At 37.6% G+C, this 103609-nt stretch overlaps 5 protein-coding genes and 1 long non-coding RNA gene across 8 annotated transcripts; 3 read left to right on the top strand and 3 right to left on the bottom strand.

The window, feature by feature from the left end:
• Positions 1 to 789: 789 nt before the first annotated feature.
• Positions 790 to 3890, bottom strand: LOC306904707 (sodium-dependent glucose transporter 1-like). Its single transcript, XM_079474748.1, has 4 exons — positions 3712 to 3890; positions 3202 to 3370; positions 3009 to 3125; positions 790 to 2254 (listed from the first exon to the last, which is right to left on the bottom strand). Exons 1-4 carry the CDS (start codon positions 3880 to 3882, stop codon positions 1326 to 1328), a joined length of 1386 nt encoding a protein of 461 aa, XP_079330874.1. The 5' UTR covers positions 3883 to 3890; the 3' UTR covers positions 790 to 1325.
• A 5497-nt stretch (positions 3891 to 9387) lies between these two features.
• On the top strand, positions 9388 to 22218 carry LOC306904487 (RAC-alpha serine/threonine-protein kinase). Of its 3 annotated transcripts, none has more exons than XM_079474439.1 (14): positions 9388 to 9666; positions 11683 to 11806; positions 15728 to 15856; positions 15974 to 16085; positions 16537 to 16657; positions 16911 to 17042; positions 17206 to 17271; positions 17676 to 17744; positions 17911 to 18036; positions 18971 to 19099; positions 19531 to 19745; positions 19874 to 19961; positions 20042 to 20144; positions 20347 to 22218. In XM_079474439.1, the coding sequence occupies exons 2-14, from the start codon at positions 11761 to 11763 to the stop codon at positions 20424 to 20426; spliced, it is 1416 nt and encodes a 471-aa protein (XP_079330565.1). In that variant the 5' UTR covers positions 9388 to 9666; positions 11683 to 11760; the 3' UTR covers positions 20427 to 22218. The 3 variants fall into 3 exon arrangements, with proteins under 3 accessions (XP_079330565.1, XP_079330566.1, XP_079330567.1); XM_079474440.1 differs by having other exon boundaries at positions 9527 to 9662; positions 20347 to 22212; XM_079474441.1 differs by lacking the exon at positions 9388 to 9666 and adding an exon at positions 11099 to 11164 and having other exon boundaries at positions 20347 to 22212.
• Positions 22219 to 24624: 2406 nt separating this feature from the next.
• cep170bb (centrosomal protein 170Bb) lies at positions 24625 to 38798 on the top strand (the record flags this gene model as incomplete). Its single annotated transcript, XM_079474264.1, has 19 exons — positions 24625 to 24729; positions 24868 to 24957; positions 25325 to 25400; positions 27267 to 27328; positions 27995 to 28109; positions 28902 to 29018; positions 29099 to 29599; positions 29717 to 30813; positions 31125 to 31283; positions 31450 to 31561; positions 31648 to 33315; positions 33431 to 33662; positions 33746 to 33905; positions 34167 to 34205; positions 34901 to 35032; positions 36231 to 36319; positions 38320 to 38413; positions 38494 to 38545; positions 38623 to 38798. 19 exons carry the CDS (start codon positions 24625 to 24627, stop codon positions 38796 to 38798), a joined length of 5076 nt encoding a protein of 1691 aa, XP_079330390.1.
• A 5949-nt stretch (positions 38799 to 44747) lies between these two features.
• On the bottom strand, positions 44748 to 86701 carry LOC306905081 (pleckstrin homology domain-containing family G member 3). The gene is made up of 18 exons (XM_079475464.1): positions 86534 to 86701; positions 81327 to 81393; positions 65188 to 65642; positions 60570 to 60670; positions 57010 to 57079; positions 55516 to 55562; positions 54907 to 55057; positions 54484 to 54615; positions 54227 to 54409; positions 53999 to 54091; positions 53829 to 53915; positions 53714 to 53747; positions 53351 to 53446; positions 53228 to 53260; positions 51307 to 51656; positions 50001 to 50102; positions 47780 to 49313; positions 44748 to 46591 (listed from the first exon to the last, which is right to left on the bottom strand). The coding sequence occupies exons 2-18, from the start codon at positions 81373 to 81375 to the stop codon at positions 45684 to 45686; spliced, it is 4425 nt and encodes a 1474-aa protein (XP_079331590.1). The 5' UTR covers positions 81376 to 81393; positions 86534 to 86701; the 3' UTR covers positions 44748 to 45683.
• LOC306905075 lies at positions 67506 to 68518 on the top strand. Its single transcript, XR_013787692.1, has 3 exons — positions 67506 to 67619; positions 67862 to 67924; positions 68068 to 68518. It is a non-coding gene; the product is annotated as an uncharacterized lncRNA (long non-coding RNA).
• A 1251-nt stretch (positions 86702 to 87952) lies between the features above and the next one.
• Positions 87953 to 103322, bottom strand: spint1b (serine peptidase inhibitor, Kunitz type 1 b). The gene is made up of 10 exons (XM_079474199.1): positions 102383 to 103322; positions 101492 to 101649; positions 101032 to 101173; positions 93330 to 93500; positions 93154 to 93192; positions 89551 to 89682; positions 89422 to 89469; positions 89039 to 89209; positions 88890 to 88955; positions 87953 to 88742 (listed from the first exon to the last, which is right to left on the bottom strand). Exons 1-10 carry the CDS (start codon positions 102786 to 102788, stop codon positions 88555 to 88557), a joined length of 1521 nt encoding a protein of 506 aa, XP_079330325.1. The 5' UTR covers positions 102789 to 103322; the 3' UTR covers positions 87953 to 88554.
• Between the last annotated feature and the right edge of the window lie 287 nt (positions 103323 to 103609).

Genomic DNA, 103609 nt, shown 5'->3' with positions numbered 1-103609 from the left:
ATATTTGGAAGAATGTTAAAAACGGTTGGTACCCATTGACTTGCATTGGTTTTGTGTCTATACAATAGAAATCAACGGCCACCAACAGTTTTTGTTCACCTACATTTTTCAAAATATTCTCTATTAAAAATTAATCCAGGTTTAAAACAACGGTGAGTAAATTATGACAGAATTTTTATTTTGAATGTGAATATTCCTTTAAGAATAAACCGATTAAATAAATGGGATAGACTTATTTTGAATATATTTCATAATTTTATCAAATGCTATAAATAATATTAGGAAATAAATGTGACAAACAGTTGTTTTGTTTTCTTTAGTATAAACTAAAACAATCAACAATGAAAATGAACTTCCATAAAGCCACACAGGTGTAATAATACAAAAATAAAGCTAAGCATTATGACTGACTGTCTGACGCAGGCTTAATAAGTCAGTGTCTTAAATCACTTCTTCCCCATATCGTGGACTATTTAGCATTTGCTATAAAGGAAATCGTGAACGAGTGAGCGAATTCGGATGCAGCTAAGGACTGCTTTTAAACAGGAAGTTCTCTGGATTTTCCCAAAAAGAAAGTTCACTCCATGTTGCCCCTCCCCTTTAATTGTCTCCCTCTTCTCCCATAGGAAAGTCAGAGTAAACCGAGGAGTTAAACAAAATCATCTCTACTGCCAAAATGTATTCATTGATGATTCATTTGAATGAACATGAGAAGCATGCGGTGGTGCTGCTTTCGAGTCGCATGATGATACCAGAAGCCTGCATACTGACAAACGTGAAGAGATTTCAAAGGTTTTACTTTCTGTTTATTGATATGAATGTAGGCACAGTTGATGTGTTACAGGCTGTTTTATTTCCCAGTGTAGTGTTATTTTCATATTTGTGAACCTATAGACACAAAACCATAAAAGTCATAATAAGTAGCACGAGTATATTTGTAGCAATAGCCAATAATACATTGTAAGGGTCAAAATGATCGATTTTTCATTCATGCCCAAAACCATTAGGATATTGAGTAAAGATCATGTTCCATGGAGATGTTTAGTAAATGTCCTACAGTGAATATACAATTAATTCAGCTTACGACTGGTTTTGTGGTCAAGGTTCACATTTGATTTGATGTTCCATCCTAAAGCCCTAAAATTTGAAATGTCCGTTGACTGACCAGCAACAGCAGTAAAAACACATGACATTAAAACGAAGGCTGCAGATTCTTTCAGACTTGAACCCTATGAGTCTTTATATTGATCAGCTTTCTTTTCATTATTTGGCTCCTCCGTGTTGTCTTGTGGGCTTTGGGAATACTCACTCTCACCTTTGTTGCTTTAGCCCGGCACCCTTTCTTGTGAAATGATTTTGTACATGACAGGGAAGAGAACTGATGTGAAGACGGATGTGCCAAATGCCAAGTACATCAACAACGGCTGATTCTGCACCTGACCCAGCAAAAAGCCAACCAAAGCTGGCAGGACCATCTCGCCAAGTGCTGCGCCCACCACGAACACTGCAGCTGAACGCCCTGTCACCGTTGTGTACTGCTCCACCCATGAAATCCCACTGGGAAAGGTGGTAGACATCGAGACACCAAGTAGAGCTGTGCAGGTCCACAACACGGGTTCATTTCGGCTAAAAAGGAGCAGCAGCAGTGAGGAAACATTAGTGCCCACTAGACAAAGCAAGATCAAGATGCCTGGACTAAGACAAGCTGCGATGAAGATGGCCAGACCACGGCCAACAGCAAATGTTCCCCAGAAGAGTGAATTAAGCCCCGCTGCCCGTGCCTGATCCATACCAGCGTAGTCTTTGGCGTATGTGAATATAAAAGAGCCGTATGCTACTTCACTTCCAACGTAGAAGAAAAAGAACAAAGAGAGCAGAAATATGAGAGTGTTGTGGCGTTTGGAGAACACCTGCTTTCCATTGGCTGTCTTTTTTCGACTTGAGATCGGGGAACTGCAAAAGTACAGGATAAAAAAGGAGAGTGACACCAATAAAACAAACACTCCAATTACGACGTATGCCCACATGGATGTTGGAAAAGATCTAGTGGAATGGGAAAATGGAAGGATTGTACTGGAGGAGTTTTCAGACATTGTGGTTGCATCGGTGGAGGCATTTTTGCCAGGCTTGTGACCAAAAAGCAACTTGGCTATTATTGGGGAGACAAACGCCCCAGCAGCAAAGCTGAAATGAAAAGCCTGCAGGTGCGGTCCGGCCTGCTCTCCCCACGTGTCCAATATGAGAACATTACCACCTGCAAAGGACCAGAGACCGTTATTAATGTTTCAACTTCTTTTTACAACATGATTCAGACAGTGCTGCTTATTGAAACCGTAACTGGATTTTGTGCGATATTTCTTCTAAACTGCAATCCATAACTTCTTCAGTATGGAGTTAAAAATAAACAAAAAACTATGCTTGAGCAACTACATAAATATCAGAAGATGTGGTCGGCATCATGAGATGCTGCACAGAGCGATCATGAAGATTTGCCACTTGCAGTCGAGGGAAGAGTTGATGATGGAGCCGTCGTGTTATAAATTAAAGGAGCAACCAGAAGCACTTACGTACATCTAGGAGACGTCTATTCGATGTCTTCATTTACATCCGCAAGGTGTTTTTGTGGAAAAAACATGAAACACGTCACAGTTCAGTTCCTAGAGGGCCAGTGTCCAGCAGAGTTGGACACTCGATCCTGCTTTCCCTGATAGCACACATACATCTAGGAGACGTCTATCTGACGTCTGCGTTTACATCAGCAAGACGTATCTTTTTGATTGTTTGCTCATCTGCAATACGTCTCTGAGATGCTTGTCATATACACATATGTAAGATGTTTATGAATTACAATGTACGCAAAACTGCCTATTCTGAGACATCTATCAGATGTTTTTACAGGAGATGTTTTCCAGATCTCCAGATCTTTAGCAGACATACCTGTTTTTCAGTATAGGGGGAATTACAGAACATTTTCAAAAGGTTATAGTTATAAAGAAATGAGCTTTTACCCGTATCTATAACTCCCATTGACATGCCCACACTGGACATCAGAGCAGTGAGCAGCCAAGTATTTTTACAGAATGGAGTCCCAAACATCCCAGATGATGTGATTAGCAACGACAAGCCTGCGGAGATCATTCGGCTGTAAGTGGTTTATTTTTACAACATTATTGACATTTGAACATCATTTGAAAACCTTACCCAGTAACATATGGGGATTGACAATGTCGAACAGGATCCCTCCTAACAAAGAGCCCCCAGCGTATCCTGATGAACGACCCACAAATATATAGGACAAATTACTAATGTTTTCGTTGACATTACTAGCCAGGTCTTCAAGGGTAGGTCCCAGTACAGAGATGGCCATTCCCTGAAAACACACCATGGAAAAATATGTCCTTTTTATAACCCCACACTAATCTTATCATAGGTCACAGTTCACAGACATCATGTGAAAAATAGGCTACATCTCAGAGATATCTGTATATGTTCGAGAGTGTTCGCTTGTTTCCTATCAAATGTCATAGACATTTAGAAGAATGTTTTCTTTATCAGATGTTTTTCAAAGATGTTTTTATAGATCTCCAGATCTTTAGCAGATATAGACCCAGGCTACCTGCTTTCATCAGTACAAACGCAATGTTTTACCTGTTCGAATACATTACTTATTGAATTAAAATATTCCAGCTAAATTAATATAAACAGCCTCACCAGAACAAGAGCTGATGCGTACAGGGCAATGCTGACAAACCATCGCCAGCGGTCACTCTTGTAACGTCCTGGCCGAACTGTATCCACTTTTTCGGATCCTCGAAACGCTTTATACTCTTCAGTGCTATTCTGTTGTTCTTTTTCAAAGTGCTGCTCTTCCATTGTTGGCATGTCCACAGAAGTGCGATGACGACGATATATTTATTGCATGCTTCAAAATGACCAAAGTTTATCATGTCATAAAATAATATACAGTCGCTACATCACACAGTCTGGTTTATCATTACTTAAAACAATAATCAGATAATAACGCAACTGTCACTAAATTCCATTTGCATTCAACGATTAAGAATACCACGCAAAATATGTTCAATAAAAAAATACCTCCTCCATCCGCTATTTGCACCCCAGATGTGGCCGACGTCTGTAAGATGTCTGCTAAAGATCTGGAGATGTGAAACACATCTGCTGTGTAAAAACATCCGATCAACGTCTTAGAAAAGGCAGCTTTTCAGCATACATTCTGAATCACAAACCTCTTAATTCTTATATGGCATGAGATGGAGACAAGAAACGTCTCAGAGACTGCTGCAGACATACAAAGAAATACGTATTGCAGATGTATATGCAGACATCGAGGTTGGGTCACTAGATGGTAGTGTCGACATGCAATTCATGTTGTGGACCACAATGTTTTACGCTTTAATGGCAACAGAGTGCAGGACCACACATGTCCTGTCCATTCACAATGAATAAATGTTATAGGACAAATACATCAAATATGCGACCTTTTTCAGGCTTCAATAGACCGCTTTTGTCTGATCTAAAGTTTGATGTAGGCTACATTTATTCATTTCCTTCAGATTTATAAATCTCAATATATTAAACTGTTTATTATATATATTCGAAATTAGGTCAAATACATTTGTAATTTATTACAGTAAAATATATGAAATTGCTGCTTTTCGTATATTGAAAAATACAAGCACCTAGTTATGGAAATGTCTTAATTAATATATTGCATTATATTTTATAGTATATTCACATACATTTTTCTTTTGTAGGTGATTTTGCATTTTGACTAACTGATTAATATCCGAACTTAACGTACAGAACAGTGCTGTCAAGCCATACACTTCAACAGTTTGTGAAAACATTGACAGCATTGACCTCCAAATGTAACATTTGCTTCCTGGAAAAATCTAATGGATACCTGCTACAATACCCGGAGGGAGACTTAACTACAATTTGCAGTGTCCAAAACACATAAAGAGGTTAGTGTTAGTGAAATAGACAGTCATTTGAGCTCCAGGTAACAAGATGTCTTACATTTGACCCTGCTGTTCTTTAGCAAGATGCATTTTTGAACCATGTTATGGTAGAAACCACCAGAATAAATATAACCTTAGGTGTCTCTACACAGGGTTCTGTGGTCACAGATGGACCGACACACATTTATACCACAGTGCCACTTTATGACTGCATTTTTATTTAACGCATTTAATTTAATCAAAATGTAAAAACATATATCTGATTGAGCAGTTGCATCGAAAATATTCTAATAATTGTGTCCAACTTCAGTGCTAAAGATTCACTTTATATTGTCTGTCATATTAAAATGCATGCTTTAAATGCTTTGCTATTGCATTAGTATCTAAAAGATGATTCTTTGATTTTAGGTTTTTGTTGTTAATAATAATTCTAATTGTAAAATCAGTCATGATTTTTATTCTGTATTCGTCTGTGTTATAATGGATACAGGTTTTTATCATCAATCGAGTACTGTACAAAATAGCGTTTTCAGTGGAAAAAATGAATCTTTTTGTGAGGTTTTGGATTATGAACTAACCATTAAAAGACAAATCTATGTGAACTTGATTTATCGAGTAATTCAATTAAGGTTCTATTTTAATAATTTATTCATGCATTTGGCAGACGCTTTTATCCAAAGCAAATACATTGCACTTTACGTTTGTTTCTAAGTATGTGCAATCCACCGGGATCGAACCCATGACCTTGGCGTTGCTGGCGCCAACCACTGAGCTACAGGAACGCTGTACTGCAACTCAACCTCTTTCAAAGAAGTTTGTAAAGAAGTTTGAAGGGAACAGCTTTCCACACAAATTTCAATCATTTCTAGTCAACATCCTTGAGTTAGGAGTGTAGATTTAAAATAGAACTCCAAATTCTAGTATTCTGTGTCATGTTTAGTCTTTTTCTGAATTCTTGACACACGAAATTTGTGTTTGTTTTTTATTTATCGTCTCTAACCGGATACACGGACACGATTGGAGTACAAGTCTGGATATGTGTGCATAACACAACAGCTTTTGTATACTGTTCAGACAAGCAGTATGGAGTTAAGTGCCACGGTGCATATATAATTGTAAATATAGTTTTCAATTCTTAGGACAACCATACTTGGAACATTCAGCCTCAGCAGCACAGAACCCAAGCATCTTATCATGAAGTGCAGACGACACATTTAGTGAGTTGCAAAAGGTTCCTCCTCGAAAGGACAAGGGGTTTTCCAATGGCCTCTAAAGGTGTAGATGGTGTTTTTGTCCAGACTTCATTGAGTGAATATTTCTCAAGTTTCTGTACAAGCGAACACCTTATTTCGTACAGGATAAAAACAAAGGCAAAATATCCAAGGATAATAATGAAATCAATTAATATAGCCTACATCATGAATAACAATTGAAACACTTAACCTCCCTTAACTAAGAGTAAACAAAATGCCCAGACAAAATAGAATTCTATCAAAATTTCGGTGTGAGAAAATAATTTTAAAATTATTGTATTAATTTATTTTTATTTCTTTGGACTAGGTTCTAGGTATGTTTGTACCAACATACAAAACAACTGCTCTGAAAACTTTCTTATGTTACAGCTCAATTTGAATCATCATAAATGAAGATGAGATTTGTTGTTTAGTTTCTTCACTGATGCATAAATTCCATTGATATCTACATTCTACACATAATCAATAATTACATTTATTGATATTTTGTGATCACATTTCGTTGATCTGAAAAGTTAAGTTGAAAAGTATGGGTTTTAGCACCAGCACTTGTGCGGCCGTTTTGAAGTCTTAAGTAATGTGACCAGCGTCCTCTGATGGCAAAGTTGATCTTTTTTATAATGCAATATAAGATCTTCGAGGAAACGTTTAAGGAAACCTGACATCACATACATGCGCAACTCATTGCCCTCTGACAGCATGGCACTGAAATCTCGTGAACGTGCAGGAGGATGAAGAACACGTCAGGCTGGAGAGAGAGAGATCTTAGAGGCGGGACGTGTCGTGCAGGACCGACAACATTAATGGAAATTGGATGCACGGAAAGGCGACTGAGGACTTTGTGAAATGAAGTTAATGAACCAAAGTCGCGTCTGAAGTGTTGGGGTAAGATGTACATATATGTATTTTGAGATATCATTGCATTTCAAACGACGAATTTATGGTTGAAAAGAATCCGATGGGTTCTGAGCTGGAATAACATGGGCTCTGAACTAAGAAAAAGCGTAACAAGCTCAAACCAAACTAACAAGAGTTTATACGCATCACGTATAGCGGTCCGTCATGGGAGTTCATACAGAAGTGTTGAAGAAGAGGAGTTTAGTTCAGATGACATGAAAGAGGTCAGCGAGTTCATTATGAAACTACACTCGTGTGGTCTGCATTGACCAATGCGTTGCTTTGTTTGGCGTGCTTTTTAGTGGTCAATTTTGAAAACCCCACAAATGTTAAAATCTAGTATTGAAAATGGAAACATTCATCAGGCAACAATTTGTATTTTGGGAACTGTAACAAATCAATGTTCGTAATTCTTCTTCAGATAATCTTATATTATTGGGACAGATGCTGCAAGCAACACCTGCTTAAGCTCAACACATTTAAAGCATTTCGCTGAAATTATAAATGACAGAGCTGTCTAAAATACGATATGTTCAAAGGCATATTATTTGAATGAATATATTTATATATATTTATTCAATGCAACCCAAATTAATACTAAAACTGTTGTGAGTTTTGAGAATGATGTGGATGTTTTATATAACACATAATCAAATTATAATAATAATAATAATTCATAGACATGCACCGATATATCGGACAACAATCAGTTTATTGGGCAATAGTTTAAAAACAGCCAAATGATCGGTGCCGATATATCCTGTCAATCAAAAATGGACAGAAAAATGAACAGAACATGTTAAGAAACATGACCAGTTTAATGTTCGACATTAATAGTCATTAAATTAATTAATAAAAGGGCTCCGCAATATATTTCGAAATATCGTAAATGTGCATATCGCAATATGAATATGTATGTTGGTTATATCATTTAGAGTTTTTAAATAAGTATTTAACCAATTGAACCATTATTCTATCGCAGATCACATGATTTAGCAAATTACTTTATAGATGGTTTCAAAGTGACAATATAAACAAACTTTACTGCACATGCACACGTTTGTGGGATGCCCTTAACCTCCGGTATATATTCACAAACAATAGAGTGGCTGTAGATGATTTCTGATAACAAGCAAAAGAAACCGAGAAGAACCTTTACTTGGCTAAACTTATCTCTCCAATATTTTGAAGTTAGACTTTGAAACTACGTTCAATCGCTAGATGTTGATGTACCATAAGGTTTGTTTAAATGCGACCAAACTACATGACCGCTGCAAGAAATTGTTTGTTTAATAAAATAAACTCACAACAAAATTCAACAAATAGTTTATTTAATTCAGGTTTTATACAATAAAATAATAATAAATCATTTGTATTAGTAGTATTAACACAAATTAAATTAAATATAAATAATCAGATGAAACAATCTAAATCACATTTTCTTTAATATCATGCACCCCTTTAGGTTATATACTTTTCAAACAATTTAATTTGATTAATATTGTATTGCATATCGCAGTATTAAGCATGCTATCGCATATCGCATTTTTCTTTAATATCGCGCAGCTCTAATTCATAACATTCAGAAAGTTAAGAAATCTTCAGAATCGGTATCGGCAGATATCACTCTGAATAATCGTATCGGTGGAGAAATGTAGTATAGCTGCAGCTCTGATAATGCATGACTTTAGAAAGTTGATCCTTTAATGTCTGTGTATCTATTGTGAGTCATGTGTGCTTTAGCACTTCATGCCATTGCAAACCCATGTGATCACATGTGAAACTCATGCATCTTTTCTCACTGTTCTCTCAAGTTGTTGAGAGAACAAAGCACGTCCGTTCTCCTTTTGGGAAATTCTTAAAGGAAAACCCTCTCATCCTCGGACTGAAAAATCTGGCAGTTCTCTCAAGGTGGTCCGTTCTCAACCAAGGGGATAGCGGTTGCCTAGAAACCCGACATAAAAACAAACAGCCATCTAAAAGATGTAATTCAGGGATGTGTTATTTGCCTAGAATAATTCAGAAGTTGTATTTGGCAAACCATTCCATTTGGTCCGGTACAGTATAGATAATGCCCATTAATGTGCACATTGATTGCTTTCTTATATTCTGTGTCATGTGTTATTCTCGCATGCTTCCTATCTTGAAGCCACGAGCAAGGGTATGAAATGTTGAATGAGACGGGTGGCCTCGGTAGCCTCCCCGGGGGCCTCTTTCTCTCACTGTCTCGCTTCATCCGTGCCACGTGACCCTCTGTGAGGCCATCGGGTTCATATGGAGTGCTGCAGTGAGCGCAAGCTTGGCCGCCCGCCCACTTTTCTTTTTTACTCTCTCTCTCTTTCTCCCGCAGCATGGTGGCTTTTGGGAGGGGCCGTGCTCAGAGACGGGTTGCAGTGGCAGCACTAGAGGTTGACAGTGAATTCTACACACATGAGACTTTCGTGGCGTGTGTGAGACTTTGTGTGTGTGACAGACAGACAGAGAGATAGGAGGTATCAGTGTCTGGGTCTGGCATTTTCTTGACATCATTGTGAGTAAGTGATTCTTCACTGTGTGTTCTCATTGCATGTCGGCTAGCTTTTCTTTCGGTTCGCAGTCGTTTTGCTCGGCAGTCTCGGTGATGGTTTTCTTTGTGCTAGCATGTGTGCGTTTGTGTCAGAGCAATACCTGGGTTTCAGAGGAGCTGATTTTTGTTGCTGAAGGCAGGGGGAGGGGAGGGTCACGTAAGGTTGTTCCAGACGGTTCCAAAGCTGGGGAACGCCATTCGTTCTCACCACATTCCAAGCAGCCAGAGGCTACATAGCTGTGGGGTGCATCAAGGGCGCAGGTTTCTATTGACAGACCTCAGAAACTTTAGTCAGCTTCTTAAAAACTGTTGTGCTTTTTAGTTTAATAAAAGCGCAATGCAACATTTGATAACGTCATTTTTGAACAGGCTGAACATCTTGAACATTTTGGAAAAGACTGCTGCTCACCAGCATGCAGAACTGTGTGTTATGTTATCTTCGCTGGTGCATTGATGATCATGACACCGTTTACGAGGTTGGGTTAACAAGTTTAAGTCGACTTCAGATCTTGCTAAATGAAATCTTGTAGGCCTAAATGAGAAAACACATAGGGGTGCAGGTGGATCACTGGAGGATTGTTTGTGGGTGCTTTTAGTGGCAGAATTTGAGTTATCAGATATTAAAATGCAAACATGCGCCATACTATAATCCCAACACAAATGCAAAGGCAAACACGATTTTAATAGAATTTTGCCATGCAGGCTTGATACGTGACACAGAGGAAGTGAAATAGCAGATGAGCAATTGCTATTGCGATTTAAACATGACAGGATTGTAACTCACTCGTACATATCGTCACTGTCGTTCCGAAACCTCGGATGTTGTTGTTTTTCAGGAAATGGGACAACCCCTGTACTTTTTAAATGATAAAATACTGTGTTGTCAAAGTTGACAAGCGCTTTTAGTACGTTTTATTGTTTGTATATTTGCAGAACCCATTGAAAATCATGGGGTGACTTATAATAATGATTTTTGACACACTAAAAAATGTGTGACCCTGGACCACCAAACCTGGTTTAAGTATAGCACTGGAATATTTGTGTCAAAATGATAGATTTTTTATTTATTCCTAAAATCATTAGGATATTAAGTAAATGAGTGGATGCAGCCCATTCGCTAACAAAAATGGACAAAAATACGCCTACCGACTTCATTGGCTGCTGCCCGCTCTTCTGGAATTACCCACTCATGTTTGGTATCTATGTAAAGCTTAACATTTCTGCTTTCGGGTTCGTCTACTCTCTACAACCTCATTACAGTTCTAGGCCAACAGAGAGCATTAAAACAGACCTGTTTCTTCTTAGCAACCGCCTGCTACAGCGCCACTGATGGACAACTTTGTTGGCGATTTTCTCAATATTTAGATTTTTTTTGCACCCTCAGATTCCAGAGTTTCAAACTGTTGTATCTCGTCCAGTCCTAAAAATATTGTCCAGTCCTAACAAACCATACATCAATGGAAATCGTATGTATTCAGCTTTGTTTCAGATGATATACAACTGTGCTTTCCTATTTAACACTTTAAATAAAACAGTGTGGGTCCTTTCATATCGTCTCCAAATGGAGGACAACTGCAGATGCTTAATTTCTGGCAATTATTTGATTACAACAGATGATTGATGTGAATTAGGGTTGTCACAATATCAGATTTCGTTAAGAAGTCTTTTTTTAAAAAGACATAAATAATGCCATCAGTAAAATTCATCTTTAGTTTATTTTGTGTTTTGGTCTATGAATCAATTTATGGAGGCAGACAGAGTTTGTTACAATTGTGACTATGCAAAACAATATTTTGAATGGTTGCCAAAGAGTTAATGATATTACAATATGAGTCGAAATAACTCTATAATAATAATCGTGGATTTTTATGTAATATTAACGTATATTGTGACAACCCAATATGACTCTTTCAATATCTTTCTCCTTCAAGCCACAAAAATTGGGATTGTTGTTTGTTTGACTGTTGTCTTCTGTCTCATACAGGCCACCAGTCTTGCTGAATGTCCAGAGTGAATACATCAAGAAGTTCCCACCTTCAGCTCCAGGTTCTGTCTGGTCACAATGAGTGAAGTTGTCATTGTGAAAGAGGGCTGGCTACATAAGCGAGGTAAAGTTCCTGTTGTTGCTTATATTATGTTTTTTAAGGAAAAACAAGCCAATATTTTACCTGCATTATTACTTTTGGATGATGTTGTTTATCAAGGTGATTATGATCCTTGTGAACACTCAGGGGAATGAACTGAATGAACTACATTGTTTATTTGCATGCTCTGTCTGTATTTTTTCAGCACCTGATTTACTACAGAAATTATGCAAATCAGTTAACAGCACAATCACATCCAAAATATAGGGCTCAATGGAATTTGCATGACGCAGCTCCCTGTCTTGCAGGCTGCTTCTAAGGGCTTTGTTATATTAAATTATGAGGCGTGTCTGTCTGCCAATGCAAACCAATGAGCATCAGAGTCATCACGCCAAGGTGGCAGATGCAACAGCATGCTGCATAAATGCAGAAAAATGTGGCATGAAGAAAACAGTAGGAGGGCTGAATATTGAACCCTGCGGCACTCCGGGTATTTACCAGCCACAGTTTGCCTGGCCCGTGAGGCATTAGCTGCTGGACAGTGCAGAGCTGTGTGCTTCTGTAGGAAGGTCATTCCAGTTCAGCTATGCAGACAGACACCACCCGTAATGGCACTCTGGGCCCAGATGAAAAGGAGCTCTGCATCGCCTGGATTTATGCTGCTTAGTGTGGCGGCAGGCTTGTTTAGCCCACAAGGGATTTGTGGAGTTATTTTTTCTCTATGTGTGGCCTGGGGCATTCAGGCTGCTGAATTGCATATATATCTATTTTTTTCTAGAATACCTGTTGATGTTATGCGGAATTTATTAAAACGTCACTTTGTTCAATCTTTTAGATGGGTGTGTGTCGTTCAAAGATGTCTACCTAAGACTTCTTAATTCCTTGTTTTAAGATCAGCTCCCTATAATTAAAATAGTTGTTTTTCAGTGGAATAAAGCCATTAAGTGTTTGTATGTGGAACAGAACTAATTTCGAACAAACTTGATGATTATTTATACTCACCATTTTTAGGGGAAGGTTCTTAATTTTTACCTGATGAAAGAAAAAGCCTCGCTGACACTTAATTGACTCTTATCTATTTCTTGAATTTTGGAGTTCCCTAAACATAAATATAATCTGGACTTTTTTCTAATATATTAAAAAGCAACATCTAAATAGATGATGGAAAAGGGTCTCATGGTTTTCTTTCTTTTTTTGCTTGATAATTTAGCCTCTGGTTCAAAACTCCGGTTTTCGAAAATATTGGCCTAAACATTAATTAATTTCTATGGATAATCTATATGAATAATTTATGCTTATCTAATGTTCAAAGGTAGCAGTTTTGGAAGTTGCATTTAAATTACACTTGACATGTAGGGTGCACAATGTGAACGATGTTGGATGGGACTACCACAGGTCAGCCAACTATACTAAATGCGTTTAACTGGAATTTTATTCTTAGTCTTGTGCTTTCATTTAAAGATGCTATATTTGAAATATTTTTATTAACCAAGTATATAAAAATAGATTTACAGACACAGGCATTTAGAGCGCAGACACTCGCTGGACGATGGTGTGATATGATTGGACTGTGCGTGTGTTTGGATGTGTGTACCGGTGCAGATATGAGTCAGCAATAGCAGTAGCTCATTTTTAAACTGCTTTTGTGGCCACGTTATCTTCCGTGTCACTTCCTGTTTTCAAGAATCCGACTCTTTCTTACCAGAAGTCCCACTAATGTGGCTACATTAAAATACCACCATGAAAACCCCAAACAACATCATGACCTCCTACTGTTGCTTTTGTTTTTGTACATGTTTGTGAGAGTGACTATGACAAATGACAGTTACTCTCGGTTAGATTAATAATGTTCTCTTGCATTTGTTTTTTCTCTGGTTGGGTTTATATGAAGCTTATCTTGAAGGAGTTATTCAGAACTTAACAGCAGCTTCCTGTTTGTTTTGATGGCCGTAGATAAGCTGATCAAATAAAGGCTGGCTGGGTATTATGAAAGTTCTCTTTGTCAGCGTTCAAGGATCCCCCTTCACAATTTACCTTAAAGCAGTGTGGGTACCTCCCCAATGAGAAGAAATGGACCAGTCGTAGGTGTGGAGTTGCAGCCTGTGTGGTTTCAAGCCTGTGTGGTTAGCCAGAATTTGAGCAGTGACTATTGATATGGGCTGCCTTTACGCAGAAGTATAGAAATAGTACCACCCATTCCAATTCCTAGGCAATATTTTTCACATAATGTAGTTTTATTTGCGAAGCGTATTACAGTATTTAAGGTTCAGTGTGGGATTCTTAGGAGGATCTATTAATTGAAATACAATGTAATATACAAAACTACTGTATGTCTTCAGAGGTGTATAAAAGACCTTACTTAATGCACCGTGATGCTTGTATTATTATAATTTTTTCTATCTACATACAAAACGGGCCTACATACATAGAATTTGCTTTGTTGCGCCACCATGTTTTGTATACTAGCCATAAACGGATGTATAGCTCTACAAAGCATGTTTCGTATATATGTTGTCCTTCTTCGTGTCTTTTTTAGAGCCAGCTTGCATCATCACTAAATTGAAGACGTACGAATAAGAAGAAGTAGTAGGATGAGGAGGAGATGGAATAACTTACTAGTAGTAGTTGTCGTCTGGCAGATTTGAAGCGTAGATCGTTCTTTGTTAGAAGTTTTGATCAAATGGAGGACCATGCGTATTGTGCACAAGAGATTCAGAGCATGAATCTCCGTTGGCAAAAAATTGTAAACGTGATGCTGCCAGACATAGTAGGGATAGACGATGGCAGAAATCCAGGATAAACATCGATGAAGCTGTTCCCAGATGCAAGGCGCTGATGAAAGATGAATGTTTTGATGAAAAAGTTGTCTGTTTTCTGCTGTAATCTGCTTCTAATCCAACTTTTTCGATGTAAGTGACAAATGTTGTTTGATAGCTTGAGATACAAATGGGAATAACCTCCTAAAGAAGCAACGTTTTTTCTTTGTAGGTGTAGACATTTTTTTTGTACTGTGGCGGCCGCCATCATGCTTCGAAAGGGAGGGGTGAGCGGACGACTGAGAGATCGGTTGCTATTCTCAAACTCACCGCTAGTTGCCGCTAAAGATCACACACTGCTGCTTTAACACACAGTAGCAACTTATATTGTGATAATCATTATTTTTTACTAATGTAATAATCCAGTTTTAGCCAGGTTTCTGTTGTTAAACAAAATGCATCCAAATGATGATCTGTAATAATTAAGCTAGCTATTGGTTCTTTGCGTCGACGGAATCTGATGTCAGGGAGCCCAAATTTGAAATTGTATTATCTGTTGTTTATGAGTCATAACTGCTGATAAGCAAGCTGATAACGTGTAAGGTCATGTGAACAGGTTAAATGTTTCTCTTTTATTGGGGAAATGTCAAAATCGTTTTTTTGACCATTAAAGGGACTTCCCCCCCAAAATGAAGATTCTGTCATCATTTACTCACCTTTGAGTTGTTTCAAATCTGTGTTAACGTCTTTATTCAGATGAACAAAGAGAACGATATTCGGAAGAATTTTATAACCAGACAGATTTTGCGTGTCTTTGACAGCGTCTCAAATGGAAATAACAATAAAATATCACATAACAGTCCACTATGGAATCATGCAGTTGAAAAACTATTGCATTTGTTCTGCAGACATGAGCAGAGAAAAAATAATGTTCTGTTCTATACTGTATCGAAACCATGGCGACCACTTCTTTATTCGGCATATATAATAAAGTGTTTTATATGTATATATAATATACTGTAAATACTGTTCATTCTAACAGTCATTGTCAAAAAAACATTCAATTATTGTTAGTTTTATTTGACATTACTTGTAAAATCGTAATTTACTTACCAATGTGAAGTTTTTATAGTTCTTTTGATTGTTGAAGATGTTCTACTGAGGCAAGTGTTTTCATTTGGATTTGTAGGCGAATACATAAAAACATGGAGGCCAAGATATTTTCTGCTTAAGAGCGACGGAACATTCATTGGGTACAAAGAGCGGCCGCAAGATGTTGACCAGCTGGAAACTCCACTCAATAACTTCTCAGTGGCCCGTAAGTAGTCATATTGTGTTCCAGGGGCGATTTTAGAGGTACTGTGTCCCGTTCTCTAATTTGCAACCTTTCCTAATCACTCCTTGACACACGCTTCTCTCTTTCTGTTACTCTCAGAATGTCAGTTGATGAAGACAGAAAGGCCAAAGCCAAACACTTTCATCATTCGGTGCCTGCAGTGGACAACTGTCATTGAACGCACCTTTCATGTTGAGACGCCAGAGGAAAGGTTGGTGGAGTAAACAGTTTATCATCATATTTTCATTTAGTGTTTTTTATGTACTGTAGTTGTCCTAAAGATTGTAAGACAGAAGCCTACTTTACTGTATGTCCAACGTAGTTACACAAGGCTTGGTTAGCACCAAGAATTCAATGTCAGAAGTGTTTGGGTCACAAATGACATTTTTGGTTTTGGTCTAAAATGAACAAATTAGAACATATTAAAATATTTATTTTTGCTTTTGGCCTGGTGTGACCCTCAGCTTTTACTTTACGAGTCATGAAACCAAGTATTACATGGCTAAAACACAAATGTAAATATTAATGGTTTTACTTGGTGATGTCCAAGACACATTTATTTGCGTCCACTTGATGTGGTAATGCACGTCTACAATTTCCTTTTTAGTGAATGCTGCATAGAGCGCACTATATAAGCAATATTGTATATTATTTTCCTGTAGGGAGGAATGGACAAAGGCCATCCAGGCCGTGGCAGATAGTCTACAGAAGCAAGAGGAAGAAAGAATGGACTCTTCACCTGATCCAATGGAAATGTACCTGTCCAAACCTCGACTTAAAGTGGTTAGACACCAGTCAAGTCATACCATTGTTACTGTTCGCCAATGTGTTTTCTTTCAGTTTCAAAAGGCTCGAAACGACACCAGTGGTCATTTTCCAAGAAAACTAAAACACATTATTTACTTTTTGAACATAAATAAACGGCTTGCTCTTCTCCCCGGAGTGCCTCCATGTAGCGCGTCCACAACTTCACGAACTATGTCATCATGTTACTGTAATACAGTATATCACAATGATTGTTTTTTATGTTGGGTAGACAATGCATGACTTTGAATACCTCAAACTCTTGGGCAAAGGCACTTTTGGGAAGGTTATATTGGTGAAGGAGAGAGCCACAGGAAAATACTACGCCATGAAAATCCTCAAGAAGGAGGTCATAGTAGCAAAAGTAGGTCCTTTATTCTCTGTACCTTGTATTTATTCTAAATCTTTGTTTTGTGTGTTTTGTATGTTCTTAGTTATAGTCCAAAATTCATTGAAAAATAATTTCTCTACAGTATACATAATATATCAATATGTTCATTTTTTTGTCTTATTTTCCTTGTTTGTAGGATGAGGTAGCTCACACACTTACTGAAAACCGGGTCCTTCAGAATTCCAAACACCCTTTTTTAACAGTAAGCTGTTTTTTCATTTTATGGCATATTACAGGAGTGCTCAAGGTTCTGTAAAAAATTTACATTTATGCATTGGGCAAAACTACTCTTTAGTTAGTTTGGGGTGTTCAACAATTAGAACGAAAGTTTGTGTTTACAAAATATATCTGTGCACTGTGTATTTATTTTGTATTTATAAACGTACAAATGTACTGTATGTATTTATGAAATGTAAATATTTACATTTCTTTATATATATATATATATATATATATATATACATCATTTTCATATTTGTTATGTCTTTTTAGTTATATGCACGTATGTCTTCGTGTTTATAAATACAGCAATAATTAATACACAAATAACTGAGGGATAATTTTGTCGTAATCCAAATCAGATTTTCCATCTCTCTCTCTTTACAGGGTCTCAAGTATTCCTTTCAAACTCATGACCGCTTATGTTTTGTTATGGAGTATGCAAACGGAGGAGAGGTGAGCTCTTGTAAAGGTGAAGCTTAGAGAGATTCATTTATAAAAGCGAATCAAATGATTATCATTTATATAATTCCCACACCGTGTTGCAATGCGGTACGCAAATGTAGGTAATTCTATAAAAATAGATTTTAGGTTTGATGTTTTAATATTTTTTATATCGCAGCTTTTCTTCCATTTATCGCGAGATCGAGTATTTTCAGAAGTGCGAGCACGGTTTTATGGCGCAGAGATCGTCTCAGCGCTAGACTACCTCCATTCTGAGAAAAACGTGGTTTACAGAGACCTAAAGGTGAGATTACTAAAAGTAACAGAAAGAAATTGTGTTTAATATCTAAAGCTAAAGGTTGTAATAAGTGAAGGTCTTTTTTTGTCTAGTGATTCCAATTTTTACTCATGTGTATGCTTGTTCATTTTTACCTTTATACATTTAATCTTTTATAAATAAAGTTTTGATACCATAACTCTCAGAAATGTCAAATATTGTTGAAGAGAGCTAATCGGAAAGTGAAAAAAATAAGAACAAATCATCTAAGTGTGTGCAATAACACAAACCCATGTAAGGTAGCAAACATACAGATACAAATATTCTTATAGTAGTTATCAGGTATGTAAATTCAATAATGTAAATAATTGATAGTTTTCATTGTATAAATGAAATCTAAACTAAACCATACTAAAGTTATCCTTTAATCGGTCAGGATCAGTGGATGTTTTTTGTTGTTTGATGAACATTAATAACAGAGATGTTTATGCACGGATCTGATATACTGTTACACATGCGTTTTGTTTCTAAACTGTTTATGTTCACTTAAGACATAGTGGATTACTTTTACAAGAATACTTGATAATATGAGCATTATGGCATCATTTTGTGTGGATGTGTCTGTTTAAGAGCAAGACGACCTAAAAGAGAACTCGATTCAGTATGCGGCTTTCTGGCCGCATGCTTATCAAAAGCATTTCGTAAGAACCGAATCGCGTTTTCTTTTGCATCTTCTTGACAATACCCAAATAGGCAAGGTTTAAAAACATGCCAATATTATGATTCTTCGGAACGATACAGAACTTGCGGTCAGGCAAGTGACAGTTCTGTCAACAGGCCCAAGGGTCTCACGTGCTGGCCCCGGGCCGTCGGGCAGTCCTTATTGTTACGCCATGTGTAAGTGTAATGCTGCTTCTTTCATCACTGTCACATTATGACGAATCTATTTATTCTCTGGTAGCTGGAGAACCTAATGCTGGATAAGGACGGCCACATAAAGATCACTGATTTTGGTCTGTGTAAAGAGGGAATTACAGAGGGAGCTACAATGAAAACGTTCTGTGGTACACCGGAGTATCTTGCTCCAGAGGTATATAAAATGTCATGAGAGATGAATTACTTTGTCGACGATTTGTTTTCAAGACGAATAAAATAAAACATTAGACAACAGTCATTTTCTAAATATATACAATAAAAGCACGTTTTTTTATGAAACCGTCTATACAGCCATGTAAGAAAATAAGAGACCATTCCACATTTTCAAATCATGATTTCTAGATGTATTGTGGTCTTAATGTGAATATGCACTTGTTTTCTTTGCTGTATTTGAGGTCTGAAAAAATACAGAGCATCTTTTCTGTTATTTTCACTAGAAAATGACATTTGGAAAAAAATTAAGTCAGTACTTCACAGAATAAAACATTAAACATAAACATGTACCTATAAATCGATTTTTATATATATTTTTCTCTGTGGTTTTCCAAACTCAATGCCCATGACTGAGAGAGTGTTCCCACTCAGGTTCTCGAGGACAATGATTACGGTCGGGCAGTGGACTGGTGGGGATTGGGTGTGGTCATGTACGAGATGATGTGCGGCCGGCTGCCCTTCTATAACCAAGATCATGAGAAGCTCTTCGAGTTAATCCTCATGGAGGAGATCCGCTTCCCCCGCACACTCGGCCCAGAGGCAAAATCATTGCTATCAGGCCTGCTTCAGAAGGACCCTAAACAGCGGTGAGAGGCCTCTCTGAACGTCCACAGATACGATAGTGGACCGAAAAATGAAAGTTCTGTCATGAACTACTCACGCTGACGTCGAACCATAGCCGTAAGACCATTGTTCTTGCCTTTTCCTTCCCCAGGTTAGGCGGAGGACCGGACGATGCAAAAGAAATCATGCTGCATAAGTTCTTCGCAGGCATTGAATGGAAAGATGTCTATGAGAAGAAGGTGCATAGCAATAATATGAAGTCTTTGTGTCACATCTGGAGACGGAGAAAATAAGCCGTTGTTTGTGTTCGTCTCCACAGCTTGTTCCACCCTTTAAGCCCCAGGTGACCTCAGAAACAGACACCCGCTATTTTGATGTGGAGTTTACAGGGCAGACCATCACCATCACACCTCCAAGCCAAGGTGCTGCCCCTCTTACATTTCATTTTAGTTTCAATGCTGGCACCACCTAGTGGTGATGCGGTTGTTAAAAATATATGGATGCTGGACTGGAGTGAAAATGAAATGCGTTGGTCGTCTATTTTGCTGTTTTTCGCATTTAGTCTAGTGTTACCCGACTGTTGTTCTTATGCAGATTACATTGTTTTTCTTTCTTTTATCCCAGATGAAAACATGGAGTTGTTTGACAGTGATAGAAGACCCCACTTCCCACAGTTCTCATACTCTGCCAGTGGCACGGCATGACAAAAAATCCTTAAAGCACAAGCACACACTTCTCGCCAATGCTGTACCCTCTTCATTTACCTCTTTTTGGGATTCACAATTTTTGCCGAGGTGGACTAATTTGATCTTATCAAGCATCAAGCATCAAGCATTGCATTTTAGCAGGCTTTGACTTGGACAGGAATAGTCCCTGTTTCCTCTAACTTCTCTATAAGTAACACATGGATATTTATAATTGAATTCATATAAACGCTCCTTTTTTTGTGTACAGTCCTTATTGTGCGTTATGAATGTCACACTTCTAAAACAATAATTCGGTACATTTCTCACACCAGGAGACCTGGAGAGGTCGGATGGAGAGAATGAACACTTGGCTACATTTACTTGCATTACTTGCATTAAAATGCGGTCCTTAAGTATGACTTAATGTAGTGTTTCATTGTTTGTGTCCTGTGAGGACATGACATGACCTGTATACCAAAGAAACTATGATTTACAGTACGATTTAAAAATAAAAACCACGTGGTACTTGTAAACTGTCAGGTTTGATGAGGATGGAGGAGACTGTAATGGCATCTGAAATACTTTTGGTTTCAGATGATTCGATTTGATTTTAAAAGGATTTTAATTCCATTTGTACATTGAACCATTTTCTAAGCATATTCAGTACATGTTCCCGAATATGTTCCAGCCTACTCAGGTTTTTCTATCGCAGATCTTTTTGATCCATAGAAATTCTGCAGTGCTGAGCAGTATTGATGCTTTGAAACATTGTGGCATTGAGGGCTGCACTATTCGCATGAACTTTACGGCCACGAACTGAAATTCAATTGAAATAGAAAGAATGAAATTTCAATTACTATTTGACAAAAAAATGAATTCGTTTTTTATGTCCCTGCAATTTGTTAAATATATTTACTGTCAATTAAATGCAAGCCACACTCATTTTCGCACAATTGTGATTGACAGGATATGAAAGTACATTGACTATTTATGAGAATATGTTGATACAAGCTGACATTGTCTATGTTTCAGCAATTCACTAAAGATTGCCAAAACAATCCATGTATAATCCTTAGCACTTTCTTTACATTTAATAAAAATGTTAAGGTTTTTAATGAATTTGTACAAGAATTGTAAACACTGTAAACAAATTGACCAAGTTAAATCAAATTTTCTTTATGAGTCAGTTGAACTTAATTATTTTGAACTGACCTAAAGAAATGCAATTTGATTTAACTTCAGTTAAAAAGCTTTATTACGTTTTTAAGTTGTTTTTTACAGTGAATATTATAAATGATTGAAAAAGGTACTGCAGTTCTATATTAAGAAATTTGCCAAAATTACAAGAAACTTTTTTGTTTTTAAGCTACAAGTTGTAAACGTATCAATTGAATAAGTTGCAAGTTAAATTGTTTTATGTTTAACAGTTATTATTTGTCAATGTGTGCTGGCCTCTGCTAATGCATATTTAAGAAGTTGTATCATAATTCATGAACATTTGAAACTTGCTACATTTCATGAACCAAACACAACATTGAATGTAAGTTGCTGGTCTATACGTATTTCTTTTATTTTTCTACTTTGCTTTTATATTTTATATATTTTCTTTCTACTTCATGTTAAAATTATGCATTCTGTATTGATACACCCCATACTCAAAGGACCAGAGCCTGTTTTGAAGGGAAATTTTCACAATTAAGTTATTTTCATAATGTACTTCCTAGCGGACGGCTGACCGAGGGACAAAATACAGTGTACAAAAAACACACACAACAAAAGAAATTAAACTTTTTGTTAATTCCAGACTTGGATTTTGTTTATTGTTGTCATCTCTTACTTTCAGAAGAGAAAATGTGCACGGCATCTTGCTAAGCAATGCAAAAAGTTCATACAACAAAGCACAAATGAACCAATGTTATTCATTTAAATAGTGAATGTAAAATCTTTTTAAAACATTAGTAGGCAAATCAGAGGATTATGTACAGTGGATGGCTATTACATGAATAAGGAGTTGTTGTAGCCTACACATTGTGCATTGTGATGACGTCACTGGTGTTAGTAATATAGCCTATTTACGAGGTTAACATTAAACACTATTTTAACCCATTGTATATTTCAGCTTTTTAGACCAATTCAAAAACCACGAAAGCTGAAATTTAACATACGTGTATTTTTGTACGTATATCCTTTTAATATAAATTGATTTTCTATTTATATTTCTGTATGTTATGCATGTCATTAATGCAACCTCGTCCCACATTCAATATTAAAAAGGATAATAATAAAATAAGGGAATAATCTCTGGATTGAACAAAACGAGGCAGGATGCTGTCAGATGCTGCTCGCTCGGTTGTGATGCAGTAACCTGCCGTACACATGTCTACTGGTGGCGCTGGACGCAGATGCCGAAGAGGGTGTAGTCTACGTGAAACCACGACACTCATGACAACCAAGGGCATTAAACTGGATATTTAACAGAATATCAGCTTATGCTGAAAAGCAAGAGGAAGACACCGGTGGTGCTATCGTCTGTTTCTTTACGTCAGACCAGCTCATCTGGAGTATTGTAGGTAAGTCGGAGGATATTCAGCATCACCGGGCAGCTGGGGTGTAGCTAGAGACAGTGCGAGGCCAGACTGCAGCATTTCGTCTATTTTAAGACTGTAAAATGTAACACAAAACGATCGTGATATAAAGCAATATAGCAATGAGATGCATACAATGATCCGAGCACTCATCTGGGATGACGAATGAGACGAATCATGGATGAGATGTCTCAGCCTCTTTGATCAGTATGTGAACGTTTCGTTTTGGTTTTCATCATGTAGGTCACATTAATGTGCGATGTGTATATAATATGCAAAATATGTATCGGTGCGACAGCAGCTCGCGCTTCTGCTCGGATCTGTGTCGCGTGCATGCTCATGGATGTAAGGACCAGCTGGAGGCCCATGGTGATGATGAAAGGGTATTTTTAGGAATATTATGCACCTCACACCTGCGTTCGGCGTTGTTGCGATAGAACAGTGAAATAACGGAATGCGCGAGAATGGCGTCATTCACGGTTACGTCGTCTTCTCTATTACGCGATTCCCATTAACAGGATCGGCATTTCCATTTTTATATTGTTGAGAACAGGCCTATTCGTTCAAACGATTAGGCTGAGAAGAGAATTTGTAATAAGTGCCATGCAGACCGGTTTCGAAAGTGTTTTACAGTTAGACGTTGTGGCCATATTGCGTTAATCTCCAAATCTCCGAATATTGATTTCAGTGTCTGTAACAGCAAAGGTCGTGTAAATGATATTGCATATGACCTGCTGCATCACATCCAGAAAACAGAAATGCCCCCATATTTCAAAATGAAAAACAAAGTGTGGCAAATGTATAAACTTTTTCGTTGTAAGGCCGCCTTTGTGTAGGGTGGATCACTTTGCAGCCCCCACTTGTAATATTAAACTTGAAATGTGAATTAAACCAATTACTCATTCAGTCACGCAATGCTGAAAAGTAAATTATTTTTATTGGTTTGATTGCACCACAAAATATGTGTCCCCCCGGATCCATCTTGAGCCCCCCCAGGGGGCCACCCCCCAGTGTGAGAACCATTGAGTTATGCATTAGTCAACTAAGAATGAATACTACTTCTACTTCTTTATTAATCTTGGTTCATGTTTCAACATTTACTAAAACATTTTGAAAACCAAAAGTTGTAACTGTTAACATTAGTCAACGCAGAGTGGACTAACATGAACAATTGTTCTGACATTTACATAACTAACATTAACAAGGATTAATAAATGCAAAAAAAATGATATTGCTCAATGCTCACTCATGTTATCTAAGGCATTTGTTAAGAAATACAACGCTATTTTAAAGAGTCACTGAAAAATCCCTGTGTCCTCTGGAAAGTATCATTTCTATATGTCTAGACAGCTGTCATGTCTAATAATGAGTTTGTCAGCAAAGATGCACTGGTTTAAGCATCCCTTTTGAAAACATATCCACGAACGGAGTTTCACATAAAACGATAAAAGCATAACTGTGTGTCTATTGTATGTTTGTTAGGTTACGTGATTCCCGCACAAGAATGAAATATGGACAATATTACTGCATTTACCTTCCTTAAGCAGTTCAGTTAACACAGCCAGTGTCCCCTTTTAAAGTCTTTTTCATCTATGTCACAGGATGCAAAGTGTTTTTTCAGCAAAACAAAGATGAGTGTGACGTCATGGTTCCTGGTGAGCAGCTCTGGTACCCGTCACCGTCTGCCGCGGGAGATGATTTTCGTTGGCCGGGAGGACTGCGAGCTCATGCTCCAGGTAAGAATTTGCCGGCAATGTGAGAAACATCCCCCAACCCCTTTGTAAGAGCATCAGTGGCTGTTGCCATAGTTACAGCATTTTGCATGAAATTACATACTCGACACAAAAATGTTATGTCACTTTTTCTTCCTTCAGTCTCGTAGTGTAGATAAACAGCACGCTGTTATCAACTACAATCCTGCCACAGATGAGCACCTGGTCAAGGATCTGGGAAGTTTAAACGGGGTAAGCCTTAAATACAAATTTTGCAACCTTGTCAGTGTAGAGAAATCTTTGAAACTACTGTTACATTATCTGTGTAAAAAGCCTTGATCTTCTTAACTTTGAGAATACACTGTTTCATTTGGATGCCATTGCGGAGTCAGCCTGATGTTTTCACTGCAGTACAGAAAAGATCAATTGTCCCAGTAAAGAGAGATCTTTCGCATGAAGCATACTGAATGCACACAACATCTACATGAAAAAACACGCTTTTGTTGCGGTCAAATGCAATTTCATTCATTTCAAACTGACATTGAATCTTGCCTCCGTAGTATTTCAGGTTGTATATTAAATGCTTACAGTACAGTTTGTGCATTTTTTCCCCTTTCAGACCTTCGTGAATGACTTGAGAATTCCGGATCAGACGTATATCACTCTCAAGCTGTCTGACGTTGTTCGGTTTGGATATGATATCCTTTTGCTGGTTGGTCATGTGTGACTGTAATAGTGTGCAGATAACAAACATTATACACTCACCTAAAGGATTATTAGGAACACCATGTTAATACTGTGTTTGACCCCCTTTGGCCTTCAGAACGGCCTTAATTCTACGTGGCATTGATTCAACAAGGTGCTGAAAGCATTCTTTAGAAATGTTGGCCTATATTGATAGCATAGCATCTTGCAGTTGATGGAGATTTGTGGGATGCACATCCAGGGCACGAAGCTCCCGTTCCACCACATCCAAAGATGCTCTATTGGGTTGAGATCTGGTGACTGTGGGGGCCATTTTAGTACAGTGAACTCATTGTCATGTTCAAGAAACCAATTTGAAATGATTCGAGCTTTGTGACATGGTGCATTATCCTGCTGGAAGTAGCCATCAGAGGATGGGTACATGGTGGTCATAAAGGGATGGACATGGTCAGAAACAATGCTCAGGTAGGCCGTGGCATTTAAACGATGTCCAATTGGCACTAAGGGGCCTAAAGTGTGCCAAGAAAACATCCCCCACACCATTACACCACCACCATCAGCCTGCACAGTGGTAACAAGGCATGATGGATCCATGTTCTCATTCTGTTTACGCCAAATTCTGACTGTCTCAACAGAAATTGAGACTCATCAGACCAGGCAACATTTTTACAGTCTTCAACTATCCAATTTTGGTGAGCTCGTGCAAATTGAAGCCTCTTTTTCCTATTTGTAGTGGAGATGAGTGGTACCCGGTGGGGTCTTCTGCTGTTGTAGCCCAACCGCCTCAAGGTTGTGCGTGTTGTGTCTTCACAAATGCTTTGCTGCTTACCTCGGTTGTGACGAGTGGATATTTCAGTCAAAGTTGCTTTTCTATCGGCTTGAATCAGTCGGCCCATTCTCCTCTGACCTCTAGCATCAACAAGGCATTGTCGCCCACAGGACTGCCGCAAACTGGATGTTTTTCTCTTTTCACACCATTCTTTGTAAAACCTAGAAATGGTTGTGCGTGAAAATCCTAGTAACTGAGTAGATTGTGAAATACTCAGATCGGCCCGTCTGGCACCAACAACCATGCCACGCTCAAAACTGCTTAAATCACCTTTCTTTCCCATTCTGACATTCAGTTTGGAGTTCAGGAGATTGTCTTGACCAGGACCACATCCCTAACTGCATTGAAGCAACTGCCATGTGATTGGTTGATTAGATAATTGCATTAATGAGAAATTGAACAGGTGTTCCTAATAATCCTTTATCCTAAAAGTAACAATCTCAAATGCTTTTCAATATTTTGAGTTCAGTTCAGAATAAGGTTACGCTTTGTTGGTATTGGTTCATTCTTGTAAATTGTATTTCATATCAAACCCCATCAAATGTTACATAAAAGACTATTATTGTCTAACTGGGCACTTTTTTGGCAATAATAAGATATAACGGGTACACTGTAAAATAAGATCTGTAAAAAATGGAAATCTGTCAGCTGGAGCGACAGCAATATACCACAAAAATATATTTTTTCCCTGTAGGATATAAGGATATATAATTAATGATTTCCGCATATTTCTTATAAATTAGTTTTTTTATTTTACATTTTTGACTGTATTTCAAAATAAACCGTAAAAATATTCCTGTAAAAAAATGCAATTTTCTGGCAGCTGGGGTGCCAGAAATAAACAGTTACAAATAACCGTTTTCCCCGTAAAATTACATGTTTCCCCTGTTTTTCTTGAAATACATGAAACATCTGTAAAAAAACAGTACAATTCCGTTTTACATGTGGAAAATCTGCAAAATTATGTTTTGTCGCACAATGTATAGTTGTGTACATTTGTATAGTGGTATATTGGCTTAACTTGGAGCACATTCCCATGTATACGTTCTTGAGAAAAGTCAACATAAAGTCCCTGAAGAGGCACTTAAGGTATGTTTGCATGTTATTGTTTGTGTGGTTATGTTAAAACAGGGAAATGTTTGTTAGTTAGTGTGACTAGTTATTCAGTGTGCCTTGAATGAAGACAAATAATTTAAAATTAGTTTTTTGTTGAAAATGTTATTGAGAGTGTTCAATGGAAAATATTTGTCCCTGTATATTTGATCTGAAATGTAGTTCAGAGAACAAATATCTAACTTTTTTCAGGTAACTGTCTAGTTCAATAGATCCTTCTCCATCGTGATCTTAAATGTTATTTTAGATCATAAACATAAATGTAAAGATACATGTACAATATGTATATACTGTATGTCGGCAAGAGTGATAAATAGAGATGCACCGATACTACATTTCTCCCCCAATACCTATAGCCGATTTTTAAGATATCTGCCGATACCGATTCTGAAGTTTAAATGAATATTTCGTAACTTTCTGAAAGTAGTGAATTCATATAATGACTATTAATGTTGAATATACAGAGCACAAATTCATTGCATTTTCCTGTCTGCTTGTGATTGACCCGTAATATCGGCCCTGATCATTGGTTGTTGGCCGATAATTTGAGAAAAAAATACTGATTAGTTGCCGATATATCGGTGCATCTCAAATAATAAACGATTAACATCTATTTTCTTGTTTTGGCATCCTGTGGTTTAGCATGAGAAATACACCAGTCAGCTGCAGATGGGTTTAAAAGCCACAGAGGGGAAACAACAGCATGTGCAAGAAGAAAAGTCAAAGTTAGATCGTTCTGAACGCAAAAGTGTCACTGGTGAGTGATGAATATAGGTAGAAAAAGAGCAACACTTGTGTAAAATACTCTGTGACGTGACATGAAATACCTTTAGCAGCTGACAATAACATTGTCACTGTTTTTAATCTAGTGCCTCTGTATATCTGTGACACTGTGACCTGGTTTATTTGTAGACCCCTCCCAGATCATGGTCAGCTGACAGAGGCTAAAGATTATCATCATGCTTTAATCATGGCACTGACAAGTCCCACCAATGGCCTGTGACGGGCTTTTACCATTGTGACAGTTCCGTTATGGATGTGACAATTCACTTACCTGACTTTCTAAATTAGATTTTGGTTTTCACATTTAAAATGTAGTCTCAGGTTTTTGGATCTCACTGTCTAGTGTAGGTATCTTATTTTATTTGTTGTTTTATAGTAGATGAGATGTCCAAAAAGATTACAAAAGTGAAGAACTTAGAATTGTTAACACAATAAGGTGCTATTTGTTAACAGTAGTTATTGCATTAGCTAACATTATAACAATTTAGTTTTTCAGCATTTATTAATCTTGGCTAGTTAGCTATTCATGTAGAACAGCTATTCATGTTAGTTCATGGTGTATTAACTAATGTTAATGACAACGTTTGATTTTAATTACGTACTAGCATGATACAACATTAAAAAATGCTTTATTCGTGTTTCTTCATTTTAGCTACTGCCTTAACACATTTTTGACAAATAGCAACCTTTTTGTAAAGAGTTACTGAATTGCTTGCTGAGTATAAACCCTTTTTGTATCATTTCTGTTTCAAATGTAACGCATTAGAGGCCCCTGCACTCCGGCCCACACCACTGTATGGTCAGCCATCATGGTGGGGAGAAGAGGACTCTGTAAACAAGGGGAAACACAATGAAGCACGTCGGTCAGGTGACAACCATTCAGGTAAGTGCTTTCCCTCCTCACACCAACTTCAATTTGTCTCAATACCACTATTAAAGTTTGGAGTGGGTGTTTGTTGACAGAAGTCACTAAAGAGGGCCCGATGGGTGAGGATGAATTCAACGGTTCCGTTCAGGAGATCGGTGACAACCGGGCCAAGTCGCCCTTTCTATACAACCGGGAGCATAGCTATTTTGAAATCCCTACAAAAGAGTCCACCGCGCACCCCAAGTCCCCGGTGGGAGACCTGATCGACATCCCAACCAAAGACACCAATGTTCCTCTGACATCCACTCCTCCAGTTGTCCAGAGTCATGCTTCTTTCACTATCGAGTTTGATGACTGCATGCCAGGCAAGATTAAAATCAAGGATCACGTAACCAAGTTCTCTTCCCGGCAACGGAGCAAGCAACAGCCCACCAGTAAACCTCTGGGAGCCACACCTACAGAAGTTCTGTCAGCTGAGAGCAAAGTAGCGGATTGGCTCGTGCAAAGTGATGTAAGCATGATGTGTAGGCGGACACCTTGTGAGGATACGTACAGCACTAAAAGTGACTTGGCGATGCATATCAGGACACTCAAAGGTAGGCAGAACAATGCTTCTTTGCGTTCTAGTGACTATAGAGTAAAAATGTGTCAAAGTATATTCCACATTACTACGCTTAAATGTTTGTTTGTACACTTCAACATTTGTCATACAGGTCACCATCATGAAGATGGAACCCAGAGTGATTCAGAAGACCCAGTAATGAATGACAAACGCAGCAAGTCTCATCATTCAGTGCAATCACAATCATCAGTACAGTCGCAGCAATCGGAGTGGTTAAAGATATCTGAACCGTCTGAATCAGTGCCGTCTCAGCAGTCCAACCCAACGCACATATCTAACTACCCTCAGTCAGTGTCACCGCCCAAACACCCTCAAACAGATCTTGAAGAAAGTGAGACCCATCCCATCAAAGATGCCTCCTCTCCGTCCCAGGCAGAGGTTAAGAGTCACCATGAGCCACACACCCAACAGGCCTTCATCATTGAGTTCTTTGACGATAACCCTAGAAAGAAGCGATCGCAGTCCTTCACACAAAACTCTGCCCATGCTGACTCTTATTCTGCATTGAAGGCCAAACTAGAAAAACGCAAAGTTCATGGTGAAAGGCCAGCTTCAGTTCATGGGCACGTTCCTCCGACGCAGCAGATCACTGTTCCGCTAAAAGGTTCAGGCCATGGAGGTTCACAGAGGTCAAGCTCACTGAAGAGAGATAAGACAGGAGACACTGGAAGTAGCACATCTCTTTCGGGGACCTCATCTCGCTCTACACCAACCATCACAGTCAAGCCTTTCGGAAGTGTGGGAAAGAAGTCCAAAATAGCTCAAGAATTTACTGCAGAGTTCCTAAAGGATACAGGAAAAACATCCCAACCTCCCATGTCTGCGCCACCTGTAATGATGTCCCCATCCCACGCTCGTTTACCCTCCCCAGCAGAGCCATCTGGACCCACATCTGTATCCTACCCATCTTCACCATCTCAGCTGCAGGCATTTTCCCATTCTCTTCTTCCATCGTCTCCTCCAGTCTCTGTGCCTGAAAGGGGTGCAGTTTCTAATGCCTCTCCAATCTGCTCGGCCGGGTCATCGGTGCCCCAGGTTTTTCAGCAGGGAATCAGTTGTGTGGACACTAAGGGCTCCAGACTGATACGAAATGAAGAGGAGGAAAGTCTAAGTGATGCTGGCACCTACACAATTGAGACGGAGTCACAAGATAAGGAAGTGGAGGAAGCAAGAAGCATGATTGACCAGGTGACAGCCTTTTATTAAACAAATTAAAATTTGGTTTTGAATGGGTGTTCATTTGATCTAGCAGTTATTTCTACTAGTGTATCAAATCGATTAATCACGATTAATCGATTTAAAAAATGTTTTGTAATTATATAATATAAGTGTTTGTGACGTTTATATTTATATGTGTATATATATTTATATATATACACAAACAAACATACAAGAAAAATGTGTATAATAATCAGGATTAAAAAATGTAACAACACTAGTTTAAACTCTTTCTCTTATAAATACTAAGAAAGCAAAATCTGGTTTTATCTCGTTTAAAGGTGTTTGGAGTGTTAGATGCGCCAGAATACAGCGGTCAGGCCATTGGAGTTTATAGACCTGTGATTGAGGATGGGAAAGATGAGCAGGCATTCTTTGGTCATAGCCATGGTGTGACAGCTGATGTAATTCCCACATCATCACAAGTCAGCTCACAGCAGGTATTGCAATTACAGACTGCCTAGAAAGTAATCCCCTCTTTTCAAATTAAAATTATGAAATATTAATAAAATATTATATTATAAAATATTAAATTACGCATAGTAAACGATGAATTTGTTACCTATTACATTTTACAGTAATAAGCTGTTACTCTTTGTTATTTAGGCACATTCTGATGCAGGAGGACCTAAATGGGTCTCACGCTGGGCCAGCTTGGCAGACACTTACAGTGAAGGATCCGTGGTCACTCCATCCCAAGGTGTACTTACAGACAGAGGTAAATTTAGTGAAAGGTTATTTTGCTGTCAGCATGAACACATTTTATAAATACTAGTTATCATTTTCACTGTTTTGATTTTAAAGATGTCCGAGTGACATTAATGGTGAGTCAAAGCATGGACATCTCTGAATCTGAGGGCAGTCAAGGTTCCAGGACAAGAAGACTACTTCCCCAGGTTCCACCTGGAGAAAAGCTTGAGAACGCCACCCCTAGTATCTTGATCCGTCACGAGACGCACATGGACCATGAGCCACCAGAGAGGGGTACCAGAGCACCACAGCAGGAGAACTGCAATAACAGGCTATGTGTTCAAGATGATTTAGAGCCGGATAGTCTCAGTGACACCAGCCGTTCAGATGACAGCTCTATCCTTGATAGAAGTGGAAGAAGTCAAGGAAAGAAAGGAACCGTAGCACACTCACCATCCGAAGGTGCAAACCATTCCAAAATCCTAGAAATGCCAGCGCCCACTCCCAAACCCACATCATTTTATATTGGCTCTGAGGATGCTTCATACAGGTCAGAGGCATCTAGAAGTCCTGTTCTTTCACAGTCTGAAAGGGACATTTCTCCCAAAATGCCTCCGACCACTGTCTTGATACGACATCTGAGTGGCCATGAGCCTAAGCGACCGGTTAAGCCCAACTCGTCAGCCCCAAACCTTCAGACACATGACAGAGATACTGTGCCCACCAAAGAGACCTCAACCGCCTTTGTTCGACAGGAAAGTTTTACCAAAGATAGGCCAAGTGACATCATCCAAGTTAAGAAACTGCCACATATTTCCAGTCACCCCGCTTTGAGAAGCCTGGATTCAGGAGAACCTGTTCGAGATATGTCACCCTTTTTTAAGGAAGCAGAAAGATCACCAGAAGAGAATTTACTTCGACGATCCAGAAAGGGAAGCACTCCTGCTCAAGACGACTCTCTCTCTGGCGAATCAGATGTTGACACCGCCAGTACTGTAAGCATGGTCAGCAGTAAAAATGCTCCTGTCAGTGCACCTAAGAAGCGCGCCACTTCAAATGAAAAACGCAAGAATAAAGCATCTTCCAGTGCACATGACAAAGGTAGACAACCCACGGCCCGCGAGCGACTATCAGAAAAACGCAAAACTCATGCCTCTGCCGACAAAGCTGAAACCAGCAAAGCTGAACTAGCTCGGCGTGTCCAACTTCGTCGCAGTGCTGGTAACCGTGGTTCCTTAGATCTTTCTGAGAACCAGCATGGTCAACAGCATTTGTCTGAAACTGCTGCATCTGATCATGAGTCAAGTTCAAGGCCCAATGGTCGCAAGAAACTCACGGCACCCTTGCAAAAGGAGGACCCCAATAAAGTAGTGAAAGGCAGCCATCAGGTGCTGACCCGATCCAATAGCCTTTCAGCCCCGAGACCAACTCGTGCCTCCATGCTCCGTCGAGCCCGGCTGGGTGACGCGTCTGACAATGAGGGGGCAGAGACAGACCGTGCATCCCAGACCTCCGACCATACCAAGACTACTACCGATGGAAAGAAACTCTCAAGGCTCGAAATTCTTGCCATGCCTAGGAAGCGGACTGGATCCTTCACTGTTCCGAGTGACAACGAGTCTAGCAAGCATGGAAATTCGAACCGTCCTGCTGAGGCAAGCAGTGCGAAAAAAGGAGCTTCGGGTGAGGTGAGACAGACTGCCGGGAAAGGAGCTTCATTAACAGGAAAGCACTCTTCTGCTCGTACCCGTTCTAACCAGGTTAAACACAGTAGCACCGCCAGTAAGTGTCACAAGATTTCTCCTAAAGTGGTTCTTTTCTTAATGGTTTAAAATTTGAAATTGCCAATGTTTCATTTCACTTAATGTTTTTATGTTTATTGTTATTTAAACACAAGGTTCCTATCGCAGACAAAAGGATTCCAACTATTCCTCTACCTCAGAGGAGGACTTTGAGACTAACTCCAACTCTAAACACAAACGCTCCCACGCCTCGGCGTCAACTCAGACTCAGACACCAAAGAAGGGCATTCAAACGAAGATAAAAAGTGGCTCTTTGGAAACAGAAGAGGATGAAGCTCAGAACGAACACTTTCAGAACTGGACTAATCATAGTGCAGAGATTGCCAGGTTATCTTATTTAACTGTTGTTGTGATGCTGTCATTGCTAATGATTTAAATAGAATTGATGACCTCAACCTCATTCATGCTAGGCTGAGTCAAGACCTGGCCAAAGATCTTGCCATCCTTGCACGTGAAATCCATGATGTAGCAGGGGATGGTGACTCCCAGACATCCTCAGGCATGGGAACTACCACCTCCCCAGGCTCCATGCCTAATACCCCTGCATCCACTATCTCAACCAGAGAGGAGGTGGGCCTGAAAGATTTTTGTTTGTTTTATTTTGAACATTTCTCATCTTAAACATTGACCCATTCCAACAGATCGTATATTCTCGTTGTAACAATATCATAAGGTGATGAAGTGAATTGTGGAGAAAGTCCTGAAGGTACCATAGACCAGGAGCATAGAGTGATACTATAATAAATCTCATGAATATTTAGTTTCAAGTTAACAAGTTTCATTTTACATACATCTTGCATACATTTGTTATATTTTATGTCTTCTGTGCAGAGACCATATGCATCATTACAGAGGTTCCTGTCACCTCAGGTGCTTAGTTCATCACTCATTATCACCAAATGGTGAAGGGATAGTTCACCCAAACATGAACATTCTTATGTCATGTACGTACCCTCATGTCGTTCCAGACCTGTGTGACTTGAGTTTGCAGAACCAAAGAAGACATTTTGAAGAATGTTGCATTGGCCTACATTGACTTCTTTGGACACAAAACCACTGACACATTTTCTAAAGAAATCTTATTTTGTGTTCCACAGAAAAATTAAACTCATTACAGGTTTTGAAAAACATGAAGGTGAATAAATGATTCGAGATTTTTCATTTTGATTGAATAACCCCTTTAAAAGACTTTAAGACAATGTACTAACAGCTGTCAGATGTCCACCTCGGGAACCTGTTGTCCATGTTTTATTTGCATGAAGGAATTACCAAATGCATGGAAAAGCACTTTTAAACTCACACTTAAGGCTGTATGTTCAAAGGTTATGAAGACACATTTTCCAATTACATCTCAGAGGAAGGGTCAAAAATTGCTATGCTGACTTTGAATATAGAGCCCTTCTCTAGTCACAATATATTTGCATGATACCACTGAATCTCTCTGAAGCTAAATTCACAGTAATCTGTGAGCTCAGAGGTTTGTGTCTCCTCACATTAAATCTCCTAGCCGTTGTCATGTCCACGTTTTCTTACTTGGTGCTTTTCCATCCCTGATTAATCCGCAGTTGGTACAGCATATACCCGAGGCAAGTCTGAACTATCAAAAGCTTCCACCAGGCTCAACTAGTCCAGTAGACCAGGATTCAAATATGAACGACCATGACAGTTCCAGACGGCGTCCCTGGAACCGTGAAGAGGTCAAATTTGGTTGAATCCTTTCCATATCATAATAAATAGGGCCCTATGAAATCCGTTTTATTATAATTTTTTTGTGGATTCAATATAGCCTCATATTTCTATTTTAATATTATTTCAGTGATATAATATGTTTTGGTCATATATTTTGCCCACACGAAAAATATTTAAGTATGTTGTTATAAAATACGTACAGCGTTCGAACCTTCTGGATAATAACCTTATGCACGACTATGTTAATATAAAACAGAATGTTATCTGTACATTTTCTGTTTTACTTTAGTTTTTTCTTAAGTTTACTTGCATTTAAAATGTTATTCTTTACATCATTTTACCTGCACATTAACGTTCTTTTACTAAAGTGAATAATATAGACGATTTCATCAGATGCACGAGCCTGGCCCAAAGTTAACTTCTGTCATGGTATAAAACAACAATTTATTTTAAATTAAATGTATACTACTATTAAGTAATATTAGTATTTTATTAATTTTCTTTCAAATTACTCAACAAGTTACTGATTCTTCGCAGAGGTCTACCGGAAGTTAAGTTTGGGTCACATAACGTTTACGGTGTTGCCCCTGAATTCGTCTATATTATACATTTTTTTCACACGGGTGTGTCATCATTTGTTCAAGCTAACCAGACTTTGATTTTGATGGCTCTCTGCAAGTCTTTTTCAGTGCGTGTTTGACAGCAGCTTTTTTCAAATGAACCGGTGGAAAGACAGTGAAGTAAATGTTTAGCGCTGGAGATGCAGTTTTTGTAAAACTGCGTTTCTCTTTTATTTAGAGACACGCAGAACAAGCACATTTCATATTTAAACCGCAGATTGAATAATTATTGATGTCATACCACAATTTGAAAGAATTGGCGGCTCAGCATTTGCCAAATTCAGTTTTTAAGCCTGGAGTTTTCCAATCTGCATAGCGGAAATCATAGGACCCTAAATAAACGGATCACTTAAATTGTCGTAGCTTTCAATATGTAAACTGCAAAAAAAACACATTTTTTCATGGTTTGTCTTGTCTTCAAGTGAAACTATCTACACACCTTAGAAAAAACGTTAACCAGAAACAGTTGTTTGTAAAATTATTTCCTTGAAAATGAGGCAAAAATATTGATTAAAATATTTATTTGCAGTGTAACCTCTCATACTGAGAAGATAACCTACAGTTGCATGTTTTTTTTAAATCGCAGGTCATTCTGGACAATCTAATGTTGAACCCCGTGTCGCAGCTCTCGCAGGCTATCAGAGAGAACACGGAACAACTCGCAGAGAAAATGAAGTAGGTACTTTGCATTACATCAGTGGTTCTCAAACTATTTTGGTCATTCTCCACTTTAGACAAGGGGGAATTTTCAAGCCCCACCTGCCCCCATCGCCCCAACACAATGCTAATGAAATGCGCAACAAGCTTAACATGTTCCAATTTATTGAACTAAAAAGTAGTATCAGAGTAACAAGTTGTATCTAAAATACAAACTATATACATCAAATAACACAAAAGTGCAGCTGTGTCATAATAACTTTCATGAAATAAAGAAAATAAAAGTGCAGCTATGTCATAATAACTGTCATGAAATAAAAAAATTGAGAAAATAAAAGTGCAGCTGTGCACTATTAATTTCAAAAATATAAAAGTGCCATTTTGAAATCTGTAAAAAAAACATTTAAATATGGCCGCGAAAGTTTGTTCCGTTACAATTAATATGCCGATGTCACGTTATTTTGGTACTTCGGTTCCAGGTTACGTTTTTCTCGGGGTCTCATATCTAATGTTCTTTTAATATAGACTCCATGTAGACTAGTAATGATTACCCCTTAATGTTTCCATGGCGACGCGTCATATTTGTCACGTGACACACCTCATCCACACCTTATGACAGATCGCCTTAATTTCCTTTTTTATTTCAAAATATTCACAAACTTGCTTGACGTCATCAACTATCTGATATTCCGATTCTCAAAAATGTGTAAGTGAGTGTGTTTGGTCATTTATAAATAATCTTGATCTACGTGAGACGGGTGCCACCATGTTTCTTTACGACGCAGTTCAGAGACTTTTGTCTGTCATCAGTTTCTCATGCAAGAAAGTGGCCAGTGAACTCCGAGAACTTTAACTCTTGTAAACTTTATAGTTACTTCCACTATGTTTGTCTGATGTGAATAACACGTCGTCAAATTATATTTGAATAGATTGTTATTGCTGCTTCCACAGACACGAGTGTGTATCTTACAAACTCCAAATGTATTGTTCTACTAGTGCCTATGTGTATTTAAATGGCTGAAACCTAAAATAAAATTCTTTGGCTCAGTGCAAACCAACGTGCGAAAGCACAATTTGAATCAGGCAGTCACTGAACATTCTAAATCTCATATCTGGGACCGTATTCTCAGGGGCACGGAAATAATATCCCATATATGGGACCAAACCGGATACCGCTCAAAAGGTTAAAAATGTCTGTAGCGAGGTAGGCGGGACGAGAGCCGGGATTCGAGGCCGGTGCGTGAATGATAACCAGCGTCAGCTGTACGCGCACCGTACTATTGGGTTTCGGCATCAGTGTAACAAAGTTCCATGAAGGGAAGGAAGGAGGCGGGAACCGGCGAACATTTAACATCTTTAATCAAATCAAATAAACAAGGACATAAAAGACAAACACAAACACAACTTCCGGGCCCGGTCCTCTCTCACTCGTCCACTTATGCTTCACAATCTCCTCCGTGATACCAGACCGGTGCGCGTACAGCTCGTTATCATTCACGCACCGGCCTCGAATCCCGGCTCTCGCCCCGCCTACCTCATTACAATTTTATTTGTAACCATGAATACAAAATTCCGGAAGATTTGATCTCACGTTTAAAAACAAGGCATAAAAGGAACATTTCCTCCCGTTTGGCGCGCCCCACAGTTTGAGAAACGCTGCATTACATGCACCTCGTGATCACTCTGCTATTAAAGGGAAAGTTCACCCAAAAATAAAAATTCTGTCGTCATTTAAAGTCATTTCATTCAAACCGGTGTACGGCTCTTTCTTCTGTGGATCACAAAAGAAGATATTTTGAGAAATGACATTGGGCATCAGTGTTGTTTGGTTACCAAAGATTTTGATATCTTTATATCTTTTGTGTTCTGCAGAAGAAAGAAAGTTGGTTTAGAATGACGTGAGGGTGAAAAAAGGATGAAAGAAATGTCTCTTTAAGTCGTCTCATAGTTAACAAAATGATTATATTTGACCATTATGGCAGAGAACTGAACCCAAAGTATTTCTTTGTCTGTTTTAGAGTTATGTTTCATAACAAGACGGAAGTGTGGGAAGAAATAGAGGCAAAAATCAATGCTGAAAATGAGGTTCCCATCCTTAAGACATCCAACAAGGTATACAACAAGCAATTTTAAGCAACCAAAAATTTACTGAAGACACGTTTGTTTATTTATTTTGACATCCTTGTATGCAGGAAATCTCTTCTATTCTCCAGGAGCTGAGAAGAGTCCAGCGACAACTTGAGGGTGAGATATTTTGATGTTAGATCAGCAATTCACTACTGTTTGTGAGTAGTTATAATAACTGTTTTATCATGTTCTAGTGATAAACACTATTGTTGAACCTGGAGGGACCCTCAGAATGCCCTCTGTGGCAACCTCTCCAGGGGTAAAGACCAAATCTGTTTCCAAGGCGTTTACCAGCCCCTCTTCTACAAATGCCAATGCAAGTGCAAAGCGAGGTGCCCGCGGGTCTGAGGGAGGCCGATATGGAGTTTAAGTGTTGTAATAACGGATGCACATCTTTTTAAAGCCTGCCATCTAGCATCTTTGTTACAGTATTGTGAGAGGATTTGTGGTGCAAATATACGTCACGTGCTTTCAGTAAGACACAGACGCGGCACAAGCTAAAAGTAGGCAACACTGCATTTACAACAATTGCTCCCCGTGGCTTGCTTAGACAGTTGTTCTGTATACCGTGGCTGAATGAATGAGTGGGTGCTGTGTCACAGTTTTCCTGTGCCATGTCTTTTTTAATTGTTTCAAAACCTTTGTAGCATTTATTTAAAGTACAATCTCTGAAATGATGTTAATTTGGCTGCTACTGATTAACAGCATGAAGAAAACAGCGCCCTTAAATGCTTGCCTTGGGAAATGTAACTGAAGTGGTCACAGCGCTTTGCAAAAACAAGCCCTTTATCCATTATTTTAAATGGGGAATGTTGTGGAAGAGTAGAACACTGCAAAAAAAATGTTTTTAAGAACAAATATATGAACATTCTTAACCTTCCTGTTATGTTTGGTGTCGGTAAATGCAAGGTAAAGTGCGTGTAAAGAAGGAAATAACTATTTAAATTGAAGTCATTTATTTATTGTATATTAAAACATTTGTGGGGTCAATATAACCTCAAATAATAAATCGCAGCTAAAATTTGCACATAGGATTTTTAGATCAAGATACATTTACTTGAGAAGCTCAATGACTTAAGATATTAAACAATATATGAAGAGCTTGGTTCCAAAATGAGGTCTTAAAAGAATCATGTTTTTTTATTGTGCATTCCAATTAATATCAATCAAACTTCAGTTGGTTGGTTTTTGAAGCCATAATAACTAAAAGATACAGCTAACACACACAATAAAACACAACAAAAACATCATAACATAATGAAAAACGTGATTTTAGAAAATTCTTAAAAATCTCATTTTGGTACCAAACTCTTATATATATATATATATATATATCTACACTACTATGTGTGTAGATCCATTGAAATGTTTTTTTATTTTTCTGACTTCATTATTTATAGTTGTGTGTTCATCATAATTTTGGTTTCAGTCTCATAACAAAAGACAGTATTTCTACCAAGTTAGAAATGAAAATATTGTTTTCATTTGCAGAATATTGGGACAAACTGGTAATAGATGGAAAGTTTGTGTATCTTATATAAAATATGAACAAGTTCATATTTATATTAGGTTATTTTAGTTGACCAAAATTAGCATTTTGAAACGTTTCTGTTCATTCTGTACAATTTTCAATGTTGCCTCAAAAATAAACTGAAACAAGTTTAAAGCACTAAAAGTATTAAAATGAAAAAAAACTGAAATACAAAGCTTACATAGCAACACAAAAGATAAACAAAAAAAATCTAAAATGACAAAAGCATAACCCAATAATGCTAAAACAAAAAATAAAAGCTCATATAAAATATGAATACAACTCCAATCAAAACTATAATAACTAAGTCCTTAAGAATCAGTTGGAAAATAAATATATGACGTAATCCTTTTTTCCCTGCCGCTATATATTTAAAAAACGTAATATCCCAAGTCATTTAGCTTCTGCAGTAAATGTATCTCACAGTAAGAATATTTGGATATTTGTACTGGAACACAAGACAAAATACCGTGTAGGAAATGAGTCTCTGAGCATATGGCCACTATATTGTTGAATTCCAGTACAGTTTGTAACACAAGTTAAAGTAATGTTACAATCCAATCAACCTTTGGCATAGATTTTTTCATTAGGCGGTGAGTGTATAGTGAACATTGTAAAAGGCCAGTGTTTGTTTGAATGTTCTCCCATCACCGACATACTTCTGATGTGTGTTGATGAGAGTGATTTATCCTGTGATGCTGTGGAGTGTTGTTGCTGTGTGTTACAGGTTAATATCGGGTTCCCTGCACCTCGCAACATTATACTGTATGCTGTTATGATTGTATGCAACAAAGTGATTGTTGTTATTCATTTTGCTCTGCTTCACTCGGATGAACAAAAAACACAACTGGATGTCATCAGCTAGCGCTGTCTTGTTTGTATATTTCAGTCCTTTATGCTTTAGATTTTGTGATTTTGAATGTTCTACAAGTATCAGAGGGGTCGACGTTTAAGCAGTGAAAAAGATTTACGTCGCACTAAATCATGTTATTTAGGGAATATCAGATACTGTGTAGTTTTCGTGACTTTAGTTTGTAAAGAAACACACGGCACCTGTAGGCCTACCACGGTAATACTGATACGCAGTACACAAAAAGATACACGTGTCACGAAAGGCAGTTGAAAATATGCCACCGGGGTCCCAGCATCAATAGTATTGTAAAACTGCTTCTTCTCAGTAAATGTGACCTTTCATAACAGCACTTTTTATGTATCACTGAGTCCGTGCAATCCTAGTGTTATCTCAGTTTTAAAAACCTATTGCTAAATATCTGCACTAAGAAATGATTGTAAACTGTATATATTTAGTTTTTAGCAGTTGCTTTAGTTTAGCTGGGTGTTCTGAATGGTTCAACGTGTGTGTAAAGTGCAAATAAGAAAGACTTGTTTTATGAATACTGCATGTCTGTCATATGTTATGAAGGCGGGTCAAGACTAAGACATGTTTACGGCTGTGTGTTTGTTTATGCAGAGAGCGGTAGGTTGACATTTATAAGGCCTACAGAAACAAATAGGGCGACTGTGAGTTTTGTGCGGGCGCACCATGCTCTCCGTATGTATCCCTGCAGTTATTTGCATCAGTATCAGGCCTGTAAATTCATTGCCAGCATCTATCTGATGTATCTATATTCAAAGGTTTTCATCTTGCACATCTCATCTCGTTTTTCTCATTTCTATACCGTTTAAAACACTTTAAAGGTTTGCGTACAGCTGAAAATCCAAATCCAACTGATTTTGCTGAACACTGTTTATTTGTATTTTTATTTGAAACGTTTTGCTTTTTTTACGTGTAGTTTATTAATAAACTTTACAGAATGTCTTATGTAATTCAATGCACCATACAAAGTGTATTACATTTTTCATCACATTTGTAATAAATTGATTTGAGCCATAAACTCCTTTATCGGAAGTTATTTTTTTAGGAATTTAAGCATCAGCTTAAAAAGGGTAAGCATGCTGTGTGCATCTTTGCACATTTTCTGAGTTGTGAGATGTGAATAGGTCACTATTCTCATCAATGCCATCCAACAAAGATACCACACCCACAAACGAAGGTTCGGTCATCATTTATTCACCCTGTAGTTTGTTTGGCCGAACACAAAGAACAGTATTTGGAAGAACGTGAGCAACGGACAATTCTGGGCCATCATTGACTACCATAGTAGAACAACATATTGACCTTTTTTGTGTGCTGTTGAAGACAAAATTACATATTTCGAAGGATGTAGGAAAGCAAAAAAAAGTTCTCTGGCACCATTCACTACCATTTATTTTCATTTTGGGTGAACTATCCCTTACATTTTTAGCCTGGACTGTCTTTACCAGACGCCATCACTGTGTGGTGCTCTTTACTCATCGTTTGTCATTACTGTAGCATCGTCTTATCTTTCTGCAACCAGTAAAGGCAACCTTTTTCATTGCACTGCTATTTAAAAACACATAGTCACCTTCTAAGGTTCTATCTGACATTTTGGTCAAAATTGAGTTATTGACCCGAACTTATTTAGGCCTACATTAAAAGGTATTTTTTCTTTACGTTGTGTGAGCTTACGTTTGGGAGATTTTTTTATGAGTCAAGTGGAATGCAAAATCTCTAAAGCAAATTATCTGAAAACTGCTCAGAATGCAGGAAGAACCCTATGTAGTTCCAAGGCGACGGCATCTTAATGTACGGCCTTCTCGGTGTCTTCAGTGTTATGAAACTTTCATACAAATATCTTTATGTTCGGAAACTTTAATATTTGAGCTTCATTATTTATTTGAATGAGGATTTGAGTATGAATATACTAACACGGTCTAAAACAAGGTTTGCCAAGGTGTCCAGAACCCTGGTGGTTGGCGACGGAATTGCAAGGCAGGGTCGCAGATGGGATCTTTTAACTGGGAATACCAAGCTGTCAGCAAGTGATTTTAACTCAGACAGTAATTTTGGCCGTTAACTAGTGCTCAAGTAGCTACTTTGCGTTGTTTGGGCTAATGGTTTCCACTAAAAAGCCATTGGAGGATTCTTATTTGAAATCCTGGATAAACACCCTGATAGCACACATACATCTGGTTTACGTCTATTTGACGTCTGCACGACATCTACAATACATAGTTTGTTCATCTGCAATACATCTCGGAGACATCTGCTGTCAGACATCATATAGACATCTAGAAGATGTCTGTAAGATGTTCATGATTTAGAATAGATGTAAAGCTGCTCTTTCTAAGATGTTTAGCAGATGTTTTTACGCAGCAGATTTTTCCAGATCTCCAGATCTTTAGCAGACGTATTACAGACGTTCAGACATCTCCAATACGTATTGCAGATGAGGAAACGATGTATTGCAGATTTAAATGCAGACGTCAAATAGACGCAAGCCAGATGGATTGTGCAATCTGGGCAACAATGAACAGTCAACACTAGATCAAACCCTTATTTGTCGAGTAAGCCAATCACCAACCAAAACTTCATGCCTTCTGCTAAATATGATTTATTTAAACAATTAAACATAAATCAGTAAATTTACCTAAATCAACTTATACAGCACATTGGGTTAGATGATAATGTTTTGCCGGGGCCTTCATAAATTGTTAAATTTATCCAACCATTCTTTTTGTGTTAATTCGCTATTTGCCACTGTCCACTCACCTCTCTCCACGGTTTTCTAAAGACTACAAATAAATAACAAAACTAATCTGCCACAACTGGGAAAAGTCAACAAGCATAGGATACGTACATTGTTTGTTTTTTGAAAAAAAAATTAGAGGTGATTGTTTTTTTGTCTCTTCATTGCCTTTATGTGGCAGTTATACAGTCCATTTTTTCAGTCCAGAAAAATCACCAGCTCAGTCATGGACGATGGCATTTGATCACTATGGTTAACGCTACTACAGCTCCTCATAGGACCCCGGCAGCGGGGTCAGGAGTCGTAGCAGGCTAGAAGCAGATCAGAGAGCACAGAGAATGTAAACGTCGGTAGCCGACCTGATTCTGAAGCAGGGACGGCAAAATAATGAATGAGCGGTGGGCCTGTCCGTCTCTACTTAGGTTAATGTACATGTGGAAACCCGGATTAACCTTTCGTAGGGATAGTGAGGGGGACGGATCGGGTCACTATTGGCACTTTTCCACAGCATGGTATCGTCAGGCTCGGCTCAGTACAGCTCGTTTCACTTCGGCTCAGTTTACTTTTGGTGATTATAAATTTATCATCATGGTTGCGCCGGCTCTCCTGCTGTAGAATCATTGTGAATGCGACAAACACATGCACAACACTGGAGTAATAGAGCATATTGATGGCGGATGGCAGCAATACAAAATACGGCTAAAATGCTGAGTTTTGGAAATCCTACAGCAAAGAGCAGACTATGGGATCGGTCGCAATGGGGGTGGCTTCATAGCTTCATGATGATGATGTTACACTGATTGGTTGTCCGAATAAAATAAACCCACCCCCTATGACACTGTGCTGCAAATAAATCCCATTATCCGTCTGTGGGGAATTTCTGGTGGCTTTGTTGCCCAAGGGCCTCTGTTTTCATAGAGTATGCCAGCCTCTATAAATGTGGTTATCCACAGGTTTCTACGAACTTCTTCGCTCGGAGCAACAAACGTCACACAAATTTGACGCAATGTTAAGTGATTTTTGCCCCCTATCAAACACCCAACACCTGATCGCTTTTAAAATTCATAGCAAACCTCTCCTCAATAAGCCACTCGATTTGAGCCCTCATGGGTCTATGCCAAACGGTGGGGGACGAGTTACGCACCAAAGAAAGTGGAAAAGCACAATAAATCCAAATGCAGTGTTAAAATTGCACGGTTTAATCATTGCTTGATGCATTTATGAAGTCAGACATGTACAGTATGGAAATTAACAGTGTAATAAATAACACAAAGACACATGATGAATCCGAAAGTAGACCTTTAGAAAAGTACAGAATACACAACAAATCAGCATAACTCGTGTGGTTAAAAGCGTTTCATTAAAAGATGTATGTTTGTCTTTACAAATCAATGCTAATGCTACCGTAAGCACAAATGACTGCAATTAATGCCATACGAAATCAAAGTGCAATTCAAGGGTCAAAACACGTGTTACATGTTTGACCTATAAAGCTATACGTGTGTCTTTACCCACTTGTAAGATTCAAATCAAAAGAGGTTTAGACAGTAAAGGTGCCAAAGTAGAAATGTGAAAATAACACCCCATTTAAGTGGTTTATCGCATTGAAGAGTCTTTGTTAGACTGGAATCCCACTACTCCGCCAGGGCTTAAAATTGTAGTACAGAGTAGATTTTATCCCTACGTGAAACTCTAGCTAAGTGATGTAGCATTAGAAAATACAGTATAACTGCTAAAGTTTAAAGATTCTTTAAAAACATTTCCTTGACAATTATGTAAAGTGACTTCCATTCATAAACATATATCTACAACCAAGTGTGTAAATGGGAAAACAGAAAAAGATGCATGTACAACCTTATTTACACTTTTTGTTTTTCAACATCAGTAGGCAACATAACGTATACAGTGTCTGACATACCTGTAAAACATTGAATCCATTTTCAGTTTTGAATGTGATTCAGTATGCTACAGAAATTTATACGCAGACCATTTTTTCAGTGGTAAATTAGGTGAAATGAATGTTTCACATACAATGTTTTTGGCAAATAAAAAACATGTTCTTTAAAAACAACGTAAAGAAGAGCCAAAATATACAAACATAAACCGTCTCCCTCTATCTTAAGCTTTGGAATTTTTCTCTGAGGTTCTTGACAACGCTCTGTTGACTAGCATCTGCTTTTGTCCCAGAATCCACTGCATTTTTAAGAGCATCATCTAAGTGTTCGCAAGATGGTGACGCTTTCTCGAGTTCTTGTCGCCTCTCAATCTTAGGCAATTGTTCTGCCCTAGACCCCGCCCCCTCTTGTCTCAGACGGTACTCTTCTGACTCCTGATAGGCCCGGCAGCGGTCAAAGACAGCCATGAATGACAGCTTCTCATGAGATGTTGGTGAACGTATTTGAACATAGCTATCACTTGATTCACCTGTCATCATTTCCTGGTTATTCGGTTGTTCTGTCTTTGGCATCGCTTCTGGAAGTTTCTCAATCACTGTTATGCTCTTGTCATTGGGGAGGGTGGCCTTGGCTGAGATGTAGTAACCACTCCTAACGTCTCTGGTTTGAAGATTCTGTAAATCACCTAAGGACAAATCCCCCAATTTACGGTCCAAAGAAAAAGCACGCTGGGTCCGATTTAACCCATCTTCACTTACTTGATAGACCTTGTTGTGAGTTGACGGGTCTGAGAGGCCATTAGGGGTAGAACTGCAGCTAGACCGTCTACTTGAACCGCTGTCAAACATTCTCTCTGATGCCAGACGACTTTGGTTTACTGGGGGCTGCGCAGAGGAGCTGCTCAAGTGTGCGTATTTGGAGCAAAGCTCGCGGACGTCTGGCCAGTTGAATTGCTCAGATGTTGTCGGGCTATGAGGACTTCTGGAACGAGGCTGTCGTGGGGACAAGCCCTTCGGGGTGCCGACAGGATTAGGAGTGTGGACTGGGCTGGGAGTCATCACCTGGGCCTTCTGGTCTCCATCAGTCTGCTCATTTGGATTCAAGGACAGCATAAGATTTGGAGGACCTGTTAATCACAATGCCAAATATGAGTGCGGCTGGAGAGTTTTAGCTTTGAACATATTGTAGATCTATCCATATACATAAAATCATCACATTTCAATCTTATTTGTCGCATCACGCTGTCGATCCTCATCATAGCATACAGAGAAACGGTTAAAGCTAGATACAGATCATGTTATAAGGTTATATTGAGCAGGTATAAGGGGAACACGATCGCTTTTTGAAGATGTTTGCTTGTGAGTGAATTGATTATAACTGCTGTTCAGTCGCGCATTGCGCGCTCCCATTGCTACATGAATGATATGTAACGTTAGCGCTCATGTGACACACGCGAACATCCGAAATAGTCTGTTAGGCACATGTTTATATCTAAATTTATGATACTGTAGTGCCGCGGCATAGAAAGAGGCATTCTGTGTGAATGGCCGGTCACAGTGCAACAGTGAAAAGGGAACCTACTGAAACAGTGTCGCGCTGAGCCGCGTTACGCACATTGTTTAAGCTACATACACCGGTAATGCGGTATATTAAAAATTCATATAATAACAAAAATACACACCAGTATTCGGTGTGAACTGGTTTACTGCCCAGCACTAGTCTGGACTCTATCAGGGGCAGTGTTCGAATTGCGTGAAAGCTCTTGGGGGTCCCCAAACAGCCCTCAAAAAAAAAAGAAATAAATAGAAGGAGATACCAGTACAAGCATCAACCACATGATACTTTGGATCCCAGTAATCTGACCATATCACAGGCAATAGGCTAAATGTCCTAAACATTTTATAATCCATAAAAGAGATCCATATTAAGAAATGCAAAATAAAAAAATATGCAATTCCTCAATAGTGGCTGTCTGTACAGAGCTGCCAATAACTTGCCAGCCACCATATGCTTTAATTATCTCCTGATAATGTTGATCAAGTATATGAGAATAATCCATATGAACAAATGCAGAATAAGAAAAAATGATGTAATTCTTTCGGGCGAAAGCAGAAGGGTAACCATCTTGTTAAAGTAATTTGACCAAAAATAACTTAAGGTTTTAAGTAGACTAGTTTGAATGAAAAACCAGTGGACCCCCCAAGTTAATTATTTTAGACCTTATGGGAGGTCCCTTCGTGCTTATAGGAGGTCAGGGACCTCCCAAGCGTTAGTTGTAAACTAGTAAATACTTAATGGTCAACTTTGATCCTACCTTTGGCCTCCTCCGACTTTTCCTCCACCACCGATGGAAGGTTCCTCTTGACCGACCATGCATCTCCAGAGTCCTGGCTAATGAGCCTCAGCAAAGGTTGTGGGCCCTTGATGCGTTGACTGTATTGCCTTGCGAGATTGATGACTTTGTTTTGTGCTGCATCTGCATCTTCTGCCGACTGAGGATCTGAGTCTATTTCTTTATCAGCTTCTGCTCTCAGCTGGATAACTCGGGGGGCTAAAGGTCTAGAGGGTCTACCTTCATCCTCCCGAGGTCTGAGTACAAAGGCATCACTCTCACTGGCTGCTCTGTTCAAGATTTTTCCAGTCTCTCTAGGAGGTGATGGTGTCAAGGACTCCTCTGTTATAGCGCTAAGATCCAAACTTTCAAGTACCCTCAGTCTATCTCCAACATCTGGCTTTGAAACCTGGTTTTGACCATTCCTTGGGAGGCCAGGATTTGCCCCTCTAAAATAAGGAGCCTCTCTGGATCTCAATGTCTTGAGGTCACCTTGACATTTAGTGACCTCTTTTTCCATATCCTGCCAGATTTTGATCATCTCAGAGGAGGGGCGAAAAACCTCTTCTTTAGGTATCATGGCACCGTCAACATCAGAACCAAAAAAGAAATCTGGAGAAGCACTTTCCAGGGATGACACGTTTGTATTAGTTTTAGGTTCTGATAAAGCAGAGGTAACCAAAGAAGATTCTACGTCTGAGGTGTACACTTGATCGGTTCCAGATGAACTGGTGGTTTTCTCTTTTGCAACGTTAATATCCTTAGGAATGCTGTTGAAACGACTAACTGAACTTCTCACAAGCCCGCTTGGAATATAAGTGAGGCTTTCTCTACGCTTCAGGCTAAAAGTGGCATCCTGGTGTTCGGCGTTCTCATAGTACATCCTAATCTTGTTCATAAGTAGCTGGTCTTGCGTTGAAAGCACGGAATCCCTTCTTCTCTGGACGCTTCGGTCTGAATCAAAAGGACTATCATCCCTTGTAGACGCAAATGTTAGGTCGGCTGATGCAAAGGCCTCTTGGGTCAATGAAACACTATGCATCTCAGAGCTAGTGCTAGATAGACGAAGCAGACGCTCTTGGGAATCTCCAAGACTTAACATGCTTGCAGTTCTGCTGGGAAGACGTGGAGATGTGCATCCAAGGGATTGTACTTCATCTGCGTTGGCGCTACTACAACGTGCATTTGAGACAAAGTGTTCAGCGATTGCGCTGGCCTTGTCGAGCACAGATGATGGTAGGATGCTGCTGGAGTCTGTTTTATGCTCCGTGTCTTCCTCTTCCTCTGAAGACTCGCCGGGTGTATCGTCCTGCTGTAACAGAGGTGAAATCTCTTCTACCTCTTCTTTGGTAATTTCCTGGTCATCTTTGTCAACTGCAAGCTCCACATCATGAATATCTGTGTCCTTCTGGTCCATGACTAAAGAGTCTGGATCAGAAGAGGTGTCCGGCTGTAGTTTTTCAACGGAACCCCAGTTTGGTGTAACGTTTAGGTTTTGCGACTTGTTCTCGCATGTCTAGGAAAAGAAAGCCAAATAGTATTCAAATTCTTAAACTTTCAGTTTTTTTCCATGTGACAAACAGAATCCCAATGAATACAGCAAAGGTCTTGAACATGATTTTGATTACATAGTGTGCATTTGTTCAACCAAAAGTATACCCAAACTAGTGCTGTCAAATCGATTATGTATGTTATGTACTCTTGTGTTTATATGATATCTTTGTGTGAAGTGCATATTTATATGTATAGATAATTCCACACACATACATGTACAGTACATACAACATTTTTCTGCCTAAAAATATATAAACAGTATACTGTACATTTATATTTAAATATAATATACTTTGTATAAATATATATCACTTATACATTTCCTAAAAATACACATGTATGTATTACAGTTTTGAATAAATACAAACATTTAATTTGGCATCGATTAATCCTGATTAATTGATTTGACAGCAATAACCCCAATGGATAACATCAGCATTTGTTAAAAAATCTTTTAAAATTCAAAATGATGGTAGTAATTTAAAAGCAGATTCTCAAATAGAAAACTCAGACCAGACTGGTATCACCACATTTACTGCTTAGATCAGTGGTTCTTTAGCTTATTACGCATAAAAGACATGTACAGTTGAATCAATACAAATACCACAAATCAGTCAAATGTAACAACAGTAGATGTGTCATAACTCACCAGTTCTGCGTATTTTTCATCAGTAAAATGATTCTCTTCCTGTTTAAGTGATGGGCCATTTTCTTTATTGAAGATATCAGTGACCTCACATCCCTCTTCATCCTTACATAAAAAATAAACATGCGTTAAGAACATTTCAAACAGGCAGATCTGTATATTTACAGCATTATTAAAACAACAGTACAAGTAGTAGGACAATTATTTTCAGATTATTCGATAGTTATGGTTTAAGTTAGTCTTGATTTGTAAACACAAACTTTTATTCTGGATGCGATTAATCATTTGATAGCCCTAATTATTATATAATAGAAAATAATGGAGGACAAGCACAAGTTACTGTCACAAAAATGTTAGTTATTTTCATGACTAATAAAAACATTAATGTAGTAAAAGAACAGTTCATATTGCATGCATATCTCAGTCATAGTGTATAGATCATGATTTAAAAACTAAACACATTTTCATGTTCTCCTGGTCATGCTGACTTTAAAACCAAAAATCTTTATATGTTAAGAGCCAATTCATCAAAAGACACATCTTTATAACAATCATCATTTAATTAAATTAGTAAAGGTTTGAATGCCAAAAATAAGGTCTGTCAAACGATTAATCGTGCTTAATGACATGCAAAATAAAAGTTTGTGTTTACATATTATATATTTATCTGTATACTGTGCATATACATTTTGCATTTATAAAACCATACACATGCATATAAATATATATTTAAAAAATATAAAAACTAGTAAACGTTTACATATATTTTAAATGATTGGTAAATATAAATAAACGCAAGTAAATAAATATTGCCTAAATATTTATACATGTATGTGTTTATATATGTTTATAAACACAAAATTTATATGCACAGTACACAGACATATATTACTTGTATTCTGGTGCGATTAATTGTGATTAATCGTTTGACAGCCCTAAGAAAATTCCAATCAGAAATGGAAAAATACAGCATCAATTGCTTTGTTTCCATATCCCAACAACACTATTACTAGACATTTCTCTCAACTCAACAAATGAACGGCAACAAACCGTTAGTTCAAACAAATTAGTGATAAGCACATTTACTCTGTGACCAATGTTTCATGACGGCAAAAAGCAAAAGGTGAGATTCATGCTCCTTGTTACAATTCCGGTGCCGGGTCATCTACAGCTTTAGTTTCGGGGGGATTCTGGTGAGTTGTTAGTGTATTCTGTTACGGCACATGCAACGTAGAAGGGAGGTTTGGTAGGCACAATGAAGGTCAGGTAGAAGGATAAACAAAATTCCCGTGGTGGTAGAGAACCTCACCGTTGGCAAGCCCATAGAAAGCAAAGCCCTGGCTTTATAGTGCCAACAGGAAATGGCAGCCAACATGGTGCTCGCGAAGTCAGCTACCTGGTTGTCCTCCATTAGAATATCGTCAGATTCACTTCCCACCCCTTCAGCTTCTTCCTCTTGATTCAAGCTTCTCTTTATTGAAGTCAAGCTACAGGCCTGTTCTTCATTATCGCTGGCTTCAGGGCAGTCCTCGTCTACAGCGGGTCTGTCTGAATCGCTTATGTTTGAACCCAGAGTGCTGACGCTAGCCGTAGCCTCTAAAGGCCTCGAGTCAGCAGGCAAAGCCCCCTCACTGTCTGAATGCTGGGGCATGAAGTCATAAATAACATTTGTTCATGTTATAAAGCACAGGACATGGCCCAAACCCACAGCATCGGTAACATCAGAAGTAAAACTGCCCCTTTTTATTGCCCTTAGGCAATAGTAGAACTTTGTATCTCCATTCTAAACCAACAACAAACTTCCTTTAATCAATTTGGTTGATTTATTGGTTTCTTACCTTTAGTTTTGCTGATACATAGTTCCAAACAGCAGACCAGCCATCAAAGCAAGAAAAAACAGAATGTTAGTCAATTTAAAGGCATATTATACAGTACACCTTGAAAATATGTATTGAAGATAAATACTACACGAGCAACGTTTCTACAACTCTTTAAACACCTTAAGACTACACAATGGCTAGACAATTTATTTGGTATGTGTAAAAATCTTTTAAAACAAAATATGAGACCCTTCTGTAGAAATCTGCATACAACATTTAACTTGCGTTTGACTGTTTTCAACATGAACTAATTCTACATATTGTACAAGACATTCTGCAAAAAACATTAACTTGATCTTTAATATAGACTAAAGCCATGTGAAAGACTGAAGTCAAAGTGTTAATAAAGCATTTAATCGATCATTTACAGCAATGAACAAACGTTATCTATTTATGTCATTTTATGGCTAAATTTCACAATGACATTTTATGACTTTGGCCTAGATTTCACAGACAGGGCCACATTTTGTTGCCGTCCATTTTTCATGATTTCTTTTTAAAATAAATTATTACTATTAGTATCATGTTTGTCTGTGGGTTTAAACCAATAAAAAGTATTAAAAATAGTTTGTCAACTTTGACAACACAGTGTCATTGAAATAAATGCAGGGTTTTTATGTTTTGTTAAATGCCAGTTTTGGAGATACACGGTTTTAGTCGATCAGCATCAATTTGATATACAGTATTTGTGTAAAATATGACAAGTTCCAGAAGTATGAAAGCACAATAACGTTTGGAATATGGAAAATAATAATAAATATAGCTGCTAGCAGCTACGAAGTGCCCAAGCACCACTGTGCCAACGCAAAATGGTGGTTCTCAGAAAACAATGCACAGTGGTCTGGCATGTCTTATGCAAGTGCTTATGATTTTTTTACAATCATGACAATCAGCACTACAGAGCCCCCTGCTACCCCTGCGTACCAAAGTTCGCCCGGGCCTAATGGCCAATATATGTCTGACTTTTCTAACAAGTTTCAAGAGTTTATGAGCATGTTAAAGGACTATTGTTTAAGTTTTGCTGCATCTAGTGGTGAGGTTGCGACTTGCAACCAGCGGCTCGCTTCCTCCTCCCTTTCAAAGCCATACGGAGGCTGAGAGAGGACTACGATGTTGTCACGTTTTCATTTATTTTCCAAATGATATAACATATTAACCAAACGTGTTCTGTAGAGCAGAGCAAAAGGTCACATTTCCTTTGTTCCGTTGGGACACAGATTGTCTGGAACATTCAAATCAAGCCGGGATTATTTGGATTATCAGGTTTTGCACAAATTTGGAGAGCCTGAGTTCATGCTGCCAAAGACACACCACAAACAAAACCATTTTGAGAAAAACATTGAAAATTACCTTTAGTGGTCTTTAAAATCTCTTTAGATGTTTCTGTTGACGGATAAAGAAGTAGACCATCGTTGTACATCACATTTCAATAAAGAAAACATGTTCAGAAGAAGAATGAGACTGAGAACCTACCTGACCGTCTTCGGCCCTGTCTAGAGTTTGTGAACTCCTCTGCTTGGCATGACATTGACTTTTTTAGTTTCTCTGGGCTGTACCTGTACTTTTTATCTGACAAAACAAAGCCATGGACAAAAATGGTTTATTGTTAGTAACACTTTATAACTCCAAGTTTTAAGTGTATAATTTCTATATAACTTACTACTAGTACTACTTTGCAACTCGCACACTAAACTACACATCATATAATGTGCAATTAATATAAAATCATTGAAAAAAAGGCAAACTTATTAGTTCCAAACTTTGTTTTTTATTATATAATATCATCAAAAATTAAATCGCACTGTCATCATAAACTCATCTGATACCAACACTTACAAATAGAATCCATCTCCAAAATGGCTTCCTTTGCCTAAAAGTGAAACACCAAAACATTCAAAATGAATTTGAGATGCTTTAAAACACAAACATATGTTGTTTGAAGTTTGCTTACCTTCTGTGGTATGACAGCCTGATGGTTCTCCAAAATGAGTCTTTTAATATGATGAGCCCATAACTTTTTTTCCTCCACTGTCCTGGTCTAATAGAAACCCTAATGTTAATAATTCTTATTATAAACCCGAGTACAGAACAATCACTGAACGATAGACCACGAGGACACACCTGGACGGTATGAGGTTGTTTGGGATGCTTGTAATGAGTGACGCTGAAGCACAGTGAGTCCTTGGAACTCTCGATCAACATCAGCGTTGAGCACTGCAGACAGAAAAAAACGAAGAAAACAACCTCATTCCCATGTCAAACCAGCATTTATTAATCCATAAAAGATTCAGATTCTATATTAATAAGCATTAATCGACTCCTCAGATATGACGAACGCTGATGTCCTACCGAGATGTGGGTTTTATATACGTAATGTTCCCCTCTACGTTTAGTGATGAGGATCATGCGGTCGAAGAGGAAGAGTGTACGCTCATTCTTAGCGCGCTGGACACGGAAGTTGCCTTCTAGTACCAACTCTCCGTACGTGGTCAGATCTGGACCCTTCCAGTTAATGAGAAGAGACTGGATTTCCTACAATAGAAGTTGAAGTTTAAAATTGTCCACATAATGCACACACTATATTTGCATGTGTGTTGTTAGCCCACCTGGAGACGGACAGCATGCTCGTGTTTTCTTTTCATGTCGTTTATATACCACGCCACACCTGTCATTGTGTATATAGCCTCCTCTACTACCTCATACCCCTCCTCTCGTTGGTCAAAGTGCTTGGCGATCTCCTATAAAACAACATGTCCACATGCAAAATAAGACAAAAAGATATTTAAAGATTTTTTCTTTCTGTCAACAGTTGAAACATGTTATAAAATAAAGTTTAAAACGCACAATGCGATAATTTGCTTTAGCTGCTAAAGAGCACTGACCGCAAATAAACAATACGTTCTATATATTTGGAATTTCCCCCGTGACGGTTCGGAACGAATACGCGTTAAACCCCTTACACATTAAATACCATTAAAAAAATCAAACACAAAGGGATTTGTTCATCCGGAAAAATGCAGTTGGTTAACCTGAAGCAAAAGATGATATTTGAGTATCCTCTGGACGGGCTTGAGCAGGTAAGATCCCAGAGGTAAAGATCGTTTTAGCGTAGCCTGTCTCTCCCTGAAGAACTTAGCCAGAGATTTGTTTCTCATGCAGTCCGTGAGAGCAGCCACAGAGCTGACAGGAGAAGATGAACGGTCAAAACACAGAGGTATACAAACCGTTACATAAACGAAACATTAAACATTAATCTGAGCATTCACAACGAAGTCTTACTTCTACTTTGAACCTGAAGGTTTTATTACTTATAGGTTTCTTTTGTTTAAAGTTCACATTCAAATGAGGTTGAAACAGATGCTCAACTATATGTGTTGTTTAAAATTCACCCCCACAGAGGTGATGTATCAGATAAATTACTTTTGGGGGAAACCAGTGTGCATTGTGGATCTGTGGTGTTTGTCTGAGTATCCGGACCATTCCGACATGGCAACATGGGTTTAACCAATAGACAGTTTTCCCTGTCCATCATGTTTCTAGGATGTTTTACCTTTAAGAATCTTAGGCCTCAAAAACGAATACAAATGCTGTATAATCCATGCAAAAGCTCTTTACCACATTGTTAAGTTTATACTTACTTTGGATAGTTGGTGCAATATTGTGTGTAGATTTCAAAATGTTCACGCTAAAATGTGGAGGGAAATAGAGTTAGTAATGCCTTTCCCGACAACACAGTCAGTCACATTTCCTCATTCAAAGAATCAATATCACTGATGATTATTTAAGTTGTTTTGGAGTATAATCAAGTTCTTTTTAAATACAGAAGAATTTAAAGAAAAAATGCAAACACCAAAAGACATGGGCACCAATTGGGACTTTCGCCCCTCTGTTCTGCTTCAACATAAACAGTCAAATTCTACCACACCAGATTTGTAAATATTTTTTATTAATGCAAATGGGCATTGTAATGAACAGAAAGCTGGAAGCATATCATTCTGCAGAATGTTTATAGACTGTTTCATTGGACGTGCAAGCCTGGACTCCAGTAAACTTCCGGTCTGTGTTTGTTTACCGGTCTAATAATAGAACTTTTAATATTTTATTTAATTTATGTTGCCATTAATCAATGTAATTATTTTATGGTATCATAATTATATGAAATAAAAGATGTAATAAACAGAGTGTAGTCTATTTTCAGTTCCTCAAAAGAGCGACGCGCCAACAATGCGCCTGAGCACACCTCTGTTTTTGGCCAACAAGCCCATGGGTGCACAAATGCATTTGCTATTTAAACAACGCGGCGCAGGACAGGAAAATTTCTAATTTGAAGCCTGCTACGTCATCAAGGCTGTCTCGTTTCATAAAAGCAGGTAGGACACTCCGTATGCACCCTTCTAATGCGACCTACGTTCACAAGAATTCGTAGGACACATGAGGTTTTTGTTGCTAGAGATAACCCACAATTCTTTGCGTCGTCCAACGTTTGTTATATGAATAAACGGCATTCAATCAAATATGTGGTGCTAAAATAGTTAACAGTTTAGTCACGTTAATTTAATCTTAGCAGGCATATGTAGTAAATGGGTTTACAATGTATTAGTGATTTTTAAACGGTTTAAAACAGTAAGGCAAACTATTTTACACTCTTGGCATTGTTTAGGGTAGAAATTAACCAACTTTTAACCTCTTAAAATCACGTAGAAATTATTTTAATTCATTTGACAGGTGTGCGATTGTCATAGCAATGTGGTGCTTCTCGTTTCCATTTCTGCCAGTATGTCCTACAAAGGACTTGTAAGTTGAGGATCCTCCGATTGCATCCTTTAGAGGACGATACCTTACGAACTGAGAATGTGTACCGGAAGTTAAAGGCAGTCCACGAACTCGAGCATGCGCAGTAACGTTTATTCATGTTGTTGCTTCGAAACAGTCTATATAACCGTATATGTTGCATTAAGATTTTGAGCGAGTGTTCAAATATTTTAGATTTAAATGTACTGTACTACAGTTTATTTCAGATCTATTAACACAATATTATTGAAATATATTAAGATCTAACGGCTAAAAGTATTGGGTATGGGTTGTTGATATTCTGATGCATGCAAGTCTCCTAAGCAAATACCGGACCTCACCTTAAGTACAAAGCATCTTGCGATGGCCACGGGATCATTGTCACACATGTCCAGTGACTGAAGCAGCTCACTATAAAATAAGAAAACAACGCACAACCTTAAGTATACAGTCAAAACTACATTTTTTCAGACATTAGATATCCTTTTTATTATTTTATTTCTATTGAGTGCGGGACGCTGTAGTTCATTTATGTAAGTGAGGATAGCTGAATAAACTGTGACATATTATACCCAACAAATCTTCATACAGTTGAGTACCAGTAAAACTGATAATAATTTTGGACCAAATTCTTCGGACACTTTGATCATGTTTTTCTTATTTTTTTCTTTAATTGCTGGTGTGAACTTTTAACACACAAGACTGAAGTAAAGCATTGCTTTGTAATTGGTTGCCCTAAGTTTGTATTATCTAATCATGTACTTAAATATAACAGCTGACAGCAATTCAACGTCATCCATAACATTCATTTCTATCAACGTTAATTGACGTTATCAAGATAAATTTTGTTCTGACAGTTTAGTGTCATATTTTATTATCATTTTATAAACTATGGCGAATAAACTGTGACAATGTGAGAAATGTTGAAAGTGTCTGAAAACATTTTGGTTTGACTGTACATCATTTGACTCTTAGACGAACACCCGCGTTCGGAGTATTCGCATCGTGACAATTTGCAATACCCCTCTTGGCCTACAGGGGTCCGTAAGAAGCATGTAAAGCAGCAGGTCTTTCGGTGTAATGAATGACACATAACAGGTGCCACTTTGTGGATAAACTTATTACTGAAGAAAATGTAATGCACGTGTGCGACCTGCGCGTACAAAGTTGGATGTCAAAATATGCGTCACACGCACCGCACGATGACCCTTGTTTACGTGTAAAAAGTAAAGTATACTTTAGGCTTAAAAGTAGTGAAAAAATTGTCAAAATTACCAAAGCAAACCGTTTCAATAGTAAATTAAATGGTAGCAATAGCAATGCACTAGCAATAATTGGCTTTCACCAGCAGCCATTTGTATGTTCGAAAATATATTCCCTGACATAAAATACACCACAGCAAACAAAGGAAATGAAAATCACACATTTTGTAGGGATGGGCAGTTTTAATCATCATTCATTTCGAGTACTGGACATGGTTAAAAAATGAATACTTTAGAATTCTGAGGCGGGGCATAAGTGTGAGGCGGGGCATAAGCGTGTGTATCGCATGGCGATAATGAAAAGATTTGAATTACAACACTGATACGAATATGTATGTTGATAAAACTGTGACAAAATTATTTGATTATTATTATATGCATTATACGATTATTAAAAATGTTTTTTTTGTGTCCGAGTGCTCGTGCCCATCCCTCAGTTTTTGTCATGCATTTATAGCAAACCACTCCAAACAGAACCATGCCATTTGTACCCTCACTTACTGAATGCACCTTAGGAACGTAAAGGGCTATCTCTGGTTTAGCCATACACCTGACAACAATGAGCAAACAATGTTTAAAATAATTGACGAATGACAGGTAGGGTATGTAAAGGGTCACTATATGTTCACAGGTGTTTTGAGAGATTGTACTTGTCTGCATGCCGACAGCTGGTTGGCTTTAAATAGCATAAAAAGAGATATATGAATAATATTATATTATTCACTTTTAGTCCTCAACAAAATGATAATAAAGTTCAAGAACAAAACAAAAATCATATTGTTAGGTAAGATAAGCTACTGTATACGACTGTTTCAGGGTTTCTCTCTTCTCTTTTTCTCTTTCAGCACACGATCTAACAAAGGCACTCTTGTCTAAACAGACAGGCCTTTGTACATGTCAAAATTGCGCCGTTTGAATGGATGAAATACAACACAACAAATGTGGTCAAAGCTACAAAGACAGGCTTTAAATGCATCAGGGCCATGAAATGTAACTAACTAGTGCGGTGACAGCATTAAATATAGCATTTACCGATCAATAAAGTGCCATGATTTTTTCCTGCTGTAAATAATTTTACTGTCCCGTTTTACATAAACATGCAAGGGCAAGCTAGCTTGGGAGCAAGTGTTATATTTGAACTTACAGTATATTTCCGATAAATTACAAAAATGATCGGTTTGATTTTGACTATATACAAGATGGAGTGGTAGTTGAGGAAAATATTTATTTACGTTTAAATGTATTCTTATGCATATATATTTATGCTTTATGATAAAAATCTAGTTTTTAATGTCGTAACAACAAATATTATAGAGGTTTAGGTTTTACAGAGTGAACCACACAGTTATATCCAGTTTATTTTTCAAAAGAGTTCATACAAGTATACGTTACATCCTGCTTAAATGTCCGTTTGTTGGGATTATCTCCTAAAATGTGTATTTCTGTTCTATTTGTTTTATTTACCTGTACTTTTGAGAATATATCTTTTTTTAAGTTAATTTAATTCACTAATGCAAAGATGTTACTGCTATTTAATTTCAGAACATTTTATTTTAATTTGAAAACTTCTAGTTTAATTTTAAACAACAACAATTCTAGTTGTTGTTGCTAGTTTGAACTGTATATCTCAGTTGAGAAACACAAATGTCTGCATTTTCAGTTATCTTGGTTGCTATCAAGGAAAATGCACACAAAGTTGACTCATTATACCCAGTTTATCGTATCTATTTTTACCTCAATAATTACAATGTGACATTTTCCTGAAATCGTGCAGCCATAGTATTTTCTTCATAAAACCAAAGACATGTGTTTTGAAACTGTCCCAGTTAAAGATGTCATAAACCTTTAACCAATCAACTCATTTGACCCCTGTGGACCAGCATAAATATGCAAAGATGGCGCATAGATTCGGGCTAAAATGATCTCTGCACTGCCGTGTCAGCTCTCAGTTTCACTTTCAATTTTAGCAGCGTCTGAACTGCACGAATGAGATTGAGTGGAGGCGGGGCTAATTTGCATATTCGTGTATCTGTGTACACTTAATGAAGCTGAAGTGTTGATTTACATTTAAGCTATTTTAAGATTGGAAAATAATTTTCGCAAGAAAAACTGTAAATATGTCATTTTGATGGTCAAAGATTTGTTTAATGGGATACAATTATCGACCACAAGGGGGCCTTTAAAAACCTTTTACATGTGAGAGCACTGAAATAATGTGAAAATACTGAACCGTATTTGAACTGATGCCAAAATGATGATAACATGATGTAATGAATAATCTTATCAAGAAAAATATATTGGCACCAATAAGTAGAAACAGCTTATTGAGCTGCGAATCAACTTTTATTAGAAAATGACCACATACGTGCATCACGTGGACTTTATTTATCAATAAACACATGACAGTAATAATAAATGTCATCGACTAGGAGGCCAAACAGCGGTTTTTGTGTGGTTTTCCTATATGAACTTCTGCCAAATGAACTACCATTGAAAAATAGTCGTACAGACTCTAAAATAAAACTGTAACAATTTGGAAATAACTACTGTCATCAATAACAGAAATGAAAGAAAATGTTTTAAGTAGAACCCATATAAAAAAGGGTGCCTGTGTTGGTGAATAATAACCTAATTCTTACCTGTTAAATTCATAGATGTCCTCTATGTTTCCAAAAAGTGCACACACCTGTTCTGGCCCGATGGGAAGATCTCCAGTGTCTATAATGTGAGCAAGGTAGTCCTGCAAAAAGGAAAAAAAATTGTCGAGGCAGTATAACCAACCGCTTTTGTGTTTATCGTTGGATTTCCCCCAACTATTCATAAAATCATCTTTTGTGTTTTGCAAAACAAAGATCATGCATTCGCTTAATTATGATAAACCAACGTATTGCAAAACCACATCAGTTCCGGTCAAAAATCATATGACCAAATACATAGTTGCCTGGCCAATATTATACTATTAAAGTATGCTACATCTATGAATTCTATGCCATCAATAATGCCGGTCACAGATAAAACAAAAGGGGTGCGATATGTTGTCTCAATACGAATCGGGACAAAAAGCAGATACCAGTTTCAAATCTTCATGTTATGTTACTTACATTAACTGCACTATGATAAGCACCATGAAATCTCTTATCAATTATTTACAAATGCCACATGACAAATAAAAGCAATTACATCATTACGACTGACGTTAGTCCAGCTAAAAAGCTCTTGTTTATTTTAAGCTGTGAACAGAACTAAGCCGTGGCCAGAAGTAGAGCTGACACAAGCCCTTAATGCGATTGGTCATCAAGCAGGTCTCAATGTAAAATACGCTCTTGGCAGGTGCTGAAGGCCTGAATGCCAACGGACACTTTACTCCAGCAGATGACACAGGGCTGAAAATGTGCCGACACAAACATTACAGTAATTGAGTTTAGATGCCTAGTGTCCTGATTCAAACTAAGTTCAAATAAGGTTTAAGCCTTTAGTTGAATCGCGCCGCCCGATTCATTCGCATTGCCTGCCACGAGATCGCGTCTATTTGCGTCTTAGCATTGACTTTGTATGAACCACCTAGCAACAATATTTTTGTCATTTATGTAAAGAAAAAAAAATGCTGTCTGATTAATAGAAAACCAACAAAAATGTACATGATTTTTTTTAACAGTGTCTAACTAAAGGCATAACATTTGCTTTTTAGCTTCTGTTCACACTTTAAAGTTCACATCAATCCTGCACCCCTGTTTACAGATACAAACCAAAAAATTTGGCTTTCACCCAAAAGACTAAATAGAAACATTTAGACATCAAATGAACAAAATGTCTTCATACAAATATAAAGATTTTGAAGAGCTAAACCCAGTAGAGGTTTGACTTGATGTCACAGCAGTCTCATCACTCTGTCTACACCGGGCGCGGCGCGACAAAAGACAATAGAACTCATTAGAAACCATTATAATTTTACATTTTGTCTGGTGCAACAATCCCATTAGAACAAGACGTGTGTCGTGCCGCGTTACACAAACAAAACACTTCCTTAAAGCAATAAATGCTAGCGAAGCTTCTCTGCCAGCTTGTAAGTTGTAATCACTTAAAATTGTTCGCTAAAGTTCAGTCAGAGCTTTTATAAAGAATCGATTTACCCAAACATGAAATGCCTCTCCACCTAACACATGTCGATGTCTATTTACACCACATGACTGTTCTTAATCTCACTTCAAGCTGTGACATTGTGTTGTACTTTGAGGACAGGACAAAATCCAATTGTCAAACCTGAAGTTACATAACGCTATAATCTCACTGTCTGAGATGTCTGACTGCTAACAATCTCATGGAGGCCTTCACTAGCATCTGCTGTCATTAAAATGTATCAATGTGGGATTTAGTACAGAAGAACAGACATTTATTATTAGAAGTGACATGTCTATTTTGTTGGGTTAAATCACACTCTCTCTAAATTTGGATTATTACCATGTATTTGTCATGGTTCTGCCACGTCTTGTCATGTTTTTCTAGTCTTGGGGCAGGATCATGACAGTACCACGTGTTTTGTGTGGAGAGAAACACATTATTGTCGTTAACGGTATAATGTGCTTTCTCTCCGGTCTCGTCTATGTCCCCGCCCTCACCTGTTCCCTGCTTGATTTAGTTCCTTATTTAATGCCCTTGTATTTTATGTCCTGTGCTTATTTTGTATTGCTCGCCTGTGTGTTGTGCCTTGCGAAGCCATTATACCTCGTTTCTGTTCCTGAAGTCTAGTCTAGTCAGTAAGTGTCAAGAGTAATATTAGTTTAGTCCAGTCCAGTCCAGTGTTTGGTTCCTGTCGAGTCTGCGTTCTATTATTTAGCTGTCAGTGTTATTTTTCCCCCTCGTGGGTCTTTTTTTGTGTTTGTTTAATAAAGCCTTTGTTTTTCCATCACCGCTGCCTTCTTTTGGGTTCTGTCCTTTCCAGATCGTGACAGTATTATAATACCATATATTTTGTCGTCTGTTTATTTATTCATTTAAATTTCTCTTTACTACCACTGCCTAATTGTATGTAAAGCTGCCCAGAGACAATGCAAAACTGTGAAAAAAGATATCAATTAAATAAAACTAAATTGAATATATCATACATTGATGTGTGTCTTTTTTACCTTTAATACTTAGGTATATTATAAATGGAGTTTTTTCTTACATGGGTATTTTTACACAAACATTAAACTAACAAATAAAGATTAGAACTAGGTATTAAGGATACAAACAATAAGAGTATGTTTATAAAATACAAAATAAAAATAAAAAATTGCCTTTTTGAAAAGATTCACGTACGCAAAAAAGCGTTATCAAAACGATTTGCATTTACACAGATCCAGGAAAAACTATGTCACACAGCACAAACATGCAGCATGTAGGCCGCCATTTTTGTTTGGGGAATACTCTGACATGCCTACAGACTGTGTGTGCAATTTTCGGGATTTACACGGAAACGAGAACCGCGTCATTATCAAAAACATGCACTTTGGAACCCGTTTTCAAGAGTACCGTTTTCAGTCCCCTAAAATGCCGTTTTCATGTAAAAGGACAGCCAAAACGCATCATTTCTATGCCTTTTTTAAATAAAATGGGTAAATAGACAAATAAAGATGCACCGATTGCAATTTTCCAACCAGTGGATTCCGATTTTTGCCAATTCCGGTATTCTATCCACGGACTACAATTGACCAGTACAGATATAAAATCTAATTTACTTTTCTTCAATGCATTTTTTTCATAATAATTTTTTTATTTTCATAAGACTTAATGATTGAAGAACTCTGTGGATGAAAAGAAGTAAAAATAATACATATAACTAAACAAATGCCACTTAATAGACCCGTTTCTCTTTTTTTACTCATCTCACAAAAGTCTAAAAGAGTGTTCACACCAAACGCGGTAAATCGCGCTATTCGCGTGTAGTTGGACTAACATCGCTTTATTTTCTGATATGTAAAATAAATTGTCTTTATCTTGGGTCTGTATTATTAAAAGAAGAGGGTAATTGAATTTTAGCTTTTTAGCTAAATTTTATAATGTATTTCCACTCTAAAGATGTATATGTATAATAAAAATGTTTGTGTGAGTTAGCTCTGAATCAGATAATCATATACTGTATATAGGTTGAATTGCTTATTTTGGGGATTTTAAAAACAAGTAGAAGTCGTTTTGAAAGTGAATTTGACCTAAGTTAAATGACTATAGTTTTAACGTAAGACAAGCAATCTGGTTGAACACCGAGTGTACTTTAGGAGTTTACTTTATTACAACGAGAGATGAACTACGGTGCACATTTTTGTCTGTACAGTCCATGATGCGTGTGTGCGCACGTGCAGTCAGCGGATATAGCGATTCCGCTCTCTGGCTGGTCAACCGGTGCACCTCTAAAAACAATTATTATACGCTATTATAATTCCAATGCGTTGTGTCTTATAATGTAATACCTTGTGCTGCCCCTAGAGGTTGTAAGAGTTGAGTCGGAGCTAGTAGAAGAAGTGTGGTCATTTCTAGAGTTACTACCATGTGAAACTGTTGTTGAGATGAAATAAAAGATCTATGAAGATACCGGTCGTGCTTGCTACCTTTGCACATAACACAATTTCAGAACAGGGGTATTATACAGATGCTTGAAAAATATACTTACAACAGTGCAAAGTTACAACATATTTTAAAGAATGTTGCAAACGACGCAGTTCTGGGGCAGCATTAACAACCATAGTATTTTGTCTACTATGGAAGTCTTTGGTGCCCCAGATCTGTTTGGTTACCAACATTCTTCCAAGTATACTTCTTTCGTGTTCAACCGAACAAAATCTACACAACTTGTTTAATCTTGTTTAATGACTTAGCCTTTACCCGCATTTACAGTTTACCCGATATAGCAAAACCTGCTGGTTCATGTTTGCAATCAGCACCCTTGGTGACATTTAACATGCAATAAGATCCATTGTCCTCAACTACTTCCCACTCTGTCATGTTTCCAAAGCTTCAGTAATCAGCTTTCCTTTCTAAAGATTCTTTTTTGACATTGCTCCATCACGACCGGTCTGTGACAGCTCAATGTTTGTTTGAACAAAGTGTCCGTCTAGCCCAATATGTCAGCAAATTCTGCCTGTTATCACCAACTGGTTCTTACTGCACTAGGGACACAAACAACTTCAAGTCTTCAATTTCTCAATCACAATTTGGTCTTTCTCAGCCAATATCAATTTATTATATTCTAACAATGAATTGCCAATTAACGTTATTCATTACCTCTACGATACTCCGCAGATCTCTCACGTACATACGCTCCGTCTCAATGATCTCCATGACCACACGGTCCAGATAGGTGAGTCCGGGGTTGGGTGCCATGGTTTTAGCAGCAAATGGAGAGAAAGATTGTTTAGAATTATGGATGTTGTTAATAGCGTTGCTGCTTTTTTGCCCTAAGTAGAGACTGGATTCTTGGCCAAGGTTCTGAGTGTCTGGAGTCTCACTCGGATGCCCAGCAGGCATCAACTCCAAGTCCACATTGTCCCCGATGGGTGCACCAGCGGTTGAGATGCCTGAGAGTGGAACGTCTTCCCGAGAGGAACCTGACCCAGATGAGATGGTGGACACCCCACTTATGGGTCTCTGGACATCTGGGAAGTCTGAACAATCAGACAGCGTGGCTGTGGAGGACCGGTCATTACTGCCGACAGAGGCAGTGGACAACCGAGGAGATTCTAAAGAAAAAGGAGCAAAAGAAGAGACATTCAAGAAACTGTTTGACTTGCTTATCGCATTATTATTATGTGTATTCATGAGGTGTGGTTGTATCACATCTTTAAAAATGACTGAAAAACAAATCTAGCTATTATATATAGTATTGATTTTTAGATTCTCTTTTTCTGCCCAAAGCTAAGATTATGTAAGATCATACTAGGGCCATGTGTCCTACGTCTGTTAATGTTTACACATTTACTGTACTTCTGCCCTCATTTGACTTTACAGCTGTTTTTCCATTGGAACAGCAATAAATGAGCCATCAGTTGCAAATGGTGACAACAACAGGACAGATGTTTTATGGGAGAAGGATATACAATACTATATACAATGACTATTTTGATTCTTTTGTTTAACTCGTTGAAAGTCTTAAGTAAATATAAGGCAGCTGCTCTTGCATTAATACCAGACTTATATTATATATATATATATATATATATATATGTTTATTTTATATAACTAAAAATGATATTTTATATGACATTTTATCGAATCGGACACAAATAAGGTAGAAGTACCTTTAATTTGTAAAGTTTTTAATTCAATCTATTGAAAATATGAATTAGTAGTGGGATACATATAATCATTTAAATTTTAAATATAATATGAAGTTTACGTAAAAAATGGTTAAAGCTCATATTGGTATCACTATGCAGCATCATTTTGATACCATTAAAAACAATTAGTCTGACTTACAGGAATATAAAATATTGTTAAAGACAATATAGCACACAAAATTGTAATAAAGCAAACATAATAAATGCTTTAATCAGGTCTGTCAGGTTGGTCTAATAGTAGGTATGCGGTACAGAAATCCAATAATGTAAATACTTCATAGTCTTCACTGTATAAATTAAAATGGCCAACTGTCAACAATTGTCAACTGGCCCAAGTCGAGCCCTGCTGTAATTATCTACACACCCATCTTATGACATCTCTCAAAATGTGTCGGACGCTGTTTAGGATTTATGTGTCATTTGACTGTTACGCAACATTTATTACATAATTTACGTAACATCACAGCACATGAAATTAAAAATGATTAAAAAAATGTCTTTACAGTAGTAAATACAGGATCTAAAGTATGATGTCAGGTAAGGTCTATAGACTCTCGTCTTTCCATATTACGTCAGACACAGCAGCCTATTCAAATGATCAGAAAGTATGCAAAAGCAGTACACTGAACCTTGCCTGCACACTGCTTAAAAAGAATGTCTAAGATATACACGGACACGATAAAAGCATGATTAAATCACAAAAATGATCATTCAATTGACTGCGACTGGAAGGCATATCTTTTGAAAATCTTAAGCATACAAAAATTGAGCGGTGGTCGACGGGCGCCACTGCTGACAGACGAGAGGTAAGTTAATATTAATAATACTTATTAAATGTGTGTGTGTGTATATATATATATATATGTTTGTATGCCGTGTTTCTTCATAGCAACACAAACGTACATCTCTGTCGACCGTTTTTATAATCTGCATGACTATCGACAGCACCAATTGCTTTAATAACAAACCCATTTCAAACTTAGAAAAAAATAATCGTTTGGGTCGCCCCTTCGCTTTGTTTTTCTATTTCAGAACTTGTAGGTAAATCACAAACTTTTGAGGAAATCATAGATTTTAATCCCTTAAATCATTAGATATTTGTCGGCGCACTTGAGTTTTAGGACCCAGCAGAACCATCAGGCCTCTCAAGCGCTGCGGCACCACTCAGTCAAAAGGCGAGTGTGTTTATTTTATTTGGTTACATTTATAACTTTAATCATAGTTTTAAAACAAATAGCAGCTATTTTGGGCTTTCATTGACCAAAACAATTCAAAGTCTCATTTTCAGGCTTGCAGCAATGGCCTTCATCATTTTGACAGATTATATGCAAAGGAATCTTCAGAAGTGGGAGCCTGAAGCCTTAACTGACAAATTTGCAGGTAAGAAATAATGTCTGAAAACTTCCTCTTAGTACAGTCATGTGAAAAAAGACCTAAAATTTTATTTTTGACATTTAAACAAGTATGTAATGAAACGTGTAGATAACAAATTTATATGAAATTAACACTGTGTACTTATTTTCACAATTAAAGTCAAAAGGAAAAGTTTGACCCTACATGTCATCAAGCTAAGATGTAAATGTATATGTAGTTGTATAATGATTTATGACCGTTCTTGTCAGCATTTAAGACCCATGTTCGGGGATCTTCGGTCCGGATCTTCTGACTCCCGGCCAAGACGGCAGGTATGGAAATGACCCAGCACCCGAAATAATATCAAAACACTTCAACACAGCCTCCATTTGCACTATTTGGTTCTATTCTCATTTGTTTCGTGTTATATCATATGCCATGTTATGTGTGTTTATGATGCGCTACTGATGTACAGTGAAGATTCTCATCGGTGGACTGTCACAAGCCACGACTCAAAACATCAGACTCATCCACGCGTGTGAGCAGTGCCGAATCACAACTCACGTAAAGAAAATATCTCCGCACATCACCTGCACTAGCAAATACAAACTGAGATGGCGACAAAGAGGCCAATCCTATGAGGTGCCGCTTTAAGTCTTCGTTATTGTGGGAAGCATGATGCTGGAGGAAGACCATGTCTAAGCAGTTGATACGTGATGCTTATTTACATTTTGGAGTATGCCAAGCCTGGTGGTGCTGCTGTTTGGTAGCTTTTGCTTAGGTAGTATAAGCTAGACTCGCCTCTGTTCTGTTTATTTATTGATTTGATTCTTGTAAATTCTTGTAACGTTATGATAAATGGAAGTACATTAATAAAACAACTGCAACCTAAACTTATTGTATAGGAAATAAAGAATTATAAAGGTATTTCTATGTCGTGCATTATTTGTTTACACTGCAATAAATTCATAATAAATATGATGAAAATAATAAATAACAAAAATGACCCATCAAATGGGTTGGGTTAAACGTGTAACCATAGATAACAGTAAAATATGACACTTAAAACATAAGATCAGATATATAAACACACAGGGACTAGGGCTGGGCGATAAATCGATTTTATCGATTAACTCGAATTTGACGTTTAGGGGGCGATTTGCAAAAATACTTGTCTGTCCCTGCTACAAGTGCCCCATCAGATAGGCTTTTCAGTGTGGGAGAGGGCATTGTTACATGTAAGCGGGCATGTCTCTAGCCAGGGGTGGTAGACAGGCTTGTCTTCCTGGCTAAAAATGTGTACATGAAGAATGTTGAAACTAAAGTAATGGATGCAGATGTTTCATTTTGTTTACAATTTCAGGGATTCAGGAAAACTGTTGAAAGTTTTGTTTGCACTTTATGAATACCACTACTGTATGTATGTTTGTAATATATCTAATTTTGTCATTTTTGCTAAATTAATTTGACCAAAAAGGGAAACACAGTTAAATTATTTATTTATATTTTAAGTTATTTTGAAGGTGCATTGTGTCACTGTAAGTTTGAGGTTATTAGAAAACTGATAAGCTACATATTCACTGTTTACAATGGCAGGGCCTGCCATCTCGTTTACAAGCATGTTTTAAGGCTTGTTTCCTGTTACACTTATGCCCCAATGGTAAATTTAGATTAAACTGCATGAAGGAAAATCAGAACAAAATAAAGAGTACATTTGTTTTGAGCAATTTCTTTGTCAGTTGTAGTTTGTTTTAAAATAGAAAAAGAAATCGATTAAAATAGAAAATCGGAGATTTTTTTAAGCCATATCGCCCAGCCCTAACAGGGACAGTAGGTGGCGGTATGTCCTCTTGACACAAGCCAGCATGCCTTCCATAAAAGAAGAATGCGTTCAGTATCAGCAAGCGTTTAGTGTGTCTGTGTTGAGTTTGGCTGCCTAGCTGTGCGTGCAACCAGTTTACGTAATCGAAAAAGAGCATGGCGGCCTTCTTAGGTTAAAATGAGTGTTACATTTAGGTTTTTCTTAAGAATTGAAAATATTTGATGTGTTTCTAACGACAAATGCTAGTAATGTAATGGGGCATTCAGTCAGTACACGACAGTCGCGTTTGTCCAGTAGATTTTCAATGGGAAACATGTGGTAAGTGGCAAGAAGCAGGCAGTTTCATTAGTGGAGCGGTGGCGGCGCGCAAGTGGTGCTCGAGCACCCAAAATACTGCCGCTTCCAAGGGGACGGTTCTTTGCGGTACACGACGCTGAAGATAAAAAAAAGATTTCCTCTTCTTGTGAGCGGCAGCCGCGTTGGATTAAACTAATCAATGAACAGATGACCCAGCCAATCATAGAACATTTTATTCATCTTGTAGATTCTTTGCATCAGCATGTGCAATTGATGACGCTCCACAGGAAAATCGATTTAAGCAACGTTAGTTGGGCCAAATGAAAAATGTTTATTCAATAATTGAAAACAGTAAGTGAAATTAAACCAATAATGACGAAACGCAGACTATGTATGTCGCACATGCTGCGAAAAAATCTGTCTTTTAGTTTATTTAGCAGCGAGTCCATATGTAGAGCCCTGTGATTTCTGCGATGTGGAAACAGGAAAGGAATAGTGGAGGTACAATCCGTCTTTTTAAATATCACCTGCTTGTTTCGCGTGAATGTAAATGAGCAGCACAGTTTAACGCATTATTATACATTTGTGACGCTCTGTTGTGAACATGAACACACATGAACTCCATCTCCAGAGCTGATCAGAGAGTTTATTTTATAAGCATTTCCCTGTTAGAGAAAATATATCGACCACCAACCACACACTCTTTGCAATGACCCCTCAAAATAAAAGTCTGGTAAACTTGAACCTCCAGATTAAAAACACTGTACTCAAATATTTACTATAGGAAATTGTAGTATTCTAGCAGTAAATTGATCAACTATAAACAGTATACTTACATATATTTACTAAACTAAAATTATATATATACACTGATATTGTGAAAAACACCATTCTATCTGCAAAAGGAGGAATTTTACTGCACCTTACCATTGTATAAAAATATAATAGTATAATATAATACTTCAGAATATGGACGAATATATAATTATAGTATAGTAAAAGAATGGAAAACACAGAACTTAAAACGGAAAAACGGGACTGGGGAAAACTATAAATTAAAAGGCCCTAATTTACCCAACTGTAACATTAATGTCCTTTGTCCGTTTTTTTGATTAACTACACATACATATCTTTAATTTAATGTACAGCTGCTGTGTCCCATCTACCATTCTGCCTTTAAAAGCATAGGTAAAAAGCAGAATAGATGGAGGAAACTCATTTTCTTCCTCTTTTCCGTTGGTGCATTTTACAAGTAAACACTTTCAAATGCTCTGGCGTCTTTTGCCAGCCCACCCCATTTGCACTGGACTTTAAACTCTATGGTGGTCAATGATAACATGCTTTCAAAAAGATACGCCAATGAGGTTTGAAACCACAAATAAACAATGCCAAAAAACAACATAATCATCCCAAGATATTAATACAAATATTATATGCAAACAGAACCAAGAATGTAAGTAACGGCAGTACCCATTAAATTCAATTGCATGGACACAACATTAATGGAACTCAATGGGTACCGCCGTTGGGTTAGCTTTAGCAATGCTTGAAACATAAAAGCAAGTTCACAAAACATTACAGCAGAATGAATTAAAGTGGTTTTCCTGGACAACATCTGAATTATAAGGAACCACACATGGTTGAGGTTTTCCCACAGCCACCCCTATACCAGTTGCTCGCTAACACATTGGTTCGGTTTTCCAAATGACCAGTCTCCGCTATAAACAGCAGTAGGTTTCAATATTATGAGTTCCAGACCATTGGCATCCCTGGCTGGTGATGCAGCTCTAAGAATTTTTGCTTCAGATTTCGAGGAACGACTTTATGACAGTACATTTCAAAAGCCTTGGTAGAAACTACATTGTTGATAACAATTCATCCTTCCAAATGACTCCCCCCCCCCCCCCCCCTAGATAAGAGAAGAGTGTCTCTGGACTCACCAAACCATCTCGATAACCTGCGATTAAGACTCGTAAACCGGCTTCTCTCCTCCCAAATACTCCTAAAGGTGACGACCTCCTCATTGGGCTCAAGAACAACCCATGAGCTTTCCTTGTTCTGGCCCCGAAAACTCATTGCTTAATTGTAGCTTAAAGGAGCTCTAGGTCATCAGTTTTCCCTCTGTTTTTGTCATCATCTATGCTGTTTTTACCCCTCAAAGGTGTCCAACAAAGCTCTAGTACCGGCTTTTCCTGGGACCGAAAGTCAAGTGAGCTGGCATTGATTTCTGTTATACACGCCTTCACGTGAACAAACTGAGCATGCCTCCATTCTTAAGGAGGGAGGGACTGTTGCTTGTGTTTGGCTGTACTCATAAAAGAGTTGAGAAATCGAGAAAGTCATTTGTAGCTCAGTAAGACAGAAGGAATGTTAAGGGAGCAGTACGTAACCGGTCTTGGTATCTCCCTTAATATTACATTTGTCAAGGAAAGGATAGGCAGATGGACTAAAAAAATACAGCGTGCTGACATGAACATGTAACCTCTGCATTTTCATACTGGACAGGGGTTTGACATTGATATCTGTTAAAAAAATGTTTAATGTAACATATACACAAAGCCTAATATTAAATAACAGTCAACCTCCAATAGTGCGCTCCTAGTTTTCTCCATGTAGGACACATACTGTAATGTTCGCCTGTTCAGAGTTAAAAGCAAGCTTTCTATATACTAACCTTTTCCTGTGGCCAATGGGTTAACAGAGAAACGTCATTGGTGACCTATAACAGACTTTGAACTGTCTAGCTGCCCCTAGGAGCACAAATGGCATGTGGACCACGTGTAGGTGGTTAGAAGGTCACTGCCATCCCGCTAAGACCTGATTTTGCCCCGTTCTGTTCATTCATCACGGTCTATATGAGTGAAGTCAAACGTTTTAAATTAAAATAAAAACAAAAGAATATAAATAATTTTAAGATTCTCATATTTATATCAATGAACTATAGGGTATTCCCAGTACAGGTGCCAAGGCTCTGGAATATTTTACACTTCAAATCCTCCTCCACAATATCCATAATGAAATCTTTCTTCTTATGTTCATCCATGATCCAAGTTATGACCCATGAAAAAAATTGTTTTAATATCGTCCAATGTCCTTGGCGTCCAGACAGCATCTGCACCATTGTTATTTGTATTGTACAGTTCAACATTTTAGGGCATTTGTTGGTATCTAAATATAACAATTTGATGGAGAATAAAACAACATTTAAAAACAAGTATAGTACAAGTACAGATGGCTTCATGACAATTATCAGAGACAGACATGCTATATCACAAAGAACGAAGGAATCTGACTGAACCCTAACCGTACACATTTACATCCTTTTATCAAAAGCTCTTACAGAGTAGCTAATAACATGTGACGCAAAATCAGTTTAAATTATGACGAATGTGAATGTTTCAGATGCTAACCAGAGTCCCTCTTGCTTTAAATATAAAACTTTTGTAATATCATTTGCAAATATCACCTTCTATCATATCGAAATTACTGTAATACTAATGGTACAGAAATAAGAAATAAAAACATTGGTTGTGTAATCCAGTATCTTTTGTTTATAAGGGAAAGAAATATGGGGACAAAACATTACGAAGGCAAAGTGGTTTTTAAAGTGCAGTAAGGATTACGGTTCTCATCATGGATATGATAACGGGATTATGCTATCATTTCTATGACCTCTTAGAGCTGACCAACCAGCTGTTCCTAAAAGATAAACCTATTTAGATCGCAGGTCATTTACCAACTGTGTGCAAACACATCACAGTAAATTATGCACACTTAGGTGAAAACAGAACAATACACACAGATAAAGTATACGCATAGGGCAGTGCTTCTCAACAGGGGGGCCCAGCTGACTTCTAAGGGGGACATGAAGATTACTAAAATGAAAAAAAATGAGCATTGAAATACATAAAAAAAACTACAAACCAATATATTTCTTATTATTTGGCCAAAATTTAATGACAAGCTATAAAAAATTTAATTTGGTAGAAATATTTGTTTTTGTGAGTTGAAAAGGGGCCATTGAATAGGGGGTCTAAATCTTCGAGAACCCATGGCATCGGGGCAAGGTTTTACCTTCAAAAATACAGCCACAGAAAAAATTAAGAAACCATTCCAAATTTCCATTTAATCAGCATTTGGGAAGTTAATGTGACAGCAGAAGAAAAAACGGTCATTAATAATTGGTCTGGACAAGAAATGGACACTTTCCTTGATCTAGGCATATTGGACATATGTTTTTTAAGCCTGCTTTAATTTTGAATTTGTTCAGCACTTTAACAATACACATTGCTTAAAACCAACATTTCAGAACATCATGTTCAAATGTCTTTAATGCACTTCTTCATTTGCAAGGCTGAGCTGTCCAAAGACTATTGCGCATGAATTTATGTACATCTTATACAGAGTCATCCTTTCTTGGTACTTAAAAGGGATAGTTCAACCATGCCCAGACCTGTCAAAAGCAGTGATAATAGAGCTGGACAAAGGACGTGGCGACTTAGATTATTAATGATAATCTTAAATCAAATGTTTTTTTTATTTTGCCTTGTTGTGCAAGCACTGTCGAGTTTGTGCAGAGGCTGCAGCTTTTGCCAGAGGGGAACTGGAATCCCCTGGTTAGGCCTGTTTTCCCTTTGAGGTTTTTTTCTCCTCCAATGGAGTTTTGGGTTCCTCTCCACCGTTTGCATACTGTTTTGCAATGTTTGCCTGGCTGTGGGGGGGCTGCTAGAATTTTAAAGACTTATTTTATCACTGCATATAGGAATTTATAGTCTGTCTGATATTTGACCTGTGTTTTGACTTGCATAACCTTATATGTTTTGCTTATAGTCAATGTTTTCTTGTACAGCTGTTTTGTAACAATGAAAACCATAAAAAGCGTAATATAAATAAAGTTAACAAAGATATTTGGAAGAATGTTTGTAAGGAAACAATTCTGGGACACTGTTGACTTCCATAGTAGGAGAAATGTACTAGGGTAGTCATTGGTGCCCCTGAACTGATTGATATTCCACATTCTTCAAAACATCTTCTTTAATGTTCCACCTAAACAAAGATATGTATACAGGTTTGGAACAACCTAAGAGTGAGTAAATGATGAATTAATACATCGATTAAACAGTCTTACTAAGTAATTAGATCAAGTATTTGACGTGTGATCAATTCAGTTTTTAAAAGATGAGCACATTTTTGGATGGCTATAGGCGATGCATTTTCTGGATGTTAGAATATTTCTTTTCACAAATATTGGGGCAAATGAAAACACATTATTTTCAGCTTGTCTGTGATGTGGAGCACTGCCAAAGTACAGAAATACTTCAAATTCCTGGGCAGTGAATGGAAGTCATGGTAGAGCAGATGTCGACAGTGAAATAACATAGATAGTTGCAGCTTCAGAATAATGTGTATTGTGTATGTGATAAAAGTTTTGAATCATTATATAAGAATTAAGCTTGAGAGAAGAAAAACACATTTTTACCAAAAGGTTTTACCGTACAGATGGCTCAGTTGTCAATATTGGATGGTTTAAATACCCACATGATGTCTCTTTTTTGTTTGTTATGTAGCATATTTTTCCATAGTCATGTAAGTCTCAAACGGAACTGTCACTAAAATAACTCTTATGTGGTCTATGAAGAGCCATCCTTTCTCCATGTGTTAGGTATTATTGCATCTGGTTTGTACATTTTAATTCACAGAAATCCTACAAAGTGTGATGTCTCTCAAAAAACGTGTCCTTTTTTGTCACATCCATAACACATACATTTTCCCCCTCTTTTAAAACTGAAAACTCCTGCGTAGACTGAATGTTTTCTGATGTTTGGACTCGTTCATCAGGAGTATTTATATTTAAAATTTTGACTCCAAATAATCCATTATGCTGGAATTGCCCATAAACTGACATCTTTACTAATCTGACCCAATGAATGTAAAATGAGTTTGACAGCCTTGCTCTAATGCGACAAGCTACACGTCTTAAGGCTGGCATTTGCAGGTAACAGCAGCTAAGCAACCTAAAAATAGAATAAAAGCACACATATAAAATGAGCTTGTTTTTAAACTATCAGACGCAACAGAAGTCGTCCTCATCCTGTCATTTGCCATTGTCTAGAATTGACAATTGGTGACATGGTTACATTTTTGCTATGCATCAGAAGAGCACACAGTAATCTTGCTAAAGCAATTCATTGTTGCCTAGAAAGGACAGAAACGGCTTTGTTTCCAAGGCAGAACATTAGTGGCTGATCAACAGGCCTGAATTGATCTAAATGAAAACAGCATCTTATACATGAAAGGTTTTGCGAAACATTTTAAAAACAAACTGCAAGTTTGATTGACAGGTTTCTGTAAAAGGCATTTAAACCGCAAATGTAAAGGGTATAGCAATTTAATTTTTTTAAGGCCAGAGGACGTGAAATAGCATGTGGGAAATTGCTATTGTGGTTAAAATATGGCAGATTTGTAACTGATAAGACTTTTCCATTCAAAAAAGCAAACATTTGTGTTAATGGAAATGCAACAAGCACTTGAATTAGAGATGCACCCATATTTTGGCCAATAATTGGTATTGGTCGATAAAAGCCAACAAGAGGATAGTTTAAAAACACTCTATGATCAGGGTCAATATATTCTGGGAATCAAAAGAGGAAAATCCAATGAATGTGTGCTCTGTATTAAGAAAATGTTACAAAACATCACTCGCTTGATGTTCAATATTAATAGTTATTATATAAATTAACAACCAGAAAGTAAAAATGTAATCTTCAGAATCGGTATCGGTAGATATTAATAAATGCATAACAAAAAATTGTGTGTGGACAATGGACATCCAATTTGATGGTATCGCAATAGCAAAACTGTCTCAATATTATCTTGGTCACATGACTGTATGAAATGATAGGACTTCCGGGCCTTTAATATAGAGAATGTTAAACAATATAATAGATATTACCTCTGTCAAGGTCCAGCTGGTGTGGGTTTATTTTTTATTTTAAAAGAGGAAGTCATTTGACCTATCTCATACTATACCTCATACCTCAAAGAAACAGTTATGATAGAGGATAAAGAAAAGAGGACAGGATATGACATGGTTAATTTGTACGTTATTGCAATGTTCAATAATTGTTTATTATGTGGCCCTTTTTTCCAAGTCTTCTTAAATATAAAAATAAATACATTACACAGAGCTATTATCGTACCTTGAGATTATGATACAGGTGGAAGATTCCAACCTGACTAAAACCCAAAATAAGCCAAAAACAAATATGTTCACGCACCTTCATGTGAAGTTTTTGCCTTTCAAATTAAAGATTTCCAAGACTCCAAGGTACACACTGGACAATGAAAATCCTTCTGAAGAAATCTAAGCAAGTCTACGGACAAGCACCCTCTCCTGCCATACGGCTGACAAATCAAATGGCTTGAAGTAAAAATGTACGTAGATGTCCAGCAGAATCTATTCAATCAGTTCAAGTTTATCGCCGGCGTAGCCGCTGTCACGCCCCCTATCAAAACAACACATCACTCACGGCTCAGCTGTGCAGAAGTGACAACACGGCCCTATGGCACGCTCACACTGTCAACACAAAGCATGACAACAGCCCAGAGGGACAACTCCCTATTCACCTGAGATCTCATTAACAATGTAATATGCTAACATAACGCTATGAAAACTGTACTGTTGCATAACACACGTCGTGTGTTTATGTGTTTCGTTACAAGAGCCTCTCAGATCAAATCCTGGTACCACCAACCGGAAGTGACATAAATGTCAAAGTTTTAAACTGGACAAAATTTGGATCGATCATGTGACGTGGAGCATAAAAATATAAATGTGCCACATTCAATAACGTAATGTCCCTGACGGGATTTTTGCAATAGATTTGTCTCCAAACCAAACATTAAGATTGGCTAAGTTAAACTGCTGTAAAATATTTGCTGTCATGTTCTGTGTTTTTGTGAACCCCTTTCAAAAACAAAGTACAGACAGGGGAACCGCTTCACACTCCCATGTGCGGGTTTACGGTAACCAATGGTGACAGCGGGTAAATTCTCTCCATTCACCTGCAGCTAATCTAACTTGTTAATCCATTTACCTGCTTTAGAAACAGCTTGGGGTCGGTCAACCAGACCAGCAGGTCTCACACAACATAAGATACATATCTACTGTCATTTTTGCAGTATGACACATCGTTTTAAATGTTACACAAATATTCTATAAATGTATAATTTAAGATCATAATTGTGTAAAGCTTCTTTTTTAACAATGCACATAGTGACACTGCAGGACTAAAGGAAAAAAATCTGGAAATCCCAAGAAAATATCACATTCCATCTACCGGTGAACACAGAAACCTACAGTAGTTACATGGCAAATCAAATGTCAACACAAACGGCTCAGGACAAATAATGTTACTGGCTCTGACACCCTATTCGGTCATTTCAAGCACATGAATAGAAGGAAATGATGTCATTTTGGTGCTTTAATGAATGGTTTCATAGTGGGCAATACAGCTCGCGATGCGATCTAAAGATTTTTCATGTTTAAAAAAAAAAAGATAAGTTTAGACAAATTAGAAATGAACAACTGCACATTTCTTTGTGAAATATAAATATATTTAGTGTTAAATAAAATAAAAAGTTTTTTTAATAAAAACTAATTAAGACTTTGTCTTTGCATTTCAAGTTAGGATTTTTGCACGTTTTTTAAAAGAAATATCAGCATATTAACGTTTACCAAGTTTGTATTAAACACATTGGCCTCTGCTGTTCAAAACATGTTTTGCGATTCATCTAACATCTCAACCTACCTGAATCGGCCCATATTATAAAATCATCGATTTTCAACCGGCTCACAGTGAATCGTTACATCCCTTTATCATTAGGTGTAGCTGGTAAAGATCCTAAATGAATTGAATTTTGAACCCCTTGATCTTGTGCTAATAAAACCCTTTGTGTTTTAATTCAATACTTTGTAGGCACATTTGTTCAATGCTCAGGCAAATAATCTTAACCATACACATGTGTTTTACATAAATAAACAGATACCAAATGTCGTAAGCTCCATGAAACATGAACAACCAGGCTTAGAGGAGCAGATTTTCAACTTCAGTCATCATTAAATAGTAATGTCTTTATAAAGATAAAGAGCGCAATTTTTGCTGCACTAGTGCAAGCCATTAAGTGAGCTTTTACCATTAATTGCAATTTATATATTTGAGCATATAGACAGGGCATTGGGCATTACAAAATAGACTCGACCAATGGGGTGAGTTTAGGGTTTGATTATCTGTTTGTCTTACAAATGGAAGAAAAAGGGAGTGTTGAAAACTAGTTTGGAAACACAGAATTAATCTGGCCTGTGATCTGCCAAGAACCAGTGTTGGCAAGTGCTTCAGTTTTTCCCTGTGTGCGGTTTTCTGGATAACCTTGAATGGCCCTTTGGTTGAATTGCCTTTACGCAGATCTGGCAACCTTCCCTGCTAAACTGATGTAAACGTCTGCGCTACAGCACAGCAGAGAGCACTCCAAAAAGGCAAATAAGAAAATAAAAGATGAAACTTTATTAAAACACTTGTTATAGCATGGTGTGATCATCTTGGGTTCACCGTATAGATAATAGTAACTTGTGTAAGCCCACCGCTTTGTTTAGTCACAGAAGACATTGTTAAGATGGCAAAAGATCGGCATAACGGCTTAATGGTACAAATAGGCATCAAAAACACCTTGAGCTACATGGGAGTATAGTTTGTATGTGGATAAAATTTTGGGGTGAACAATTCCTTTAAATTTATACCAGGCAAAAAGGACACAATGTATTTGCAGGAATATTGCCAGAAAGAAAGGATCCTCCTTGTTTTTTTATTATGTATTGATAGAGCTACTGTGTCCTGTATTTGATACTATTAACAGTCAAGTTTAAAGTGTACCACTGAACATCCAGTGTCAAACCAAACAAATGAAAAGTGGTTATACAGGTTACCTAACAGATACCCCTCTTGTATTCAGAACAAATCACGACGGCACATCACTGTCATAGTTTCCTTATCAACTGAACTGGAAAAAAGTGACCCCCCATTTATTTTTTCTGGGTCAAATTCTTCTTGTTCAAAAACATTCGTAATCCTTTTGACACGAATACTGTTCCTTTTGGCAGCAAGAAGGCAGATTCAACATAGCTCAAATGCCTTGAAAATCCTTTGGATTTTTTTAACTAGAAAAAACAAATTTCAACATGAAGATTCCAAAATTCCTGCATACGTGCGTATTACAAGTGTCACTTTTATGTTCATGAAAGTGTTGTGGAATTTGAAGCGGAGAAAAGATGGAAAGCCACATGTTTGCAAATATTGGGAATATAACAAATAGGTTAGGATGGTTGAATAATCCGTCCAAGTCGTCCAACAACCAACCTAGTGGATGAGTCAACTATTCAGTTTATCTAGATCGGTAGTTCTCTACCCCCGGAACGTCATTGCGTTTGAATGGTTGGCTGCCAAATCTTTCAATGGTTTTACAGGGGGCATGACCCTAAAAAGGTTGAGATTGAGAACCACTGATCTAGAAGTTTTTCTTGCATTAATAAGTAAGCGCACATGTGATCAGCAAGTCAATTAATTTGGGTAATTCTGTATCAAACCACTTGATTTATTGAAACCAGACATATTCATAATAATATGTGCCTACAGAACTTGTTTTTCTATGTTAAAGCCCTTTTCACAAAATGCCACATTTGTTGTCCCAAATTCTGGTCTGTAATTGCAAAAACTCATAAACATGGCCAACTAAAGAACAAAGAGGATGCTCTGGAAAATACTTTCCAATGACAATTTCATACTGAGTTTTGAGCCAAAATAAACTTCTTTTGAACGCAGGCCATCAATCAAACCTAACAACATTCCCGTTAACTTATTTTCACATAAATAAAAATCAAAATATTCAGAAACATACTGTGACTCAAAATTCTACCGATAGAGAGTGATATCTACAGATATCAAAAGTTAAATAACATTAACTCAATTCTTAAGGTTAAATAACTATTATTTCTTGACTTTCTGAATGTTATTATTCATAAAACGACTATTAATATTGAACATCAAACTACAAATGTTTTAAAACAATGGCCGAAAGTGTGAAAAACCGCTGCCGATTATCGGCCGATATATTGGTGCATCTCTAATTAAACTCATAGCAAAATTTATGGTAATGCTAAATTTGATATACTGTAGCAAGCACAAACACTCGCTGCATCCGAAATCGCATATAAGTACCTACCTATCAGCCATTAAAAATTATATAGTATGAAAAGTATGAATACATTTATATATAATATTTATTTTTAATTGATTTGCTTTTGAAATTCAACCGTTGCTCAGCCTCCCGTTGCATCATGGGATAGAGAAGTCTCCATCTGATCTACACTCACGAACCTCGGCAGAAGTAGTAGACCATCCGGGTATATCTCGTCTACTGTTTATTTGCATACTGAGGTTTCGGACATACTATTCATGACTCATACTCATTTTCGCCTACTATGTAGTGAGGAAGTAGGCGATTTCAGACACAGCGATATCAATATACGAGTGAATATACTCCAAGGAGACGTTGTGTCTTACCTTCACCCATCGAAACGTCATGGGTCGGGGTGTGGGATTTCTCTGGCATGACACAATGGCCTCACTCCTGAGAATCAGAAAAAGATTAAATGAATCTGAGCCTCATCATGTAAAATCTGCCATATAACTGTCTATTTTCAGTTTCCTATGAAGCATTATTTTTATTTGGGCCCAGAGATTGCAAGCACACACAAATGTATTTTAGAACTGAATGACACACGGACTTTCCAGGACTAACTAATAGATATTGTTTGCCTGTCGATCTTATTGAGGTTTAAAATCAACATACAGCATTTAAGTCTTTCAAAATCCAAATCACTATAGTTTTGTCTTACTAGGTTTTTATAAATGCTTATAATGATAACAGAAAGAGAAAAGTGCTGGACAGAGCAATATTCAAGCATAAATGCATCAACACAGAGCAAACCTTACCAACCCTGTGACGGACCTATGAAAACAGATCCATTTCCTTTGCTTCAGGACAGACCATAAAACAAAGGGATCATTAGGAGCCCACACCCAGCCAGTGTTTCCTTAGAAACAAATGATCCTGCCAACCAGTACTGCCCATCATTCATCCTTTTGTGCAGTGCTTTGTTTGACCTATAGACAGAAGTGATGGAAAATAGAAATTCTGCATGCTGGGTGTAATTCATAAATTTTACTTAACACATAGTGTGTTGGTGACTATGCTTTTACACAAGTCCACACATTTGAACTCCTCATTTGCAAGTGTGCCAACCTAAGCGTTAAAGTCTATTTGGTCTAGGATATATTTGGGTATTTCATTGCCTCAAGTTTTCCACTTAAGTACAATAAACGCTTTAAACTACCATAAACAGAGTCTCCATTTCGTTTTCACCACCCCATCATCGGAGTCAGACAATGGGGGTCAAAAGCTTCCATCCTGATCATCTGCCACCTATAAAATCCAGGCTATGAAAATATCATCATACCATTACAATACTACTATCAAATCTGAAGATTACTCTGTTTCTTATATCCTTGGATTATATTCGGCATTCAACACTTTGGTCCCCATGAAATAAAAATTCTGTCAATAATTTACTTGCATTCATGTATTTCTAGCAGCACATCATTTTCTTTCTACATCGATACAGCAAACTATTGCACATTTTTTTAATTGTGTATCGATAGTCCATTTTTTAAAATCACGTTTAGCATCATACAGTCCATACAGCTGATGCGTTTAGAACATGTATGAAACGTGCATTCGACCCATCTTTCTCACAAGTGCTACCCCACTCATGGGTCGTGACCCACCGTTTGTGAAACTCTGACATCCAAATTCATTTAAAAATTGAGTTTTCTTTAACAGGTTAAAAACGCTCATCGTCTACTCTCGCGTTTAAAGTGCTGCCTATCCGCACTGAAATATCCTGAAAAGGCTTATATCCATGTACTGTGCACGAGAACAACATAAGACACTTCAACCTGTATCATTTCTGTCAGGGGATAATTTTCCGTTTGACTTATTATTTTGCCAAAAATAGTCTTTTTTTTAAATGGACGGACAATAAGGTAGGGATGTGGTGGCATAAGACTATAAAGGTGCATTTATATAGTATATTATTATTTCCATACTGTTGCATTTAATTTGACTGATGTACAACAGTACAATTCAGTATCGTCTGGGTGGATATATCATCATGATCCCATCCAGCCCTAGTGAGACCAAACAAACTTTATCAGTTTGTTTTATAATCAAGAATAAACACCAGGACCAGAAGTGCAAGAAATATAACCAAATGTACCACGTAAGAATTGAACCCTACAGTAGCACACACTGTTAACACCCTTTCCTTATTAAGCTCAAAAGCTAAAAGGGAAGTGATTCATAATATTATTCCTAACAACAGCACCGTGGTCTACTAAAATAAAGTGCATGCAAAGCTTCATCTTTTACCATGCATTTCTCGTTTTATCCTACAGCAAAGTTCAGGCAGCAGTAAGTCTAGGATAGGATCCGTCTTGCTCTCCTCAAATAACATTTTTCATGCTGTACCGTTAAAACATCCTCTAATATGGACAATGCAAACCTTCCTCTCGAGTCCACCCAAACTGTAAAATGGTCTCGTCCTAAAAAGAAACCTAAAATGCGACTTAATTAAATATGTGTTAGCTCGCAACAACAATAAGCTTGGATTGTATTGACAAGGAAATGTTTGTGCAGTAGCTGCCCGGAGCATAAATCTAGCAAAATGCAAATACATTAAGAAACTAAAATGGTCGTTTTATAAATGTTGGACTATACAGTTCTTGGTATATTCAAGGTTAAATTGTAACATATTTTTGCACAGATTTATATAATAAATGTCTGTAATACGTGTGTTACCACTTCATGTACAATCAAAGGGTTGAGACAGCAAAATCAGTCAAGATCCATGGATGCTACTGTACAACCAATTCCACGTAAACAAATCATTCATATACAACAAGATGAGTTGACAAAGAAAGATAATGCAGTTTCAGGCCTATAAAAAAGTTTCCAACACTCACCATCCTAAAATGTCCCGTAAAACTTGTTAAAGTAGCCATGATTCCATTGCGTCTTAAGAAACAAACTCTTTCTCTCAGACTAAGATAAAAGGAACGAAGGGGGTTTAATGACACAGCTGGAGAACAACAATGAACAAACAGCCCCTCACAGCCAAGCGCTAGATCACATGACAAGGCATATCAAAGATACAAGAAGGCCTATTCTGAGAGCATCTATAGATGTGGCGTTACAAATCAATGGCTTGGCACACAAAACTGCACATTACCAATATAAACAAACAACAAACCCAAATAGTGACATTTCATTTATTCTCAATGTATATGCCGTTGCAGAAAAAAGCCTTGTGATTGGAGGAGACTAGAAATGGCTGTAAATTGAAAGTTGCAGTGTAGATGAAAAACATCCTGTCCAAATCGAATAATAAAACAATAATATAACAATAATATTGCAGTATTCAATAACTTTTTTACATTATATTTATATTTTAACATTATAAATTCACCTCTGGGGAATACATTTAAATAAATTTATAATATGAAAACTATTTTATTTCATATTTAAAAACATGCATCTAAACATTAATTTGTATAAGCATGACAACCACATACCTCTCCCTACTGTGGGGCAGAAATGAAAGAGTTCACTAATCTCTAACATTCCACGGTCTAAAAGCACAGCAGACGCTGTGTGTCTCCGGGCATCCTTAAAGTAACTCTGTCTAGTCATAGAAATGATGATAACTACGAGTGGAAGTAGTCATCGAAGAGAAAATAGAAACAGATGACTGAAAATGCACTGATTCGCATCTGTCTGCAGGCTTACACACAGAAGAGCTTGCCGCTTCGAAGAAAATTCTAAGATGCGTCCTAATAAATTATATGACTTTATTAGTATGAATCCATAAATCAATGGTTCCTACATTTCTTTTTGTCAGCTGAACTACAGCTGAACTACTCCCATTTATTCTTATTATTATACAGTTCCATCACTAACATCACACTGAACTCCCAGTTGTGAAAAGCTACTTAAGAATTGAAACAATGCATTTTCATTTGGTAAAAGAGTAAGCGGACGATCACACTGAACGCGCTAAAAAAAGCACTGCATTTTAACCTAGACAGCTTCCTTTCAGTCAAGGATTATAGCGCGAGCACTCTAGTTGCTGTCCTATTATCAGACACTAAAACAGGTACAGGCAACACATGCATTTTTCTCTCTTTGAAATAGAAAACTCATGTAAGATTGATATTTTCTGATATTTAAAATGGAAACGTTGGTGAACGAGAGTCTAGAACACACATGAAAATGCGAAGAGCGATTTCTAATATTCTAAAATGTGAAACAAGTGACAATCCAGAATGGGTAGGTGTATCCAAAATGTTTGACTGGTCGTGTGTACCAAAGAGCAGCAGATTTAACAGTCAAATAACCAGCCTCCAATATCAGGCTAAGGCAAATTTGTGTCTCTGAGTAGAGTCGTTGAGTCTCGATTTTTAAAAAAGAGGAACTCTGGTAATAAATAACCAAGCACAGCATCATCTGGACCGCTGACCCATGACTAGTTTAACGTCCCACACCGGAAGCCTGCCAACAATGATGTGGTCACTTGAAATATAAACAAACATTGACTGAAAAGATAATCTCAGAGCGGTTCTTCCTTATGTATCTAGGATCAGGAAATTACCTCGTGAGGGGTTGGCCTGCACAGGCCTGACTGGAAAAGGAACTGGGTGTGTTGTGTTCTATCTCAGGCTAAATTTCACATGGGACCTTATGACTTCCCAAAGAATCGGCGGCTGGCTGCGTATAAAAAATCCTCGTTAGCACCCTGTTGACTTCATGAACTGATTCAGAGTAAGCAAGCTTCCATCTGAATCCGACCGCAGCCGTGGTTCTCAAAAATGCGGTAGACATCTGATTAGATCTTTAGATGTGTGTACGTGCGTATAATCCTGGTTCAATCTAAGCATGTAGTGACATGATGTGTCATCTGGTAAGAACTTTATTTTTGTAAAGATAACAGCTAAAAACATTCCACAAAGACCGAGTCATATAGCCTGATTCTTTCACAATCCTCTGGCTGACATTGGCTATGCATTGAGGGTCTTCCTCCAGACCACCGCATTTAACATCTTATTTTTTTACCCTTGTAAAACGTTTATCTTGTGTGATATCCAGACGGGCCAGTTTCCTTATGGGGTAAGATACAGATGATACTAAAACAGAATAACAGCTTTGTTTTGACAAATAAACTCTTGCCTGAATCCCAATGAAACGCTTTTGTCATCTTAGAATTAAAGAATACTCTAAAAAAACGAAATCAGATACTGGAAGAATTGAAGCCCTGCCAAGGTGTTGATCTGGTTTTATTATGAATGAATATTTACACACAGGGTAACGCGTTGGCCAGATACAGGTAGTTGAGTTCTCATCTAAAGTCAGCAAGCAATGAGACTGACAGCTTCGTAGCGTGCGAGTTACCGCGTCGCGTCCAGATGACGGACACACGGTATTTGCTCAAACTTTAAACTTTACTTGTGAAACTTGTGTCCAAATCCTTCTCATTCCACCACCAAAAACGTCACGCATGTATATCATTTCACCATTTCACACAAACAAAAATGCAAAAACATGACATTGCGAAGATTTTACTTTTTTAACCGGAATAAGACCCGTAAACACTTACCAAGACAAGATTATAAAGTATAAAACCTCAGAGGACGGCAGTCTCAGACAAAGATGCATTAATGTCAGCGAAGTCTCTCTAGCATTAAAAATGTCCAATGAAAAGAATGTTCTGCTCAAACTCAGCCGTTTCTGTTTTACTGACAGGCAGGCAAGATCATGTTCTCCTACAACCCACCGCTTTTTTCGAAAGTCAGCGAGTGCGCATGCGCAGCAGTGTGCTCGGTCCTCCTGTGCGTGCGTGCGTGCGTGCTACATTTTGGTTCAAAAAATACATTATTGGAATTCATGACAATTTCAAATAAAAGGCTACATTAGTTTGATCATGCTTTCATACATAATCGACGAGACCACCACGACAGTTATTCTTATTAAAAGACGTCTACACTTTGCACAAAACTGGCGTTATCAAGTTTGCAACAAAACGAGGCAACACACGCCATAAAGATACTCGTTACCCAACACAACCTTCGCGACAGGTGGGCTGTCTGTCACAATGCCACCGTCCTTCCCTGAACCAGCTTTGGGGACGTTATTCTCGCAGTGACAGAATGGGCGAGATTATATACTCGTGTTTCACTAAAGGAACATTCCTTGTCAAACACAATACAGATTGATCGACATCACAGCGACTTTCTATGCGTTACAAATTGCGCAGTTCATTCCGACGGCCGTAGTTAGGTGGAGCCATAAGTTTGAAACTGAAGTTGACAGCCAATCTTTTCCCCTCAGCTCAGGTGTGTTTGTTATGCAGTAGTTTCATTCAGACAAGACCCGACTTGCGAAGTCGGAGACACATGATAGCATGAGATCAGTGTTATGTGATTTTATTGTGACGGAATAATTAGCTAATAATCTATTTTTCAAAAGCATCTGTCGGTAACACAAAAGTTGTGACGTCGACGAAAAGGAATCACGTGTTTTTGATGTTTTTAGTAAAACTACGGTAATAGACATAAATTCCCCGAAAGCACAATAAACATATTTACTGTGATAAACACACGTAAACGTTAGCTTTAGCAGTTACTGGATAACAACTCCAGGGTTAATGATACGGTATGACGACTCCTCGAAACTTATAAACAGAACGTGAACAATGCAGCCCCGCCCACTTTAAACCGTTTAAAGGGATAGTGAACCCAAAAATAAAGAACCGTCTGAGGCAGAAACCTCTATATTATCGGCGTAATAAAATTGCTATATTTTTGTGTCAAATTACTTGGTAAATCGTGTTATCTTTTTTTTTAAATCGTGTTATCTTTAAACAACCACATTCGTGTAACCGCGGTGATGTGCTGAGGAAGTGCCACAGTCCTGCCAGTAGATGGTGCCGCTATCGAGCTGTTTCTCATTCACGTAAAACCAGTTTTTGACAAAATACACGTTTAAAACATACATCACTGTAATATTATAAAGGTACTACTGTTAATGGATCTGTTTATTACACATATAGAGAAAAACGGACATTTTTTGTATCAGTCCATCAAAAACTCATTAAAAAACTGCAAAAGATGCACATGGCTTTGTGGTACAAATATAACACATTACTTGAATTTCACATGAAACAACACAATGAAGTCACGCCATAAAATCATGTCATGAAAATAAAAATATAACAAACATTAACCCGTAATTCAAGAAATTCACCCCTAAAAAACCTTTAAAATGCTAAAATATGTCTGAGAGTTAAACAAAATTGTGTTTTTAACAAAACAGTCAACGACAGTAAGAAATATTTGCCTAAACCTCACTAACCATGGCTTTATTCTGACCGGAGTTCTCCCAGAAAGCAGGATTTCAAATTCTTTAAAAATGCTCATAAATTCCCTTTAGCATTTACGTACCTGAGACAAAACACCCAGACTACAGACTCAAAACGCATCGTTTTGGTTTCATGTTAAAGTCAGGATCTGGTTTTCGGATCATTATTTTCATGCATTTGAGTTGCAGGGGCCATCAGTCACCACAGTCAGTCTATAATTCATACTGGGCAGCAGACCATATGGCAGAAAGACGGAGGACTCATGCTTTGGAGGTGGTGCTGTTGTAGACCAGCTGGTCGGCATCATCTGTGTAGACTACTGGAGGACTGGTGGTGGCCACAGGCTGATGTTCACGCTTCTTCCTCCTGTTCTTGAGGAACCAATAACCCAACACGGCCAGAACGGCCATGACGGCCACAACCAAAACCACAGCCAAAGCAGTAGAGGCTGGAATAACAAAGTAAAACCGTTTAATATATATTTGGACGTTAAACAACTTTGGCATTTACGATCCAGAAATTGATCTGGATTCATATGGACATTTCTTTATTATATGACAAGTCGTTTTAGCAACTATTAAAATACAATGATTACCTGACCGACTTTCCCCTAGATCTTCTTCTCTTACACTGTGTAATCCTCTCGCAAACATATCATTTTCTACAAAGGAATGAACGCACATCAAATCTGAATTCATTACTAAAATATCATGTAGCTTAGACTTGGCATCTCTCATACAGTACCTGTGACACCAGAGCATTCATCCATGCAAGCATCTTTGGCTACAAAGTTGTTGTCGTTGCCATCACACCCACCATAAATGAACGGATGACACTTCTCGCTAGAGGCATCATAATACCAGTGTTTAAAACTGGCTCGACACGGGCCTGTCATTGGTGGATCTGTACAGCGAGCTATACCAATACCAAAGAAATGAAATGGGTTACAACTACAATTTGGAAAAAAGCACAAATAATTTTTTTTTTATCTAATATTGAATATCTTCTAATTATTATACATTTCTTTAATCATGTAACGCTGCTTTGCAACAATGCAAAATTGCAAAAAGATCAATAGAAACAAAACGGAATTGACTTTTCGTCTTTTGCGAAGTGCATAAACTCACCTTTACTGTTTGCTTTAATGTCAAGAAGTCGGGATAGGCTTGCATTCCCTAAAGACAAATGTAAAATCTTTTGTAAATGTAACACCACATGTCATCGCGTGTCTACGATTATGGTGCTGCAGGTCTCACATTTTGTACAGCTGGCCTCATCGGAACCATCCTTGCACTGCGCCTCGCCATCACACTCAAACTCTTTCTTTAAACAGCAGGCGTTAGAGCATTGAAACTGGTCTTCCGTACACGGAGAATGACAGTCCGTATCTGAGAAAACGAAAAAGTATGTACATAAATCTAACAAAATATTCAGGTATTTATATTAATCCCCAAATTAAAATACTATAAACCTATTGTGCTCAAAAATGAAATGTAGATGTAACATTATCTTACAACCACGGAAAATGGTCAAAAAACCATTACAAAGTTCTATTTTTTCTGCATTTCTAGATGTGGTCATTCCAGTCCTGTGTATGTTGAACCATTGTTTTTACTTTTCCTAAATACTTGTAGAAATACTACTGTTGTATTGCTTAAAAGTGAATATAATTACCTTTTTTTCCTTCGCAGGATTTGAGGTCTAAAAAAACTACACAGCTAATTTTCTGTTAATTTGACCTTATTTAAAACATTATTTAATAAAACATTTGAGAGAATATCCCCCAAAGTCCACTCCTTAACATGGGTGTAAGATGATTTAGTCAAACGATGTCATGGTTAAAAATCAATTTATAATTTGTAGAAGTGACTGCCTGTAAAAACATTGTATTAAGGAATCACATTAAATAACTATTTGACAATTTTTTAATGTCTGATAACAGAAACATTAGAACAGCTTCAATGGGCATTCAGTTGAATTAAAGGAGTCATATGACGGAATTTCATGTTTTGCTTTTGATTTAGTGTGTTATACAACCGTTTGTGCCTGTATAAGACATCCAAAGTCTCAAAACTTAAAGTTTTCCACATAATGATTTACTCTGTATGAACTAATAGAGGAGTCTGATCCACATGCCTCGATCGATCAATCACGCCCCACATCTCTACGTCAGTATGCATTAGGGCTGAAACGATTCCCTGAGTAACTTGAGTAATTTGAATAGAAAAAATCATCAAGCTTTTTTTAATCCATTTAACTACAGTACACATGGTGCACTGCGTTTTCCCACGGACCACAACCCGCTAAACTCTGTACATGTTACAGGACTCTCAAGTCTCATGCATTCACTGTGAGACACATGCATTTTAGTCTGTTCATACGCTCGCATGTATTTCTCATGCTGATAAAAAAGTGATAGCTTATTGAAATGGTTAAACGCTAGTAAAACTAAGTGCATGCTTTTCTATCGAATGTTGCCAGCACCCGCCCACCGGACCATCATCACTACTCTCGACGGATCCGAATTAGAATACGTGGACACCTACAAATACCTAGGCATCTGGTTAGACAATAAACTAAACTTCCAGACTCACATCAACCATCTCCAATCAAAAATTAAATCCAGAATTGGCTTCCTATTTCGCAACAAAGCCTCCTTCACTCATGCTGCCAAACATGCCCTTGTAAAACTGACTATCCTACCGATCCTTGATTTCAGCGATGTCATTTACAAACTAGCCTCCAACATTCTACTTAGCAAATTGGATGTAGTCTATCACAGTGCCATCCGTTTTGTCACCAAAGCCCCATACACTACCCACCACTGCGACCTGTTTGCTCTCGTTGGCTGACCTTCATTACATATTCGTCGCCAAACCCACTGGCTCCAGGTCATCTACAAGTCTTTGTTAGGTAAATCCCCGCCCTATCTCAGCTCACTGGTCACTATAGCAACACCCACCCGTAGCATGCGCTCCAGCAGGTATATCTCACTGGTCATCCCCAAAGCAAACACCTCCTTTGGCCGCCATTCCTTCCAGTTCGCTGCTGCTTATGACTGGAACGAATAGCAAAAATCATTGAAGCTAGAGGTTCCTATCTCCCTCAATAACTTTAAGCATCAGTTGTCAAAGCTGCTTATCGATCACTGCACATGTATATAGCCCTTCTGTAAATAGCCCACACTACTACCTCATCCCCATATTTATTTTTGTTTATTTTTTACTAATCTTGCACTCCAGTATCTCTATCTGCACATCATAATTTGCACATCCTTCATTCCTGTGTTAATGATGACAATTCTGTAATTTATTTCACCACTATAGTCTATTTATTGTCCTACTTCCTAACCTTACTGCATTTTTGCACTACATTTTGCACTTTGTATACAGATTTTCTATTGTGTTTTTGACTGTTTGTTTAATGTGTCACTCTGTGTTGTTATTTGTCGCACTGCTTTGCTTTGTCTTGGCCAGGTCGCAGTTGCAAATGAGAACTTGTTCTCAACTGACCTACCTGGGTAAATAAAGGTAAAAAAAACTAAAAAAAAATGCTTTGTAACTTACTTTTAGTCGAGTGAAACTTGTATTCCGGCTACATTGAGTCAATAAAACTAGATGCGGACTTGTGGATGCAGAACCCTTTTAATATACAATATATGCCATCTGGCTGTTCTGCGTGTCTGAGTGAATGAACTGCACAGTTTAACGTGCTACACGCGTGATGCTCATGAATTTGTTTGCGTCTGCGCTGTATGAGGACATGAACTTCATCTCCAGAGTTGCTCTGAGTTTATTTCACGAACATTATATTGTTTGAGTGAAGAAACAGCCATACTAAAAAATAAATGTCTTCCCGACAACCGGACGAAATAAAAGTCCTTTTAATTTTTATGTGAACAAATATTTTACCATTTAATAGTAAACATTTTTACTAAAGCTAATTTAGATAAACTAAATGCATCATGCATAAGCTGAAGTTATTTGTTTACCTTTGAAATTATTCTTTCTATTTTGATTAATGTCTCTTATTTATATATTTGTATTACATTGCATTTTGAATGTAATATGGCAATGGAATGTACTAAATGGTTGTTTTTTTATATAAATGAATGCAATTTCAGATATAAAATATTTTTTCTAAAAAGGAAAAAAATTAGTTGTTCATTTTAAGAGACCTGTCTTAGTATATGTAGTAATGCTCTTTAATAAAGAAAAGTACTTATCCGAATACCTGATTAATCGATGGAAGAATCAGTAGAATACTCGAATACTAAAATAATATATAGCTGCCGCCCTAGTTTGAATGACGCCGCCCAAATGTACACGCAAAGCTGAAGGCGCAGCTTCAGTTATTGCAGCCGCCATGTCACATCATAAAACATACCTCTATAAAGTGTACTTCTGGTCCATTCGTTGGTTTCATAATCCAAACTAGGTCTGAAGGCAAAACCGATGCTGGTTTTACTCTTTATGCACGTATGTACTTGTATTTATGTTATTTATTATAACCGGTCCGACACAAATTTTTGACCTTAAAACCTATAAACAAATTGTATTACACCAAAAACACAAGGTAATAATGTTTTTAATCATGTCGTATGACTCCTTTAAAATAAAGATGCTAGAAGCAAAAGTGCCGACACTAGTATGACTCTGAACACAGATGAGATGCTGTGATGTTACAAATATGCTAATTAGCTCGTTGAGCTGAATCGATGTGTGACCCGAAGAATCGATTTGAATCGAATTGTGAAGAACCAAACAATTCCCAATAATTGTGCTGGACATGTACTGTATATGGATATGGAGAAAAACATTTGTCATATTGTGATCCCCTTTCGAATAAATCAACATTACCTCCGTTCAACACTCTTCTTGGATCACCAGTGCCCATCACTGCAGAAAGACAACATTTGATCATTTACAGACATTATTTGGTCTGCGACATATTGAGGATTAAGTAAAACAACCTCAGCTAACATAAATAAGTTTTTAATCTGCACAAACACTACAGTCTATATAAGATGCATTACCTGTGGTGTTTTCACAGGCCTCCAGACACTCCTGCTTATGGAGATAGTTGTTACTATTGGCCTTACAGCCTCCAAACATGAAGTTCTCACACTGGTTAGAAGCTGCGTTGTAATGCCAACGTGGAAAAGAACCTCGACAGGGACCAACCTTTTTAGGGGTCAAACAGTGACCTATTAGTGAGAAACAATCCGTGGTAAGTTAACTTAATTCTGATGAGTGAAAGTATTGAACAATTAATTTGTAATGGTCAAGTGAAGAAATAACAATCGATACATTTTAATACATCTGCATTGCTTTAAAGAGCCTTACAGTTGCTCCAGGGCCAGACGGAATCCGACAATGAAATGAGCGAACAAGTTTGTTAAAGCGCTTATGTTTTTTTTCCACATTAATTCCTTTCTTCTTCATCTCATGTGCTGAAACAGTATCCCTGAAAGATCCATTAAAGTCGTCAAAAACACGACTGAGATCGTCAGAGTTTAAAGCTGTGAACACAGCTTACATGTATGATCATCATTATAAAAATATGTCATTCTGCATGTTAAATGTATATTATAAATAAACAAGTAGGTCTATATTCAATAATGGTGTTTGATGCTGATTGCCAAATTCAATACCAGAGATTATATTTGAGCCCCAAACCTCAGATTTGTTGGGTCAACTATTTATTTTATGTTAATAAGACTGTTATGTAATTGTCACAGTAGATGTTGAGAGACTTTATCCCTCGATGACGCTGATTGAAAAGTTCAGATGCAAACGCCGAAGTTTTTCTATGATAAATTACTTGTTGTCTTTAGTTTCAAACAGACTATTCTGAAATTAACATTAAATGTTTTCTCCATTCTTTTTGTTATGTATACTATAAATGACACATGGCTTTGTTTAGAAAACTAGTTATTCCAATTACATTTGTATTGATTGATTGTAAACCTCAAATAAATGTTATTCTTGATTTTACTTGTAAAGTTTAAAGGCCCATTCTCTCAAATCTTTTAACACATTTATTTAAATTTCTTTTTAATTTATAAAAACACTTCAAACAATTTAAAAACTATTCCACAGAATTCTGCAGATTACGAAAAAAATTCTGCGCAGAATTAACAAAAAAAGTCTGCAGATTCCGTCTGGCCCTGCGAGTCATGACATAACACCTGATGCTGATATAGAACATACTGTTTATTAAATGAGCTTTTCACATTTTCTGAAAAAACACGTGTGGTTCTTAACAGTGTAGACTCACGGTTATGATAGTCAGGTAATTTGTGTCAATTTTTATGTTATAATACAATGCTCTACCAGTTGAGCCACAAAGGAAGATGGATTTAATAAAAGCACAACAAAACAGCAACATACCCCTTTGGGCAACTCCTAAGAGATTTTGATCTGTCAATCATGTCTGTCGCATGACTAAAAGGCAGTTTACAAGAGACCATTTTCAAGAACTTTCCACTGTTGCTAAGAGATGCAGCCACTGGCTGTGGTTGAAACGGAAGGACGCAATATGGGCTGCCAAAATACCACATAATAAAATCGTGTTGTGTGTTGTAATGTTATGCCATAGAGTACCAGGGGCATTGAGCGTGCATTAACGGTGCCAGTGGGGCTATAACAGCCTTAGCCAAATGGTTGGCACGTATGGTTGCGTTAATTTTGGTAATGTGTTATAATGTTGTGCCATATGGGACCAGGAGGATTGAGCATGTATTTCAGTGTAGGCAGTCGTGGCATAATGGCTAGAGTCAGACTCGTGACCAGAAGGCTGCCGGTTCAATAGGTTGATGCGATGGACACAGCATGGGCTGCCAAATGACCTTGCAACAATGCAACACACACAGGTCTGATTAACCTGCGGTGGGCCTCCCTTGGCTGAGGGTGTCTTGTGATGAAGGGCCGAAACAGCAGCACCTCACCAAAAGGCATCTTTCACCCGGGATAATGAATGTGACGAAAGTGGGAAAACTCATGTGATGTCACTTTGATAATGGCAAGGAAAGGCAAGTATGTCTTTCTATAATCATTTTTCCCCCAAACACAGAGGATGCCTACCCAACGAACCCAGTGAAACCTCAGACTAGGGTTGCGCGGATAATGTTAGATTTTTATCTGTTCAAAACCAGAATTTTCCTTTTTTCGGTTCTTGAAACGCTGCTGTTAGAACTGACCCAAAACCGGCAACATAGCAGAACAAGATGATATGCTCTACCTGCACTTTTGCGACCATTTAAACTGAGACACTGTGAGTGATTTATTACAAATTCAGCTCTTTCTACTTTTGCTGAGAGATCTTTAGATTGTTTTACAGTGTAACATATATTCTACATGCTGCGATGCGTCTGTAAATCGCCATTCAACGGCATACATAGCATATATAACGTTATCTCTGTTCCAGACATCTCAGTTATTCTACAAATCATCACGAAGTTCTTTCGCGTCTTGTATATGTTTTTATACTGACAAAAACACAAAAGGTTCACATAAGCATGGTCCGTTGTGTTTTAAATGTATATCCGCATCAAAAAAGAATTTGCCTTAAAAAGACAGTAACCCAATGCATCTGTGTCACATATTAAAGCGAAAAATGATGATATGACTTTTGTAGCTTTATTTAGAGTAATGGCATATTTATTTTATACAGTGAAGACGATGCATAAATAATAATAATTATAATTTTATTGATTATATGATTATTCATCTTGAATGCTACTGTTAAATAGACCTACTTGAAACATTTAATTGTTGCTCAAAATGTAATTATTCAAATTTGTGGGATTATGATGATACATTTGTATAAACAAAGCATTTTCAGTAATACAGTGTAAAAATAAAATGGTGTTACATAAAATATAAAAATAATATATAAAATATGCATAAAAGCAGTTACAGCGGTTTCCTTAGTATTTTTTCTAATGATATATTTTTAGGCTAGTTATGGTATCGATGTGGTACCGATATTACTGGTATTAGATTCTGGTACTGTACCGAAGCCAAAATATGGGTTTCGAGCCATCACTTCCTCAGACCATGGCCGTACCCACCATCGTGGTCCCCGAGGATCAGACCTATGTAGTTTTGTCTTAAAAAAATTGCATTTTATTAGAAAAAACCTGTATAAAAGATCTCAGATCTGATCTATCTCAGCTGCTTTTAAGTGTCAATCTGATTGAGTTGGCCAATCAAATGAAGAAAGGTGAGGATTACTGTCCAATCAAAATGGCGTGAATTGCTATTGACAGAAATCAAGTTTGAGTTCAGTTTCTACTGTGAAAGAGCGCAATGCAAGTAACTAACTGTTAAATGTTTTAAAACAACTTTTTTGAGACCTGTTGCAGGCATTACATTTTAAATGAGCTAATTTAGTGGATAAAAGTGTAAAATTTCTCAGTTGAAACATTTGCTGTTATCTATGTTCTATTTTGAATAAAATATTGGCTCATGGGATTTGAAATTCCTTTAAATTTCATTTTATTCAAATTTAAAAAACGTCCCAACATTTCCGGAATTCGGGTTGTGGAAATGTTAGCGGCCATTCACAAAATGCGTACAAAACGCTGACTGCGTCGCTTTCTCCCTCTTTTCAGAGCGCTCAGGAGTTTATACTACTTTGACACGCCAAAAACATTAACAGACCACCACTGGTTCATGCTAAACTGCGTGGCTTTAACTCCGGTATGTTAACAGGTTGTGGTTAGCCTATTAAAACAACTATATGATTTGCAAATAATTCAAATGCATTACTTTAAAACAAATTCTCCTTCTTTAATTCTGTTTCAATATTATTTAAGTATTTACCTATTTCTCAACTTAACCTCTCAACTGACCTCTCGAGCACCTCAAGAGATAACGTTCCGTGACTCTCCAAATAGCATTTGTTACGATCAATGACTCATAATAGACGTTACCCTAGAGCTGAAGCTATCGGCTGGCACATATGGTAATAATGCTAATGTTAACCGCTAATGGTGCTAATGTAAATTACCTACGGTGGCAGTAAACTTCAACATTAGTCAAATGTAAATCTTACATCCATGGTGATTGATAACAGATAGTAAACAACAAGTTTCCTTGTTAGACCTTCACTGTGTACATTTTGTCATGCTTTCTCGGTTCATACATTTCAGAACTGTAGAAGCTGTGCTTATTATTTTACTGGAAAGTTTACAAATAATTATTATGGTAATCCCACAACAAGCATTAGATTAATCGGAAAAGTAATAGTTAGGATTAGTCGACTAACCGGAAAAATTATCTATTGATTAATCGACAATAAAAATAATCGTTAGTTGCAGCCCTATAAAAATATCAATTAATCATGAAAAGAACGATGGTTTTAGAAATTGTTATGTAATTTTCACTCCAAACATTTTAAAATGCACATACTGTATGTAGATCAAGAAAGTCCATTTTTTTTTTTGACAAATTCTGTTTTTGGACCTCAGTATTCCAAATCCTGCGTACGACCCTGCCTCAGACCTGCTTTTCCTAAATTTATATTCTTGACTGCTCCCTTTGTCATGCATATGGTGTTGGAAATGTCCTAATGGGCAATTCAATGGTGTTAAAACAGTTGGATTATAACACTTAGTCCTATTAAACGAATCTGAGAAAACGTTTTAATGCGTTTTGGCTGTTCGTTTACACGACAACAGCGTTTTGGGGGATTGAAATCGCAACTTTTGAAAACGTGTCTCAAAGTTCAAGTTTTTGAAAACAACGGCATTACTGTTTTCGTATAAACTCTCAAGGCAGCATTTTCCAAGAACGATGATGTCATAGGCATGCATATTACGCATAGGCATGCGTGAGAAATAATGGCGGTCTCCATTCTGCTTGGTTGTGCTGCGTGACATACTTATTAGCAAAAAGTATATTTACTGCACGTACAACAACCAGTGGAGACATACTATAAACTATAAATGCACATAAACGCAGACAAAGTGTCTCAAAAGTACATTAAGCTTATAAAAGGATATGCTTATGTGCGCAGGAACGTAGGGTTTCTTTATAGCGCAAAAGTGCCATCTTCTGCCCTGGCATACATAATACAGCATTTTTCCTCATTTTCCCAGATCCATGTAAATGCACATCCTTTAGTCAACGCTGTCGTGTGTACGTGAAACTTTTCAAAAACACAAAGGAACTAATTTTCTGTTTACTATGCAATAATACTCAAAAGTAGACAACAATGGGAAAATAGATTTCACTCTTCAATATAAATGTGCAACGGGATGAGAAAATTAATGTATGTAGTATATGGTAATCTAGTAAGCATGATATGACAAGCCCCATATTCAGTGGAATTTTAAAGCTATTGTTGATACGTGCACGTGGGATCACTGATTTTGGCCCATGTTCAAACTGCGGGGGCGGACAAAAGATTGTAAAAGACTCATGGGATTGTTGGCATTAATGTTCAACTCAGTGGGCGGTGAGAATCTCACAAGTGTGGCTGTACACACAGTTAAGAATTCAGCCTCGAGAGTAAAAAAAAGAGGAAAACCTTACAACCAACAAGCAAAAGGTAAGAATCACATGGCTCTAACACCTGACCCCAACGTTAAATATTTGGATGAATTAATACTTGTAATTCATACATATTTTAGCATTAACGGTATCACAATAATCAAGTTTAGGGTTTGAAAAGAGAGATAACATATCTTTTTATTTGACATCAAGGGCTGCATGTCCAAACAAATTCAACAGCCACTTGATTACCAGCCAGATAAGACAGATGCTCGAATGGACAGTTAAAATACGATTATGAACCTGAAGTTTTTTCCATTAAAACCATTACAAAATGTGTTTCTGTGGTGTGTTCTGGACATTATTCCAGAAGGATTTAATGGTGTTCCATTGGTTCTGCCAGATACCATTCCAACAATAGAATCCATCAAATACCAATAGACACTGTTATAGTTTCCATCAAAACCAATAAAATTCCTATTGTAACCATTAAATACATGGCATGTTCTATTGTGATTTGGACATGATTATTTAGTTTTTTTCAGCAGGGATGTAAGACATCACAACAAATCTATTATGAAGCAGTACAAGCACACCTGACGTCCTGTACAATTTCTCATCTTTCCCCTATATTATTGCTTCTCTAATCTTTTGCAATAAAAGTATCCAAAAGAGCTGAAACACCAAAACAAGAGAACTACATCCAAGAATTGTATTCTCTGTGGTTAGGTTGAATTTTTGAAGTGAAATACAATTATTGATTTAAAGACTGATACTGTCGGTAGTCTGTGTTTTTCTGCTGCATTGAACTATCCAAATCTTGGTGTATGACAAGCCACCTGACAAGACCTTATGTCAAAAGCTTAAGTATTGTGTATCAAAAGCATTTATGCTTTTAAAGCTGATCACATACTGCATCATAGAAACAGAAGATGTGCCCTTTTAGTCGTAAACTAGACATGAATGTCTCTCAAACAGCATGAATAGACTACAAACAGCACTGATTCAGTGGCTTTTAAAACTGACCTCATATACACAGTGATTCACAGACAACTGCGTCTTCATCCAAAAATGCATTCACTGCAAATCCCTGTCATACACTCAGTTCTCATGAGGTAATGTTTCAAGTCTTTGCTGGGGGTGTTGTCGGTTCAAACGCAGCACACTTTTCCATATACTGTGATACTCTGGTGATTCAACTCCTTGACGTGCCAAACCGGTCCAACGCATTTGTAAAGGGAGCGGGAGTCTTATGACGTGCTTAAAATTGGAAAGAGCCCATCCTCAACTCATCGCTCCTGGGATTACTGAGCTGCTAACAAAGGACTACAGTAGAAGTCTGAAAGTTGTACTTCACGTGATATAGACCACTTCTGAAAACGCAAGCAACGCTGGTCCAGAAGAACTTCCTGTTTCAGTTTTTTAACACTACAGAAACGTTTGAACAGAATACAACCAACAGAACAATTATAGCCGAATGAAAAGGAATATCTATTAGATTTAAGTATATATGTTAGATTTAAAAAATAATATAATTAAAGCAAAAGTGCTTCTGGACCAGTGTTTACATCCTGCGAAGAGGTCTATAAGTCAGTGTCTCCTAAACTTCCGTTCAATCACAGTGTAGACAGGTTTAGTTACATCACAACAACTTTATATGTTCTACAAAGTTTGACAAACTTAAAATGATTACAACAACCAAAAATATTTTTACAATAGACTGTTTCGAAGTTAATTTCTGTTTGGTTGTTCGGTCTGGCTAGAAATATAACTATTTATTTTATGTTTAATTCATACAAATATTGTACAAATATTAATATTAATATTTGCTGGTATATTAATTGTATTTAATCAAACCACTCAACATTTATTGATTAGGAAATGTCGTGTGCAAAGTAACATGCAAAGATGTTTTCGGATTCCCCAGCTGCAGTTTTTTTCCGCGTGTAGCTTTGACCTTCCGTTTGGTGCATGAAAATTATGATTTCAAGCATTGATAAAAACCTTTTGACTATGGCCTTTCTAAACACTTTCATTTGTCTTTCTTTATTTACAAACACAAAGGTCACAAGTAAAACCACAGCTCATACAATTCTTAACTTCTTTACTACCATTGTGAAGTCACCTGTGTTGGCAAGGTGATCAACACAAAATTATTCAAAGGTTTACCAAAGTAACATCTATAATAATTTCGCATGTGACGGACCAACTGATGAGAAAACAAACAGTAATACTCACGCTCAGATTGCTCAGAACTAAGAACCAGCACAGTGACTTTAGCTGAATTAGTCTGATGTGCTGAATCAGTCACTGTCAGTCTGAATTCATACACCCCGGGAAACAGATTCGACACTCTCAATTGATCCCGCAGAGCCGTTTTCTGTGAAAACAGTCACACTTCTTATAATGCCACAAAATAATTTTCAGTGATTCTAATTTTGGGTGCATTTCTGTGTTTGATTTTTAAAATAAACATCATATGTTCCAAACTAGTTGGCCAATTAACATCTAATGTATAATCTGGGTCCTGAAGCTAAACCAGTTTCAAACCACTATCAAACTACATTATATTTTCATTTAGATACTAATTTCCTAACAGCATCCTATTTGATGTTAACCTTTATCTTAACTTAAAGAGTATTATAAGAAAAAAACATTAAACGCATTATTTCTCATATGCCGAAAGTAAGTGTAATACCTCCATCTCAACAGATTTGTTTCCTGTCACGAGGGTCCATGTGTAGTCTACGATCTTCTTATCATCCGAACTCTCTATGCCATTCAACAGGACCTCCTCATTAGGCTGCACCACCACATCCTTCCCAGCATTGGCAATGGGGGGTTTGTCCTTCTCATCTGGGGTCATTAATGAAGAATATTGTTATTGTGTGATAGCATGCAGCAAGATCATAGAATCACTCAGAGAATTTGAGTCAAAAGATTAGAAGGTAATATTAAAGAGTTCATCAAACAGTCCGATGGGTATTATTGTGATCACCTTGTCATTTCAAGTAAAACTATTTTAGTTTGTTATCTATTCGGTTTCATAATTCAAGAATCATGGTTTTCATGTCAATTCATAAACGAAACAAAAATTCAGACAAATGTCTTATAAAGCAACGAGTTCAGCTTTCGAATTGAAAATTCTGTCACCATTTAATCAAACTGTTGGCATTCAACTTGCGTCATTTAATTTCTTCAGCAAAACACAAATGATATCTTGAATAACGCTGTAAACAAAAAACGCCGGTCCCCATTGCCTTTTATGGTATGGAGACAAAACCAATGCAAGTCAGTGGGAGACCAACATTTTTCTAAATATCTTCTTTTGTGTTCTGCAGAAAAAAAGTCATACCGGTTTGAAATGACAAGATAAATAAATGTAAATAATGTAAACATTTCCTGCGAACAATTCCTTTTATGTTTGCATTAACCAAAGGTCAAGTGCGTGAAGTTCATCCACGTTAGAAATGTTTGGAATTAACCTACCACGTTTAAAGAATGAAATACATCAACGCAAGCAGCAGAGGCTTTAAAAACAACTCTCAATCTTTCGAAATAACATATTATATATAGCTTTGAAATGTACCATTCTTGGATCCGTGCAGGTAATGCTCATACACCGACCTCTGGATATAATTGGTAAAATTGGCAGCTTTGATAAATCTACAGACATATCTTTGCTTATATAAGCAGTCGAAGAGAAAGCAGTTGACAGATTCCTGCTCTTTCACGGCTTCGACGAGGGCCAGGTTACACCTGGGATCACTGCAGCAGGTAGCAATACATTCCTCCGCGTGCGAGACATTCGGGCTCGCCAGGAAAGTGGCACCATCGCTGATCGACTCTTCGGTATCCAAACCAAAACCTTCCCGACCAGGAATTAAGTTTTTTTCACACTTTTGTTCCTGTCCGGGTATATCGCGCTCGGCTCCTGTGCCATAGACAGCCGGAACTAGAAGCAAGAAGACAAAACCAAAACTAAACGAAGTCATTTCTGACGGATCCAGACGTGTTTGGGATAGTCCTCGAAAATACGTCAATCCCTTCACAACCGAACTGAATAATAAAGACCAAGAAAATTCGTCCAGAAAGATTAGCGCTTTTTTTCCGCGTTCATTTGATTCCTGTTTCGGCGTTCATGCGTGTGGTAAGGCTCGCTCAATTGTGTTTCTGTGAACGGAAAGAAGTTAAACAGTGACGTAGTCTGCGGGTGTGTCTTCAATCTTAGTAAGATGACTACCGCGCGCTAAACGCTTTATTCTCGTCTGCTTCGAGAGCGCCGGGGGATTGCGCTAGTTCACATTAAAGTCCCAGTGAAATAAAAAAAGGACTGCGTATTTTTATCATGAAATATTGTAAATACTTTATCAATGTGGGTCGTTCTCTTTTTTTAAATTCGTGTTCCCTCATAATCTTCAGTTAAAATCGGAAAAAGCACAGTAGGCTACTGACTATCCATCTTTAATAACGTATGTTAGACAGCTTGCTTGGGCAAAGCATCCGTTAACTCCTCCTCTTCAACTGTCAGACTGCTGCCAGTTTGCGGATGTTTTCATACTTCCAATCAAATTGCAGATACTGACAAAAGTCACGCCCACTATTTTTCTCATTCGAAATTCCATTTCACACGCAAATGCGTCAAAAAAGAGAAGTAAAAACTTTCGGTTCACGGGGATATAGGCAGCGTCCAAATACCACTTGCGGCGTTTGCGCTTGACCACTTGACTGCTTTCATGATGTATTTCCTTTTTTGGCCCAAGTGTTCTAGTGGGCGTGGAGATCCCAAGTGAGCATGTAGTATTTCTATAGACCT

Source organism: Barbatula barbatula (genome assembly GCF_947034865.1).
Source record: "Barbatula barbatula genome assembly, chromosome: 15".
Lineage (NCBI taxonomy): Eukaryota > Metazoa > Chordata > Actinopteri > Cypriniformes > Nemacheilidae > Barbatula > Barbatula barbatula.
This window is presented reverse-complemented; position numbering and strand designations above follow the sequence as displayed.

What these genes read in the sequence shown, in the direction of transcription:
- LOC306904707 (XM_079474748.1), bottom strand. Translation starts at nt 3,882, where the DNA reads ATGCCAACAATGGAAGAGCAGCACTTTGAAAAAGAACAACAGAATAGC. An exon ending in ACGCATCAGCTCTTGTTCTG is followed by an intron (nt 3,371 to 3,711) that starts GTGAGGCTGTTT and finishes GTGTGTTTTCAG; the next exon opens with GGAATGGCCATCTCTGTACT. An exon ending in CAATCCCCATATGTTACTGG is followed by an intron (nt 3,126 to 3,201) that starts GTAAGGTTTTCA and finishes TGATCTCCGCAG; the next exon opens with GCTTGTCGTTGCTAATCACA.
- LOC306904487 (XM_079474439.1), top strand. Translation starts at nt 11,761, where the DNA reads ATGAGTGAAGTTGTCATTGTGAAAGAGGGCTGGCTACATAAGCGAG. An exon ending in CCAAACACCCTTTTTTAACA is followed by an intron (nt 17,272 to 17,675) that starts GTAAGCTGTTTT and finishes CTCTCTTTACAG; the next exon opens with GGTCTCAAGTATTCCTTTCA. An exon ending in CATCACACCTCCAAGCCAAG is followed by an intron (nt 20,145 to 20,346) that starts GTGCTGCCCCTC and finishes CTTTTATCCCAG; the next exon opens with ATGAAAACATGGAGTTGTTT.
- LOC306905081 (XM_079475464.1), bottom strand. Translation starts at nt 81,375, where the DNA reads ATGCCAGAGAAATCCCACACCCCGACCCATGACGTTTCGATGGGTGAA. An exon ending in CAAGATGCTTTGTACTTAAG is followed by an intron (nt 55,563 to 57,009) that starts GTGAGGTCCGGT and finishes TCCACATTTTAG; the next exon opens with CGTGAACATTTTGAAATCTA. An exon ending in AGGCTGTCATACCACAGAAG is followed by an intron (nt 53,748 to 53,828) that starts GTAAGCAAACTT and finishes TTTCACTTTTAG; the next exon opens with GCAAAGGAAGCCATTTTGGA.
- spint1b (XM_079474199.1), bottom strand. Translation starts at nt 102,788, where the DNA reads ATGACTTCGTTTAGTTTTGGTTTTGTCTTCTTGCTTCTAGTTCCGGCT. An exon ending in CATTAAAGCAAACAGTAAAG is followed by an intron (nt 89,210 to 89,421) that starts GTGAGTTTATGC and finishes GTATTGGTATAG; the next exon opens with CTCGCTGTACAGATCCACCA. An exon ending in TCTAGGGGAAAGTCGGTCAG is followed by an intron (nt 88,743 to 88,889) that starts GTAATCATTGTA and finishes TTGTTATTCCAG; the next exon opens with CCTCTACTGCTTTGGCTGTG.